This window comes from Augochlora pura, chromosome 7 (assembly GCF_028453695.1).
Source record: "Augochlora pura isolate Apur16 chromosome 7, APUR_v2.2.1, whole genome shotgun sequence".
Lineage (NCBI taxonomy): Eukaryota > Metazoa > Arthropoda > Insecta > Hymenoptera > Halictidae > Augochlora > Augochlora pura.
In genome coordinates, this window is record NC_135778.1 from 29983655 (window position 1) to 30127833 (window position 144179).

A 144179-nucleotide genomic window follows, 5' to 3' on the forward strand; every position below is an offset into this window, starting at 1 on the left:
ATTTTTAATTGAAAAATTGCTCGACTCCACGCATAAGAGACAATCACCAAACGAAACAAGGAAAAAGCGTTTCTTCGAGCGCCGAAAACGGCACTTTCGCCCCACTCTCAGAGCAACTGGGCCCAGGAAGGGGGCCCGGCGCGCTCAGAGTAGATCACTATGGAAATGGGTCTGCGTAGTAGAGGGTGGGGGGGGGGGGGCAGTCGTCGACCGTTATGGGGCGTGCTCGGCTTCGAAAGGTTCGTAACCCGCTCCCATCCCGATGGATCCAGCGTGCTGACACTCGGCCGGGAGCAAGGTCATGGTCAGTCCCACACCGACCTCCACGCGGCTGTCACTGGTCACCGTCACATGGTGGAAAAGGCGACCTCGATCGCGGCTTCCTGTTTCTGGGACATCGCCTAGAGGATCCTATCGAGCCCGGCTCTTTGCTCCGCCGATTCGTAATCGGCCACTTTCGTTGACAATTCAAACCGTTTCTGGGACAACGTACCCCTTCACCTGACACATTCGACCGTCTTGCGTTGCTGACAACAGTTTTCCACGGTGTTTTGTCGGAAAGTTTTAGCGAACGGATGTGTCGCCGATCAGTCGTTTAAAGCCGGCGAACTTGAAGTCCTTGGAAGTTTCAAGTGCTCGAAGCGGATAAACTGCGGAAACTCCGAGGGAATTTCGGGTTCCATGTGTCCCGGTGTCAGGAATTCGAGGAGTCTGTGCACTGTGACCTGTGAAAGGATGATCGGTAATCATGGTTCACGGTTTCTTGTGGGAAGATGGAGGACATTGATGTGAAGATTGGCCTGTCGAGATTATTGTCGATAGATATGGACGTGCAACAGTATAGTTGAGTGTACCGGTCGATCGAGAATGTTCTAGACATCTGCATACGTCTCCCAGGAAGTAGGTGAGCGAGTACTGCTTTCCTTTTCAAATACTGTTACTGCATACCATCCCGTTTAAACACTTTTTGATTGTTTGTGTACAAGTGCTTTCCTGACTCTGTGAATAGCAGCAGGGAATTTGCCATCGTGTCCATGAATTGGAAAGTATTGAAAAATAGAAGGCTAGTTGCGTGGAACACATGATTTAGAAAGCTTGTCAAAATTAAGAGAGTTTAGACTTTTCAATATCACCTGGGGAGAGGTGTACTCGCAATTACATTTTATAAAAAATGAAAAATTTCAATTCTGTCGAGCTTTTGAATAATAATTCAACCGTTTATTTTGTAAGTAGCCTGACATCAGTTTCCACAAATATCGTGCTAGTTATTTGAATACTTACGTTTCCACGTTACACATAATTTGTTTACGTTATATATTATACTATCATGTCGTCAGTTATAAATATTTTTACATTTATTGAGACGGAAAGTTATTAAATATCTAAATTATTGAATAAATAGACTTGGACCACTTTCACAATAAACGGCTTAATTAGCGAAGAGTAAAAAGCCGGTTTGAAACTTTATATTTAATGCAACTACAAAATCTTTACTTATGTACTTAATGATTTTACTTAATTACCTTACTTAACTATATAACGATTTACTTAAATTATTCTAGACATATCATTCATGGAATTGTTGTAAATTTATTTTGTCGATTGGAAATTACGACGCGCCATTATGGTGATGTTTGCGGATGTTTCATGCTTTGCCCAATTGTATTATTAGATGTTAAAGTGAACGATTAAAATGACAGTGTATACATATATACAATACACTAAGAAAAAGAGATATGTATACATATATGGCTACACTAAGAAAAGTACATATCAAGAAAAATGGTAATTTAGTTATGAACAAATTCGTTCGCGCAAAATTCAGCCGTGCCTAAGATATAATAAGATGTATATTCATTGTAATATCAAATATTACTCAAACGTTAATGGTACATGAAGTTTCTTAACTTTTCTCTTTTCTCTTCTCAACTCTCCTTCCTTTTAGCACGTTGATCCCCTCGTCTGCTATTCCATTCATTCATCTCTCTATTTTGCAACGCCTTACTTTGCTTTTCTACAATCTCTCTACTAGGTGTCCCAGTGTCTCAAAACAATCTTCACACAAATGACATTTTCTTTCTTCCTCTATCTTTCAATATTTATTTCATCACCCTACGAGATTTTCACACCTTGCTTGAGCTACTTCATTCTTACTTTCTCCCCATCCTTCTGTACGTAAATATCTTGATCGCCCCGTTACTTTTATAAATCTGTATCTCCTGTTGAAAATGGACAATAGCATCGAACGAAAAATTCATTACAGTGAAGAACATCGTTATGAGTCAGTACATTATGAGTCGAAAGTTTAATTAACTACTACTAAACGATTCCTAAATTATTGAAGCACTCTGTAAAAAGAACGTCTTACCAATTTTATTAATTGAGTTTTAACAACTGTATTTTTATTAATATGCTACATTACGTGGAATAGTCATTTTCTTCTGAATAGTCATTCGGGTAATATGCAAAAAATGGAAGAAAGTAAACACTGTAATAACGTGTTTAGTGCATCATGAATTATAGTATTGATGGAGTAATAGTGAATGTGAAAAATCGAAGTGAATAAATAAAATTGAGTACTTGTAATTGAGAAAATTCGATAGATGAGTTAGAATGTGATAAGAAAATTTGTACGCGGCTAGTACAAGTTCGCACTTCATTTCCAATAACTGGGATCTATAATGTGACTGTAACCCCGATGACGAATAGAACGGAAACTACATCAGCCTAAATTGATCGTGGTGCTCATTTTTTAACATCAACCATTCCGCTTCTAACGGTGCCAGTCTAACCACATAATCGTAGAGAGAGAAATTCAGTGATTCAAACGAAACGTATTTTGCTATAGATTTAAACTCTGAGAAGGTTAGATTATTTAAAAGAAAACAGAAGAACAGTCGTTGTAGGTTTGATTCACTTAAATAAATTCTATTTCAGCGAGACATGTCATTTCGACAACAATACAATTTGTTCAATTTAATTTGATTCTGTACGATTGAATTTTATAGAATGCGTTTATGTAAAAACTGTTCCATCTTAATTTTGAATTTTTGTAACTGAAATAGGAAACATTACAATGACTAAGTTAAATTGAATAATTCAAATGAAACAATCAATTTTGGATAAACTAACCTGATTCAACAGGATCGGATAAATCAGATATTATTATTGATATTGAACTTTTAGATATTATTATTGAAACCCAACTGAAATAGTTTCAGAAGAAAATTCTTTTTATTGTATAGTTCTTTCTTTGGATCATTGTGGGGTAGAGAGCATTTAAAAGGGGTAAGAAATAGTGTTTTTTTTTTAAACTAAAATCATATACTTATGTTTAACAATTTATATTTACACCTAATCTTTTTTTATTCTATATGTGGTCTCAAAAATAGATTAAATAATAATACTTATTAGTCAATAAGATTTATAAAAACAAAATATATTTATAAAATTCAAATATTAAATTTAGAGGTTCGAAAATCGGTTAACAATTAAAAACGAATGAATTTTGAATGTTAGTTATTCGAAAAAAACTCAATTCTAATACTGCTTAATTCGTGTATTTAACGTGTAGTATCATACATACAGGGTGTACCAGATCGGTGTAACTCCCGATCCAGACCAATTAGAGAACGAGTACGACTACCGCGTTGCGACGTAATGGCGAGCACGGTGCGTCATTGACAGTGATGTTCGACCATCGGCTGTACATGTTCCGTGATTGGTTCAGGTTTTCTTCATAAAACTAGTTAATGAAACCGCGTAGAACATTTTGACAAAGAACAAAATTACTTAAAATCAGCAACAGAATCATCCCTTTGAAGAACTTACGTAGTTAAAAATCGAATAAGTAAAAGTTCTCGCAAAAAATTTACCAACCCACTGAAATGAATTTTTTCTCTTATTTACTTCATTATCATACAAAGCTACAAATGACTATAAACAGCTAAGAAAGCTATAAATAAAATTGATGAGCCCAAAATGCAAGAGCGTATATAATACGTCGTAACTACATACTACACGAAAGTGGCCCGTACGCCATAATTACTACGGAAAAAGATTTGCATCTGATATACAAGGAATTTCATAATACTGTATAATCATTATTTCTGTGAATGGACTTTGACCATCTCGTATATATACATATACAACACAAATGCTGAAAGGGTTAAGAATGGAAATTGTACAATTGAATCACGGATTTCTACGCGCGCGGTTTCACCGAATACATGATTTATCGCGTTTCCCCGATTCCTGCGGAATTCCGCGCACGATTGTCTCTATCCTCGGGATGATTCCAGGGGATCGACGAGTGCGTACGTGAGAATCGTCGTGGGCAGGTTGCCCGCGTTCATCGAAAATTACTTAACAGCTGAAAGTTTCATGGGTCATTGATATTCGTCGCGTATAGACGGCCGACACCGCGTATAACCCTCTTTAACGTTTCTTCGGCCGATTTCTATCCGAGCATGAAGACGTTCCCATTCGACAGTGTGCAAGGACACTTCGACCTGGACAGTCCTCCTCCAGGATGTCCGCTAATCGAACATCAATTAATTGAAACGAGAATTTAAGACGAAGTAACGTTCCGACGCCTCTGCGAATTGCAGAGAAATTTCGGTGGTGCTGTTTCTCCAGTGAATGGAAATAATTTATAATAATTTATCGATCTACACAGGTTTGTAACCAAAACACTGTATATTTCTGCAGAGTGAGAATTGAATACTAGAGTAGATTAGAATAGATTCATTAAATTCGAGAATTCCAATACTTTATTGTCAGACAATTAAAATGATTCGTTATTTTCATCTATTGGTGAACAAAATATCACAATTTATTTTGAATACATAAGAAATATTTATATAGTTTCCGACGTTGCATCGTAAAAGATTCTTAAAATCGACGATTCGATTTTTTGATCTTTTGTATAGTGCTCGTCTTCAACATTCAATACGCACGTTAAAGTATTAATAACACCTAAACGAAAATATTCACTATGTCTGGGAGAGTACATAGAACTTTTTTAGCTAACAAATATCTAGCTAGCCTTTATAGTCACGTCACAGAAAATTCTCAAATTTGAAGTAGTTGATTAAATTCGATTTCTTAATGCTTCAAATATTGTTCAGATGTATGTAGCTATTCGCATTGTTTATAAAAATAATTATTCAGATAAGAATAATACTATTCAAATAAGAAATATTTAAAGAAACGTTCGTGATGATCATCAGACGGCGAATTAATAAGTTTAAATCGATCAGTAGAAATAATGCCACTTTAGGTGTGCACGTTCGAAAATAAAAGTTCGGATCGCTGTTGCATGGTTTAATGAATGGGTTTATTTATAATTCTGTCGATGTATTATTACAGACGACCGATAGAGGAAAGTGTAGGAATACAAAATGGGAATCGAGAGCGTGTTGGTGGGCGGTTTGACCTCGGCTACCACCGGTCTCTCGTGGTTCTTTCCGGTGCTGGCAGCAGTCCTCGTGTACTTCCAATACGAAGTCTTAGACAATGAAGCGCCACCAATTAATATACCTTCCGAAGTGCTCCTACCATCTTATGATTTTATTGTTGTAGGATCTGGTTCTTCAGGTATTCATTATTATTAGTATTTTATTTGTATTACTACTTCGTCACATTTATATTAGTATTTTATTTTCCATTACAGTATTTATACGTTTTTATTGATATCTATATTAATATCTTACTTTAATTCACTTCTTGTAACATTTCTACTAGTATCTGATTTTTATTGCCACTCTTATACACTGTCGTTAATATTTTATTTTCGTTACAATTTTTATAAATATTTCTTAATACCTTAATTAGTATTTTATTTTTATTACAACTTTTATACAGTATCTTTACGATTCTATTTCTTTATTTTTTAAATAACGCTTTATTCGATTATTACTTTTATCGAATAATCAGCATGTTCATTGGAAGAAATTCGTTTACACAAATCACTATGTTGAGTGCCAACAACATTCTTCTTCACAAACATCGTTTAATTTATTCGCGAATATAATATAATTGATTCATCACAGCGTTACAGTACGATACTATTAAAGAATTAATTTATTACCATGTTAACACGTTAATCTCAGTTCCAGGGAAGGTTAATTTGAATTGTTAATTGTTGAACAGCATAATATCAATTTTTTTGAAAACTTGTTTGTAACATCACATTAATAGTTGATTTCTCTAGCGTTACATTGTAATAAGTTTTTCTGAAAAAAATCGATCATTATCGAGGAGTATGCAATTTTATTTAAAACTAATCTTCATTATGTTAATTGATGCAAGACCATTAATTCTTACGTCTTTTTTTGATCGTTTTTCAAAAGGCATAGTTGGTAAAGGCAAGAAGTCAGTTGCATTATTAATATTGTATACATTACCGGTATTATAAGTATAATTTTATATACATTATTAATATTATATAATATTATATACATTATTGATAAGAGTTGTACTATTACCATTACTGTATTCTCGTTTTATGACTTTTATAAATTTTCGCTGCAGGAGCTGTCGTAGCAAGTCGACTCTCCGAGATAGAAAATTGGAATGTCCTTCTCCTGGAAGCTGGAGGCGACGAAACCGAAATCTCAGATGTTCCTCTTCTCGCTGGGTATTTGCAGCTTAGTAAACTCGACTATCAATACAAGACGGAGCCTGATAAGGGTTACTGCCTAGGTCAGTAATTTATTTTGAATTCTGCAACCTAATTTCGCCATGCCAATTTAATTCTGAATTAGTGCAATTGAATCTCTGATGTTCCATAAATTGCCACAAACTCAGTAGCTATGAAGGATTAACGATATTTAAAAAAGAAAACTACTAATAGAATAAGAAATGCTCATACTTTTTTTACTAAAAATAAAATAACGCACTACCTGTCATTATTTTAAAAATATAACTAAATTGGTGACGATGGCACTAGAATATGCTAACTATATTTCCTAATATTTGCTATGAATGCTAAAATAAACAAATACATTCGTGTTGACTTTGTCCTGATACATAGTTAGTTTTTTCACTTGTCTTCGTTGTTAGAGATTAACATTTACAGATGAAATACAAAGGATATTTCAGAACTGATTTTACATACGGAATTCTGAGGTGATTTGAAGAAATTTTTTCCTTAGCAAAAATGTTCTCCGCAGCTTTGTTGACGAGTTATTAACGAAAACCACAGACCAATTAGAACAAGTCTGTCACTAGTTTATTATAAACAGACTTAATAAGATAGCTACTGACTAATATCCACGGTGAACAGAATCTGGATCCGGATATGTGAGCTTGTACATGTTACTTGTTTCGTTTCTCACTCAAGATTAACTTATCCAGCTAGGGCTCGCAAACTTTTCGACTCAGGGTCGTTTACCGCGTGCTTGGGTTATACCTCTTTGTGTGGGGGGGGGGGGGGGGGATTTCCCCTGTGAATTACGTGGCGATCCTACCGAAAGATCACCAGGAGTGAAAGTCTTTAGAGAACGCTGTTTACAGCACCCTTCGGTTTATTAACCGTTTAAGCGACCTATCATCTAACACAAATTAAATCTGTTCCGCAGCAATGGAAGGCGGTCGGTGCAATTGGCCCCGCGGCAAAGTAATCGGAGGTAGCAGCGTGCTGAACTACATGCTCTACCTCCGCGGCAACAAAAAGGATTACGACATCTGGGAGCAACAAGGAAACCCAGGCTGGGGATCCAGGGACGTGCTTTACTACTTCAAGAAGTCCGAGGACAACCAGAACCCGTACCTGACGCAAACCGTGTACCATTCGACCGGAGGGTATCTGACGGTGCAGGAATCGCCTTGGCACACTCCGCTAGCAGCAGCCTTCGTGCAGGCTGGCCAGGAAATGGGATACGAGAACAGGGACATAAATGGCGAGCATCAGACCGGGTTCATGATCGCCCAGGGGACCATCAGAAGAGGAAGTCGATGCTCGACTGCGAAGGCGTTCCTTAGGCCAGCCAGACTCCGCAAGAACCTGCACATTGCCATGCACTCCCACGTGACCAAGATCTTGATCGACCCTAAATCCAAGAGGACCTACGGCGTGGAGTTTGTCAGAAACGACAAGGTGTTTCGGATAAGGGCCAAGAAGGAAGTCATCGTGTCTGCGGGATCGGTGAACTCTCCCCAGCTGCTGATGCTTTCAGGTAAAGATGAGACTGTCTTCCATCGTACTGTGGGTTTCTTGTCACTTTGCTAACATTTTTAGTGCACCCAGATTTCGATGATGTGGTGCAAGATTATTTCTATTGAGAACTATACTGTTCTTAAAGGCTCTTATAACACCCTTTCGTATAGCCTCAGTAGTTCTGGACCTGTTAAGTAACTTCAATTGTCCTGCTAGATAATCTTTACTAATTTTAGATCTGTTAAATAGTCCTAGAGATCTTGGACTAAATATACAACCTAACTGATGTTAGGTCTGCTAGATAGATTAATTTAGGTCTGCTAGACAGATTTAATGGGTTAGAACGTACTAGGTACCTAACTGATCTTGAATCGATTAGATAGCTTACTTCTAAACAATCTTATGGTGTAGCACCCTGTAGGTAGTCGTAGTGATCCAGGATCTACTAGATCACCTAACTGGTCTTGGACTACCTACAATAGATAATATTATTGGCTAGATGGTCTCAATGATTTTGGACCTACTGATAGCCTTACTGATTTACTGGATAACCCAACTGATTTGGAATCCGCTAGGAACATTTTTGGCTTTAGGTCTATTAGATAATCATTTGAATCTATTAGATAGCTTTATTGATAATCAGTATACGAAATAGTTTCACTAATCTTAAATTTATTATCGAGCTTCACTAGTTTTAGTTATGTTAGATAACATTAATGGTTCCAGACCTACTAGATAACTTCACTAATTTTAGCCTTCTAGGCTCTTCAAAAAGTTCCCTCTCGCATCTTGCGAACTTTCCGATTCAGCGTCGTTTACTGCTTACCTGGGTTATTTCCTATTTTGGGGGGTGATTTTGCTCTGTACATCGATCATAAAAATCACCGAGAGTGAAAGTTTTTAGAAAACACTGATTACAGCACCACTCGGTTTATCGCTGAACTATTTAAGAGACCTAACATCGAACATCCTATTGACTATATTCCTCGTTTGTCTTGAAATTAATCACTTCACAAGAAACTAAAATCCTGTTTCCTTTTGCAGGTATAGGCCCCAGAGAAGAGCTCAAGCAACACGGCATCCCAGTGATCCAGAACCTCATGGTCGGCCACAACCTCCAAGACCACGTAGGCCTAGGTGGCCTAACGTTCATGGTGAACCAGCCAATCTCCATGGTGGAGAAGCGACTGCACAGCGTTCAAGCAGTGATGCAATACGCAGTCTTCGGCGACGGCCCCCTCACGGTGTTAGGCGGGGTAGAGGGTCTGGCTTTCGTCAACACGAAATACGTGAACGCCTCCGACGACTTCCCTGACATCGAACTGCACTTCGTATCCGGATCGACTAATTCAGATGGAGGAAGACACATCAGAAAGGTGCACGGACTAACGAAGCGGTTCTACGACGCCGTCTTCGGTCCCATAAGCGACATGGACGTCTGGAGCGTGCTGCCCATGCTCCTACGACCCAAGAGCAAGGGTTACATTAAGCTCCGCAGCAAGAACCCTTTCGATCATCCCCTGATTTATCCAAACTACTTCAAGGAGCCCGAAGACATAGCTACCTTGGTCGAAGGTGTGAAAATAGGCGTTGCTCTTAGCAGGACCGCTGCCTTCAGAAGGTTCGGCAGCGAGCTCAACTCGAAAAGCTTCCCTGGCTGCAGACACCTGCCCATGTACAGTGACCCCTACTGGGAATGCATGATCAGACAGTACTCAGCGACTGTATACCACCCTGTCGGCACCTGCAAGATGGGACCATATTGGGACCCTGAAGCTGTCGTCGACCCTCAATTGAGGGTCTACGGGGTCAGCGGACTGCGGGTCATCGACGCATCAATTATGCCTAACCTGGTCAGTGGAAACACTAATGCGCCAGCTATAATGATCGCTGAGAAGGGGTCTGACATGATCAAGGAGTACTGGTTGAAACGAAGAGGGGAGAGGGTAAACCTCTAGGGTTGTCCCAGACTATTCAGACCGTTCAGGTCGTAGCGATCATTTCATGAACACTCAAAGATGACGTTCGGGGACCTTTCGAGTCCCCGGGTAAATCTGACGTGTCTTGGAAGACAATGAATGAACATTGCAGAAGAGGATTGAGTGCACGTTCTGTTTCTGTTTACACGTGTACCAGTTTGTGCACAGTTATGTAGTTCATGTACTTTAACTGCTCCGCGCCGTGTTTTAATCAATTTTAAATTAATTGACTGTTTAAGTAAGTGGAGAACTGACACGATCTTCAAAAGATTGCTCCGGACATTGGCGAAGATGTTTTTGTATATGCGTTGCGAGTTTAGAGGTTAGGGCTGAAACGTGTTGAGCCTCCTGACGGACGTTTTGCGCCTGGGAGATTTTGGTGAATGATAATGGGTGTCTTACCAAGTGGAATAGCTCTCTGTCGTCGATCTTTGTACGGCGGGACTGGTCTCTTTGGAATTTGATTATTGCCTGCTGCCATCGGCGAATGAGACAGATTTCTGAATGATAATAAAGAGTTTTATCATTTTGTGCAACATTGTTTTCCTTGTCTTATTTTTGGTTTTCCGGAGCTCTATTTTGCCGTGCCAATTCGAAATGATGACGGAATTTTATTCCGCCAGAGTGCTCGAAAGCGTCCACGGGGGAATTGTTAATCATACCACTTATAGCATATATAATCATGGTAAAATTTAGCTGTTGCACTTTATAAAGAAGTGAGAAATTAATTAACTAATGACGCAAACTACCCCTAATTCTGTATTATATCACAGAATATTTAACTCGCAACATTTCTGCCATTGGCTGTAAAACGTTCAATTTAAATAATTGATAAGCAAAAATACGTATTTAGGAATTTATATTGTTTTCTCAAGATTATGTCAAGATTGTTCCATACATTTAAATATAATTCCTTACTTCCACGTAAAAATGAAAATTCTCCATAAAATAATAGCCTGTGACAAGATAAAACGTAACACAGATAAATCTACGCATTCTGCATGCATTAAATGCGTTCGAAACATTAAATAAATTGCATTCCTTGCAACGAAGATTGCAGACCGTGCATTCGTACAATGCCTACGATGCAAACAAGCTTATACGTAATCGAAACAGCTGACGCAGAAAATAACACATGGAACACCGATGCATTTTTGTATCGATCAGTTTGACACAATACGTTGCGCGAAAATCAGTGCGTAAGGCGAAGAAGTAACATCTGTGTTGTGTATTATTGACGCATTTTGAATTTTTATGAAAATTCAGATTTTCATTGCGAACCTTTTATCGCAGTTATGAAGATCTTATTTTCTACATAAAAAATCAGACTAATCGAACAATCATCTGTTGATTATTATAAATCACAACGAAAATAAGTTACGCTTCTAATATTCGCCACGAGATCTATTCATCGGATCAGAGTGATCATTTTTTTATCTGAGTTAGCAAGGTACGGACTGTTCCACCAATATTTTCTTCGATTTAAATTGTGAATGCAATAATATTGAACAATCAAATACAAATTCTTATTTTGTAACTACAACATCAAAAAACGGATTTCTTCGCATCAACCGTACAACTTAGATTGCTAGTAGGGATATCATAGTGTATCGATGGAGTCGCCAGCAGTTGGTAGGGTCACTGCATTTAGGATAGCGTCTACCTATGGTCCTGAATTGGGTTTCCTAATTTTATTGCAACTGTTGATCGGAATACACAGGCCAGACATCGTGGATCGTAAATCCAGAGTGAAACCCGTGACACTGTTCAATGTAAGACGCGAGTACGACTTTATAGTGATCGGAGCTGGATCAGCTGGATCAGTGATAGCGAATCGACTGTCAGAGGAGGAAAATTGGTCGGTGCTATTGCTAGAAGCTGGCCCGGATGAACCGGAAATCTCTGATGTACCTATAACGTTTCCGCTTCTGCAATTGTCTCCCCTGGACTGGCAATACAAAACTGAACCGTCGAAGGCATATTGCCAGGCGATGAATGGGCAGCGGTGCAACTGGCCACGTGGCAAGGTGAAATTATTGATATATTAATGGCTACGTTTCAGGCTTATCAAAATTGGTTTCTTTAAAAAATATAATACTGCGAATATGGCTCAATTTGCTGAATTACATTGTTCTTAGAAAAATGAGTGTAAATTTAATTTAATTTTTATAGTGTAAGTTAGTTGTATAGAATATGTAATTATACATAACAATTATAACAATAGTTATATATTCTATATAACTAACAGTTATAACAATAGTTGGTTATTTTAATAGTTAGTGTAACCATTTTTCAGTGACATATAAATGACTTTCAAATTAATCCTAACTTCTAATTAACTTCTACTTAATTTTCGAACCTTATGTAGGCTATAAAAAATTAAACAACATCCATCCAAACTATCGTAATAATACCGTCAATTCCAAATACATTTTTAAAATGTATATAAGCCTTCGGAAGTTAGACTCACATCTACTCAAACTCTGAAAATCAAGGCTCTCTGTTGAAGATTTCAATTACTATCTCACGTAATATCCGTTGAATTTAGTTGTTTCTGTCGTATTTTAATCGTAATGATTTGGTCAATTACAGAGATTTCATTTCCAATTAGAAAATCTATTTCATAATACTGATAACCATAGATACTTCTCCAGACATGCCATTCTAAAATGTCTTATTCGTTCATCTAGAAAATATACCTCAATAATGTTATTGTAAATACACAAAACACATAAATCTTCTAATTGAGCTCTTCAAATAGATTGCTTTCCCGATTAACTTTGGAAGTTTTGATCAAAATAAATTGGCACGTCGCGTTGTGAACATAATATTAGGGGTAGATTTAAGTCATCGCTTGGCTAATTCATTTAAAAAATATCAAGCATCGTAACTTAAAAATTGAAAAAGTAATAAGTACTTCTGCTGGAATCTTAATATTAATTAGCGCATGCGATTATTAACAAATGATCTCAAATCAAACCTAGCTATATAATGCACTAACTTAAATTTCTAATAATTCCATTAGTTTTAAATAAATTTTGCGAACCTTACACATACAAGTCTCCAGGAGTTATACTAACATATACTCAAACTCTGAAAATCAAGGCTCTCGGTGGTAGCAGTGTACTGAATGCAATGCTCTACGTCCGTGGCAACAAGAGAGACTACGACAACTGGGAAAAGCTGGGAAACCCAGGCTGGGACTACGACAGCGTGCTGCCTTACTTCAAGAAGTCCGAAGACATGAGGATCGAAGAATACAAACATTCTCCTTATCACCAGACAGGTGGTCACTTGACGGTCGAGTACTTCAAGTACCGGACACCCATGATCGATTATCTGATAAAGGCTGGTACAGAAGTGGGATACGACGTGGTGGATGTCAATGGACCCACCCAAACCGGGTTCACCTATTCCCACGGTACCTTGAGAGACGGATTACGATGCAGCACCGCGAAAGCTTTCCTTCGGTCTGCTTCTAAAAGGAGGAACTTGGATGTGATTACGCACTCTATCGTCGAGAAGATTCTGATAAGCGAAGGCGAGTCACTTCGAATTTTAAACTTAAAGCTTAATTTAACCATTTCAGTGTCGCGCCAAAAAGGGGTGCCTGCGCGAAGAAAACCGGAGAAATTTCACGAATTTATTAGGGCTTGGAAAAATATTTATAAAAACCGAACTAAAAATGATATTTGAGAGATTCGAAATGCACTGTATTCTGGGAGAAAGGGAGAATAATTTCATACCAATTATACTTCAATGCTTATTAAAAATCATAGAAGTAACAACAATGTAAGCTACGATAGAAAACACAAAGACCAGTTGCTCTTGTACAAACAATATTTACAACTATTATCGGTTGATCAATTTTGCGTATGTCACACAGAGGGAAATATAAATATTTCATTTTCCATCATTTTCAATAAAATAATCAATGTTATTGCTGATATCAAAATGATAACTCCATCATACACGAAAAGCATCAAACAGATCTACTACAAAACAAGTGGATCGTGTAGCCGCTACAACGCGACTGAAAACAAAAGGTATTGTTATAAACATCTGTATTTGCGCGCGCGATTTATTTAGCATTTATGCTCACGGCTGTATTACACAGTCGACGGTTATGAAACACTGATTGCTGAGAAAGACTAACTGCTCTTTGAGAAGAGTCAAGAAAGACTGAAAGAAAGATCTTAATCTCGCCGCGCCGATGCATAATGTGACACGTGAATTAATTGATAAGTGTCATGAACAGATTGCGATTACGGTCCCAGGCAACTATCACGTGTCGAGCTTCTACCTTATCGCTCTAGCGTATACAGTACTTCGGCACCAACCAGCAGAAAACATAACAAAACGTTCTAATAAATAATTTTTTTAATTGCAATGCAATGCATTTGAATCGTTTATAATGTTTTGTAAAGTTATTTTGAAATTCAGAACTCTTGTGATGCGTATAATAGGTGACAACGCTTGCGCAACGATACATCGTTGTTGGCACTTTTTGCAATTTTAGCGATATATCGTCGTTCGGCATTGAAAGGGTTAAACAATAGCTAAATTTATACACTCTATCGAACATGTTACGTGTATTCAAACGTTGTCAAATGCCTCCAAACATGTTTAAACAACGTATGGCTTTGTTTTAAGCAATACTTACTGAGAATTATATGTGAAAGTACATATTGCCCACCTTCGTCAACTGAGATATTTTTTACTATTTTTCACAGATTTTTAACACTAAATATACCGAACAATGAAATTAATTGGTAGGCATTGACAAGAGCGACAAGATCCAATTTATTTAGATCTTGTACAGTTTTTGTTACAATAGTTGTTCAAATGTAATTTATGAAATAATTTTCTATGAAATTGTCTTAATTATTATTATAATTTTAAAATGGGAAATCAATCATTTGACAGTTCTAAGTTTAGTGTTAAACGTATATAAACATATTAAAACGCTTCCTACCGGTAGTTTTTTCAACTGAACATCGAGCATGAATACGTCGCCTGTTTTCAAATAGTTTATGCACTATTTCACAGATTTTCAAATAATAACATCTAAGAACTTTCAGCATCTTCAAACATATTTGAACTTTTCCAAATATAATATGGTTTCGTTTCCAACATTGACACTTTAATGGCCGCTTGCGAGACATGTGTGCGATGCTACCGTCGAAAATTATTAGCCAGTATCACATTGTCTATGTGATAATTTATGAATGAATGAAACAGACATCAATTAGTCTAAATATTAGTAATAAAAAAGGATGTACGAAGGGATCGTGGCGTTTGCTATGCGAATATAATTAGAAGACCTATTATATTTTATGTACAAGACCTGTCAAGTATCGTTTCATATAGGTGATTGCTTTAATAATTATAATACGAAGGAAAAATATTAAATTCGTTATTAAATTGTTGCTCTTTTTGAAATTAATTCTTCAAAAATAATGCCGGCTGCGTAGACGTTTGACCATCAAAGTAAAATATTAATTTGAATTTAAGATCCAGAGGCGGTGTGTCGTGTGTCTGTGAACAAATATTTGATTTGAAGTGTGAATGTTTTCCATTGCTGCAGACGGCGACTCGAAGACAGCATATGGCGTCCAATTTCGTGTAGGTCTGATCAGTCATAAGATCAGAGCAAAACGCGAGGTGATTTTATCCGCTGGAGCTATACAGTCGCCGCAATTGCTCATGCTGTCCGGAGTCGGTCCGGCAGATCATCTGAGCGCTATGGGGTTAGATACTGTGCACGATGCGCCGGGCGTGGGCGAAAATCTACAGGACCACGTGGCGATCGGTGGTATGCCTTACTTAGTCGACCCGCCGGCAAATTACACGAAGAAGGACCCTTTCGTTTTCGATTTACCAAATTCCATCACGGCGGACGTCATCAAAGAATTCGCCGAGAATCGCACGGGAATTATGTATGCGTTGCCCATCTGCGAGGGTATGGCATTCATCAATACTAAGTAAGTAGCATATTATGGTGACAAATAGCTCTCTGGAGTATCTTTATGTTCAATAAGGTGAGAAAGTATTAATGAAATTAACATTGATTGTAGTTGTCTTTATCAAAATAAACTTGTTTCTGGGTTCCTTAATTAATAATGAATAATTTTTCCATTGAGCGATTAAGACTTTTGTAGAAGAATGCGAGACTGCTTAGATTATTTATTTACTGTAAACGAAAACCGTCTATTGAGATTATAACGCATACTTCTAAATTTATGAAGCTTTGCTTATCTCTATAAAAGTAGACATGGTTCTCATGAATATTTATTATGGAAACAAGTTATTTAATCTACTTGATTCTTTCTGCTCACATTTATAATAATCCACACTGCTGTATAAATATTTATTAGAAACGAAAGAGATATTAATACTGAGACATCATACAAGACATTGTACGGGATCTCTATATGGCCCGGATATTTCGTTAATATCTCGTTAATAAACACTTTTAAGAAGAAAAAAGTTACTTAAAATCACCTTAGAAATACCGTTTTTCGGTTGTAACTTGTTTTGGAATAGATTATATAATACCTAAAAATTTTCGTACCACTACTGTACAACAAGTTTCCATAAATACCTTAAATCTTTAAATCCACTTCCTGCGTAACGTTAATAACACATTCGTGACAGTACTTGTTACTGATACTGCATTTACAGATTTATGCAAATCCTGCTTCAGGTACGCGAATGAAACGGAGGATCATCCTGATATACAGATCTTTCTATCAAGCATAACGGATACTTCCGACGGTGGTCTTTTCATAAAGAGAGGCAGCAACGTGAAAGACGACTTTTACGCGCGCATGTACGAGAATATCCTCTACAAAACTGCGTACGCTGGCCTTCCGCTTTTGCTGAGACCTCGCAGCAGAGGCTACGTGAAATTACGGTCGAGTAACGTGGACCACCATCCGATCATCGTTCCCAATTACTTTCAGGATCCACATGATATCGATGTTTTAGTGAGTAGGCATAGTTTTAACACTTTAAAAGAGTACTTTGATCTAGAATTTTCGAACAGTCAATTTTCCTTCTTCTGTATTTTTCTGTATTTTTGTAGTATATAACTGTAGAAACGTGTCTGCAAAAGAATTCGTTTGCATTTGTGATTATAGCGGGGTTATGTACGTTTGCAGATATTTATCAGCTGCTATCATGCCTGAAATAGATCATTTATTCTATCGTTTTATATGCCGAAAGCAAGAAAAGAGCTACAAAAACAAAGCATGACTTTCAAATTCCCGCGATTTTATTAAATAATCAGATATTTAGTTCAACTTGGCACGATCACCTTGTTTTGCACAGTCATTAAAATCACAAAAAATGTAGCATTGATAGGAACTGTTCATTTAACGGAACACTTGAACCTCAAAATAAAAAAAATGTTTGACATTAGCAATTTTTCATACTATCCGAAACCAATATAGAATATCAAACGTGGTCCAGTTACTTTTGTTGAAACTTTATAATCATCTGAACTCAAAGTAAAGGAAAAATTGATCAATCAATGACATTTGATATAATAACTTTTCGATTATTCTAATTCAACGAGTGGAATCTATTTACAAAATAACCAAAATGATTCTTTTATTCTTCTGAAGATCATGGTTTCTTACAATTTCAATTTTATCAATGGCTATTTACATGAAGTTACACTGTTATTATTACGACGTAATAACTAGTATCAAGATCACAGGGTTTTCCTTAAAAATCTTTCACTATATCAATCACGAGTAGAATGTGATCCAGTTATATTATGACTCTTTCATGTTAACAGATAGAAGGTGCAAACTTCATGTACAATCTCAGCCAAACACCAAGTTTGAAAAGCCTGAACGCTAGAGCGAACCCAAATCGAATCCCAGAATGCTCTTCATACGAGTTTCCATCGGACGATTATTGGAAATGCTTCGCAAGATTTTACACAATGACGATCTATCATCCTGTCGGCACTTGCAAGATGGGTCCGGCGACCGACAAGATGGCCGTCGTGGATCCCAGACTTAAAGTATACGGAATTAAGGGACTGCGAGTGATCGACGCGTCGATCATGCCGCATATTGTTTCTGGAAACACGAATGCGCCGGTCATTATGATCGCTGAGAAGGCTGCAGACATGATCAAGGAGGACTGGGGACTACGGATATAGATCATCGTTTAAGTGTGATCTCGTAGAACTGTCGAAATAGTACATTTTTATGCTATGGAAGCTAGAGAAACTATGCTTTGTTGACGTAATTATTTATATTGTTTTTAATTCTGATCATAACTCTAGTGATAAAATGATATCGTATCTTAATGTTAAACAAAACAGTTTCTGTTTTTCAGTTTAATACATTTTATGATAATAAATATACTGATAATATGGATGAAGGTAATAAATTATTATAATATTTCAAAATAATAATTTAAGTAACGGAGAAATCAATGTATTATTCTCTGATATTGGGAAAATAATTTGACTATAGATGAACTTCTTGTTTACATACGATTCCACATTTTGAAAGTATTTAAAACGTAACAATTTGTCTTCATTAATAAAATTTGTATTTGATATAATAAAAAATTCTAATCATAGTAATTGTAAAAGGGCTGGTGCGACAAATGGTTAAAAGATTTCGATATTCTTGGAAGTTGTCTAAAGATGTTTGAAGATCTTCGACGTGTCGCATATATTATTTGAAAACAGTAGACGTATTTAATCTTTATGTGCAATCGACAATATTACTAAAAACATATATCGTATTCGAAAGTGTTTGTAATATATTTATTGATGTTTCAACATTTGCAACAGTTTGTACAAAAATATATTAGATGACAAAGTTAACTGCCTGCATATTTAATTCTAAGTATCATTTAATATATGTAGAATCATGTGGTGCTCAAATATGTCTATAGGCATTTGACAAGGTTTGAGGATATCTAACCGGTTGCCTAAGACGTACGAAATAACTATATACGTTTAAATAAATTGTAAGATAAAACAGGATATAAAGAAGAAACATGATGATCTTAATTTTCTATTGAAAATGTAAATGGAAATATTTGAGGTCACTTGAAAGAGTTTGAAAATGTTTACAGTTACTTCCAGATCTTCACAGATCTCTCAAATATTATAGAACATCTTCGTTTGTAAACAAATTTCAGTCAACGATTTCAAGCTTATGGACAGGAAGTCGATCTTGTAGCTTGTGAATAATACATGTATGTATAATATATGCCTGTAGTACATTTTAGTCCTTCTTTAGCTATAACTATCAAAAAAGCCTTTTAGCACTTGGAACGATATATGTACTGCTAAGTGTCAGCAGATACATGTACACGTATAACGTTAACAAATGGTAAGACAGTCGAGTTAGTCCTTCAGAATCTCACATTAACGATATATGAAACAATATAGCATTTGTTTCCGAAATCTCGCATCGTTAGTTAATTTATATCGCGAGAAATATTATTAACATAATATTAGTGAATAGGGAGATCAGGTGTTAAATATCCAAGATTAATGTTAAATACCTGACTAATCTGAAGGTTAGATATGGAATAATTGAAAATGATTGATACACGCATAAGATTTCACAGTTTAATTCTATCGAATTTCCCATGATTTGTTATTCAGAGAGAAAACACAATTGGTGGTAATGATTTCACAATGAGATATACACAGACTTCTCAAACATTCTACGTGTATTATTACTTAATAGGAAAAATCTTATCTTACTAAGAAAGATGGTGGATAACCAATAAGATACATATTATTAACATAATACTTGAAGTGTATTGAAGCATAAATAACATTTTATTGATGCCAAGCCACCTTCAAAGTACGGCATGGGGTTAAATATAACATGGTTTCCTTGCCAAAATTAATTTCAATTTAAGATCTAGAGTCAGTATGCCATTTAGCGATAAACAAGTATCTTCTTTCATGTTTGAATGTTTTTCATTGTTGCAGACGCTGGTTCAATGACAACATATGGTGTTCAGTTTGCTGTAGGTCCGATCACCTATAAGATCATAGCAGTGCAATATAGAGAAAACTTGGTTTAGGTTACATTCTTTTGATATTTCTCACGTTGAACCGTTTTGATTAAATTCTATGTATTATTATATTCTATGTATGCTAAGACGTCTATTACGTTATCTTGTTGCTTACTGCATGTTTTATATCTCTTTCAGTTTTATTTTTGTTACAATCCACACACATGTGCCATATATATTGACTCTTTCATTATTAGTAAAATGTGACATTTTACGTAATTGTAGACTTAACGCTCACGTTAACATAAATTATCGTTGACTGAGACATATTTCCTTGTACTATATAAAAAACGAATATTTACATAGTGTTAGAATGAAGTGTTCGAGTATTAGCTCCGACGAAAACGTTTCTTCAAAAAATCTTTCGAACTGTATCATTCTCCGATAGTATTAACCTATCACCTTTTTTATGTAGAATAAAGGAAGGATTCGATACAGAGGGAAAACATGTAAATATCCATTTATAAAAACATCAGTGACCTTTAGGCGGTCTGGAAAACTGTATTTCGCATTATGATCCATTTAAGGCATTGTTGGGACGACACGGCGTCGTCAGTTATCGCGACGTATTGTGACGCTATAAGTGTGGACTGTATAAAATGTAGGAGCGGAATTTAGCTCCTTAACTTCTGCCTCTCTCACGCATTTCTAATACTCGCTGATTGGTTTTCCTTGATTTTAACAAGAACGAATCAGCGAGTCTGTTTCAAAGAAGGCGCTCTTCCTTTGCGCCTTAGCGCGTCTTTTTGGGAGGTTGCTGGTGTATGGAAAGTAGGAGCGACAGCAATGTTTTAGCGAAGACGGGAGAATTCCTCCAGGTGTGATTTCGGCGTGATCGCCGTTGTAAACTGATGTCGGACCTTACCCTTCGGAATTTTCCCTTTCTTATGACACGTCTTGGCTATTGAGATCGAGAAAAGCGAAATTCTAAAATTAAGCAATAAAGTGTGCGTTCTCTCAGCAGGAAATTAATTCAAGTCTAAATTGAATAGCAGCCGTTAGACAAAATTCATAAGCTCAAAAATAGCCGGCTAGAAACTATTCCATGCTGTGAAACAGTAGAGCATTTCTTCCGAAAAAGTGGAAAGAGACATTTAATCCTTTGCATTCGAGCATTGACTCAGCGGTGTCATTAAAATTATTGTAACACGTTCCAATATTATTTTTAGAGATATCGCCAAAGGTTACATTTAAAAAATTGTTGAAAGTGTAACTGTTATATGAGTCTTAAGACTCAATTCCATATGGATAAAATAAATTTTGTTATATAAAATAAAGATACTAGAAGCCAGAAAAATTATTTTAGATTTGCAGTTGAAACGACTTCGAGCGCAAAGGGTTAATGTCTGAAATTAAGTATTTGTATTGAATGTTTTCATCGAATACTGTCAGTTTATTCTATACAGCCTTGTGACTCGTTTTTACAATTACCGATTATCAAGAACTATATAAACGAGCTGCAAGGCTCTAATAATCGCATCGTCACTTTCCAAGTTGTCTATTTTCGTCTCTATTACTATGGAGCAATGCAAGAAATATTACTGTATTTCGGTTTCTTTAAACTAATTTCGATTAGTTACATGACGCTTAATCGATTTACATTATTATATCGTAATGATTGGATAAGAATCAAGTATCGTGTCTGGCCATGGCATACCAATTCTATTTCTTGTCATTATTAGACATCTTCGAACTTTGTTTTCACAAAGATGAAACCGTAACCCTTTTCGTGCCAACAAAAAAATTCGTACCCAAGCGAAATGTACAAAACTGGTTTGACGTAGTCTCGTGATGTTTCGGAAAGAAATTGCAAGTATTTTGTAAAATGTGATAACTGCCACATTCAAAAAGAGAGAAGAAATAAAAAATTAAATTGTTATTTAGTAAAAATATTAAGAAAACGATATTTTTTCAAGAATAGCCAACAACGATACATCGTCCGACAATATTCTGCGGGTTAAATAAAAACTGATCGACGAAGAGTCAACTTACCAGAATCGACAGATTTTAAAAACCACAAATTTCTGTTAGTTGGTCGAAAGTGTCAAAAATCGAGACAAAACTACGATCTCACTGCTTCTTCCAAGATCAACCGAATTCGATGAACTTTTCAGTACGCGCCAGTCACATATCCAAATAATGCCAAAATTAAAAGGAAGCATTATAGTTATTGGCTAAGTAGACTATTCCTGCTGTAATGTAAGAATAATTCTAATCGTTCAGTCTAAGTTTTACAAACGAAACGAAAACAAAATATTTCTACAGAATATTTCAATGTCTAAGATTGCGTTAACATTATTCAAAAGTAACTTGTTTAAAGCTGGACTAAATTATTGTAATTTTCTTTAACATGTTAGAAGGCTAGTTTACTGTACACTGGTTGTTATTTCGCTAATACTTGGAATAACAAGGTTATGTTAAAAGATTATTTAAAAATAACAGCAAATAAGAAAAAAAAATGAGAACAAAGTAAAATAAGAAAAAGGTTAACAATTTGATCGAAGTATCGAAGAGTTACAAGTTACAATAAATTAAAGACGACTTTTACAAAAAATTAAAGTACCTGCAATTCGTGTACGACTGTGAAATATCTACGAAAAGCATTTTTCAAATATTCATTATAGGCTCGAGTAAAAAAGTAAAAGAGAGTTTTTTACCTTTTCTTTGTTATTCCAAGTAACAGAAAAATTTAAGAGAAAGCATTTTAGTAATTGTCTGATAGACCAGTCCCAATATCATCTAAGAAGCATTCGAGTTGTTCAGTTCGCTTTTAAAAAAGTTATTGCGTTTCAGAAAGTGTTTCTTAGCTTTGTTCGTAAGTGTGTATCCAAAATGTGAACAGCTGACATGCTGCACTCCTCCGTTTAAATTGGCACAACACATTGTTCATCGGGTACTCAAGTGCTTGATATTTTAGTGTGGGACCAGAGTGCATTGTAATTGTGAAGTATGCCAATCGCGTCATTTATTGTCAATAGAGGACACCTGTATAATGGATCGGTTATAGTTGTTTTTTTAGGTTTATGACTCTACACATGCCGGGTTAAGGTTCCTTGCCGACGCGCACTTGCCTGTAACGCTTATAAACGACAACTCTCGCTTGCAACTGTGAAGTAAATCTCGTAGGACTATCGTCTTCAATTTCTGCGCTACGACAGTAATTATATATATATCATCGCTGTGAATTGTTGTATCGACAAGTAAACCGCGGAGAAATGCGGTTCGTTCGGTGATGGGATCATCCCTTATCATTCTCGCAATCTAACGGAGCGGAACGGAAAGTTTTCTAATCGGCAAAGTTTTTTGGCGTCGAAGCACTAGCTAGAAATTAGGCCAGCTGAATTTGCTGGCGTCAAGGTGAATGCTCGAATTTATTCTCGAGTTTTTTTTAAAACTTTTGGAAGGTTCCACAGGTAAGAAAATTGTGACATTATGCCATTGCAATTCCTCCACAGTTTTTCGCGAACAATTTTTTAACTTAAATTAATATTTATATATTTATTAATTTAGTTCTGTTAATTTTACATATTTATTAATATTTACACACACACATATATATGTATATATATATTTTTTTTTGCTTTAAAGTATATGGTTAAAGGAAGACTAATTGGACTTGCTGTTCTCGTAGAGTACATCTAAATATATCTTACCACGTTTATACAAAATTTCTGACGTGTTATAAATATCGGAAGACTATATTATCATTCTAGTTCATTCACGGACCGAAATTGCTTATCCTGCAGCAATATTTTATTCAATTTAATTTTAGGCAATTTTTATAAAGCTTCTATCATAACTCGGAATTGATAATCTTCACGATCGTCAAGTCTTTGAGAAATAATTTGTATAACTTGAGATCTGATGATAATAAGTAAACAATTGTGGCAATGCAATGTTCGTGCGTACACTTAGCCGTAACATGGTAACTTTTTTAAATTTTTGGCATAGGAGCAAAATACAAAAATTGCTCCGACATGTTATTCTATCTACTTCACGATTTCCGAGCTTCTCATAAATAATTTGATTAATATTGTTTAATAACATAACCACGTGGTGAAAAGTAGACGATTCTATTATGATAGCTCCAATCTGCAAATCAGAATGTATATCAACTTTGCACAGAATTTTTGACACGTTTAAATGACAAATTGACAAATTTAATCCTTTCGGCACGAGCACTCTGTCCGCCATGACACTCTCGCAATACGAGACGCCGCGCAGAAAATTCGCACATGGTTAATCCTCCTTTGTATGAAGATTTTTCTAAGCCTTAAGTAAAACCAGTTCTTAAAATAAAACAATGTTTTTTAACAAAAGTGTTGCTTGTAGCTTTAATATTAAGCGATATTTATATAAAATTCTGTTATTTACACCGGCTATCACATGGACGCCGGAATATCCGACGCTCGTCCATACCGGTCACTGCATGGATGTCGGATATATCCGGCGCTCGTACTAAAAGGGTTAAACATCAACATACGAAAACAGATTTCTTCACATAAACTATGCAACTTGAACTATTAATAGGGATACTATAGTACCTCGAACGAAATGATAGCTGGTTGGTTCACGACCATAAGGATAGGGGCCACCTACCTCCTTACAGCGCCCCTCATCGTTTTATTGCAACTACTGATGATACTATTCAGACCAGACATCGCCGATCTTCCATCCAGAGTGACACCGCTGATGCTGTCAAATTTGCAAGACGAGTATGATTTCGTGATAATAGGAGCTGGATCGGCTGGATCGGTGTTAGCCAATCGGCTGTCAGAGAATGGAAACTGGACGGTGCTTCTGCTGGAAGCTGGTCCTGATGAACCGGAAATTGCTGACCTGCCTGGGGCGTTTCCGCTCTTGCAAATATCTGACCTGGACTGGCAATTCAAACCTGAACCGTCGCCGAGGTGTTGCCAGGCGATGAATGGTCATCAGTGCAGATGGCCACGTGGCAAGGTGAAATTGTTGATACAGTAATGCTTACGGGCAAGTCTTATCGAATCTCGTTAAAATGTAAAACTGCGAGGATAACTAAATTTTGTTAAAACTCGCTTTTCCTAGAAAAATGGGTTCAGGATAGATGTTTAGAGGTGTTTGTGAAACCATTTTTTATTAATATCTGAATGACTTTCGAATTCATCTAAATGATAAGATTATAGGGAGATTTTAAATTATTTCCGAATGCACCGTGATTTTTCATAGTAATGTTACTTAAGACAAATTGCTCAATTTTGACGTTTATAGCAAGGTTTTCGATGAAAATTATAAATTGTTCGTTGTAATATACAACAAATGAGGTACGGTTATATTAATATCAATTTGCGAGTCTTTTGCTCGTTTGAAAAATACAGCTATTTAATTTATAGAATGAGAAATTGTGTCTTGAAAAATTGAATCTCAGATGATATTTACCAGATCTAAATTGTTCTGTCATATTTTAATCGCAATTGTTTGGTTAACTACAAAATTTTTATTTCCAATTGAAAAATTTATTTTATATTACGAATAACTATGATCTAATATATTCAATTGCAACATAATACACTCATTGAATAAATGTTTCCATTTCAAACGAAGCATTGCATGATATAGTTCGCCATAAATTAAGGAGGTTTAAGTCATAACTTTACCTACATCAAACTGTTATACACGATACAGTCCAATGACTATTTAAATATCTCAAACTCTTTAAAAACAAGAAATTAAATTCCTAACAACACCCTCAATTTGAAATCAATTTTCAAAATTTATGTAAGCCTCCAAATGTTATACTAATTAATTTATTATACCAAATCATGTTCTCCCGGATTGCGTCAAATGTCCGGGGGTATTTACAAAATCATCGCAAATAACAAACGCTAATAAATAAATAAATAATATAGGTACGTAAAAATTAAAATAAAACATTAAAGTGAACACATTGACAATGAAACCTAATAATATCTACTCAAATTCTGATAATCAAGGTTCTCGGAGGCAGCAGCGTGCTGAACGCAATGCTGTATATCCGCGGTAACAAGAAAGACTACGACAGCTGGGAAAAGCTGGGAAATCCCGGCTGGAGCTTCGACAAGGTGCTGCCTTACTTCAAGAAGCCTGAAGACATGAGGATCCAAGAATACAAAGATTCACCTTATCACCAAACCGGTGGTGACTTGACGGTCGAGTATTTCAGGTATAGGAGTCCCGTGACCAATTATCTGGTGAAGGCTTGCACAGAATCGGGATATAACGTGGTGGATGCCAATGGAGCTATTCAAACTGGCGTCACCTTTTCCCATGGCACTTTGAGAGACGGATTACGATGCAGCACTGCGAAAGGTTTCCTCCGGCCTGCTTCCAAAAGAAAAAATCTTCATGTGAAGACATTCGCAACTGTGGAGAAGATCTTGATACGCGAAGGCATGTTACTTCAAATATTTTAGTCATGTCTTTAGGGGTTCATATTGTGATATAGGCCTGTTAGGTATCGATTTTGTTTAGGAAGTTCCGACTGTAGAATTTTTGGATGTTTTCGTTTGTAGTTCCTTTGTATTATTCGGTGCATTATGTACTTTTAGTTTACTTGCTTTGCTTTCAGTTTATTATTATGTTACATATATTATAATATACAGGGTGGAGCAAATAAAGTGCTACAAAGCAATATCTCCATTATCGTTAATGATACACGAATATGCTTGAGGAACAAATTGTTTGGTTCGTCTGGATTCGTTTTAAAATCGGTAATAATGTCATCGAAAAAAAATACATAGTTCCATTTAAAAAAAACATCGATGACCTTGAAATCTCAAAAAATATGACCTTTAAAAAAAACCATTTCCACCGCAACATGTGCCGCTTCGAACCAAACAATTTGTTCCTCAAGCATTTTCGCGTATCATTAACGATAATGGAGATATTGCTTTGTAACACTTTATTTCCCCACCCTGTATATAATATAATATATAAATAATTATATTATATATCATATATATATATAATAACATATATTTGTTATACATTATTATACATTATATCATGTCTATTACAATACGGAAGGCTAATAGGTGAACATTGTAATTCTTCTACAGCCTCTGTCTAATCATAGTTAAGACCTGTAGTATTCATCCTTTAGACACTACATACATGCTGCTCTGCGTATATGTCATCTTTCGTAGTACTTTTCTACTCGTACTTTTAAGAGTATCTTATTGTATTGCTAAAACTATGCATCGCGTCGCGTCACAACCAAATACTATTTTAATTTCTATGACCAATGATTCTCTGAATAACAATACAAATTTTAAAGAAGCACTTGTAGAATTTAACATCCTTAATTAACGGAATAATGAATATTACGCACAGCGTCTTATCATTTTTTGGCATCACTTGTATTTTCTGGTACTTAGTTATATATCATCTCAAAGTCTACAAAGTTCATTTCACAATTTTATCAAAACAAAGCACTAAACATGTAATACAGACATACATTATACTTATATGTATTATACAGAAAGTATTATAGGTTCGCCAGAAGAAAGCACACCATATTTATATTCCTAGTTCTGCTTCAGTCCGATGTCTCTTCTGTGATTGCAGGTAGTAACTTTAGCTATAGGCTGAAGATGGTGCCGAATATCACTGGCGGATCGTAGTGTTGATATTCGATATTGTTCTCAGCTAATAGTCCATTACTCCCTGCGATCATAGAAGTGACAGCAGACTGCAGCAAAAGTAGCAATGTAACAATGTAAACACGCCGTGCCTTCTGGCGAACGCAAGGTATAAGTTTGACCTATTTCTCTAAACATCTTTAATACATTCGTCGCCGCGTCATTTATATCTGGGTGACAGAGGTATGTTTCTGTGGTGGCCCCGCTACTCAAATATGGGTGACGCTCTTCCAATTCAAGTTAAATAGGATTTTATTTATTAGTTTTACGTAATTTACGAAGATCCCATTTGTCGTACGGTAAAAAACGTAATTGTTTTTTCTACAAAATTTTGAATTTCTATAAAACTATTATATTCTTTATACATTATTTTGTATTTAATATATAAAATACAACGTTATCCTACGCGTTCTGACTATCAGATTTGAAAACAATAGATGCTCGACCGATTCAGACCGGGCGACGAACATGTTAAACATCCAAACAACTTTTAACAACTTTCGGCATCCTCAAACACCTTCGAACTTTTTCAAAGTAAACATGGTTGACTTTTTTAACATGATTTCTTCTTTAACATTAATTTCAACTTAAGCTCTTCAGAAATGAATTTTTATAGTAGGGAACAATCTATTTAATCGTTTAGTTTTAATTTATCATCCATTTCATTCCGTTCGATGAGATTTTTTCGGTATTGCTAGGGGATTATGTGGCGAATAGTTTTTTTTAACTGATTCTCATTTTCTTTATACTTAGAATAAACAGAATTTTACGAAAACTAAGCGTACACATACGGTGGCAATATCCCTGAAGAGGTTAAGGTTAATCTCGTAGAACTGTCGAAATGGTAAATTTTGATGCTATAAACAATAGAGAAGCTTTGCTTCGTTCAAATAATTATTTATATTAGGTTTACCGGAAAGCACTGTCGGATAATGTAATATCAAGTTTTAATAAGTATGGATATGCTCATTTGAAACATATATTTTTCAGAAATGTTATTTACAAATTTCCATCGCGCTGGTTAGAGGTAATAGGTAACGAAATTAAATTGTATAATAAATATTAATAAATGTACGAAAAATTGATTACATTCTTTCACTTCGCAGACAGAACTTATTTTCAATTCTGCGCATAACTCAAGTGATAAAATGATATCATGTCTTAATATTAAAGTAGTGCAGTTTAATTTTAGTAGTACAGTTTATGTTTTTCAGTTTAATAAATATGATAACAATTATACTGTTAATATGGTTGAAGGTAATAAATTATTTTAATATTTCAAAATAATTTAAATAATGGAGAAATCGATGATGAAATTAAGAACTACAGTCAGTGTCACTTGTTCACAAATAAGTATCTTATTTTATGTTTGCGTGTTTTTTATTCTTGCAGACGCCGGTTCAAAGACAGCGTATGGCGTCCAATTTAATTATCAAGCTATTAGCTACAAGGTCAAAGCAAGACGCGAGGTCATTTTATCCGCTGGAGCTCTGCAATCGCCACAATTGCTGATGCTGTCCGGTATTGGTCCAAAAGGTCATTTGCAATCTATGGGGATACATACGGTGCTCGATGTACCGGGCGTTGGTCAAAATCTGCAGGACCACGTGGCGATGGCTGGCATGGCTTACTTGATAGACCCTCCAGCAAATTACACGGGTCAGGAACCTTTCGCATTCAATTTGTTCGAATCTGTCAACAAGAAATCCGTCGTGGACTTCGCGGTGAATCACAAGGGACCTTTCTACACGTTGCCATTATGCGAGGCTATGGTATTTATCAATACAAAGTAAGTACTATGTTATACTGACAAGCAAGTATGTTTGAGATTGGTAAATGTTCCATTACTTGGATAAATTAACAGTTCGTGGTTAATTAATGGGATTAACTTTCGCAACAGTTGTTCTGAACAAGATACGTGCTTCTACGTTCATTATTTAATACGGAAAAATTTTGTACTCCGTAATAATAATTTTTCCATTAATTGATGTATTAAAATCTATGTAGAATAGTGTAAGACTGTCCAAATTCTAATATAAATTAACACTTTACCGACCGGCAGCCTATAAGTCGGCTTTATGTCATGGCAACTAATAATTTATTACCTATATGGTCCTATCTTTGTGAGCTCCTATATTGTTATATAATTTTATAAAGTTTAGATATATTTCTCGATGAGTGAAATAAAAATATAACAACTATTGTTTAACGATAATGTTATAGAAATATAAAAATATTAATTAATTTAAACTCTTCAGGGATGAATTTTTATAGTAGGGAACAATCTATTTAATTTTCTCATTTTTATTTATCATCCATTTCATTTCCTTCGATGAAGGTTTTCTGGCATTGCTGTCTATTAATTATTAATAAATAGTAACCTATTAGTTGTGTTTCTTAGTATACACCAGGTATGTGCCTCGTTCTATAAGAAGAATAAACAAAATATGTTGCTAGCAACTCTTCTGTTTATAATATGGAGATTTTCAAATTTGTCAAGATTTTTAGCTTACTTTCGCAAAGCTAGAGATTACACAAAAAAGGATCAATTGAAAAGCGGCCGCGACTGCACCCCATCATTGCGACATCGAGCTGGACACACAACTTTTCTAATTAGTCAGATGTTTCCGATGAAATTTCGTTAACACTTTATGCAATCACTAAAAAGTTTGTACCACGGACAGTTCAACAGAAGTCACTAGACTCTTTAAATTCTGAAATCTTTATCAAGCAATCAGATTCTGCTATAAATAACAAATTCATATCAGAACTTGTTACTAACACTGTATTCACAGATTTATTCAAATTCTGCTTCAGATACGCGAATAAATCGGAGGATCATCCTGATATACAGATCTTCCTGTCAAGCATATCGGATGCTAGCGACGGCGGTCTTTTCGTAAAGAGGGGCGCCAATATCGCCGACGACTTCTACTCAAAAATGTACGAGAATATCATTTATAAGACTTCGTACTCTGCCTTCCCGCTTTTGCTAAGACCTCGCAGCAGAGGCCACGTGAGATTGCGCTCGAAGAACGTAGACGATCTTCCGATCGTCGATGCCAATTACTTCCACGATCCTCATGACCTTGACGTTTTGGTAAGTATGCATACTAAAACTTCAAGAGAGTATTCTGATCTAGATGTTTCGAGAAATCGATTTTCTTGTTATTCTATTTTTTTTTTAAGTATATGATTGTGAAAGATCATTGACGAGTCAGTAAAACAATTCTTTTTTGTAACAATGTCGAGGTTAGATACAAAATTTCGCCATTTTGTTAACCCTAGAAAGATAACCTACGTCGCAGAGGCGCCTGCGAAATAAACCGATGACTGTTGATTTTTGTTAATTTTTCATAGAGGTCTAGTGATTTAAGTTTAAAATTACTTAAAATATAAAAAAATATAATATAAATTCATTTTATTTTTACAGTAATGCCAAACCTTCAAAATGACTAGATTAACTTAAATAAATATCCATTGTTAGTATAAAATTGACGCCTTAGAAAAGCATGCGCCTCCGAAGCGTATGGTTATCTTTTACGTACGTTGTCATATGGTTATCTTTCTAGGGTTAAATAATGAGATGTTTTGTCTAGCTCGGCATGGTTGATTAGCAGAACAAATGGAGTTGTGTTAACTAGGTAAACACTTTTGAAACAGATCTTGTTAAAAAATATATTGCTTACTAGAGTCCTGATATTTTTGCTTTCCAAACTTCATTTGAAAGAAATCAATGCATAATAATAATTTCTTTTCTTGTAATAAAATCGCATGTGTAAGATATCAAACGCCATACTTCCTGGAATAACTAACAGAACATCTCAAAATCCAATTATCCAATTCACTTCAAATTTAAAAACAATATTCAGTATACTTTTTGCTATCCTGGAGCTCTCATAAAAGTTAATAAATACTAGTGTTTTCTAATTTTGTATATACTGAAAACAAAATAAATTGCGGTGTTTTAAGAACTGCAATATAGGCAAAAGAAGAATTTGTCAAAAACTTTGATCGCCACTTTGACAGACACAGTAATTGACACAGTTACACTATACAGAAACCATAAGAAATTTAGAGACATTAAATTTTGAATTGTCTCTCAGAATTGGCAATCAACAAAATCAAGGGAGTATTAAATACTATTTTGAATTCTGCAAACAACTTGATAATTTGAAATATTTCAATTTGATTGATAATATGAGACAGTCAAAAACGGAAGCACTGTTTGTTTTGTATATGTAAATTTTAAATAAATAGACACATTTGACGATTTCAATTTTATCAATGCTTATCTGAATATATAGAAGTTTATATCCACTATTATTATTAACGTAAGGTAATGAATCTAGAGACCAAGACCTACTATCCAAGGACCTATGCTTTACTTTAAATGCAAAAGATTTATACATCATTAGTACTAAAATTGCAAAAACTATAAACTATTCAGGGAAACTGTGCATTTATCGTAACACCTGCCTCTTAACATTAAAATGCGTTTTACTTCAACAAATTTTCACGTTATCTAAAGCAAGTACTGAACATTTAATGCAGTCCAGCTACTTTGCTCAGCATCTACAATTATCTATGCTTAAAGCGAAGGAAAAATGTATTAAATAATAACATTTGATATTCTAACTTTTCAATTATTCTGATTCGACGTGCTAAATCTATTTCCATAGTAACCAAAATGAATCTTAAATATTAATAGATAGAAGGTGCAAACTTCATATACAATCTCAGCCAAACACCAAGTATGAAAAGCCTAAACGCCAGACTGAATCCAAATCGAATCCCAGAATGCTCGGTCTTCAAGTATCCATCGGACGATTACTGGAAATGCTTCGCAAGATTCTACACAGCGACGATCTATCATCCTGTCGGCACTTGCAAGATGGGTCCAGCGACCGACAAGATGGCCGTCGTGGATCCCAGACTCAGAGTTTACGGAATTAAGGGACTGCGAGTGATCGACGCGTCGATCATGCCGCATATCGTTTCTGGAAACACGAATGCGCCGGTCATTATGATCGCTGAGAAGGCTGCAGACATGATCAAGGAGGACTGGGGACTGCGAATATAGATTATCGTTTGAGCATGATCTGGTAGAACTGTCGAAATGAAAAATTTTGGTTCCTCAAGGAAATTTTCTATTCTGTTTTCAATTCTTTTTTATTTTAATAAATTTTATTGTAATAAATATTTTGATAATATTGGTGAGGGTAATAAATATTTCAAGAAAACAATTTGTTTATAGTGGCTTGTTAATTACGAATTACACCATTGTTCGAATGTGATGGAAAAGTCGATATGCTATGCTACTAGGTAAAAAAAAATAACGTGACTGTACGAGAACTTGTTGCTCACAAGCTATCCCACGTGTTGTAAGTAATAAATTTGCTTTAGGCATGATGAAAGATTGGAAATAAAATAATCTGTTACGTGAAAATGACAATTTTCGTTTGCAGCGATCTGATGCGTGAATTTACGATTAATTAATTAATGCATGTTGACAGAGAATAATATATATGACATTTCCGCGAAGTTAGTCCGAAGTTGAGGCCGAAAACAAGAGATTGTAAACCGATCAAACATGCGTCGCGCGAAATATTAAAATTACTTGATGGTTCGGTTCCTCAAAAATAGCCTTTTACCATTACTAACATCATAAACTGTAAATTGGCCCTCCTTGTTTAACCCTTAGCTGACGGCTGGCGGATATAGCCGCCCAAAATACTGCGCGCGCCAATACCCGTCGTTCACAGCGACGCTCGCCCGTCGAGCGCCGCCGTCCGCAAAGGGTTGAAGATCGTCCTTGGGGCCCTATGCTCAGGACGGAACATATTCTAAGAGTTAGGAAAAGTGTATTCACCATTCTTGTTTTAAAGTTAAGTTTCAGCAACATTCATATTTTATAATTTAAGGTTCCAATCGTCTGAGATCGAAGGTCAATCAATCTTTAAACATCATTAGAGAACTACAAATTCTTTTAAATCTACCATTATTCCCTTTCCATCATAAAGTTCAATTTAAGATCAAGAGTCAGTATGTCACTTCTTTGTAAACAAATGTTTCATTTCAAAGACTATCTTTCATTGTTGCAGATACCGGTACCACTTTCTTTTTCTAGTTACTGCACAAATTGATTAACTCCATGGAACAAGAAATTGAGATATGCAATGAAATAAGCACTGTTTTTTAAAATTCCCTTTATAATTTAAATTGAAATAATTATTGTAAAATGCATTTATACGAATGTAACGTCACTCTAATGATATATAAAAAATAGCCCAAAGGTAATTGTTAGTAATGTTATCATTTTTATGTTACTGAAAGAGTTAATCGATTCGTGCAGTGAACGATTTCAATTTCGTTTTAGTATGATCAACCATAAAGTCACAGCAGAACACAGTCATTTGTTCTGTATTTATGTACTGTACGACGCACTTTGTCAAACAGCAACAAATCGTTGTAAAATAAGAGAAAATAAAAAAACGCTACGAACTTATTCCCCAACCCAATATTTCTTTATAATCTATTCCATATTAAAGTCTAGTCTAATCATCTTTTTCTGCATCAACTTCTGTCGCTATTTTGAATTCGAGATCGTAGTTTTCTATACATGCGCTAAGAAAAACGTGTCGCGTCGAATCGCATATACATAAATTAAATTTGAGCGATTCTATAAATGACCATCTTTCACTTTTAGCAAGAAGGTCTTCTGCAAATTGAAATTCCAGTTAGTAATAAGTGTTAAGGTACGTACAGGTGCGCAGGTAATATTTGCGACTCCAATGTACGTCTTTGACTGAACCTAATATTCAGCGAAGGTATTTAAATTTATAGATAGGATGTGAGACATTTGACCCCCAAATATAATACTTATATTTTAATAAAAAGCAACTATGTACAAACAACGTGGTACATGATCGACGGTTGACGGAATTCTGATCTGAGCTTCGTTGCTCCGCTAAAACGTGGAGGTGAAAGACCCCTCCACAAAGATTTTTCAAAATAGAGGGGCACTGGACCGACCAATTAGACAAACTTATCAAATGGTCCGATGGGCATTGATTCGGTAGCCTAACGCCAAAAAGTCGTGACGTCGTTGACAATGATGTCCGCCGTATACCTTAAAAATTGTGAGAAATCAAGCTGCCCAGTCCTCTCTGTGCCCTATACGGGTTTAGGTCACGTCAATTGCCAGGAGGACGATACGACCACACTGGCCTTCCCAGGTATATCATCTGGTACTATTCAGCCGTACCAGTGTCGTAAAGTAATTAAGTCATTAAATAAACATTAAAAATCGATTCTAAAACATGGCAATAACCAAAGTAACCGTAGCCTAAACCCAAAGGCAAAGACGGGACGGTACAATCGTATGTAGCGTCTTAACAATAAGCCCTTTAAAACAGTCAGAAAGATGAAAGATGTTTTGTGGCGACTACCTCCGCCATTCGCCAGCAGATGGATTCCTTTCCCACTAGTACCTAAAAACGTCCCGATTTGTATACACATATTACACCGAAACCGTCCTTACACTTATCCCTGGCTAAGGCAGGGCCCGCTAGAACGCCTTACTGACGAGTCCTCTAGCGGGCCCGGGACGAAACAGCTTTCCTCTCTGTTTCCCGCTACTCGCTCCCACCAAAAATTCCAATTTTCACAGCGCGCCACAGTTTAAATAACATATCGTTATATTACTCTAAAGAATTACATTTTTAAATAAGATTACTTTTTATAATTATAAATAAATAATTAAATGGCAACTTTCCCCTACAAGATTATAAAAGCGAATCTGTAAAAGAATTGTTTTCTGGTTGTAAAAATAACAAGGTTATTAAATTTGATTTACTCTAGTCATTTTACACGTTATCTAAAACAACTATAGAATATTCAATGTGGACCAGTTATTTTGTTCAGCCACTATAATTATCTGAACTCAAAACAAAGGAAGAATGTATCAAGTAATAATAATTGATATTCTAACTTTCAATTAACCTGATTCAAAGTGTTGTATCTATTTCCAAAGTATCCAAAACGACTTTTGAATGTTAACAGATAGAAGGTGCAAACTTCATGTATAATCTCAGCCAAACAACAACTATGAAGAACCTCAACGCCAGAGCAAATCCAAATCGAATCCCAGAATGCTCTTCATACGAGTTTCCATCGGACGATTATTGGAAATGCTTCGCAAGATTTTACACAATGACGATCTATCATCCTGTCGGCACTTGCAAGATGGGTCCAGCGACCGACAAGATGGCCGTCGTGGATCCCAGACTTAAAGTATACGGAATTAAGGGACTGCGAGTGATCGACGCATCGATCATGCCGCATATCGTTTCTGGAAACACGAATGCGCCGGTCATTATGATCGCTGAGAAGGCTGCAGACATGATCAAGGAGGACTGGGGACTGCAAATATAGATTATCGTTCGAGCTTGATCTTGTAGAACTGTCGAAATGGGAAATTTTTATTTTACGTAGAAATTTGGGCGAAACAGGTGATAAAGTAATAATTAGTAATACGGGCAAAAGTTTTGTTTTAATATTTTAAGGACATCATTTATTTATAGTGACATGTTATTTGTAAATTTCTCAGTTTTCTTTTTAAATAATCGAGAACTCGATGTATTTATCTATTATGAAAATATGTAATCTGTTTGTTTTTGACAAGCGATCTCCCATTTTGAAAGTATTTAAGACGCAACGTTTTTTCTGTATTAATAAATATGATTTTGGCATAATAGAAGGTTGAAAATGATATGAACTATTATTTAAAAGTGGCAACTTTTACGTGATACGCAACTTTGATATGATGTCATTTGAAAATGATATTCATGTTATAGAATTGATTTTTATAATTGGTGACAAATTCTGCTTTAAATTTAAAAATTTAAAAATTCTTTATATTCAGTTCGTGGCGATTGAGTTTCAAACAAAATTGATTTAGTTTAGACCACAATGGATTTTAAAAAGGAATAAACATCAAGAAAGTATTCTAACTTACGATTAATTTACGATTGGTTAATGCAAGTTGACAATAAATAGTGTGCATGACGTTCCGGTGAAGATAACTACTATTATTCCTATTAACCAAACATTTCTTTTCTTTAAAAGGTTTCTTTTACGAATCTCGGATATTTATAAACTCCCTAAGTATTAAGTAAAATGCATTCTGTATTCAAATTTTATAATTTGAAGTTGTAATCTTTTGAGATCGATGATCAATAAATAAAAGTCTTTTTAAAAGTGTCTTGAAATCGACATAAGTATTATCTATATTTCAATAAATGAATTGAATTAATATTATAGAACAAGCTGTTTTGAAATTATTATTTAAAAGAAAATTATTGAACTTCTTTTATACAGCACTATGTATCTAAAAGCGTATTAATAAGCTGTCTGTAAGATACATGTTAATCAATTAGAATTACTCGAATTAATTTCAATGAATTCCAAGCTATTCTGTAAGAATTTATGAACATGTTAGTTGTCCTGTTTTGTATGGTTCTTTGGTATTTCTGTATTTTTTTAAACGTATCTCGCCTTCATCTCATTGGTCTTGAGATGTTCCAGCTGCGCGGTTGCATTGCCTCTGTCAGAATTTCCACAGGCTACCGGGTTGCTCAAAATTGCAACCGTATCATCGATATCCTCGTTCCGATTTTGTATTTGTGTATCCATTCGCAACATGAAAATTCCTATGAATATTTTTACAATTCATAATCGAAGGTGGAAATATTGTTTTTATATAGAATTTTGTTTAGATTTATCTTGGTTGCACTGGTCGATTGTAATTCTCAATGCATCTGCTGAAATTTCGCAATTATTCTTACAACAATCCTATAGTATTAATACGACAGTAATAATGAAATAACAATAATATAATAATACAGTAAATTCCCTATAATAATGTTGTATCTATAATGATAATATAATTACCCCCGGGCATTCTATGTAAGCCCGGGGGAACATTTATTGATAAAATAAATTTTAGCATAATATAATATAAATAATGTGACGTAACAGAATGGAATAGAATATAGTATTTACTATAAATGTAAAGGTATTATGAATATAATAATCATTCGAAAGCGCAAATCTATCTGTAATGTTCACAAATTAATGCTGCACTCTTTTAAAATTAATTCTAATTAAATTAACCTAAGCAGTTGGTCAATCATCGGAAGAACGATGCAATTTTTCCAAGGTCCATGTACGTGGGAAAGTTTTTATTGTAATAATATTTATCTTATTCATTATCCACCAACTTTTTAACAAAACATCCTATTAAGTAACAACATCCGCAGAACGTTCGAGAAGTCCGAGTATATCTCATTGTGAAATCATTAACATCAATTGAATTTTCCTTTTTAATAATAAATCATGGGAAATCCTATAGAAAAAAATCTGTGGAATCTCGTGCGCATATCAATAGTTTTAGATTTTTATTTTTTCTCAGTATTACTTGATTGCCGTGTTTCCTGTATAATAAGTAAACAGTAATTATCATAATTCGAGATAATCTTTTCAATTTACTTATAACCTGGTCGTGAGCACAATATTGTCTTAATTAACACATTATTCACTTCAATTAAAAAATCAGTAAAATTGTAGAACAGTCTATATAGAGCTTTTATTTTAAACTTATTTAAATTGAATTTAGCATTATTTTGAAATTCTGAAAATATTGACCGTCCCATTTTTGGGACATTGACCGGATAAATTGTTGCAGATATAAAAAAAACGTAATATTATAATATATAAATATATATTTATGTCCTAACAAATTGACAGTGTCATTGTATTTGATTAAGAGTATTGATATTATTATATTAGTAATATGTAAGTATATTATATCATACACTATATGCAGTGTGTACAACTACAAATATGCATAGTATATTCTATCAACGGTTTATATGCATACAATGGTACATTTATACTGTAACTACGCTAACTCATATAAAGTAACATATACATGTATGTATAGTGTAGTACATATTATACACCTATATTATATCTATACTATTATATCATTTATATAAATTATATAGTATAATATATAATTAATATAATAATACAGTAATATCATATAATTACATAAATTGTATTATTTTTATATAATGTATATTTTTAAACATTAGTTTCTAATTCTCTTGGAAATGTTATATCCTATTAATAAGCTATGTTGCAATAAAGGCAGTTAGATTACAATAATTTTATAAAAACAATAGCACTAAATTTATTCAAATTCTACGTTATTTTGATCAATTTTTATAATTCCACTTCACAATCGTTTACGACTCTTATGATAATAAACTGAAATAATTTTGTCCAATCTCATAGTTTTTGTGTTACAATCTTATTTTGCCATCTTTTAATCGCAGAGCTTTCGTGGCATCTGTCGTAATTTCTCACATTTTGTTAGCATTATCTAACAAAGTTTTATTAATATATAACATATATTAATGCATTGTGCAAGAATTATATAACTTATACAAAGTGTAGATTAAATTACTACACATACAGTTCACGTGTAATTAATGTAGAGGTCAGAGTACAACTGAGATGCGTTTGAAAATGTCTTTTATTGTTACGTAACTGTTATAAATATTAAGAGATTAAGAGATTACTATAAAGAAACGGTTGTTTTATGGGAACAACAGACCGTAGATGCTGTATATTACTAGATTGTGCATATAATAAATCAGCAGTTCACTCATGTAGCATGATTAAGGTAACCAGTAGACACTTGACAACTTTCTCTTCAGATTGTTTAATTATGTTTATTGTCATTTATGACGTAAAATGATATTAATTCCAGACTGTTAATGCTTGCGGTTGATTTCAACATTGCACATTAAAATTGTTATCTAATCGCTCAGTTTATGACGATTAAATGTTAAAGGAAATTCAATTAGTTTTTTAGAGAAACGTAGATTCTTAACATCAATATTAATGATTAGTGGAATCTGAGAGAAAATGAAACTTTATTTTTATATAAAATTCACTTTCCTCTAAATTAACGTAGTTTAATGTTGCGTTATGAAAAATATTTAAAAATCTAATTTAAATATACAAAATCCGAATTTTGATCTCAGGATAATTAGATGCAATGGAGGTGTCGTAAGCCCAGCTGGAAGTTATTAATATTCTGCAGAGTCAAGTGACATTTGAAATCAATTTTATAACCGGACACGCATTATTAGAAAACTTACATTTTTCGAGAAAATTTAATAGAATAATACATCTTAATTACCAAACGACCTCAGTTCAGGTTTATTTGTTTATAAGAATTTAACTTGTCTCTTAAAAGTATGCTATAAAAAATCTATATACATGTATATACATGTACAATTTTCGGATAAACTTTCTACTTTAGCGAAATTCAAATAACAAGTTCCGAACGGCGCAAAACTTACAAGATTTTCACGAATGTAACAAACATAATCGAATTCAACATAAATATCAGTATTAGACGGTAATGGGAAATTTCAAGTGCTAGTAATAATTTTATGCTAAATAAAAAAGAATTATGTTAATATTTTTTAACGTAATTGTCGAGATTATATAAATATCGCTGTGCTTGAACTAGAAAATTAGCAATGCGTAGGAACCAATTACAGTTCTCACGTCTGCAGGGTTACGTCGGTTGTTGTGTTTAAATATAGATGAGTTATTTAAGAGATACCAACGCATTGTAACACTGTAGTATATCAGCAATTCCTTGCGCAACCTTAAAGCTCTTGTTCAGGGTGGTTCTATGTGAAACATTTTCCTCGACTTGCAGGAATCCCCTTATCTACCGTGTTTCAAGGAATAGAAAGACATTTTCCGGAATCGGAAACAATGTCGTACTTAAAATTTAAGGTCTATTCTTAGATAGGTTTCCGTAGAATTGTGATAACGGCGTGCAACCAGTTTTTGTTCCTCCATAACATCGCGTCAGAATCATTATAAAGATCATTATAAAGATGGGACATGATCTATTAATCCTTTGCACTTGAAGCCATTTTAACTGTAAATGTGAAATAATTTTCCTGGCGCATGGTATTTTTATTCTGTGCAATAAAGTGCATTTTTATGCTTACGAAATTGATTCTTGCAACTCGTAGCAACAGTTTCACTATTCAACAATTTTTATTAAATCTAAACTTTATTGTTATAAAAATTGTTTTATAACGTAATAGAAAAATTTTAATGACGCCACAGAGTCACCATTCGAGTGCAAAGGGTTGAATATGTATGTTATTCGCGTCTATTAAATTAAAGTTAACTTCTTCAGGGATTCTGAATCGAATGTGTACGTTCAGTTTTGTTAAAATTATGATAATTCTAAGTGTACAGAAAATGAGAATCAGTTGAAAAATTATTCGCTACGGAATCCCTCAGCAATACCGAAAGAAAAGATAAAAAAATTAAATAGATTGTTCCCTATTATAAAAATTCAAATAAGAGGTTAAATATTACTCATTTGCCATTAATATTTAAACATTGAAGTAAGGGTTGCCATATAATAAATATGAAGTTTCCGTTCGACATTGGAATTTATTAGTAATAAACAAAGGTTAATCAACGTAGCTGTGAAATGAATTGCAGTGCAAGAAGTTAAAGAAAGAATTTTCATGCTAATAGATAAGGATAATAGAATAAAGAAATCCAATTTGATAATAGTATTCCACAGACTGAATTAAATAAAATGATATCGTTTATTATTATATTAATTACATGGAAATATTTTGAACAATTGTTACTATAGCTAGGTATTGCAATGGCGTTATGTATCAGTTTAAATATTATTTAAATATGCTTCTATAATCATAATATAACATTGAACTAGATTATTTTATTGAAAACAGACCTTGTGATATTACCATGCATGAATCCTCTAACCTTTGTTGTTAAACGATAGAATATAATCGAAGTCGAACATTTGCATTTTTCATTACCTTCCGGATTTTAATATATACATTTAATACATTTATATATTGTACATTTAATAATTTAGTGATTTAACAATATATTTGTTGAAATCGTATTTAAATAGAACATTTAATAACTTGATCTTTTAAATAACAGATTTATTAATTTGTATTTCAGTAATATATTTCACTATTTATTTTGTAATAATCAATGGACTAAGTTGTATTTTAATTGGCACATTTAATAATTGGTTCTTTAATAACATTTTTAACAGTTTATATTTTAACAACACTTTTAACAATTTGCTTCATAGTATTAGATTAATTATTTTTTATTTTAATAAACATTTCAAACTTGCAGTTCTAAGAACGTATTTAATAAATCGAATTTTTAACAATAGAATTAATATTTCGTTTTGTAATAATACATCAAGTAATTTTTATTTTAGTAGCGCATTTAATAATTCGCATTTTGAGAATATATTTATCAGTTTAAATTGTAATAACATACTGAATAATTATTCATAGTAAAAATACATCTAACAATTTTCTTTTAACAACACATTCCGCAATTTCTTTTATAATAATAGGTTAATTATATTTTTGTATTTTAATAATCCATTTCATGAATCGTATTACTGTAACAGTTTAATTAATTTGCTTTTTAATAGTACATTTAAGAATTTCTATTTTAATGACATGTTTCACAATTTTTGTCGTAATAATACGTTGAATAAACTGTTTCATGGTAACCGTACTTTAACGATATACAAAAATTAATGAACAGCGGCTCGTGTTTTAACAAATTCGTGTTCCACGGGGATTCACAACGAACGGAAAAGTGTATTCCACCATGAATCATAATTCCTTGAAAAGCAATGTATCGAGGACTATCTTAGCCGACCGGTTGCCTACAACTGTCTGACATTGTTGAATATATGCATAACAGAATGGTATCACGATCCCCTAATGCCACGGGACTTTCTTCCACCACGCAATCACCTCAGTGCTCAGCCACATACATATATCTGAAATGTGAACTGCCGATATGCTTCACTTCCCCGGTTAAACTAGCGTACGTTGTTCCTCGGGTACCCAAGTGGTTGGTGTTTTAAAGTGGGACCAGACAGTGTTGTAATTATATAACAGCGGTGGATTGTTGCATTGCCAGGTAAACTCACGGGGAAACGGATTTCGTTCGGTGATGGGATCATCCTCTTTCTTTCTCGCAATCTAACAGAGCGATCGGCAATGTTTTGCTCGCAGCCGTGGCACTCTGCTAGAAATTAGACCAGTTGAACTTGGCGGCCTTGAGGTGCTCGTTCGAAAGTGTTTTACAGAATTTTCGCAAATTTTTTGAAAGGTTTTACCATCCAGAAAAATTGTGGCAACGCACCGTTCTACTAATTACGGCCGAGTGTTTAATACCCTCGACAATACTTGATAGTATATCCTGCCACGTGGTTCCGATTAGATTAGTTAATCTCGACAGATTTGACGTCGGTGCACAAGTATTTTAGAGAATCTTTGCAAAAAGAAAATTGCAGCGATGCGACACTGTAACTATGTCTCAGTTGTCAGCCTTGTGTACAACACTTGATTTAATGTTATGTCACGTGGTCGGTATTAGTTCATTTGAACGCAATGGTCTTCATGTGTACATTCAAAAGTGTTTCAGAGAATTTTTGCAAAATTTTGAAAGGTTCCAAAAGCGGGAATGCATCATTGTAATTGTTGCACAGTTTTATGTTTGGATTTATTTTATAGTGTATGTTAGAGTGTATTTTAGAATGTATTGTTGTAAAATTGTTGTAATTTTTTAAAAGTTCCAAAAGTGAAGGAATCGTATCGAAGACCATCCTTCCTTCTTTGACGTTTTACGTTCGCGAACAATATTTTCTGTTAAACTCTATGGATAAAAATAGAATTATTGAACTTACTAACTTTGTAAAGCATGAGTAAACGTATTTTACCGAATTTTTTCTGAATTTTTCATGTGATCTAAACGTGCGAAAAGTATAGTGTGATGTATCAATCCTTTTCCTCCCATAACATCTGATTAAAACATTCGTAAACAATTTTACATTTAATGTGAAACCATATAGTTTAACTGGAAATGGGTCTGACAGTTTCGGACTATGTATTTAAAAGTATTAGCAAGTATTTTTACAAAATTTTTGACGTATCATAGATATGAGAAAATTAGGTTACCGTCCTGCTTCATTCATGATTTCCGTCCAAAACATTGCTCGTTCTGCGGCAATATTACAGTTGATACTAGTCCTCGTGTTAATAACTAAGCAATTGTAATTATATAGTCTCAAACTGTACATTTGACAATATTTTAGAAAATTTTTATAAAATTTTTAACATAGGAGAAACATAGAAAATTTGCATTGACACATGGTGAAAAACCGACAATTTTATTATGACAGCACCAAGGTGCAAATCCAAATACATTTCAACTTTGTGCAAAATATCTGACATATTTAAAAGTTAATCCGAATTCATCAGAAACCTGAATAAAGATTTATCTAGACTATTAAATTGGAATTTATGAAACATTATGTATATCTAAGTTTGGAAATCCCTAATCGCATAGTATTATCCTTGCGAACTATTGAAAGTTGTTTAATAACTAAAAAATACCTATAGAATGTTAAGCTTGTAGGATGTTGTTTAATAACTTGACAAAACCTATTAAGATCTAGAATCGATCAACAGAAACTGTCTCGTAAAAATTACGAGAAAGAATTTTTCGTACCCTTTGAAAACGGTTTTGTCGATCCAATTAATTCTAGTATTTCAGAAATTCTTCAACGTTTCTATCCGCCATAATTACATAAGACTTCGCAGCCCGGTTATGAACTATCTCAACGGATATCGCGAAACGAATTCGATTGCAGATTCATTTTGCAATCGGGAGCCTATCTTTTACCTTGCGCGATGCATTATATTGCACCGCGAGATGCCATTGATTCGTGCAACTGTAAGAGCTAGAACTGGAAAATTATTTGCTGGTGTGAATTGATTATGTATTTTGTAATCGACGTTTAACAGAATGCAATAAATCAGTAAACTTGGAGAAACCGCGCTCGTTTCTTCTGTCACACTTCGTACGTCAGACCAACCACCCACACAAACACACACGCGTTCGCATTCAGACACTACGCAACGTTCATCAAGGAGTTGGAATTTTATTACCGAATTTATGGCTTTTATGCATTTATGTGGTTTACAACATTTATCAATTTTATCATTACTTTAAAACCGTGAAATTAATCTTGTTTTAATCTTGCTTATACCACTTAATTGTCGAAGCATTTTATACCATAATGATTTCAAATTTTTGCTTTGTTATATATATAACTGTTTTTTATTAAACATTAATAATCTTAAATAGAACCACGCGGTTACTAATAAAATGTCATTACTATTTCTGTTTCATCTCTGTTGCAGAAGTCTTTTTTATTTCTTGTACTGATTTCTTATAAAGTTATTGACCTGAGTAATTATTTGTATTTTTATATCTTGTTTAATTATTACTTTCAGTTCTCAATTTCATATTGCCAATTTCCTCTCTAATTTTAATCGTCAGCGAAACATTGATTCGCGTTCTGATTTTTTAAATATTGTTTACACGACTCGTTGTTGATATCCGTATTTTATATTTTATATTTGTAATATATTATTCGATTTTTACTATTATTTCTCAAACATCTGTCTCTAGCTTAGATTTCCCTGAAATTATTCATAGAAATCGAAATTAGCATAAACAATCGCAGTTTATCTAATACAAGCATCGGCTCGAATCAAGTACTATTTTTCATGGTAATTTATAATAGCATGCCGGAAGGACTTTCGATAATTATTTAATAAAATACAAAGAATAGGCAATACCGCAGAGCTTATATAAGTAAACCGTGAAGTAAAAGTAGAAGAAGTAATATAGAGATTGCACGAGCAGCTCTCTGAACAATGTAATCGGCATGAAACAATGACGAAATGCTTAATCGCGTTTTTGCGCGTCTTTTTTAAATTAATCTTGTTATTCGGTAATTATTTTCTTCGGTCGAATGTAATCTGGTTCGTATTTATTTATTTATTTCATTTTGCTATCATTATAGCGACTCAGTGCATAAGCATATCCATATTACGAGTTTATAATAAACAAATTGGATTTAAATAGAAAGAAAATTTTGTTTGGATTATAATCTGCTTATTATTATTGTTATTTTATCTTAGTTGATGCTATATCAGTTCATACGAGAGTTCATTAATTTAATTATATCATCCATAAGATGTTGAAAAGATTTATAAACACTTCATTTAAAATTAAATTAACTTAAATTAATTTGTAGGTAATTTATCTGACTTTTACAAATACACTTGAAAAATGTTAATATACAACAATTCAAAGTAAAATTGTTTTCGACGTATTGAATATGTTAAAAATATTTCTCCATGCCATTTAATGCAAATGCAATATTTGAAAAACAATTTTTCATATAACGTATCAAAATATTTTGAACATGTTGACACTGTTTGATATAAGTAAAATGTTTTAGATTCATTGATACTATTCAATGCAAATAAAATATTTCGGAGACATTGTCACTATTCAATAAAAATAAAATATTTTCTATTGGCCCTGCTGAATATAAATAGAATAGTTTAAACACAACAACATTGTTCAATGTAAATAAAATATATTAGACGACGGTTTAAACACCGTGAACGATGCAGCTAATTTAAAAAATAATAGAAACTAAATTCGGTAAATGATAAATTCACTTTCGAAAAAATGACATCATGCTACGTTTGAATATTTTATAAATGTATACAAGATCTTTCGATAAAACAGTATACCGGCTGATCCTAAAAACCTAACTTTCACTCAGCGAATGCTCATCACAAAATAGCAGGAATTTTTGCAGCTTTGACTTCTACTAGCTTGTAAAACTATCTCGTTCAACTTGTAGATAATTATAAAGGAATAATACAGATATGTATATGTAGATTATTATTTATAAAAGATATATTTTAATACATGCATAAACTATACTATCAGAATGTTGTATGATGGTGTTATAGATGTAATATATTACATAGATAATAAAAACATCGACGTAACAATGAGCGCAATTTCATGCTATTTGCAGTAAAAGCATTATTTCTATCATTTCATGATAATATAATTATAATCAATCTAAGCAGGCGCTAATAACTGATGATAACTTTATGCGTTGCTTAATGTCTGAGGTACACTAATTTAAAGATCGTTCGCTTGTCGACTATTATTAACTATAATAATTATGGTCACCTCTGTGTTAGTGACTTTTTTGAATTTTCTCTAATATCTCTATATAAGCATCTGCAGAATAACATGGTATTGGAGAGTTATAATATAAGATAATTATTTAAGACAATAGAATAGTGCGTTAAAATTTAATTTAAATTTAAATTATTAGTACGATATTCATTTTATTAATTACAAAATTCAAATTCTCTCCCATTCCCAATAATTTTGTAGACACAAAAGAACTTCAATTTTAATTTTATTTTTAATTATTAATTCCAAATTACATTTATTAACTTTGAATTTGTTACTTTCTGCGTCAGATGCATGAAACAAGAACTGTATAAACAGTAAATTTCGCCTTGAATAATTTTAAATAAGTTATGAATAATATAATCAAATTGTTAAATTTTTCTAATAGCGTTACTGTTTGCACGTTTCTGTCATAAATGCATGATTTTGTCATTATTGAGTAATAAACGTTCTAAAAGTCACTCGCAATCGAGAACTGAAAGATTCCTGAGGTAATTTGGAGCAACTGTTTCCTTAGCAAAAACGCAATTTGCGCCCTTATTTATGAATTATTAACAAAAATCATTGACCAATGAGAGTTTAGCTCTTCTGGAGTGAGACAGCCGAGCCAACAATATGACATAGTCCAGTTCCGCTCATTGGCTCAATCGCCTTACACCAAAAACAGCTCTGCCTCTCATTGGTTACTATTTTTCGTTAATAACTTGTTAACAATACCCCGGAGAATATTTTTGTGAAAGAAAAAGTTGTTTAAAATGACCTCAAGAATTCCACATTCCCGGATTGTTAAACATTTTTTAGACACTCTGTACAATGCGCCACCACAGAGGGACCATAAGGTCTCGTTAACTAGTACGTATGTTGAAACTTTTATTGAAATCGATTGACGCAAACGCAAGCTACACCCATAGAAAGACTTCTTCGAATTACGTTAGTGGACGATCGTGAAAGCTAGTAATTTTTGTTATTCTTAATTAGTCCGCAGCTGATAACGACGTCACCCGATACCAATAAATTCTTCAACGCGCCTGTAAATCACTGAGACCTACGAACGCAGTTTTTAAAATATTTTAATAACATATAATAATATTTGTATATATATATCATAATATAAAATTAAGATACAAATATCCTGCGTGAATGTGTTTGTAGACTGGTGATAGTCATAAATTAAATTATTTCTTTGTTTTCATTAACTGGATGAAAATAATACATCGATACTTTTGAAATATTTTCTATTTACTTTTTTATAAATACATAAAATCAACATTCTAGTTATTGCAATACACGTGTTGTTTTAAAATTATTGCTACAATACAGAGAAGCGTGTATAATTATTAGACTGCGAATCTTCGTAAAAAAGAAAAGTGTTGTGCATCGATTGCAATAAACAGAAAATGCATGGGCGTTCGATAATATAATCAAATTGTTCAATTCTTCCAATAGTGTCACCATCAACTATTAATTTTTCTTATAAATGCATCAAATCCACAAGTTATTAATTGTAGACTTCCAGTAATTTTTACATTATTACTGACATCTAAATGAAAAGCAAAAAGAAAACACCGTATTTTTGTATTTTATTTTATATGGTGTCTCGTTAACTTTTCATTTAAATATCACCAAAAATGTAAATATTACTGAAATGAAACAGAAAACTACTGGGGTGAAACAGAAAAGTGCGATATTGGCTATTATACATGATATATAATATCAATTTCAGCAAAGCCTCATGTCATTAATAGACTATAGATCTTCACGCGAAGTAAACATCCTCTCTGTCAGAATTGCAACAGATAGGAATTAAATAAGAATTATTTTTCATTCTTAATAGTTTCAACCAATTTGAAAATAATTATATAGCATTGTTAGACTGTCGTCTTACATTGAATATATGCTATTCGATCTGCCCAATGCATAAATTCCGCAATCCCGTCAACAGTTGCCAATATTTGTCAATTCAATAAAGCGCAGAATCTTTAAATATCTTGCTTTCAAAATAAACGTCCACTTTGGAAATAAACGACTCAATTAAATAAACAAATAATTAATTAGAGTACTCGTATTCGGGAGAATCCGTAGAACTGCGCAGCGGGCAATCCTTTCGTCGCGGAATGCATGCGGGCTCGATGGAGCCGAGCTAACGCGTGTTTTCTATCGCAGGAGCCGTAGCCCGGTCAATTAAGGACCCACTTTCGAGGCTGCCGCGAGTGAAACCGTGAACACCTCGCTGCAATTCACTGATTCGCGTTCCCCGAGGAGCGTTGCTTCTTTTCGGCTCTCCGCTCCGCGTCCTCGTCACTTTTCGCTGGTCGGCCCGGCCGAGGAGTCGATCGCGCGCGGCCGCGTGTCGAGTTGCTCTCGCCTGGAACTCGCTTTATCGCCGCACTAAATTATTACTGTTTTAATGACAATTATTGCTATTATCATCATTGTCGGTGCTCCGTGAATCTTTCCGAGATTAACAATCCCCGCAGATCGATCTCGAAAGCCAATGTTCCGTCGCGAGGCGATCTCGCGCGCGAAATTCGAAGAACGCTTCGGAAGAGAGATTCAGTGATCTGTGACAAAGGGGCGAGCTATCGAAGAAATGATCGAGGAAGAGACATGGTGAATTTCTTCGGACGAACTTCTGATCGGTGAGTGAAGCCGACGATTATTCTTGCGCCGGCGATTATGCCCGTCATCGAGCAGTGCGACGAGCTATTTTCATCCGTACGAAGCTGCAATCTTTTTCAGTGACACCGTGAATAGTGATTTTTTTCAGAATCATTTTTGGCATAGTGCTGAGGCTGCGATAGTGTTTATATTTCCGGGCGGTACAGTGATCTTAGAGTCGCGTGATACAGCGATTTCAAGCGAAAAAACAAATGTTCCGGATATGTTCTGGCTGTCGACGTTTATCGCTGCTTCGAAGGAACTGTTGTTTTTATAACGGTATGCCAATCTTTCACGTCCCTTTATCGAAGAAATTGAGTGCAATTGACAGACCGCGGACCTCTGCGTAAAATGAAAATTTTCAGCGTTGTTTACGAGAGACGTGGTTGGATTGTATTAGTTTCGACGCATTAACAAAAATGTGACGATACTTTCCAAATCTTTTGTCGTGTCTCAATTCGTCTTTCGCGATTCTATTACTTTTGTCATAAGTGCATCAAATCTGCAGTCTATTGAATAAACGAAAAGTAGATTAATTTGTTCAAGACAAGTCTTTGTTGATCGTGTCTTGAACGAAGACTTCACGTGTAAACTCGCGTCAAATGAAATTTTAACGCTGTGCAGTGTTACGTCAATCATTTGTAAGTGCTTTCACATTTATCAAGATGGCACGCAGTTGTGTAAACAATTGATTAACATTTTTGAGAAAAAGTACGGCAACAAAATATTTTTGAATCGAATCACTTTTCAAATATTAGTCGAACTAATAGAAAAAGGTTTCGGAGTAGTTAAATATCAAGATTAATAAATATTATAAACGTTAATTTAATATTAATAAATATTAATTTGCGTACAGTTAAGAACAACGTTGCACAGATGCATATTCTTGTGTGTAGTATATCTTCTTAACACAAGATAAAGATTAACATATTGTGTCAACGAAAGTATTAATTTTATTTTCGCATTACGTTTTTAATTTTTATTTTATTCCTGTATTTAAAAAGTTTCTTTTAATTTACTTAATATTTTCCTTTCTGTTTTCCGTTTTTACCCGTTTTTTATATTAGTCGTACGCACTAAATAACACAATATTGCAGTACAAATGTCATATGTATAGTTCTACGTGTGCTTTCAATTTAATAAGACAAAATATCAAATTGTACTCGAATGTTAACGTTATGTAAAGTTCCTTAATTTCTGTTGATAGAGAAAGTTAGTTTACAGTCGACGTTCACGAATTTAAAAAAAAATTTAGTTCAACCGTGGGATGACTAAAGGTTTACGGCTAAGTAAGATACAGTTCGTCGAGCGACGTACACCTCCCTCCAAAAGTATTACAGCACCTACTCGTATATTATATATTGTAACTTTATTCACTTTGGATATTGTTCAGTTTTATGGCAAGGTTATATCTAAATTACATTATTGTAAAAATTATTGCAATTGATTTGCATACGTATTGTTCATTGAAAACGTATGTTGAGTTTATTTCGCACGATATCTGTCGTAAAAATTTATTATTTTTATTATATATGTAATTTTACATGTAAACGTACTTGCTACAGTTTAATAACAGATTGAAGAAATTATAACAATTTCCTATCGGTTGCTAAAATTTATTTTATTTTCTGTAAATGTCCTAATGCTTTTGGAAGGGTGTGTATATTATTTGTTGCCGCAGAATTATACATACGAAGCAAATGTTCAAATTCGATCTTCTCGAAATTTAAGTACTAAACCAAAAATGTTTTTGCATATTTTTTCTGCTTTTTTGTGCGGCAACTTTTTGATCATATAAAATTATATTAGCATAATGTGTTTAAGCATATAATAATTTTAATCGTATGATGAATTTAATCATATTAATTTTTTCCAAATAACTTTTCACCTCGTTAATTTAGTAAATACTAAACTTGAAACAATTCGGGTTGAAATGAACTCAGCTTAGTCGTCCTCGGTTGAAAACTCGAGTGTTCGCTATTGTTTCGCGAATTCTTAAACTAATTTACCTTTTAAAATGTGGGAAAAATGTCATATTGCTACGGCATATCTACGGCATACCTCGTTGCTTTTATCTTACCTGTAACAAACAATATATATACATATATATATATATTTACATAAAATGTACGTGTGCGTAAAATATGTACGTAAAATAACTAGCCATTGCGAAAACAAAAATTCGAGAAATACTCTCAAATTGATACATTTAAAATGAACTGTTTTATTTACAATCGTTCCAGTCGACTTAAAATAACATGTACTATTTCCTGTCAAGGTTTTCAAAAAAGATATCTTAAAAAAAGATACGATACAACATAAATTTCGGGAACAAATAGCACAAGTTGCTGTTATTGTTAGGCTACTGGAACGACTCTGTGAGAGAGAAATAGATTTCTATTTCCAGGATACGAGTCCACAAGAAATCTTTTAAAAGTGAGTAGAACACGTTTTCGAGCTTCTACCGCGCCTATAAAAGCCGAGTTTTACATGCATCTACCACCCACGATCTTTGGACAGTCACGTGCGCGGTATATGTGGCGAAGTGACCAGAAAACAATTGACTTGTTGCGCTCGCAATAATCTCAGCAACAAATTTCAACAAACACTACTACCGAATTTTCTTGCAGTGTTTTGTCGAGTCATGTTCCATAATTGAGGTGATGTTAAAGTCATTCTCCTTAATTAAATCATAAAGGTCACAGGCAATTCACGGATTATATTATACATTATAATCTTAATTTTCTCAGTATTTATATTAGAATTCTAATTTAAGATTTTAGAATTCTAGTTTTAATAAATTAGACATTTTTAACATTCATATAGCAAATAATTCGTAATTATCTTATGATTCTTGAACGTTTAAGAATTAGAAATGTTCACAGTTGTTGCAAATATTTCTTGGTTTATTTACTAAATTAAGTATGCAGAAAAGATATAATTACGTAGCTGTGACAGAAGTCGCGAATTGCGTTTTATTTGAAAATTACCAACGACGTAATTCCATATTGACGCTTAATAATGTATTATTATAATTTTAAATAAATCGTAGGTTATTATTTTATATACAGAGACAAGACAGACTAATTATCATCTTATTATCAAACAATTTACAAGTAAAGAATACACTTGCCGACAAAAGTTAAAAAACTTCACATGCCGTTAATATTTGAGTAGAATTTAATACTTTAATAAATATATGTCTTATTAAGTTGATAGCACACAGTGAAGCACAAACACATTGTTTATACTGAAAAATATTCTGAAAAATATACTGAAAAACAATAGTTTTATTTCATGTATACAATGCACAAAGGGGTATTAAAAATAAAGAAAATGAAATAAAAAATAAAAAATACAATAAAAATTAAAACAATTACACAAAAATAAGATTGACATTATTATTGACACAATACCAATTTTCATCCTATATTGAAAAGATTTACTACACCCGAAAATGCGCGTATATCTAAATAATGTGTGTAAGTATTGTCAAAATACACGGCTTATTTCGATTGTTTTTTTTCAAATCAAAATACGATTTGATTTTCCTCTATATTTTCGAAATAAAAATGATCGAACGAACATTTTCAAAAATATCCGTAGAATAATCTGACGGCAACTGCCGTTATCAGAATACAAAATGTCATCAAATTTGAAAATTCGCAAATTCCCGTTTCTATTTTTCTTTTTTTTTTAATTTAGTAGTTAAAATTTCTCCATTTTGCAAAGTAACAAACGATTCTCGTTAATCAATCAGCACATCCGTTTATCATCGCGGTTGATTTGCATGACGCATAGTCTGCCCGAGTGGTTCAGTGACTGGGATGACGTCACGTCGCGGGCTCTTTCTCCGGAAGAGAGTGACCGGTCTCTCCGCCGCGTGCTACGAGCTCCTTAATTAGCGCGTCTAGTGTGGCGCGGCTCCAAGCGCCGCCGATTCGCAGCGAAAGAATTGGATGAATCGCAATTATGCGCTGTCGGCGTGTTTTCGCGGGATCAGGCTCGACCAACTGTTTCGGATGAGTCGACACGGGCTGCCTTGGTTATTGACAACTGAGCCACAATCAGGAATACAGCAATTAATCGTTTTTGCGTACAAAAGACCCGCTAATTAATTCGAGAAAGCAGCAAAACGAAACAAAGCAGCAAGAAATTATGAATGTAGCATTTAATCAAAATAACGAATGATTACGTTTATCAGATGCAACGCAGCAGAAGATCAAGTAGCAAAAAGCAAAGTGGCAATGAAATAATATATCGCAGGGAATCAGATGCAAATCGGCAAGGTATCAAATAGCAGAAACAAAGCAGAAAATAAGTAAGATAACGTTGAATAAAGTAGCAAGAAACAATTATTACACAACAAAGTTGCAACAAGAGTAAAGTAGCGCAAAGAATAAAATAACAATTGGGCAAAGTAATTGGATGCAGACTAATAAAGAATTAAATATTATATTAAGTAATATAATATTAATTATATAATTATTAGTAATATAAGGCAATGTGCTAAATTAAGTAATATAAGGCAATGTAGCAACTAAGCAACAATTGAAAAAAAAGTAACATAATGATCGAAACAACTAAGCGAACAAAGTAGTAAGGCGTAGTAGAGAACAAAGTTGCTACAAGAAAAAAATAGTAGTATAAATCAACATAACAGCAAATGAGTGAAGTCGGGTAAATAAAGACAGTAAAAAGAATAGAAAATAAGCAATGTGTCATTATGCAAGGAGATGAGAAACAAGTATTAATGGACAAAGTTGCAATCGAAGAAAAATTGCTAGAGAATAAAGTAGCGAAGAAGCAAAGAGAACAAAGTAGTAAGAATCGAGAAGCAAAAAAACAGATCAACAAGCAATACAGAAAACAGAAATTGAGTGTAGGAATACTTTCTGGAGCGACTGTATATCTTTAGAAATGCTTTGTCTAGACTTGTTGATCTTCTAATTAAGTATAATTAACCTCGAATGTACGAGAATTATTCGTATCAGTGAAAATATTTTCTTCGGAGAACTGGACCATATGTCAATGTCTTAAATACTGGAAGAAATTATGTACAATTAAGGCAAAAGCTATAATCTTCTCGCAATTCCTTTTTGTTTACACATGATATACGAATTAAAAATTAACTTAACACTTCAAATATTTCTTGATTTTCTCAAAATAGTTTACTTGACTGCGAGAATTGAAACTTTGAGAATTAAAAATTTCTATTCTGTGTTCAGCCTCCCTTTTACAATATCAATTTTCTTGATTTCTTTGCAGCAATTGTTTCGTTGCTTGTTTCTTCAAAATTTTCCATTGTTTAAAATTGTATTAGACAAATTTGAGCAAACGGAAAACAATCGTATCATTAAATCGTACATAGTCATATAAAGTGAACTTTTATTATTGTATTCTTTTGTTGTATTACTTCATTGTACATACAAATATTGTCATTAATATCCTTGTGAGTTTTTTAGTATAATGCTTCATGAGTATACGTTCAAGAGTTTTTTAAATTTGGTAAGAGAGACCAAAGGATTACAAAAAATCACTTCAATCCTTTAATATCCTATGCTATATGTTATATATTTTATTGTATATAAATCTGATGTTTGAATCTGTATAATTGACAATTACATTTCGAGCGAATCGAATGAAACAGCAACAGGTATTAGAACGAGGAGTTTAAACACCTTTCTCTCAGAGTTACTTTCCTTTTCACAGTGACCCTGAAAACTCGCGAAATGCACGATTAATTAACTTCATATTTTACACACAGGTTCTTAATAACCACCTGCATTCGTGCCTATTCAATTCTAATTACTTATTGTTCAAGTACAAGAGATAAAAGAGAAATTCCCTTCAAAGAAAACTTTATATGCCGTGATAGAGAGCTCTTGCTTTACTATTATAATTTATTTACTCCACATATCAATTATATTGATATACTTTGTTTATTTTACACAGCAATATCAAACTCTCTATAATAGTTTGTCAATGATATTATTAAGAGTTTCATTTAGTTTGTAATTGTCACAGTTACAGAACCTCAATGTCACCATATAGTTACAATGAACCATAAAGATTACATTTTTGTCAAATACGTTAAATATTGTAAACAATATACTCTGTACTTTTTACATTAATCTACTATAAATTCTAATAATCCCATGTTACTATAAATAATACTATAAATTTTATATAATTCACACAACGCAATTATGTAGTATTACATAATACAATATATTTAATGTATTCATACAATGTGTATTTTATTTGAATTACAGTTTCATGGAAATAATATTTTCTTTTCACATTTGAATGTAAATATTGCACCTAATATATTACAAGTTTAAAACACATTTTGATAAGATACAAAACTACAACTCTATATGTTGTGTAGAGTTGTCCAATACTACTTGCTATTTAATAATTCATTGCACGACTATTAGATAAAATAAATAAAAAATCATATTATTATTATTATTATTATTATTATTACCATGAATAAATCTTTCCTTGTGTTTCATAAAAGTAAACTTGTCAAAGGTTTCAATTCAACTTCTGACGTCTACTCAAAAATATTCAGGGTCATCTTTACATCTACTCAGATCTTGTAAATACTTGAAAAACATTGTTACATTACGTAGCAGCTAGAAATTACACAATGATGCTACGATATACATGGCAGTAAAAAAATAACACCTTACAAAAATACCGCTTTTCAACATATATATGAATTGCAAGCATGTAATAACACTGCAAAATCTGATGCAACAATCTTGCGACATATGGAAACGGTTACCGCTCATGCAAGGCAGAAATAAAAAACACTGTCACTTTTAATACGAGCGAACTGATACGTCTAATTCAGTATTAGACTTAATTTGACTTTAAAAGTAAATATTACATTATTGTTCACTTTATCACCGTTACAGCTTGTTTCATTATGTTGTCCTAAATTGTTTATTTTATATAACAACGGTATTAAACTTATTATATTTTTATATAATACATTTATTATTATAACTACATTACATTGTTACTATCGTAATTTGTTTACTTCACACATGAATTACTTTACCATACTTTGTTTATTTTACGCAGCAATATCAAACTGACAATATCTTTTTATAAATTAATCTTTAATAAATTAATCGAAGCCTATCTAATTCAATTTCAAATTCTGCATACCGGATTGAAAGTGTCAATAACAATTCGCCGATTCAACGATAATAATAAAATGAACGTTCAAACACTTGTTTTAACAACTTTACTGTTGGACCGTCTAAACACGCCTTTAACTTGTTCGCTGATAAAAAGTTAAATTTATGTCGCCAAGGAAATCCTCTTATCAATGCGGAAGAAACGTGCGATCGCTCATTTTACTTAATTACACGTCATCGACTGATTAGTTTATCTACCCGCCGATACTTTCACGTCGTGCAGGGGCTGCTTCTTTCGTTCTTTCCAAACATAACGGCGTGTCACGGCGATCGAAACGCCCAAACAACCGAGTCCAAGTTGCTCTCTCACTTTCGAAATTCCTGTTCCGGTTGGAGCATTTTCTATATCTGCCACGAAACGACTACGATTCAGTTTTCATTTCAGCCCACAGAGAAACTGCAGCTCCGGCCGTTTGGTTCCGTATGCACTTTCACGTCGAAGCGATCTCGCGTTGCTCCAAGTGCATTGTACTGTTACCATTATCTCCTGTTCGACTATGACATAAGTCGATTGCCGCGCCGACTAATAAGCGGCCTCTCGCTATCCTTCAATCACACTATAATCGTTAATAGAGGTGCACCTATCGATACTGGTTTCGATAAACACCAACCACCTCGACATGTTACCGACAATTTCTATTTTACCTTCTGTAACGCAAATAATTTGTAACAAAAGTCAAAAGTGAACTGAAGAATAAGAGAGGCGATTCCTCCGGTGATTTGCAGTAACTTTTTGAAGAGTTATTAAAGAGAAACACCGTCTAATTACCATGCAAGTACTGCTGGCGATCCTTTTCCACGACCAATGACACGTTGAACTTGCTATCAGCTGAACTTTCTCTCTGATTGGCTTATGTTTATTATTAATAGCTCGTTGACGAAGTCACGGAAAATATTCTCGCCGAGGTAAAGATATTTCAAATTACCTCAGGAAACTCTTTTCAGAGACTTGTATAAAAAGAAATCAGTGAAATATCGCTGACGAGTAGATTGAGGACTTTTATGCAAAATAAAAATTATTTGCATTAATTGTACTATGATAAAGCTACGTAGACACTTTTCTTCTTTCTCTACTTATGTTTATCAAGTTCAAAATAATAAAACAGTATTTCCAAATTCTTTAAATGTTTTTACTGTTTTGTATTTGAATGCATTCACTTTTGTGATAATCGCATAAAATCTGTAGTTTGCAACTTACAACAGTTTGAATATTGGTAATATTTCGAAAATCGGAGGTGTACGAATATCTTTTTACGCCATTACAGCATTCCCAATAAAGGTCACTTCCTTTATGACTTAATTAATCAACTGTTCCAAAAAAAAAAAAAAAAAACGATTCGAGTACATTAAACTGATGAAATTGAAGTTTCCAATGACATTAAGAAAGTGATAAAAAAGTCATCAGCTGTGGATGTTATTTATTAAGTAATCACTGACAGATATGTCGTAGAGGTTATTATAGTTTACGTCGGCTTAATGAGCGGTCTACAGACACGAGGACCATTCAATTAAGCGCTCCAGTTTTTCCTGTTGCTCTAACTGAAATTACTGTTCTCTGTTTGCAGGTGACACTGGCCCCTAATTGGATAAAATGCGAGTGTGTATCTTGTTCTTCAGCTTGGTGCAATTGGTGTTTGCGTTCCAGCACCCGTTCACGGTAAATACTGCTGCTTTGTTTCTTCTGTTGACGATCTTTCATTTTTGGTGAACTGTTTTGGACTATTTAAATAGAGGGCGTTCAATAGCAGATTTAGATTTTGAGCAATTATAACAAAAATGTGTAGACCAAGTGTCAAATAATATTGGATTGTTTTCAACTAATGGCTGTAGCTCGATATTTTCATATTTTCATATTTTCATTTTCTCATATTTTTATTTTTTCATATTTTTATATTTTCATATTTTCATGTCATCATATTCTTATATTCTCGTATTCTCGTATTCTGAAATTATCATATTCTAATATTCTCATACCCTCGTATTTTCATACTCGGAATTACTAGCCTGCGACATTTCACAAGCAAATAATTAACAATGTTTAGTAGCATGTCTACTTTATTTTCATAATTTTAATTTTATAATTCAATGTTTATCTTATTTTAATAGCTCAACTATGCATATTGTTAATGAAAACAGTCCCTGTTAAATTTTCAGCTTATCGTAAAATTGCATATGTCTTGGAAAAAGTAATTTGCGTTAACACGAAGGTCTTGGTTACATGACGATAATCATATGTTTCACAGCATATGTATATCTCATAAACACAGTAATTTACATAGAATTAATAACATAAAGAGTGTACATTGTCGACTCAAATTAATTAATTCTTCTATCTCTGAATCATATTTTTATGAATTGTCATCATCTTTTTTTATCATTTCTATTATTCGTTATCACTTACATTTTTCGAAGTTTTGCCATAGACAATAATTCCTATTCTAACAACCAATTTTCCCTATTATCGTATTTTTTAATATAAAAACTTATGTCAGATCTTAACACCAATGTAACCATAAATCATTATTAACATTATTTTCAACTGCAAAAATTATTAAATTCAAAATTCATTTGACAAATGCAAATGTTTCGTTTCATAAAATCATACATAATTTATATTTTCAGTGAGAGGATCGCTATAATTAAGCTATTTGTTAATTAGTTCCCACCTGGCCAGTTGGACACCAATAACGAAACAGCAGGATGTTGTTCCTGTACCTTCAAAGATTCGTTCTACATGGACGCGAAATGTGGCGCGACGACTCCATTTATGAATCTCATACAAAAAGTGATGGCGTCTAGATGCGACATTTCAAGTCCTTGTTCCAGGCTTGGGAAGGAATCGGTGCCTCAAGAATGGTACGCTCTTCAATTTTGCAAGAAAAATCTAGTGTCCATCGAGAACTAAATGTACGAGGAATATCTTCTGACTTCATGGTCGACATAATCCTTATGAAGAATTGTTCTCGTCCCTCCCCAAAAATTGAGTGCAACGAGAACATGCTCACACAGGGCATTCTATAGAGAGGAAGAGATAGATGAATTTCTAAAGTTGGAAATATTCAAGTATGCAAAATAGATTAATTCTGTTTCGCTTTCTCTGTATAGAATGACCTATGTGGGCGTGTCCTTGTTGCTCTTAATTTTTGGGGAGGAGCTTAGAACAATTCTCTATAAGGATTATGTCAACTACAGAGTCAGAACATATTCCATAAGAATTTCGTTTTTAAAAATAGAAAATTTATGTCCACTGTACAATTTATTTCCAAGTTATATGCAAGTGGACGTGGTTTCGGTGCTTTCGAACTTGAAATTACCAGGAACAGTGTTTTATAGTCCAATATATGCTTATGTGAGTCCAAAGTTTAATGTAATCTAAATACATTTTCCGATAGGCCAAAAGCATTTTCTTATATTGACAGAATTTAAAGTGGACATAGCTATGATGCAAGATAATGTTGCAAGATAGTGTTGCAAGACAATGCTGCTCAGACCAATCCTTGCTTAATTCAAAATCAATTAATTCAATTATTCTAAATCATAGTTGCAGGCTCTAATGGCGCCTATAAATGTAATTTAGGAGACTGCAATAGTTTTGCTTAGTACATTATGTTACCAGTAGGCGTGGCTTCGTCGCCCTTGCTTTTTAATCTAGAACAGTGCTTTATAAAAGATTCCAAGTCCACGATTCAATATTATAATCCTAAATCCAAATCCACTAAAAATTAACTTCTGAAGGTCACAATAACCTCTTTCTTCCTGTACCATGCTAAGTAGACATGGTTTCAATGTTATAGATTTGCAAAAGAAACTGGCAAAGTTTTTCATAGGGCAATTTGAGCTCAAGATTCAATATCAGAATACTGATTTCATAAAAGCTTATATCAAATGTTCTCCGTCCATGGATAACGTTCTCTGAATGAACGTGGCTAAATCCAATATTTTATAAAAATCCACCTGAGAAACCCACAGTTACATCGTGCTTTGTATGATATTCTTAGTAGGCGTGGCTTCAACGCTCACGATTTGAAGAGACCTAGAACAATGTTTCGTAGAACAACCTGCTGAAACCATGATTCCATATTATAACCTTTAAACGCGTGTCCTAAAAATCAGAAGTAAAAATACTTTTGTGTGGCGAATAATATTGAAAGTAGGCGTGGCTACTAGACCACTATAACTGATCCCCAAAGGATAGAAACATACTTCTCAGTTAATTTTGAATATTTTTAATGACATTGGAAACATGCCCGGGAATCCTAAGTCTGATGACATTATGAAATTACAGGTTCGACTTTATTATAGTCGGTGCCGGTATAGCCGGCCCAATAATCGCCAGGAGATTGAGCGACAATCCTTGGTGGAAAGTATTGCTGATCGAAGCAGGACCAGAGGAACCGACAATGACTGCCATACCAGGCCTGGCATTCCATGGAGTAAATTCAACTCTCGACTGGAAATTGAAAACCGAGCCTACGGAGCCCCATCCAACCGCTTGTTTAGGTACACTCCTGACATTTCACGTTTGCTTCCAATCCAAATCCAACAAAAGCATATAAAATTGAAACCTGAGAAGCATCTCGTTTCTTCGAAATATCGTTTAAACGTATTCGCAATAAAACATGTTTACAATTTTAAAAAGTGTATTTTTATATCTAAACAAATTTAGAGAAATATAAAAGTAGAAATTATTCGTACAGCTCCTACAGGCGAACATACATAATAAATTTGCAAATTTCGAAATTCATCGAAAGTTAAAAATTCGACGCTTTGAATTAATTTTCTCAAGAGTCCATAAAATTTTACAGAAACGAAAGGTTAAACAATTCTCGTTGCAGCATGATTAAAACTCAAATTGTAGGGCATATTTCAATCGTTTACTGAGCTATAGCATAATTTCTCTTATCAGAAACATTCGGCGTGTGCTCTTGGCCGCGAGGGAAGATGGTGTCCGGCACCGGGGGTCTTCACGGGATGATGTACGTTCGTGGACACCCGGAAGTCTACAACAGCTGGGCGAGAAACGGCGCCTTGGGCTGGTCCTACGACGAGATCACTCACTACTTCGAACGCGCCGAGAACCCCACCGAAGAATCGATGCTCTCTAGTAAACGTAGAACAGTTCGAGTGCCTGGTCCGATGAAGATTGAGTACTTCAGAGAGAAGCCCGCGTTCGCCGACGAGCTCCTGAAGGCCGCTGATGAGTTAGGCTACAGAACTTCCAAGTTGAAAGAGTATACGCAAACAGGGTTCATGGTGGCCCCCATGACGACGCAGAACGGAATGCGAGGGACTACTTCTAGAAACTACCTGAGGCCAGTTCACGGCAGGAGGAACTTGAAAGTGCTGATTAACGCGCACGTGACAAGAGTTCTGCTGAATCAATGGCAGAGCAAGGCTTACGGCGTCGAGCTAGTGGACAAAGATGGCTACCGGAGGATCGTCAAAGCCAACAAAGAAGTAATACTGACTGCTGGAGCTATAGGATCCCCCCATATACTTCTGAACTCGGGAATTGGGCCAAAAGAGGACCTTACAAAATTGGGTTTGTTGATGTTGGATTACTTTTCGACAATTTTAATGATGTCGACTGGGTCTATTTAGGTTGTTATGATATTGTGATCATTGATTTTGCAAAATTGAAGATATTTTGTTGCGCTGGGGCGGAGTGATTCCTGAGGCGATTTGAAGCAACTCTTTTCTTTGCGAAAATGTTCCACGTGTCTTCGTTGACGAGTTATTAACAAAAGACGCGGACCAATTATAGATCGAATGCGGATAGTGCCCCGCCCTCAAAGCAGTACGTCACGGGGATGGTTGCAAAAGCGGGGTGCCATTCATTGGTTCACGTTTCTCGTTAATAACTCCCTTACGAAGATACAGAGAACATTTTCGCAAAGGAGAAACTTGCTTCAATTCATCTCGGGACATATTTCTTCTTCAATTTTTGGTGATAATAACCCACTGTGCCTCAACAGTTTTTCTCAAACAATAGCAAAACATTAAATATTAACATTCTTAGATTATTAAGTCGACTACAAAAATTGTTGACAGGTCTGAACGTAATCAAGGACCTTCCTGTGGGCAGGAACCTGCACAACCACGTCTCTGTCGGCATCCATTACAGCATCAAGGACACTGCCTACGAAACCATGACCATGGACAGTGTCAACGAATACTTGGAGTCTCGTAGTGGTTCCCTAACTAGCACCGGACTGACACAAGTGACAGCGTTCCTCGAAAGCAGCTATGCTGTTAATGGTGTTCCTGATGTGCAGGTGTTCTTCGATGGGTTCTCACCTAAGTGCCCGAGGACTGGGCTACCGTTTGAGTGCTTGAATGGAGCGCTGGCTTTGTGTTCGGATAGGAGAGAGATTGTGATGAGACCCACCGCAGTGACTGTCGCTAGTAAAGGATATTTAAAGCTGAGGTCTGGAGATCCTATGGTGCCGCCGCTTATTTATCCGAATTATTTTACCGACCCGAAAGACTTGAAGGTCTTGATCGAGGGCATTAAGAAGTCGAACGAGCTCGTCAACACCCAAGCCATGAAGAACTGGGATTTGAGGATGGAGCCTGTGATCCATTCGCTTTGTACCGAGTAAGAGTCATTTTACTTTAAATTGGTTAATTCGAATTATTAGTCTGTGTTTGGGGTGAGTGCTGGCTGGGGAAGATTAGGTTCCTTCAATGATTTTTTACGCTTTAATTGTACATGCTGTGCGAATGTTTCTTACGTGTGCCCATTTCATAGATTTCTCCCCAATATAATAGTATGTTTTTTTATGAGATTGTAAATATTTAACCTTTTGCACTTGAAGCCATTTTAACAGTAATTCTAAAATAACTTCTCTGACATATAGCATTTCCATTTCATATGACAAAATGTGTTTTAATCATATGAAATTGAATCTTGTAACTCGTGCAACAACAATTATACTTTTAATAATTTTTCAAATCTAATTTTACGTAATGTAAACATTATTTTGGAACTATAACTTTGTGCTATAACATTTTTAGTGATGCCTTAGTGAATGAGACATCGTCAAACATTAAATTTATTTGTGCTTGAGGCGCGCAATTTATGTAAAAGTTTCTCACATTAAACGATGTTGTATACTTTCATGAATGCAATAATATATCTGTTGACAAGTTTTCAAGCGTTTGAGTATGTTTGTACAGCGTTTGAAGCGGCTCGAGCTGTATTATCGCATCGAATTAAACACTTCACCGTCGAATAATGCAAATAACTTGAAAATCCTTTGCTATTGTTTCAGCTACCATTTCGCCAGTGACGCATACTGGGAATGCTACATAAGAGCTGCCACGGGTCCCGAGAACCACCAAGCAGGCTCTTGTAAGATGGGCGGCTACAACGATCCTTCAGCAGTGGTGGACCCAGAACTTCGTGTCCGTGGGGTGACGAACATTAGGGTCGCCGATGCATCAGTGTTCCCAATTGTGCCAAACAGTAACCCGATAGCTGCCATCATGATGACAGCCGAGAAAGCTGCTGACATGATAAGGCACACGTGGGTGAAATCGTGAACGTTTACCGTCCAATTTTTAGGACAACGTAGAATGAAAACTATTATTTTGAAATGTGAAAACAACTTTATTTAAGAGTAATTAATTATTACGAGATAGGCTCGCCTGAAAATATTAGTCTACGGATTTTCATGCGCCCCTCGCTCACGAACATCGTCGAACACAGTCAAACATAATTAAACGTTCAATAAAATTTTGTACATTTCCATGCCGATACGGTGAAGCTGCATAAACGTTCGTAGTCTAATTATTATTGCTATTAAGAGCCTTCTCGACAGTATGTGTGTTATATCGTGGTGTTCTCCGTCGTCCAGGAGTGTGTCGACAACGTGTGATAGTTCCAGTTTTATTCGTCCATTTATACTTAACTGTTTAGCTATTCGATATAGCTAATCAAGGTTACTTTAAGGTCATTTCAGATTACTAATTCAGTAAATGATTTTATAAATTTTGTAAAGTGCAAGGGAAAAACGAAGATTGAAAAGTGACTTTTGAACACAGCTTTCGGACAATTTTTTAATCGGATCTCATAATCGTTTTTACAATATCTTCAATTCTAACATAAATTTAATTTTGTTTAATGTTAAGTTGTTATTATACGGTGGAATTGAATCAGAATGAAAAATAAATTCGCTTAAAGATAAAAAAAAACGATCAGGTTGCTTAAAATATTTTGATTACCATCAACGTCCTAGAAAAACCTGCCATAGCATGTTCGACAGGTCATGATCTTCATGGACCTCGGGCAACAAAAATTAATGAAACGGTTATCAAAGTCACGTTATTTGTTTGTATCTTAGTCAACGCGTGATGATGATAAAAAGTACGTTGATTATTTAAAACGGTATCGCTGACCTTGAACATTTCAAAATATACGATTTTGAGAACAATTTTCTATTTATTATGATAACGTTTACTTTTCCTAAACTGATAAATTTTTTTTCCTTCGGTAACGCGTCTATCGTTAATATTAAATGAGATGTTGAAGAGGATCTAGTTTGGATGGGCACCTAGTATATTGCATGCTGCGTTAAACTGCATCGCATTTGTTGAAATACATTCTACATGTATTCTATATATTAATAAATATTTAATTATTAAATAGGCAATTATTAAAAACTAATTAACAAATGTTTATTAATATATAAATAGTTATGATTTCGCATTATCAATGACATACACTATACTTTCCTACTTCATATTTAAGAGATTACAACAGTATTGAATAACTATAGGCAAATTTTATTTTTTGACAATTAGTTGGCTTACTACGCCATGTTTTGATGAACATGCTTACCGTTTTTACAGTCAATTGGGGCAAACTAGCAATTATAATATTTATTAGTAATTGGAGAAAACAAAATTGTCAAGTTTAAGGTGAATCAAAATTAAACATGAATTCTATGTTGTTGGTTCGGTGGAGCAAAATAGCCACAAAACTGTCCTTGATTTTTACTTCCACCTTGACCTTGATCTTGTTCTTGAGAAATCAGCGTCAATTGTTTCGCTTGTATTGTGGTCGACACAAAAATCTAAACAACATTTAATGGCATTTTATTATGGGCCCATTATTTATTCTAATCTATTATAACCTGTATTTTTTGTTTATTTTTTGTTATGTTTTGAGTGTCTACTCCATTGTAGTTCAGAATTACAATGTTCATCCGATAGACGTCGTTCTTTACAATTGTTTTCCTTGACTGTATTGGTCAAGTGTACGATATAATAACATAACTTTTTTAATTTCAACACTTTAATTTTTTTAAACATACACCCCCCCCCTCTCTCTCTCTCTCTCTCACTCTCTCTCTCTCTCTCTCTCTGGACACTGTGGAAGAATTTGGTATCCTCAAACAAGCTTTATAACAAAAAAATTCAAGTTCTACTTAATTTTTCGAAATTTCTGTACTCGAACTCTTCGAAGTTCACTTCACTGTTCAAGAATTTATGATTTTGTTCGTTATCTATGTATCTGTTTTATGAATAAATACGTTCTAGACCTTCAGCTAACGTTTTAAACAAAAATATGAATTTCTTCAAAGATTACAAAGTTGTTAAACAAAGTTTTTAAAATGTAATTCCAAAACGAATGGTTCCAAAGCTGAAAACGTTGTAGTTATATAAGTATTTAACGATCTGTAATTATGCGAAAAATTGCAGGGAACACGACTTGAAATGTTTAAATCATGTATCAAGAACAAAGAATTCGATCTTTTTCAGTTTCAATACTGTGTCTCTTAAATACACGAAGTACGTAATTTTGTTATTTAAAAGTTACGCGATTAACTATTATATCAATTTCCTCAATGCAGTAATTATGCAGTTCGACTACTATCGTTATAGCAACTGCATTATTCTGCATAGTTAATGATAAGGGCGTATATTCCAATTTTCTGACAATTTCTACTATTTTATTATATGACTAGGCAATGAATAAAAATTTGTTTTCAAAATTTCGTTTTAAATTTTCTAATAGAGACTCGGATGAAAAAGTAATCCTAAACTATGTTTAATCGTAGTTTAGAATTATAATGTTGGCCTGGTAGACGTCTCGCGCCGCTGTGCGAAATTCTTCGCGCATGCGTCGCCTTGCGTAGTTGATTTTTATGTCTGCAATGATTGCGACCGATCTGCCCTTTTTAACAAGAGGTATTAATTTATATAAATATTATAAATTTAAATAAATATTGTAAATTGACATTTTACAATTTAATTGTAATTTGATTACCGTATTAGAAATAACCTTGAGTATCAGTTGCAATGATATCGTTTTAGCTTAATGTATGCGTCACTATGAATTATTAGGCCGAATACAGTAGATTCTAGATATTCATTGATAATAATGTATTTCAACCTCAAATGACTCACTCTGTACATAAATGGATATAATAATAAGATTGTGTAAATCATGTCACAGTAATGTAAGAAACGACACAAGTTCCTTACCCCTCCGTTCGGTTTTTTGGCGGGGGCGAACGATATCGCTCGCGTCAACCTGGTACCGAGCTGACCGTTCGGCCAGGCAGCGGTACGCGGCCGGCGGCATTTCCTCAGCTAGGTCTGCTGTGCACGTGCAAGTAATAAAGAAATAAAGTAATTTCCGTACTTGCAAACGTCAAGGAAGGTTTTTTCGCCAAATCCTTGGCATCTGCAAGCGGACAGCTCGAATAGTTATCACGGTCGCCGGCCGTGTGCCGCTACAAAGAGTATAATTTTCAAATTGTTTGAAATGCGCAAGTTACGTCACTCACTTTTCTAGTTGTTCAATAATTTTTGTAGGTCGAAGGTAATATATTAGCACTAATATTATTTTTCAGTCTCTCCATTATTTCAAATTGCAGACACTCATTTTTGTCATATACAAATGAAATATGACATTATTATCAATGCCGTTGAATAATGATACATAATTGAGTAATCAAATAATGTTCGATAATGACAAATTCTTATCTGCAAAAGGTTACGAAGAAATTATTTCTTGTTATGTGCACGTTGAAAATTTTAAAATTCCGTTCGTTCCACGCGAGAAACTCTGAACACAAGAAATATAAAACTTACTGCCATCATGGTATCAGATTTCAGCGTCTTCTCTCCCTAAGATAACTAACACCCACATAACGAATAATCAAATTAGGTAATTGAAAGAGAACGAATGCATCATTGTCAGTAAGAATCCAGCATTCGAAGTGTACAGTTTGAATTCAGATCGAACCAGTGGAAATATTGTGTGTCCCATAAGTTCTTTCCGCACCACATTATGTATAACCTCAAGAGTATGCTTGATAAAAAACCACGGTATAGTGTACGCGAAATAGTGGATGCCACTAACATTCACAGGGCGGCAGTAAATATTCATTTAATCAAGATGGAATATATGAATCAGTACGAAGTTCGGGTTCCAAATTAACACGTGTATTTTACGAATGCACCACGTTGAATCTTCAAGAAGTTTTCCATATTTACGGTTGTTACGAGTGAACGAATAACTCGTAATAAATATAGTTATTATTATTATAATTGTAGGATATTTCAACAACGTGTCGTCAACGTGTTAAACAATGGCCTTCGACACTAGTGTTTTTCCATCTTTCCTAACAAAATTTAACGACACGTGATTCAAGATCATCTAAATAAACCTCATTAATCCCAGAACGCAAGGTCTATAAAAAAAATCGGACGAGATAGTAGAAGACCTCCTGAAAAGGAAACATTGTTTGGTAAATGTGTAAATATCTTACGGCAAACAGAACATTTTTCTCGTTGTAATACTTTTCACTAGCTTTTCAATGTTCACAGTAGGAGATTCATTTAAATTCGAAATATGAATCGAAATTTATTCAAGAATCGTATCTGTTTGTATAGAATAGAATAGATACTTTATGTAAAACGCGTTTCCAGAACTGGAACTCTATTGTACTGGTGCAGTAGTTCTGTCGCTCCTGTTCTGAACGAAATTTCATATTACCATATCGAATTTATAATATGTATTCTCCTTCCACAAGGTCAACGTGTGCCGCGAGAGCCTAAATGAAAAATTTGTTTGCCGCAGCGATATCGGATTACTGTTTTCCATTTCACGTATCGCTTACATATGCGAACAGAGTAAACAGGAAAATACAGCAGTGATCGTTAGATACAAAACGAGATAAAGAGCATGAACGTTTACTTATTTTAAGTAACATAAAAAAGCCACGATTTCTTCTTCACTAATCGTTTCATTATACGTTCCTAATTTTCATGATTTTGTGTTATGCAACAACAATAATTGTACGAATATGTATATTTTTTGTTCGAGACAATTTTATAGACACTTCCCAATTCGATGAAATAATTTTTCATAACTTTGTATATACGTCAACGTGTCTCAGCAATATTTATACAGTTCAACGCATTTATGCAACTTTTCCGAGCATTTTAAAATTGATTCCGATAATAAGATGTCAGAGCTGGGAAAATAAAATGGTAATTATTGGGCAGCGGATTTTATGCATTTATGATTGAATTATCTAAATAAAATTTCAATCAACGATTACAATAGAAGAATTTAATAATATTATTAATGATATTAAATCATTAAAAGAATAAATATATTATTATTTAATTTCTGTTTCTCATGATAGATTCAAAAAATACATATTTTACACAAAGATTATTTCAGTAATTATTCACAAAATTATTTTATTTGTATTTAGTTATATTATTTTATATTTAATTTAGTAATTTTTCCAATCGATGTGAATACGTTATACAGCTCGATATTTTAAACAATTTTCTTCTTTATACAAAATTTTCTGCACTATTTATCGAGATATTTACGAAAAATATAACCTTGATATAATCTAGTTCTAAACTCCAGCCTTAGCCCATGTCACCAACGTTCACAAATTTACAATTTAACGACTGCATTTTCCGTGAAATTACTTCAAGGTTAGGTTTTCGCTTAAAAGATTCTCTTTTTATACACAGTTCGTTCGGCCGATCCTTATGACGCGTTCCTCATGTTACGCAAGATTCAACGTGGGCGTGGCCACATTTTTCGCGAATATCTCGGAAACTAACGCCGAAACGGAAAATATTGACTTACACAATACTCATATATGTCAAAGTCAATATAGGGGAGAGGTCCTGCGTGAACATCTCCGGGTACTAATACTCCGCGATATAAACTATCTATCGGGTTGTAAAGCCGATTACGCTGAGCGACGGAGTAGATTAGTCCCGCTGTCCGTCTAATTAAAGAAAAACAGCTGTTTTCCTTTTTGCGTATAAAATGTGTTGCTACAGCGACCACGAAGTCGAACTGCAAGAATGTAATAGTTGATCGTTGTGTTGCGTGTCCGGACCTTGAAGACTGAACTTGAAGTGCTATATAAATATAGACTAAGTTCGATGGTCTAAGGTGGCAGCTGGATGTATCTAAGGATAGATATGATGCGATTTGTATACGATACGATTTGTCGTATGGTAATGTACTCACTTAGTCACTTTTAATACTCGCTAGGTTTAGAAGTGAAAAATTAATACAAACATGCAATGGAATCGGAGAGGCTCAACTTATTTAGGCTTTGATCGCCATTATGGTCAATTATGAGACGTGTTAGAAAACTTTTAAAATATTTATGACTATGTTGTTCTGCTAAATTGTAATAAATTAGAACAACGTGTAAATAATTGGGTAAATCACGATATTACATGAAATCATGAGTAGACTACAGAATGTATACATTGATAATAAAATCGCTATCTGTAACACGCAACAGTAGAAAGATTAAATACATTTAATAACGTCAACATAGTTTTAGGTCAAGTCATAAGTGGCTTGATAGAAGCTACTAGATAGAATCCATTGTCCGGATCTGTCTGTATTCGTTTAGGACAGATGATGTTAAGACGCGATATGCGATTGTACCGTTCTGTCTTTGGGTTTGGGTTTAGGCTACGGTCACTCTGGTTATTGCCATGTTTGAGTATCGATTTTTAATTCTTGTTTAATGACTTAATTACTTTATGACATTGATACGGCCGAATAGTACCAGATAACGTACCTGGGAATGTGCACAAAGGGGGCTCGACAGTTTTATTTCTTACAATTTTTAAAAGATACAGCGGACGTCATTGTCAACGACGTCACGCCTTTTTGGCGTTAGGCTGCCGAACCAATGCCCATCGGACCATTTGATAAGTTTGTGTAATTGGTCGGTCCAGTGTCCCTCTATTTTTGTAAAATCCTTGTGGAGGGGTTTTTCACCTCCACGTTTTAACGGAGATACAAAACTAAAATTAGAATTCCGTCAATCGTCGATCATTCAACAAGTTGTTTGTACATAGTTTCTGTCTTATTAAAATATAAGTATTATTTTTGGTGATCAACTGTCTCACATCCTATCTACTTTAAAGACCCTCGCTGAATATTGGGTTCAGTCGAAGACGTACATTGGAGTCGCAAATATTACCTGCGAACCTGTACGCACCTTAACAGATGAGTTTTTGTTTTCACTAAATAGATAAGGGTTCGAAATAAATAAAGTAAAAAAGAACAAAATAAATGTCTGATGAAAGAATAGAAGTTTCACGGAACTCGGCCTATTATTTTTAACTAAAATTATTTAACTCATTGCACTATAACAATGTGTTAGGCTCTTTATGAAGATTTTGTACATGATCCTGTCCTCCTGTTATCAATATTTCGTCTATATATAAAGTGGCACATTTAAGCTGAGATTTCAAAAAATATAGTAGACATGATTTAAAATGGAGGCAAAGAAACACGTGTCCCTTAGTTTTTACAATGGAGAGTTATAAGTGGCTACACTAGCTTTTTAATTCGTGGGCGGTCTCCAGTTCATCTTGATTCTATTCTTCTAAACCTACATTTTTATATCAAAATCATATTCTACGTAAGCAAACTGTACAGCTTTTGTTTGCAACATGTTTTGTACGGTCCCGAAAGGATACATGCCGCCGTCCCCATAAACGTCCAGCGACCAAGGGTCCGCATCGCTTGCACCGCACGTGTAAAACACGCGAGGTATTTTCGGACTCGGGCTCCGAAAAATCGGTCGCTTCTTTGGGCCATCGGGACCGTCGCCAGGCCAAGGGCCATAAATCCGCGGCGGGCCATTCGGGCCCACATCGTCACGCTGCTTCGGGGTGACGTCACTCTGGGAATTCCAACCGTCTTCGGCAGTTTTCAGGAATTTTCCAGCATTGACTTGAGGGTGGACTTTCGTCCTCCACCGAGGAGGGGATGCTTGAGAAGATCCTCCTCCCTCAAGTCAATCAACGAATAGGGATGACGTTTCCCCCAAACTGGGCCTTATCGAGGCATTTCGCGAGGCGGTAAAAGACCGTACTCCGAAGCAGCGATAGCCTTTCCATTACATACAGTACGATATTACGTTTAGCTTTTACTATCACGAAACATACAGTACGACATTGCGATATTATACATCATCCAACCGACCACAAGATTGCTACAACCACTGCGATTCCTTTGAAATAGTCACCCAATGTTAAATCGGCCGATGACAAGTGCGGGATAGAAAAGTGCAATAAATTAAGTTATTTATACTGAACGAAGTTTCATTATCCTCGGCACGACACACAACATGGTCCTTCGAGCCGGATCCAGTGGCGTAATTGGAGTGCAATTTTAGTGTCGGTTCGGGAACATACTCCTCACACATTCGTTGTCATTGTGAGAAGCGACCAGACGATACGATTCCTTGGAAATTCAACGAAGGCGAACAGCAGTCAACCTCCGAAGCTCCAGAGACGTTCCTGCAATTATCGTGACCAGGGACAACTCCGTGGACCACGGCATCGGCGAAGGTAGACTAGTCAGAATTTTCACGCCAATTAAATTTCCCATTAATCCTTTCGTTTCCCTGTCTCGAATTTCGTGATAAAAATGGGACACATCGAGAAAGCCGACAAGAACGTTGAAAGACAAATTCGTTCAATCAAACAAAATCGAAGATACTTTAAGGCTCAAATCACTTCATTAAGTAAATTTGTTGATTCATTTACAGAATCGAATAAAGAACGTATTAAATTACAAGAACGCATTACTCGAATCCGATCTCTCTTCCAAAAATTCAACGATAACCAAGACGAACTAGGTATATTAACGGAAGACTACGACGTCATAGAATCAGAGCGCGAAGAGTTAAACAATGTGTACGACGACGTCCTTGCGGCAGCTCTCGAGCTCCAAGATTCGCTGTCAATCCAACCAAATAACAATGATAAAAATGTTAATTTCTCCGAACCCAAAATAACCGCGAATAAAATTTCGGTGAATCTTCCAAACATTAACTTACCAAAATTCGACGGAAGAATCGAGAAATGGGTAACATTCCGCGATACATTTTTAGCGATGATCGATTCAGACAAAGGTCTGAGTAATATTCAAAAACTAACATACCTCACTTTGTCGTTAACCGGGGAGGCCAAAGAATCGATAGAAGCCTTTACAATAAGCGAAGATAATTACGACATTGTATGGAAGCATTTAACAGAAATATACAACAACCAACGCGTATTAGTTCTGCGGCATGCGACGTTATTACGGGAAACCCCGTTTATGAAAAATGACTCCTCTGACGCGATTCGAGAATTAGTTCGGCACATGCAACTTCATATTCGATCGTTAGAAGCCTTAGGCAGAACATGGGAAGATATAGCAAATGATATCTTAACGAGTATCGTTATTTTTCGTATGGCAGACGAAACGCGAAAGGCTTGGGAGCGCACGTTAAACAATATAGAAGTTCCAAAATTAAGCGATATATTTAAACATTTACACAATGCTTCCCACCAATCGCAGGATTATACATCGATTGCGTGTATGAACAAATCGTCTGCGAATGTGTCGTCTCGCCCTCCAAACAATCGTGACAACCAATATGTTAGACAAACGCGATCGCGAAATTCACCTCCTTCGTCACCGAAATTTCAACGCCGGTTCGCTCTTGCGACTCAGGCGCGAGTATGGCCCTGCTCTTTTTGCAAAAATGAAGGGCATCGTACGTATCAGTGTCCTTATTTTCTAGACATGCATGTAGAAAAACGTATCGAAGCCGTGAAAAATGCGAAACTATGTATGAATTGCCTGTTACCCAACCATTCAGCGGACAAGTGCGAGTTCGGGAAGTGCCAATTTTGTAACTTAAAACACAACTCACGATTACATAAACATGCGCACGCATCTTTGGAAAGGACCAACCTTCGATTGGATCCGCAATCGAGACAACAAGAATGACGTCAAACCCACCACATCGATATTCCTACCAAATTCGAAAGGCATCGAACACTAATAACAGACGGGGCCACTCACGGGTTGTTAACAACTGCAATAGTACGCGCATTAGACCATCAACAACGACCTATCGAATGTCGCGCGTTGTTAGATACATGTTCAAACGCGAATTTAATAGCTGAAGAATTTGCAACAAAATTAAACTTGCCCACCCAAACGCAAATGGTGAATATCGATGTGTTGAATGAACTTCAAACGGTCGCGAATTAGATTGTAAGGATCAAGATTATGTCTCGGTTAAATCAATTTTCCCGTATTTTTTTTTATCATACCGCGTATCGCAGGACATACACCAGACCATCAAATAAATCGCAATAAACTACGAATTCCTTCGAATCTCGTTCTCGCGGATCCACATTTTCATAAGCCCTCCCCTGTAGATATGTTGATTGGAACAGGACCAACATTATCTAGCTTCAGTATCGGTCAATTTCAAATTCAATCGAAGGGAAAACCAGATTTAATTTTACAGAAAACCCAGTTCGGATGGGTCATCGGGGGGTAGCGCTCCCACTGTTCCCATGGAAAACCCGCGAACCTTCTTGAATACGATTAATTTCGATCTTAGCAAATTTTGGGAAATTGAAGTGGGACCACAACGACATCACTTATCGGCAATCGAAAATGAAGTGGAATCCCATTTCATCCGTACCGTTGCACGCGAACAATCCGGGAGATACGTTGTCGCGCTTCCGTTCAATCAGAAGAAGCGAGACATCGGCGAATATATCGATCGTAAACGAATATATCGCGTTAGGTCACATGACACAGGTAGAATCACCCGACAATTCTTTCGGTTTCTATCTGCCACACCACGCCGTCATCAAACCCACCAGCTCGACGACGAAATGTCGAGTTGTGTTCGATGCGTCGGCTAAATCGGACACCGGTATCTCGTTAAACGATACGCTCGAAATCGGCCCGACGATTCAGGACGACCTCTTCCCTTTACTATTAAGATTTCGAACACACGCATACGTCCTAACCGGAGATATTGAGAAAATGTATCGCCAGTTTCTCATTCGTCCCGAAGATCGTCCGTATCAATGGATTCTTTGGCGGAACGAGCAAAATGAAATTGCGACGTACGAGCTCAATACAGTCACCTTCGGTATAGTTTCAGCCCCATATTTGACAATCCGGTGTTTGCACCAATTAGCAAACGACGAATCGGACGAGTATCCCGCGGCATTCGAGGTCATTAAAAGGGACATTTACGTTGATGATCTTTTGACCGGTGCTGGAACATTCCGCGAAGCCCTTAAATTACGCAATGGTGTTATTAATTTGTTAAAAAAGGGGGGACTCAATATTCGACAGTGGGTATCAAACGATCCAAATTTGTTATCAGGATTATCGGAAGACCAAATTCATCCGAAATATTTCGGCGATGAATCCGTTAAGACCCTCGGCGTAATCTGGAGTCCGCGTGACGATTCAATTAGATACACCGTATCAATTGACAACAGGCAAACACATACCAAACGCACGATCCTTTCGACTATTGCCAAAATATTTGTTCCGTTAGGTCTCCTTGGACCCGTAACGGTAAGCGCAAAGATACTTATGCAACGTTTGTGGCAACTGCGGCTAGATTGGGACGAATCCTTACCTGCAGACATCCAAACCGAGTGGTTGAATTACCAAGCGCAATTAAAGTTCTTAAAAGATTTCACCGTTCCACGGCACATTTCGCAACACGAAGTTAAACAAATCGAAATGCATGGTTTTTGCGACGCTAGTGAGCGCGCATACGGAGCCAACATTTATTTACGCACTATATCCATGTCTGGAGATATCGCAGTTCATCTAATTTATGCCAAATCCCGCGTAGTTCCGCTAAAAACCGTTAGTTTAGCGCGACTAGAGTTATGTGGAGCTAAATTACTTGCCGAACTGTTTACCAATGTTAAACAAATAATTCGAACGGAGATCCACTCTACGGTATTGTGGACGGATTCTACAATTGTTCTGCATTGGTTGCAACGGTCTCCGAATACATTGAAGACTTTCGTCGCGAACCGAGTTGCAGACATTCAGGAAAGAACAGACATTAAGACATGGCGACATATTCGATCGATCGATAATCCTGCCGATTTACTTTCACGTGGTCCGAATGTTAAAAATTTCATGACAAACAGTCTCTGGCGTTATGGACCATCGTGGCTGAAATTAGATGAAGCATTTTGGCCAAATTCGCATTTCGAAATGCCAGAAGTTTTACCGGAGGTACGAAAACTTACATGTTTAGTCTCCACAGTCATAGAACCGTTGGAATTTATAAATAAATATTCGTGCATCCGTCGTTTAACTAGAATCATCGCTTATTGTCTACGTTTCGTATCGAGACCTCGAGTTACTCGACGTCTTTCTGTCGAGGAATTACAACGCGCAAAAGAGAAAATCATCTCACTTACTCAGCAGCAATCGTTTGCTCAAGAATTGCACGATTTAAAAACAGGATCGCAATTAAATTCAAAGAGCAAGTTGCTGCCATTATCACCGTTTATCGACGAAAGAGGCATTTTACGTGTTGGAGGTCGTCTGCAAAATTCAAATTTACCGTTTAAACAAATGCATCCCATTCTCCTTCCAAAAAGTAATCACATTACCGAGTTCATTATTCGCGAATCTCACGTGCAAAATTATCATTCTGGTTTGACAGCGACTCTGTACCACGTTCGTCAATTGTATTGGCCCATCGATGGGAAAAACATAACACGATGACTAATTATGTCATGGGGAATCTACCTGCCACTAGAGTATCAGAATCCCGACCTTTCACGAACGTCGGAGTTGATTGTCGTGGTCCTTTTTATATAAAGGAGCGACGATACCGCAACCGTAATCGTATAAAGATTTATGTTACCGTCTTTGTTTGCTTTGCGACGAAGGCCGTACATTTGGAAGTCGTTAGCGACATGAGCTCGGAAGCCTTTTTAGCCGCATTAAAACGTTTTATTGCACGAAGCGGCCTTTGTCGGAACATTTATTCAGATAACGGTACCAATTTTGTCGGCGCCAAAAATGAAATGACGGATTTGCTTCGGATTTTGAGCGAAAGGGAAGAAATCCGTCAGTATATCATAGAAAAAGAGATCACGTGGCATTTCATGCCTCCGTTGTCTCCTCATTTCGGGGGTTGTGGGAGGCAGTAGTAAGATCGTTTAAGCACCACCTACGTCGCGTTGTCGGAGACGAATTGTTTACTTTTGAACAATTTGCGACCTTCACTACAGAAATCGAGGCAATCCTGAATTCACGTCCCTTGACACCCCTTTCTTCCGACCCTAACGACCTATCCGCCTTGACTCCCGGTCATTTCTTAATTGGTGGCGTAATGACGAGCATGCCAGAAGCCGATATTACCAAAACAGCTACCAATCGACTTTCCACCTGGCAACGCATCCAAAAGATGAAACAGGACTTTTGGAACCGGTGGCACAAGGAATACATCAACCACCTTAACGTACGAGCAAAATGGACAAAGGGTTCGCATCAGATCAAGGAAGGGACGATTGTCGTGTTACGGGACGACAACTTACCACCACAGCAATGGACTATTGGAAAGGTCGTCGAGGTTCATCCAGGCAAGGATGACATAATACGCGCGGTAACTGTACGCACAGCTAACGGCACGTACAAGCGTAACATTCGACACCTCGCACTTTTGCCGATCGAGCCCGAAAAAACTTAATTTTCGATCTATAATATCTTGTTTGTACAGCGTCTCCTTTGTTAACATTTACGCGCATTTATATTCGTTAGTTTTACGCGTTTTGAGAATATCTCGTATTTTTTCTCCCTCGTTTTTTTTTTGCGTTATTTTGTATATCGATTTTTTATATTTTAGTTTGATAAGCGTTTACGTTCACGTCATCTGACGTTCCATTCGATGTATCGTGATTAATTATAGTTGCGGATTCGTTTTGAACTACCTGTATAGTTCAACGGGGGGAGCATGTACGGTCCCGAAAGGATACATGCCGCCGTCCCCATAAACGACGGGTGTGAACGACCCGTTTAAGCTCTCAACGTTTCGAGGCTAGCTTTGTTTTTTATTAGAGTAACAACATTATTTTCTTGTGGAGGGTTTTCTATTTCATTCACGAACATCAAATTACAAAAACTGTTTCGAACAAAAGTTGTGCACTGTTTTACGTAAACTATGATTCAGAAATAAAAAATACAGGTTTATGTTTAAAAAAGAAAAACAAAATGACATTGAACTAACCACACAAATCATCACGCATTAAAAAGCTATTAATATCATTTGAATTCCCACTCAAAATACTAAAGAACATGTGTTAGTTTGTTTTTTTTAGAAAATCATGTGCCTGGGAGATTTGTTATAATCTCAACTTAAATGGGGTAACCTGTATATTCATATACATACTTCGAATCGTAAGAATGACGTTCGAAATGTATTATACTGTATAGTATACTGTACATAAGTAGGACCATGGTAACCATGGCGATTTAGATCTACGGGGACTGCAGACTTCTATGCACTACTATGTGCACTACTTCTGAAAAATATCGTTAAATAGTTGATTAAGGTGGCGTTGCTGCAACGTAATCAGTACTTGTACGTCACTAACAACGTGAAACTTATTGAGATAAGAAATGCTCTGAGAGCTGTGGCGATGTCTGTGGTTCTGTTTTATGAGCTACAATTCAGTTTCGATAGAGTTTATATTTAATAAAGTCGCTGGAAGGATGTAAAGCTACGATACGGCCGCTCATGAAGCCACATCTCACGGACAAATCTTAAGACTGGTGTGGCCTAACACATTCGAACACAGTGTTTGAAATAAGATTCCGATTTTTTGCATTCTGTGTTCACGCAGAACTCTGAAATCTTAATGCTAGTTAGCGATATTAATAAGGCCTTAGATGCTGGACATCTTTGATCTCTTTTAGTTAACGTAACCGTGTTTTCATGTTCACGTTAAAAAAAGAACAGGATGAAAACTCCCAGTGCTGCCGATGTTTTGGTATTATTGAGTTGTGTGGAAAGTTATTTCGTCTTCTTACCAATTAACTTCGATCATTTTTTTAAGCAACCAACTTCATTCGAAACAGTATTTTGTCATTGTAGATCTCGACAACTGATATTTCATAATTTATTTGTAAAAAATCTTGTTTAATTCTCGGCAATTACTATTTTATACTATCCAAACATAATTGCATTTTTATAGTATACAAACATATTTAATATGCAAACCAAATTGCATTTTTATAATATCTCGGCATATTTTGATATTTTTTATGCTGCTCAATTAAAAAATAATTGTCTGAAAAAAGAAAGAAATTTCTTTTATTCAACGAAGAATAAGAGGCGATTATTTAATATTTATTTTACTCGTCTATGAATTATATTCAATATGAATTAACGTATTGATTTAACTATTTTATCATCGTTCTGATAACTGTAATATCTCATGCTCTTAGGGGTCTGTCTCTTTATTAACAAGATCAATTGTTTTTTGCAAAACGAAATCAATTTCCGAAAGACCCAATATTAGCATTGCGAAAACTGTTAATTGTATTCTTTTTTCGAATAGGATAAGGAATGAAATGGTGGAACAGTTACTTATGATTGTCTGTAAAAGAAAACCAAAGATTAAATAACAGAGATTAAATAACATATGTTGTCGGTAGGGGGATACATTTCAGTGCTCGCGCGAACAGATCGACCGTAGTGCACACTGATTTATGCAGTAATTATGAAATACTCTAATTTATTTTCAGAATGTATATTACAAGATTAATGTATACTTATTTACGGTAACTTACATGTTAGGATGCGGACTGTCAATCTATACCAAAAAAAAAACAATGAGCTTATTAATGTTCGACAATGGGCTCATAGTGACGACGGCAGAGACGCCTCATTAATAATCCCTACAGAATAAGATAATAATATATAAAATCAACAATAGTATATATTAAAGGCATTAATCTTCTACTTGTCAAGCGCTATACTTTAACATATCGACAGTGCATTATAGAGCAAGATAGCTGCCGCATTTTTATCTACATTACACCTTGCTAAGTTTCCAACACTTGACATATCTAATATAATCATGGCTAATCATCAATATTCAAATTGAAAACTATTTGCATTACATTTACTACATGTATATCGCGGTTTACGCGCGTTTTGTACACACTATACATATTAATTGTGATGTTTCTCAATGAAATAAAAAAACCGTTGTACGAATACACTATATTATAATTGTAATGCTGAATTAAAATATATCAATAATTATAATTGGACTAAACGACTTCAATTTCTTAGATAAAGGGACCAGTCTACTGAGCCGTAACTAGAGCCATAACTCGCTTTTTTTTTAATTTTTCCGTTATTTAGAGTGACGAAAAAAACTAAAAAATTCTCATTTTTAAATCTTTTTATCGGAGGCTATAACGAAAATTGAAGAAATGCGTTCGTAGATTTCGACAGCTTATATGCATGTTGAAAACTTCATCGAAATCGATTGACTTTGCTTAACAATTAAAGATCGCTGAAATCGCACTTTTGTCCGGATTTTTTACCCTTCCGACCAATAAATGTGAGAAAAAGAAAATTTTAGAAATCTTTTAGCGCTTGCAACTTGATTTTGCGTTAATACACGCGTAAGTTACGCATATAAGTTACCGAGATCAACAAAATGCATTTTCTAAATTTTCAATACAGACTCAGACTTTTTTCACAAAGTTAAAAAACGAGAATTTTTATTTCGCGTTGACGCTCTAAGCAATAGCAAAATGGTAACAAAGTAGTTTTAGTCATTATTTAGTATACTAGTCCCTCTATCATCTAAAAAAAAACTCAAATCATTTACTCCAGTTTTAAGAAAGCTATCGCGTTTTACAAAACGTCTGAATATTAATAGGAGATCTCTATAGAAAACGGTATAGAATGCGTGTTACAACAAGGGATCGAAGAAACTTGAAAGTGACACGAATTCGTTTTAAAAGAACAATATTTTGTTTCTCATAGGTCGCGGATATACTCAATCAAAATAAGTTCTCAACTGTAATGCAAAGTATCGAGACGGATGCTAATACAAATATTTAATATCGTCAGTATCTGCATCGGCAAATTTAACGCGGAGGAAACTGACAAGGAGTGGAAAGAGATTAGATAAATACAGTCCGGACAAGTTATAATACCAAAGTGGACGCCGTTTTACTTTCAGATGGTGCGCTCACCTTCGACACGACGGATATACTGCGTTCAGTATCGGGAAGTGACTCCTTGAATTTTTTTTTTTCTTTTTTTTATTATTATTAACGCAAATTTAACTTCCAAGAGGAAGTTATTGTGCGACGTGTGTACAAAGGTTTTCTTATAACAATAGGTTACATTACTCCTTGAATTTGACAGCCAACCTTGGTATCGTAACTCGTCATTTTGGATCGGTTCTATGAATTAGGTTGGTGCCAGCAAATTGAATTCAGCGCAAGAATAATATTTTGTGAATTAATCTAAACAACTAGGTGCTACAAAGACACTTCAAAATGTTTTTAGGATCCTTACCAAACTAACTAGAGTGCCATAATATGTTTTGTGGAAATCGGTTTTGTGAATTAGTTATGTATCGAGCGAAATGGTGTTTGCAAGATAATGTAACCAGCTGCTTGCTACAAAAATTTTCTAAAGTATTAGGTGCACCGGAAAATTCTGTCTGCGAAGTGAAAGAATATAATCAATTTTTCGTACATTTCATAATATTTATTATACAATTTAATTTCGTTGCCTACGACCTCTAGCCAGCGTGATGGCAATCTGTAAGTAACATTTCTGAAAAATATATGTATCAAATGAGCATATGCATACTTATTAAAAGTCGATATGACATCATCCGACAGAACTTTCCGATGGATCTAATATTTATAACATTGACAATCAACGCAAGTACCAGGATTTGTCATTTTCGATTAATTTTGTGAATTCGTTTGGTCTTGGTGATGTAGAATTGCGCAAAGAAGAGCATCGTGCTTTAGCAATGTGCTTTAAGAGCAAAGAAATACAGTTATTAAAAGTCGAACTTTGAATATAATAAAAGCGTTACGTATGTTCCGTCCTGAGCATAGAGCCCCAAGGACGACATCAGAATAGTTTTTGCAACAAGTGCAGTCAGTTAGAATCGTTTTTGCAACAAGTGCAGCCAGTTTAGAATCGTTTTTACATCGAAGACAGCCAGTTTAGAATCGTTCTTGCACCGAGATAGCAAGATCAAAGAATCATTTCACTATTGTGAATCGCGACGTCAATTATATCGAGATTAGCTACAACTGCAGCTAAGTCCTCATTGCGCTCTTTAGCAGAAAGAGCTGAAGTGCAGATAAATTCATTAAACCCGCTAGGTATCTATGGGCACCCCCGCTAAGGTACATTCGGGTACAAGATTATCGCGAACAATTCAACCAAAAACACCAAAGAATTAAGTCTTGCGAAAATCATTCAATTGTTTGACCCGTTGAGTTTACTCAGGCCGGTTATTATCAGGGCAAAGACAATAACGCAAATGCTTTGGAAATCCAATTTAGGATGGGAGGTTGTGTTACCATCAGACATACAAAAACTTTGGGAAACTTATAGGCAACAAGTAACAACGTTAAATGAGTTTTCAATGTCGCGAGAAATATCAATATACAATTACAATGACGTGCGGTTACGTGAATCTTGCGATGGAAATGAGACAGCGTACGGGGCTTGCATTAACATAAGGTCAAGCGACGCTGAAAACCGCGTCAAATTAGTGTTCATTAACGCGAAATCAAGAATTGCTCCGTTAGAAGGTATATCAATACCTAGATTAGAATCATGCGCGGCATTACTGCTAGCTAAGAACCATCAAACAGTTTCAAAGGCTTTAAACATTCGAGTGAACAAGGTACACTTCTGCTCAAATTCAACAAGTACCTCGCTTTGGATTAGAATAGGACCGCACACATTAAAAACATTCGTAACAAATAGGGTCGCGAAAATTCAAAAAATCGCGAAGGATTACGACTGTACACATATCTACATATGTGATATCCACAGATAATCTCGCTGATAGTCTCTCGCGTGGCCAACTACCTGGCGATTTCTTAATGAACCGTTTATGGTTGACCGGGCCTACCTGGCTTTCCGAATTACCGGCGGATTGGACTTCGATACCAATCCCTAAGATTGATATACCGGAGCAAGGTCTTATTGTTGACTTAACTGCAGAAATAATTAGCTCAGCCGCTCTCGGGTATAATCAGAAATATCCAATACTCCTCGCGCGGTCAGGTCGTAGACCTTCTTTAATATTCGAATGCGGGCACAAAGGACAATCGCATACCTGCATATTACGCACATTACACGCGGTTAGACAAGAGGCTAATTGGCCTATTGACGGCAAAAATTCAGCACGGTATATCATCCGCAAACAGATACGTGATTTTAAAGTTAATCAATCGAACACAGTAGAATATTTTAGGGAAAATCTACCTAGAGATAGGACTGTGGCAACGAGACCGTTTTAAGTAACGGGAGTAGATCGCTGTTGGTCACTTTGTATTAAAGAAAAAGGGCACCGAAATACAAACGGGGTCAAGGTTTATCTAGTAGGGTTCGTTTGGGTTAGAACTAAGGCGGTTCACCGGGAGATAGTAAGTGAACTGTCGATCGAAGCCTTTACTACCACTTTGAAGGGATTATTTTCGAGGCATGATTATGCTAGCCCAATGTATTCGAACAATGCAACGTATTTGTATCAGTACGTAAATAATGAAAATATGTCGTGGCATTTCTCAACGCCGAGATCTCCTCATTTTGGAGGACTGTGGAAGACTCGCGTCAAAGCGTTCAAACATCATCTGCACCGTACAGATGGAGATGCGCGGTTTTCATGTGAGCCATTTTACACGTGCGTGGTTGAGATTGAAGCAGTTTTAAATTCTCAACCGCTAACACCATTATCCTTGGATCCCTATATCCTTACAGCCCTCACTCCAGCTCACTTCCTGATAGGTGAGTCATTAACGACTTCTCCGGAACCAGATAAAAACAGGTATCGCTTCCAATCGATGAACGGTATGGGAGCAAATCCAAAAATACAAACATTTTTGGACTCATTGGTGCAACGAGTACCTAAACGTGCTAATCAACCGGAACAAATGGCGCATCATCCGAACCAGGCATCTACACAGTGGATCCTTGGTTTTACCGAACGAAGACAAACTACCACCTATGGAGTGGAGATCAGAACGCATAGTGGAAAACCACCCTGGCAAGAACAATATCATTCGCGTAGTCACTGTAAAGATCGCGAATGGCGTGTACAAGCGAAGCGTGCGATCTCTCCTTTCAGTAACGATAGAATAATCGAACTATTTGTATATTAAAAGAAACTATAGTAGAACTATATTAATATAGGCACATTGGTATAGTCAGTTCGCATTAGTTTGGATTAGTTTGTCAAGTATTATCAGTAAGCATACAGAATAATCTTTACAGCTCTAACATTCTAGTTTAGACAAGCGGTATCAATCAAGCGGTAATAATCAGTAATATTATTTTTCCAAAATATTGTAAACATTTAAATAATTTCCGGGACAAACAATATACTCCTGAAGCGACAAATAAAATTTTCAACTACTACTTTTCTACGCTTTAAGAGGCTAAACTAAAAAGACAAGTTTATCGTAAAAAAACGATTATACAGGGTGCTCAGCTAAAGTAACCTATCTAAATGTACAAGAAATATTCGTGGCATAATTTCAATGGTATCGAAGTTGAGATATCATGGTCAAATTTTTTTCTTGTCCTAATAAATATACAATTTTCCTTTCAAAATTTGTTTATGTCTCTTTACAGATTTGCTTCTGACTGTTCAACCACAAAAACATGGAAAGCTGTATGTCGGCAAGCTGCAGCGCAGCATTGTCACCGCTGCCACCTAATCTTTTCTCGCAGCTGGTCAACGTGCTCTTGCTCTCGCAATGTGCTTTGGATCGAAGCGCGGATTATCCAGCGGATCGTACGGCAGAAGTTCTAACGAAAAATGATTTCGATTTTGTGATTGTTGGAGGCGGGACTGCGGGCTCCGTGCTAGCCCGACGACTAGCGGAGGTGGACGACTGGGATGTTTTGTTGATCGAAGCTGGGGAGGATCCTAGTCCCACCAGTGAAGTTCCTGGATTTCTGACGATTCTACCCGACACTGCTGAAGACTATTCTTATAAGGTATGGACAGCATTGTTTAACAAAAAGATCAATCTGTGCTTCTGATGAATTGTTAAGGATTCTACGTCTTGCTGTGTCTGTCGTGTCACTGACCATCGTTTGTCACTGCAACTACCGGTTGCCTAACAGTAGCTTTTAACTATTAGAGTGACCCATAAGTTTCCTCTTTTTTTCTAGCCATAGTTTCTTATTTTTTCTTTTGATAGAGTTTCACTCTTTGACCTAATATCCCGCGACAACTGACCGGAGTATCTAAATTTCGGAGGATCTATTGTATCTCATATACATACAGAATGATTCATAAATTAATAATGCCTCATAATTAATAAAATTATGCCGGATAATATTTTGCTAATCGATCAATATGCATTACTTTGTACTTACTCTTGCAATTCCTTCAAATTCTGTATGTATACCAACTCAGTTAACACCATAATAATAATAATGTATGGAACTTCCCAATTCGCTTGCATTTTAGACATTTTCGTCATGCTAGTAGGTTGGTGCATATGAAATGTCGGATGTTTAAGTAAATACGTATACATAAAACTGTATATCTTTTTTCAAAACCTGTTGATTTAATCAAAATATGCCCCGTTTGCTTTCCTACACCCTTTTCAACAAGATATCAATACAGAAATGCCTGTATTAAACAAATTCTGATCTTTAGAATTAATGAACTCTGATATGGAATATTTCAGACTGTCTTCATTTATATCCCTTTGCGGACGGCGGCGCTCGACGGGCGAGCTTCGCTGTGGACGAAGGGTATTGGAGCGCGCAGTATTTTGGGCGGATATATCCGCCAGCCGTCCGCTAAGGGATATACTATTTAGTCCGTAAAGGCTCGGGCAGATTTTGAGCAGTTTTAGGACGGTGTTGCCATTACACGTTGTTCGGCTGAAGAAAGTGACAGCGACCTGTCATAAATAATGCCGGGATTAAGAGAAATAGAACGAACCCTAGCATGAAAAACGTAAACACTTGAGTTTTTCTTCTCTGACGTCAGCGATAAGACGTTGCCAGTAGGTTCGCCCTCGGCGCGTGGCTGTTCCATTACAAACCACGCGAAGCATGTTGACCAGCTCTGCGCTTGCATTTTACCGTATTTTCGTAACTTCCCCTCTACCTCTCGGACATTAGAGACCCTTAGCGGACGGCTGGCGGATATATCCGCCCAAAATACTGCGGGCTCCAATACCCGTCGTCCACAGCGGCGCTCGCCCGTCGAGCGCTATAAATCGAAATAAATCTTCTGGCTTATAGTATTTCTATCTTATGCGATAAAGTGCATTTTATTAGGTTGATGCATATGAATACTATATACTATTTATCCTGCATGAACACTATATACTATTTATCCCGTAAAACTGTCCTGAATGTTTAAAATAGCGAAAGTCGCTTGGCGAAAGATCTATATTTTATAAAATTTTATATTTTACTGCATTTAATTTCACAATTGTTTTGTACGACGCATGCGTAGTTTTTATGGGCTAAACAGTATGTAAATGGAGACAGTCTGATAAATTCCATACTATAGTTCATTGATCCGAAAAATCAGAATTTCTTGAAGACAGACATCTATGAATTAAACTCGCGTTGGGAAAAGTGTATTGAAATAAAGCGGGTGCATTTTAATTAAATCAATAGCTTTTGAAAAAAGATATGCAGTTTTATATACTCGCTTAAAAATCCGATATTTCATACGCACTAACCTAATATAAACGTTCACTTCTCTCCTATATTGCAAATATGACATACTTGCAGTGGAATGGGCAGTTATTGTGATTACGAATGCATATCATGCGACGTCTTCCAAGAAGGAAACTAAGGCATAATGAACTTTCTTTCCAGGCGGAACCACAGCCTGGATTTTGCCAGGGCAACATAAACAAACGATGCAGTTGGCGCAAGGGTAAGGCCCTTGGCGGCAGTTCGGTCATAAACGCCATGTTACACGTGTTCGGCAATGACAGAGACTATAACCAGTGGGAGGAGCAAGGCAACGAGGGATGGGGCTACGAGAATATGCTGCGATACCTTCGGAAGGCAACCAACTGTCCGCCAGAGTATGTAGCAGAGTTCGGTGACAGGCATTGCGGAACGAACGGTCCAATGAGCATTAGGAATTACAATTACTCTGACACAATCCAACAAGAACTTTTCCTAGAGGCAGCCCGGGAGATGGGTATAGGTGTGCTGGAGCCTATAGTTAGCGACCGCTACATTGGCATCGGGAGGGCCTTCGGTACCATGGACAATGGGCAGCGGATGAACATTGCCAAGGCGTTTCTGTCTCCCATCAAGGACAAAAAGAATTTGTACGTAATAAAGTCAAGCAGAGCTGACAAAGTCCTGTTGAAAGGCGACAAAGCAGTGGGCGTTCGTGTGACGTCAGATGGCCGGACCATAGACTTAACCGCCTCCAAGGAAGTCATCCTATCAGCGGGCAGCATCGGCAGTCCACAATTGTTGATGCTTTCTGGAATTGGGCCTAAAGAGCATCTACGTGACATGGGAATCAAGGTGGTGGCTGATTTACCGGTAGGCAAGAACCTCCAGGATCACGTGATCTGGTTGGGCATGATGATTGGCTACACGAATGAGACAATGGCCCCACCCAAGTCCTCGTTTGCCTTGGATCTAGCCTATAACTACTTGGTCCACAAGACGGGAGAGCTCGCTGCGGTATGCGTCAACCTAATGGGATTTGCTAATTTGCAGGACCTTGCACGAGATTCGGAGAGTAAGTATAGCAATTAAACATACTTTATGTAGGGTGTTCGCTACGTATTGTACTAATGGTTGTTCGGAAATGCTAAGTATTAGGTAGCAGTTTGAACGTTTCTTGACAAGAAGTATTCTTATCTTTTATTCCAAACTAAAGCACTGATGATAGCATTTACTGACAAGGAGAGTTCACGACATCGAGGACACCAAGTTTCTGGAATAATTAAATTTTAATTGTAAACATCTGAAAAAACTATTGTTTGAAGCTTTAGTAGTATATATTCGTAAACACAGAAGCTCGATGTATAGCGATGCTAAAAAATGTCTATGAATCCGAAAATAGGGATATCTGAGATCATGCGAAGTAACATTTCTTTAGCGCAAATGCAATCTGCGCCTTTATTTACGAGTTATTATCGAAAAATAGTGACAAATGAGAAGCACGCTCGGCTGATGAAAGGCGTCAAGTCAATGAACAGAACAAGACTTCGTCCGTTCGTTGGCTCAACCGTCTCGCGCCAGCCCTACACGCCTCTCGTTGGTCATTGTTTATCGTGAATAACTCGTAAACAAAACCGCGGATTGTATTTGCACTAAGAAAAAAGTTATTTCAAATGATTGCGAGTGACTTTTGTGGTGATTATTTTTTAGCACTTTCATGTCAATTACTTCTTTTACATCGGTATTGCAAGGATAGAACGGAATTGGTAATAGCAACAATAATTAATAAATCATGGGCGGGATATAACAGTAGATGCTAAAATAGTGACCTTCAAAATTTTGTCTACCAAATCACCAATTTTTCATTATAATACTCTACGGTCATCTTTTTCAGAGTTTTCAAGACTATTCTCTTCACAAATTGCAATTTCTTCGATATTCTAGCTTGTTTGTTCTCAATCGTGTCAAATTCTCAATCGAACAAATACATTCAGACGCGCGCAATAACATGGCCTTGATATAACCTTGATCTTGTATTCGCAGAAACATACACCGGATCTTCGAAGTATCCGGACATCCAGTTTCACTTCGGCCACTTCCCAAGATGGCTGGCGCTGAAAATAGCCAGCGTGTACGGCTTGGTCAACGCGAATGAGGGGATAGTGCAGGAGGCGACGAAAATGATCATGGATAGCGATATTGTACTGGTAGGCAGCACGCTACTGCAACCTAAGAGCAGAGGAGTCCTCGAGCTGCGCAGCACCGACCCAGCGGACTCTATGAAAATTTACGCGAACTACTTCGCGGAGAGAGAGGACCTCGAAACTTTGTTGAAGTCGGTAGACTTTATCAAGGCTCTGACGCAGACTCCCACGTTGAAGAAGTATAAAATGACGTTGAGACACATGGACCTGCCCGGGTGCAGGGACAAGCTGCCTGATTCTCAAGAATACTGGGAGTGCAGCATCCGGCAAATAGCTACCAGCGTCTACCATGCTGCCGGTACTGCCAAGATGGGAAGGAAAGACGACCCTACTGCTGTGGTAGATTCTAGGTTAAGGGTGCATGGCGTGCAAAGTCTGAGAGTGATCGACGCGTCAATCATGCCGACCATCGTCAGTGGGAACATCAACTCGCCAACTATGACGATCGCTGAGAAGGGTGCCGATATGGTGAAAGAAGATTGGATGAAGGATGGGCACACTGAGCTGTGATATGATAGTTATACTATTACACGATTAAATTTACATGGACAGAATTAATTTTACATAAATTGACTTGTACGAGCATTGGCCCGACAAAGTAAGGGAATGGATAACACGCTATTCCAAAATTGTTTCAATCAAAGAAAGTAAGAAATTCCTGAGGTCATTTTAAGAGATCTTTTTCTTAGCAGATAATATTCTCCGTGATTTGTCTAACGAGTTGTCAACGATGAACACCAACCAGTGATAGAGCATGTACGGCTGTTTCACCGGCTTCACTTTATCGAGCGCGATGTCAAATTACGTACAACGGAACACACCAGCTGTACTCGCATTTCGAGTGGCCAATGTTTTTCGTTAATAACTCGTTAACAAAGCAACGTTGGAGATTGCGTTTATGATTGCGCTTGTTATATTTCCTTCTACAGTCTGTTGTTATTATTATAATGATTGTTATTATTATTATTATTATTATTATTATTATTATTATTATTATTAGATCTTACTTTAAATTGGTGTGCATCACTCAACTCCGATGATCCCTGATAATATGTACATCATACATATGTATATCATATAATCAAAATCGCTAAAAAGATCTAAATAAATATATGCTTATTATTTTTACGAAGCTGTATAATATAGTTGCGTGTGATACTCCGTAAACATATTGTTGACAGAACACGGCGACCAGTAATAAATAAACGCGCATTAAAGATCGATAATATTATCAACCGTGTTACGTACGGAGATTTTCTCCTGACGTTTTTCCTTTCTTCTCGAAGGCATACGCTAAATAACGTCGGCGGGGAACAACGGTCCTTTCATTCTAAAAATAGAACACCCAATCTACCACACATCCCCGATTCTTAGACCCATCCGCGGCGTGATTTCGGTCACGTAGGCCCAGCCCCCACTACCGAATTTTCCAGTTTCCACCGCGTATAAAAGGGCTGAGATTTCTCTTCTCAGCGGGCAGTTTCAAATCAAATCGTGACGCGAGACGTAGCAAGATCGAGCCCTGTTCTCCTTCGAGCAATAGTTAACCCCCGCCGACTTGGTGCGAAAACCAGGAAGCGTGTCTTAGGATCATCGCGAATCACATACTACACTTACGCACTTGTAACAGACTGAAGTTGTTAGATTATATTAGTTACTTTCAATTCAGCGTACAAGTTATTTCATTCCATCTCCCAGTTCGAGTCAGTTGTTGGTAACGATCTCACATAGATACACCTTTACCGCTCGAGGTGTATCAAGTAATATTTCTTTGAAGTTACGAGCCAAAATTAGAGTCAAACCAAAACCCCATTACCCTTACTGAGGTGGCGACCCGGTGGTGAAAGAGACATCGGCCAGTCCACGAACCCAACTTCCTATCTAATGTGGCGACCCGGTGGTGAAAGAGACATCGGCCAGTCCACGCAATCTCCAACCTTTTACACCTAATGCGGCGACCCGTTGATGAAAGAAGCAACGGCCAGTCCGTGAAACATCCCTACTCCTAAGGTGGCGACCCGGTGGTGAAAGAGACACCGGCCAGTCCACGAACCTCCTATTGAGGCGGCGACCCGTTGATGAAAGAAGCAACGGCCAGTCCGCGAACCCTTTCCTATTAATGTGGCGACCCGGTGGTGAAAGAGACATCGGCCAGTCCACGAAATCCTCCCAAATTTCCGCACAAAATCATTTACCTCCGGCCACGTGTGCAGTGGCCCTCGGCTCGTAACAACCGATAGCTGGGATTTTTATGATTAAATTGAGTCCAAACACAACGTAAATCAGATTAATTTTAGCATGTCTGCGATTAATTAGTACACAATCTACAGGGTCAGTCCGGTAACTTGAACACCTTAAATAAATTTCAAGTTGTATATTTTTTTTTAAGAATTGTTAAATACATGATTTTAAACATGAACGGAGATTCTTGTATTGGTGGCGATTTTCAAGTTTTTACGATCAACTAGCTTAAAGTTATATAAAGTGTGCAAGTTACAAGACTCGCCTATAATAATATGTAACTTACGGAGCTTGTCAACCGTGAAATTATTTGAACTTTCAATGGTCATTGTGGACAACCACTACACAAGACTCTTGCCAGTCATTGTTAACGAACACTCCATTGATGTTAATGATCAATAAATTCTCAATGATATCTTTAAATAAAGTTAAATATTTTTTAATATTCGAGCGTGTTATTTGAAACAACTATCAGGGTATTCTATAAGTTTTTTCCTTTTTCCTGATGCGAAATCGATAAACGATATTTGTTGCTTATTGTTGATTTCTTGTGTGATGTATGAACCGCTCTAATTCATTACCTTCTTCCATCTCTCAGAAAGCCTCGTTATGCCCTCTTTCCAAAACAGTTCAGAACTACATACTTTCAAAATATTTATCAAACTTCGTTTTTATTTCGCTTTCGTAAATACGTAATCATTCTCATCAACAATAATACAGGGTCCCAAATATCCCATTAATAGTATCTACAAATCCTCCTCCTATTTGCTACCTCGTCACGTGATCCGGACACTGGTGTCGTCACAGTTTATTAGACAAGTCAGCGGAGACACCCTTCCCTTACGTCAAGAGGTAGTACGTTAGTATAAAAGCCAATCACCAATCCAAGCAGGCTGCGATGTTAGGGAGTTCATTGTTATCGCGCACCCTTGTATTCAGTTCGCTACTCCTGGCTTAAGTTGTTGTATATATACATATATTGAGTGTTTGTTCGTGTGTGGTCCGCACATAAAGTATACGTTTTGTTATACGAAAAGGTCTGTCATCGAGTTGCATCGTCGTTTTTACCATTACCGGTAAGTTAATAAGTTCGTGCCGCACGAAACAGGACTTCTAATTTTGCTCGTTCTGATATGTTTATCGTATAATTATTTATGCCATTCCATTATTATAATTTCGTTATACAATAGAAGAGAACCGATAAATTTTTTAGACGTCGTATATCTCTAACGAAAGTCCAAGTGGTTAACGGAGAAAGCAAAACAAAACACGTAAATAAATTCACGAAATCAAGATAGTCAAAATAATTGCAGTAATTCCTTATGAATATCTTTCAAATGACAACCAATCGTCCAAAATCGTTATGCTAATACATATATGTGGGATTCCTCTATCGCGAGTCTTCCGAACGGATATCTCGCAATGGCAGAGACTACAAACAGTAGGAGCAAGGTAACAACGGGTGGAGCTACGAGAATATGTTCCGATACTTTCGAAAGGCAACCAATCGTCTGCCAGAATACGTAGCAATGTTCGGAGAGAGACTCTGTGGGACCAACGGTTCCATGAGTATTAGAACTTACAACTCCACTAACATGACCCTGCATGAGATTTTCCTAGACGCAGCCCGATAGGAGTGGGTGTGCTGGAGCGTGTAGTCAGCGACCAGTACATTGGTTGCGAAAGTCCCTTCAGAACTGTGGATAACTCAGACCGGATAAACGCTGCCAGAGCTTTTCTCTCTCCAATCAAAGCCAAGTAAATGTAATCGCCTCCAAGGAAGTCATTCTTTTAGCAGATAGCATTGCCAGTCCTCAATTGCTCAGGCTTTCGGGAATTGGGCCCAAGAATCATCTTCGAGACATGGAAATCCAGGTGATAGTTGATCTTCCGATAGGTAAAAATTACCATGACGATGTGGTTTGAATAATCCTGATGGTTGAATACGTGAGCAAGGTGGCCCGTAGACGCTCTTGGATTTAGATTTTTGACATAATAGCTAATTCTAAAATAGTGCCTTCTTTTTGTTTGAGGGTGGGTACTCAACTAAAGAATGTTCGTTATATCGGACGTCTCAGCCAAATCAGATCACCTAGATATCTCTTCAGATTATGCAATGAATTACATTTTTCTTATTATTTGAAAGTATAGGTACTCAATTTAGTTCCTTTTATAGTTCCTCAATATAATAGTAATAATAACAAGCGTAGCAGTACAAGTATTCAACTAAACAATGTTGTCACCATATCGGTTGTCTCAGCCAAATGACATCACCTAAATATCCTTTCAGATTACCCAAGGAATGACATTTTCTGATTAGAATATTTGTTTTCCAATGTCATCTTCATAGTTCTCAAACTTCCACATGCAAGCCGCTTTTGCAAAATGAATTCAGACGCGCACACTAACATGATCTTGAAAGAATCTTGATCTTCTAACCGCAGAGCCATACACCAAATCTTCGAAGTATCCAGATCGCCACGGAGAACGTAGAGAACAAGCAGCACAATGTTGCAACCCAAAAGCAAAGGAGTCTTGATGCTCTTATCGCGCTGCTCATCATAAACGAATTTGTGTTTATGAAGGGGTTTCAGCAAATGTTTTCAGATGTGGCCTTTAAACCTTAATTTCATGTCCGAACACTGACCATTTGGGAGCGAACCAATGGAAAAGCGGCTGCATCCACTGCTTCAATTAGGAAGGCATCCCTAAGAAATGGGGGTTGCTTACTTCTTCATATTGAACATTCGCACTGAAATCGTCTGTTCAGCAGTCAAGTTGCAAGAGCTCTTCTCCTATGGCAGAGGCGCAACTTACATACAATATCCGAAAAAAGTATTCATACACCACCAAATGCTCTACTTCGAACGGCGATAACATTATTTGTAGAACATTAATATAACAATGAAATACCCTAAAATGTAGGAGATTAACACACCTTTCAAATGATATATTATTTCATTAAGGTTTAAACATTTTATTACAAGGTATAAAGTGAAATTCTTAGTGAGTATAGAAAGTATACATATATTGTAGCTGCCAACTATCGATAATTCATATTTAAAACAATAGAATAAGAGGAGTCCCGATATGCACATGTTTTTTGTTTCATTTCGTTTAGTATTATTCTGTCCATAGTAGCCGAGTGTCGTTTACTGTCAAAATGTCTACTAAAAGAAGAGAAATGACGTTATTATGGTAATAGTTAGAAGTAAAGATGTAACTATAATGTTATATTATAATAACATAATAATATTATATATAATATTATAGTAAAAATATTGACTAGTATATTAGAACACAAATTGTACATATAGAGTAGATCACGAAAAAATAGGAAATATATCATTTTTGTATTGCAATTATTAAAATTATTAAGTGATATTATTAAAACAGTTATCAAAATGATCACAATCGAGTGAGACAATTTCCATTTCGCACAAAAATCTGCAGCCTATTAATTTCAAAATAAGTCTTCCAAAAAATCAACAATTATCGACATTAAAATATTAGTTTCAACAAAGTGTCACTTTAATGAAAGTGTCATTCGTGTGAAAATTTAACTTTCTAAAACGCGAACTGTTGTATAAGCGGATCTAATGATTCTCTACAATGTCTCTAGTTAAAAGTAAAGTAACGATGACATAAACATTGCATCACCGACGTTGCATACACGTTCACCGGCAACAAAAAGCAGAGAGACAGATTCTGCGCAGAGGAACAATGGGACCAACTACATTTTGCCCGAGTTTCAACTATCTCGAGACTGGCAATCCTTCTCGGCCACGTCGGTTGTCAATTGTCGACGAGATCTAGGACTTTTTCCGTGCGCAACGAGTTTCGGTATCGATGCATTTCTGCATCGACAGGTACCGACGTTGCTGCCTGGAACAACGTTTCGCTGCAGCGAAGCGGGAAGTTGAGTGGTTTGAATAATATAGTATAGTGGTTTGAATAATAATTGTTCGCGAGGTTCCACACTCGATTATGTTAATTACCGTGGCTGTGTACGATAAGGAATCCTGTGAACTCATAAATGATAAGTGAAATTATCTTAAGCTGACTGAGGTATAAGCTGATTGCGATAAACTGCGATTATGGTAAGACTGTTCTAATTTATGCATTGAGCCAGCTGTTTCATATTTTCGTGGAATATATAGTTAATACTCTTTCGTTTTTTAAATTATTAATACTTTTTTCATAATAATGATTTCTATTAATATTTCTTCAAAATGTCGAATGTTTCTACTACTTCTCTTTATTTATTCATGTTTTCAGATAATGCAGGTTTGACATATTTTTTTGGTTTGTTTGTTATGATGATATATTTTAAAAACACTAATATGTATTAATTAAATAGATCATGAAATTAGATGAATAAATAAATAAAAAAAAGAGATAAATTGGGTTGAATGATGAGAAATTGTTCATGAAATAGAGTTATTTTATAGATTAATTATATACTAATAAGTTATGTGATAAAAATTAAATATTAAATAATGAAAAGCAATTGAGGATTGTTGGAAAATAATAAATGAGAGTTGATATTTAGTGAATTAAATTTAATTTTATATATGGTTATTATTATATTGTTAGCATATTTATTATTAATATATTATTAAATTATTAAATTTAATATAAATTTATTTTTATAACATAAAAATTAGGGATAGACATAAACAATATTTTTCTCTGAAATGTACTAGTAATAAATAGAAATTTAAAGTTAATACATTCACTAAAATTACAATTAATATTCTCTCTGAAATATGGAATTAAGATATCCACAAAATTTACAATAAAATTTCACAGCGAATTTTATAATTGTTATATTGACTAATAATTAATATTTAACATCTTTCTTGAAAATTGATGTTTGTTTTCATTTAGTCGTGCAATTCAATTCTAATACAAATATTAATCTACTTTTTAATAGATAAAATTATAAGTGTTTTAAAATTAATTTTTAACGTATTGAAAATTTATTGTCGTACATTTATTGTTGTACATTGATTCAAATATAGACGCTTGCAATATTCATAACAAATGACTCGCATTTAATCATTCTCTATGTATGCGCATCGCTTCTTACTATTTCAATTAAAAACAAACTTGAAATTTCGAGGTCAAAGTATTTTTTTGTATAATTGACTACTGAATACAGTTTATGCACTCAAAAATTTCGATGGCGGAATTGAAAATATTAAACAGTTAATTTTTACACAAATTCACATTTTTGTAAATTATTTGACGAAAATCTGACAAAGGAAGAAATTCACTGTGTCAAGAAGAAAAGTAGTAATTAATGAATGGAAAAGAAAAACACTGAGAGAAACCAATGAAATCTCGTATTGTCGTAATCGTACTATTACAATGGTCATCATCAGAGGCTTCGTTTACTGTTACGAAATTCTCGAATTTATTGAGAACACTAGATAGTTATAAATAAAAACTAAGTAATGTAGGCGGAAGTGAAAGTCAAGTAATCTCACTAACTTGCAGCTCAATAACGCAATCATGCTTTGTCCATTCAGACTTGAAACAAATTATCTTTTTTAATTTTCAAAAATTAAGTAAATATGTTCATATTATAGAATCATTTATTTCATCCTCAAATAACTTTAAAAAACACTTCTGATTGTAGCTGCAACTTTTTACGTCAAATCTCAAACTTCAAAAATTATTTTTTACAAGACAAAAAAAACTTGCTTTACTTCATTTTAGTTCAATTCTAATCCAAAGTCAAACCGATTTTAAAATTGTCGTGATTAAATTGTAATAACAAATTGAATATATTTCGCTATCTATTTTAAAACTATAATCTAATTGAAGTCCAATGTAATTATTACGCGAATTAAAAGCTATTTAAACATTTACTTCACAATTGATCCAATTAAACATTTATATCACTTAATATCTATCGCGACATCCATTTCAAAATTCATCCAATTATATTTTTATGCATCCATTTGGAACACCTATTTTACGATTAATACAATTAAAATGTTATCTGAATTAAAGGCAAGTTCAAAATATATCTTACATGTAATCCAACTAATTTCCAATTCAATACAACCTTATATTAAAATTAATGCAATTAATTTTTAACAGGATCGAAGGTCTACTAACAATTTCCTTTAAGTACAATTAAAGTCTAATCCCAAAGGAACATTATATCGATTTAACTAAAGTTTAATTCGAGTCTAAATTAGAATCTATTTCAAAAACCATTTCAAGATGGAATAAATCTACATTAATTAAATTTAATTGGAAACATCTACCATCGAACTGTTTTCAGAAGGTAGATTTTGAATAATCGCTCCACCTAATCAGTGACAACACCGCACCCAAATCACCTCATCCGTAATGTCGTGGGTGCCTCCGGACCTAGCAAACCTCTGCACACCGCATTCCACAGTTTCAACGTGTCAGCCGTCCAGCTACATATTCCTAGCCCTAATCGCTCGCCTATTCGGTCAGTCGAAAGATCGATATCCAACTTACAGCGTTGACGCGTCGATCTCCCCATGGGGGGCCGCAAAACAATCGGGCACAATTATCAGATCTCTCAGAAATCGTCCCAGGGACAGGGTCGGTCGTTACGAACCGAAAAACTTTCCGCTGCCAGATGATCCACTGCAGCGGCAATTATCGCCGACCGTCGTTTATGGTTCACGGTCCGAATACGAGCAGTTCTTCTCGACGGGCGTCAAGGATGAAAGCGAGGAAAGTGCTGATTTTGCCCGGGTTTACAGCCCGCGGGGTACCGCTGCAGGAATTACCGGTCCGTCGAAAGTTTACGACTTTCTTATCCCGGAAGGTGAGCTGCAATTTTTGCATACATCGCGGGCTGCTTTCTGTTCTCTGAATGAATTGGGGAAACGTTTACGAGACTGCTGGCACGGCCAACCCTTTTACGACACGGTATCTTGATTGTCAGACTGCCGCGCTAAATGTAACATTGCTATTTCTACATGACGAATACATTCGTTATTAAGTAACAAGAAACGTTTCTCTGTGACCAGTATTCTCGCCGTTAAATAAAAATGAACAATTCGTCGTGACGGGTGTACTCGTTATTGAATAGAAGTAAACATTTTTTCATGACGAGTATACTTGTCTTTAAATGAAAGGTTTCTTCGTGGCGAGTACATTCGTCAGTGACCAAGATATTGTCAATTCTTTCTGACGAATACATTCGCCTTTACGTGAAAAACTGTCATTTCTTCGTGACGAGTGTACCCGTTGTTATACAAAAATTGACCACTTCTTCGTGAGGCGTAGATTCGTTATTACACAAAGAATTACCATTCCTTCCTGACGAGTATACTATAAGTCGCCACACAAGATATTGTTAATCCTTCATGACGAATATATGTACACGCCTTTATATTAAGACTTCTCAATTCTTCAACAAGTTAATTCTTTCACAAAAAATTGTCATTTCTTTACGACATGAATACTCATTAAATAAACAATCGTTCAGAATAGTGAACTCATTATTACACTAAAACCATATTAATGATGGTAATCACTTCATGACGAGTAAACTCGTCATTAAATAAGAGAACGTCAAAAAAATTGTATTTGTCGATACGTCATTGGTTTCTTCAAAATGGAACTATATATTTGTTTTTATATCAAATTAAAATACAGGGAAACATATAAATAAACAAAGTCTAATAGCATCCTCGTCTTCTTTTTACAATAAGTAAACTGTTGGACGACGAACGGAATATGTACTTCTAATAATTCTAATTCTGACAGAATTAGAATTTGTTTACTTATCATTGCTGCTGCATTTGTTCCCCCGGCGTTACGAAAATGTTGTATTTCAGTCGTTTGCTTTTCACGTAATTTATGGTCACTTCAAACGGATAACTATGCATATAAATTGTTCGGCTTCGTTTTATTTCGAAGTTTCACTGAACGAATGATTTCGTCAGAGCAACGCATTCTGAGAACACGTTTACGATGTAACGCGGAACGTATTTTCCACATCCGTATCGCTTCTCGATTTCGTTGAGCACGGTTTCGGTACATCGCAAATCTAATTAAAAGTGTTGTGGCAGGTTCAATACATTATGCTTTCGCTTATGATTACACAGATGCAGGTTTCGATTCTCTCAGTTCAATTCAATATTTTCAACGAAGGAGAAAGCAGGGCAGAGTATTTCCCATTATCACCGTATTCGGGTGTTCAGTGATCCTACGAAAATACGCGATGATTGTTTCCGAGTCCGCAAAACTATTCTACAGCGTGAATTTTTCATTCCTATGAATTCTCAATTAGATTTTTCTCACTCAGAACTATTTGACGTATCTAGAATTGCATCTAATTAATTTCTGTTATATTTATGTAACATATAAATATTTTTCACGTAATGTTATATTATAATATTATTGTATTTTTCTTATTATAATATTTAATTTTGCTTTCCTTTATATTACCTTCTTATTATAATCTTATATTATGTTATAAAATATTATACGATAGCGTCGAATAAAATTATACGTCGTAAATAATAAAATCAAATATCGTCTAACTCATGTAGAATGACAGTGAAATAATTCAAATAATTTGTTTAAAAATCATCGTCATTTGTTTCGCAGTGGAAATGCACAGGATGACACAGAAAAATATGGACTACAGTGATCCACCTTCCGCTCTACAATCAAATTTTGGCGATATGTTTGGAGGTCAACGGTACAGTCCGCGGCAACAGTCGAGGGTAATCGATCGTCCACCTGGTCCACAACAGTTTCATCTTCCCGACAATTTATTCAGACAACAAAGGAAACGTATCAGAGATCGGACAAACGCACACGTCCTCGACAATTTCAAATTACCGAGACAGAATGAAGCAAATTTTTTTGGCAGAAATGATTATCCACCAAGCACTGATGCTTTCACGATAGAGTATGATTTTATCATAGTGGGAGCTGGATCAGCCGGCTGTGTTTTGGCCAATAGACTCAGCGAAATTGCAAACTGGAAGGTATTTATTTAGTGTATTTTTTCTTTTCTGATCATTAGTTTTGTGTCGTTCTTTTTTGGAAACAGATTCTATAAACATTTGGAAGACAATAAGATGACCATAGAATATATAAATATCAATTATAATACAATGTATAATAGTATATATTATTCAGTATTTAAATGGTTTTTACACAATATAATATATAATATATATACATAATAGTATAATATAATATATATTACATAATAATATAGTATGTTATACTTAATATAAAATAATACTTCAAATTTTTCACATATAATAATTAAATAACTTATACTTATCTTGCCAAAATAACCAAAAGATTACCAAAAAAGGAACGGAATTTATATTATTGCTATTTTATTATGCATTATATAATGCATAATATTATACTAATCTTATCATACATAATATTATTAGTTACAAATTGGTTATTATTTATGAATTATAATTAAAAGTAGGGGAGGTTGTATGCAGAAATTTTCAAAATAACATTTCGTACACAATTATTAAAAATTTTCGTCGTAACAAATGATAATTATTCAAAGATCTATGAGAACAACAAAATAATTCTCACTCAAATAATTATTATTGCAGAAAAATAATTTGTAAAAACTTTCCTTATAACAAATAAAAGATTATGCAAGTGTTATGATAAGAAAAGAATAGTTTGTGTAACTTGTATGATGAAAAATACGATATTGTTGTATAATAGTTTCCAAACTTATTGTAAAGAAAAAAAAATGTATACATACGTGGAAACATTATAATTTATTTCTCGTACCCTTCTGGACAATGGTGTATAGTTTAGTGCTAAGTCAGCAGAAACCCCTTATCCCGATTTTATTGTCATGAACGATGTGTAATCCAATAAGTGGGCTTACAATTCGTGGCATGTTTAGTGGCCATGAAGCCTCAAAATTGTCATAACATCGTCACGGACGATCTTGTGTTCTGTGACCCGTTTCAACGAAGAAGCCCTAACAGCTGCTCGACTTTTCAGCGAAAGGATTATCGATCCTCTTATCTCCACTATCTAATAAAATCAGTCCGCATTATTGCCACTTAAAAACCTAAATCATTTTATCTATTAAAATATTCAAAGATTCGAAATAATTACAAAGATTATTAGTTACGAACAATCACGAAATGTACTTCAAGTATGTAAATAGCGAAAGTAACAGTTTGAAGCATTACTTTCAATTCTCGTTTTTGTTTACCGTTTTACTCATTCATTTATTTATTATTTCTCGAAGTTTTAGGAATATATGATAGTCGTTGAAAGTTCTTTATTTTCCGAATAACGATTAGTTGTTAAGTTAATATACAAAATGTGCTTACTATAATTTTTTATGAATTGAAATTTGTAAATTCTATATAACACATTATTATACACAATTAAATGATCTAATTTATAATTCATTAGTTTTCATTTTGTTCATTTTATAATTTCATTTATTTAGAATACTATTGGACTTGCAATTCTAGCTGTATAAAATTATTAATTTTATATAAATTTATGAAGAATAAACAGTACGTAACTCCCTGATTTTGTTCCATTGTTTCTCAAACTTCAGTAGCTGATAAAATAAAGATTTTTAAAAATATCATCATTCATAAAAGTTTAAATAGCAGAGATAGCAAACTTTCCATGTATACTGAAACAATGAATCTTCTTACAAAGAGCTACTTACATAATTCAATTTTCAACAAAAACTTCACAGTGTGTCCTCATATTTAAAGAAAATAATACTATAGTATCTGTTAAAATAAACGAATAATATATTATATAGTATGTTATATATTATATTATCGTATATTATAGTATATTATATTATAGTAATTTATACTATAGTATTTTATATTATAATATATCATATTATAGTATACTGTGTTTATTATATTACATAATACCATATTATATTAGTCTATATTTTACTTTATTTGATGAATAGCATTTCTTCCTGGCATTAGTGGAACACGACATTGACCCAATTTTTTCCCCATTAATGTTCATTATTAATATCCGATTACTAATCAGTTTCTTCTAACAATTTTTTTCGCACTCTGTCAAAACGAAACAGTTATTTAAGATCTCACGACGTAAAGTACGTTAGTCATCTCTTCACAATTCACTGTTACGCTAATAAAAGTGAGACTAATTCTGCTTACACGTGCTGCAAAAACGCATTCCTACAGCACGGTAACTCACTTTCCAAGTTCCATTGCAACTAGACGTTCACTTTTAACTTACGCGAAATCCGGCATAGTGGCGAATTCTATTCCACGCCCAAAACTTGATTACAAAACTACATCGGTGAGAACTCGTGGGCAAATTTGCATTTTGTTGAATTTCTTATAATAATTATAATTCTAGTATACAAAGATACAACAAATAGGTACGAAACTGCCTTTAATATTATGATTTAATTCACTGATTTCAATTTATAGTTAAACTAATTTAATTTTACTTGTTGCATTCAGTGCATTCTTCATAGTAGAATTTAGTTGACTACCTTTGCCCTAAATTATTTAATAAACATAAAATGTGTACTTAAATTAAATACTAAATATTTGCAATATGTCATAAACAATTAAGTATAGCATTAAAATGATGTGTAAAAACTATGAAATATAGTTTAGAGGCGTTGCAGTAGATTCCTTTAAGTTAAGTGGTATAGTAAAATCATTTTGTAAACGTGATGATAAAACCTTAATTTAAAATGTTGATACTACACTGAATAAAGAACTACAGTGCAAAATAATTACAATGGAGACTGTCAGCGCTTGTTTAGAAAGAAATAAAGAAAAACTATTACGAATTTCATATTGTACATTAGCATCATATCTCAGTCCTTATCTTGAGTATAATTACTAAATTGTCAGTAACAGTGTAGCAACTTTCAATAATAGAAATGTACGTAAATTTTTATATACTTCTGTGCATCATACTTAATACACATATTCAAGTATATACTCGTCAAGTAGACATATTCGGTATACTCAATATACATTTAATAACATTAACATATTGATATAATAGATATAAACACAAAATAATAATAAGAATAATACAACACGGCATATTTGGATAGACGAGGCGTTAGCCGTACTCATTTTCTCATTGGTCCGCATTTTTCCTTAATATCTTGTTCACGAAGCCGTTTGCAACATTTTCACAAAGGAACAAGTTACTTCAAATTGCGTCAAGAATTATGCTATATAATTATACAAGGCGTCTGAAACGAGAAAGGCCACTGTTTTGCCTTTCCTGAATTTAATCATTTAAACAATGTTCATAGCACAGTTTGAACGATGTTGAATTTGTTCGAAAGACGAGAATTGGTTCATTTTCTTTTTTAAGAGACTTTTCTGCAGACGAGATTTGTAATATGTCACATATAAATTTTCAGATATTGTTATTGGAAGCTGGCATCGAAGAACCGGAAGTGGCGGATGTCCCAGCGTTTGCCTCGATGTTGCAGGCTAGCAACATCGATTGGATGTACCGCACGCAACCGGAAGCACACTCTTGTCGATCCAGAAGAGGGGGTGGTTGTCCATGGGCGAGGGGTAAGGTAGGTTGATGACAATTGTCTTATAGATTTTATATAGAAAAAATTGATACCAATTGTATTATAGATTTTATATAGAGAAAAATTGATAACAAGGTTGAAGACGCGATTGATTGAGACGCGGTATGATCGAAGCGCGGCATGTTTGATGACACCTGGGCGAATGGAGTGTGTTTGTTTCTAACCACGTATAAGTGGAGGCCCTACGGAGGTCTCGGGATCAGTCCGTTTTCGACATTCTCAAGCCATTCTAGTAAAAGTTTTACTTTCTTTCAATAATTCTAACAGGATGTACTATAGTGAATATGATAATAATAATAATAATGGTCAACTAAAGAAGAAATCACTTAAAAAGTATAAAGTAATTTAAATATACAATAAGAAAAACTATGCTACAATTGAAAACACGAATAGAGGTTAACTAGAAAAGTAATTACATAATTAATATTTTAAAGTATAATACTACAGATCAACGTGAACTATAAGTTAATCACAAAAATTGAGGTATATTAGAAAAGTGATCACCTAAAAATTGTAAAATAATTTCAATGTATTCAAGTTAAGGGAAGAATAGAAGAATAAAAAGAATACAACCTAAAGAATACAAAATAATTTGAAAGTACTCTAAATAGAAATATTGTAGGACTAATAAAACAACAACCGTGATTAGAAAAGTAGTCACTTGAAAAATGTAAAATAATAATTGGAAAACATATAAATATATATTTAACAAATATAAACGGCTTATTTAACACAGATGGTTAAAGTATCTAAATATAATATTGATGCTTGTAAAATATGGAACGTGAAAGTCGAAATGACAAGTATGCAAGAAAATTGAAAATCGCTTCACTCTTTCACCGTTTACTAATTGACAATCAATAAAATTTTTTCTCGAATCCAGAAAATGCAAATTCTATCGTTCTTCGTGAAAAAACTAAGTTCAAAACACCGTCTCCTGCACGTGTCAAGCGAAACAAGTACAACACAGCAAGAACATAGTTCGTTTTTGCGAGGTAATGAAGTCGACGACTCATTTTCCAAGCTCCTATCGAAGAGGTCGTCCTGCTCATTGATCAAAGATGGAAATTAAATGACAAAAATGGCAATCACAAACGTCACGATGCTTTTTTTACACGTACAGTCGTATGCGGTTTTCGTTGACAGTCGTTAAAATCAAACGATGGTGATTTATGCTACTTTGTGAGATAAGTTGAATTTTTACAGGTATTACATAGTGACGATTCATATGTTGACTGGTAACATTTGACCCGGCAGAGGAGGCGCGTTACATTGTACTCTATTTTCTTGTCCTCAATGCTAGAGACTTGTCCTCGAAATCACTTTTTTATAATTACATTTTAATTACGTCTGTGCACATATTCTCACTTTTGAAACATTATCACTTAATGTACTGATATCACATCATTCTTCGTATTAGTAGTGTGGTAGATGTCCCAATTTCCGAGTCTCGAATTAAAAAATTTAAGACTATTATAAATTAAACTATAAATAAATAAAATACTATAAATTATAAAATATAAATTGATACTTCCCCTTAATTTTATATAAAATTCATATATAATAATATAGATATATTATAATACATAGTAAATAAATATAAATTGTGAGTGTGATTGTTATAACTGTAAACGAGTCTTAAGGAATGAAAGAGAGTGAGAGAAAGAGAGGAAAAGAGAGAGAGAGAGATGTGAGAGTGCGAGGCATTTACACGCCTACGAATGTATGAGGAGAGGAAGCCGGTGAAGAAGAAAAGAGAGGAGTGGGGATACCACCGGTTGAAAGAGTCTAGTGTGTAAACCACGTGCGCGGAATAAAAGGACAGATTTTCTACTTTTATTGATATTTGTTTATCGAATAAATAATTAAGTTGAACAAAAGCAAGTGTCGCTATTTCTATCTCCCACATAAATAATATAAAATAAAATATATAATAAAATATAAACTATATATTAACTATATATAATAAAATATAAAATATAGTTTAAAATATAAAATTATAGTTTTTTATATAATGTCATATTTCTCTTTATCACAATTTAACTTTCAGAAAAATACAGAAATGCATAAAAAAGTAGGACTCCGATTTAATTTAGTTGTTAAACATCAACGTATTCACTGCCACAATACAAAGTATTCTATGTTAAAAAGTTTTACTACACTTAAATGTTGCGTCCGTGTAATATGTTTCTTAACATTTGTCGGTAAGCAGAAATGTTTTTCTTTCTCTAATATTTTTGATGACTTGAAAACGATACAAAGACATTTTTTTCCGAAATTTTTCCATGATTTTTGTTGTTTTAAATTTCATCTGCCCATTTTTATTATAAATCTTACATATCCACAAAATTCGCAGTCTATTAATCACATTAAAAAATCATAAACGTTACGAAGACACGTACCACTTTTTCAATCAATAGGGAAAACACATTTTAAAGTTGAAAATTTCAGTTTCATGAAAAATTTTCTGGAAACTGAACATGATAAAAGAAAAGAGATTTCTGTATTTCAAGAAGCGATATGAAAATATGCAAACTGGAAATATTTGTTATTGAAACACGCGATCTGTGTTTGACAATACAATTGTAAACTGCTATTGTTTTGTGTTGTAGGTAATGGGTGGCTCGAGTACAATTAATTACATGATCTACATCCGCGGAAATCCAAAGGATTATGACGAATGGGCCGAGAAAGGAAATTATGGTTGGAGTTACGGAGAAGTTTTGCCATACTTCCTGAAATCCGAGAACAATGAAGACCCAGAGGTTCGGATTTGAAACTGTAATATTCAATTACTGGTTCTCGGATCGTTTTGATTTTTCTATATTTTGTTTGGCTATATAGGATGAACCATATGAAACAGAACAGCCAATATCTGAATAAGTATGGTAGAGAAAAGAAAATGTTACGGAGAAAAGTGAAGCGTGCAAATGCGATGATGTCAACAAATATGATCAATAATTTTTAAATAAGACAGTTTTAAATATACAGTGTCTTTATATCTGCTAACAATTTTTCGACAAGGATAGGTCAACACTTTTTTATAGAAAATATCGATCTGCGTCAATCATTGTATAAAAAATCTATGATTATGTAGCTTATAAGTATAATTAAAACAGTGAAAATGACCACGAAATCTCCGAAAATTCTTCGATTGCAAAAAAATTACTACTCCTATATTATAAACCATCCTGAATTGAATAAATATGTTAATAAAGTTCTTTAATATTTCGAGAAACAACAGAGACATTAAGGTGGTTTCCTTCAGCTGAAACACCCTGTACAACTTTAAACTTAATAACCTAGCAATTGATTTTAAGATGGATTTAACATGCATGGTACTATTATAACCTTGAAATGAGTTTAGTCTGGAAATCTAATTTAGATCCAAGAATGCATTTAGAAAGTTGCATTTATGTGCAATAATTGTATATAATTACATTTATATACACTAATTTAAATTTGTTACTGTCAAATTATTAACATGTACAAACATGATGGTTAATGCGGATTTATACTTTCTCCTTTCAGTGCAGCATTGTGCAGAATTATGTTTATCATATAAAAATACCAAACTAATAAAAATATAGTCGAAAATAATTGTATCTTGTTATGAAATTTGATTAAAAACGATTGAAAAGTCATTTGGAAATTTAGCACACCGTCAATTATTCATGTCTGAATTAATACTGGATTTAATGTTCATAGTTCATCTTCAATCACGCTATCCTCAAATCATTAATCAATTGCCAATAGCCTCTGAAGTTATCAATAACATTATCAATGTCTCATTGATTATAGTTTCCAATCATTGATCGGTTCTATCCTCAGTTAGAATAATCGAAGACTGCTGTTTCAGATAGTCGAGAAGAACCCTCGCTACCACAGCAAAGGCGGCTACCAAACTGTGGAGCGGTTTCCCTACACGGACTCAACCACCAAAATCCTGCTGGAAGCCTGGCAAGAACTGGGCCAGGCCTACGTAGACGCGAACACCATTCATCAACTAGGCATCATGCATCTCCAAACCACTTCCATCCACGGAATGCGACAGAGCACGAACGACGCCTTTATCAGGCCGATCCGGCGTAAGCGGAGAAACCTAACCATAGAGACCCAAGCTCACGTGACAAGGGTCCTGATCGACCCAATAACAAAACACGCGATGGGCGTAGAATACGTCTCAACCGTAACTGGCATCGCCAAAGTCGCTTTAAGCAAAAAGGAAGTGATCCTCTCGGCTGGAGCCATCAACTCCCCCAAGATCCTCATGCTATCTGGCGTAGGACCTGCGCAGGAGCTGAGGAAACATAACTTGAAAGTCGTTAGCGATCTTCCTGTCGGGAGGAACCTGCAGGACCACGTGACCATGGATGGTTTCGTGGTGTCGGTGAATACTGTGTCGACCAGCAAGAACAACAGTGAGAAGATCGACGACATCTTCCACTACCAACACACTCGCATGGGGCCATTATCAGCGACAGGGCCATTGTCGTGCGGGGTTTTCCTGCAGACTATCTTCGAGCACAAACATCACCTGCCAGACATCCAGATCCACTTCGACGCTAGCAGCAAGATGGACTTCGTCAACGACCCTGCCGATTTCGGAGAAACCGCTGTCGAGCCCCTGTCTTATTACGACGCTTTCAATATCAGGCCGACCTTGTTGAAGCCCAGGAGCCGAGGATTTGTCGCGTTGAATGACACCGATCCTCTTTGGGGTTCTCCTTTGATATTCCCAGGGTACTTCACTGCTTATCCCGATGCTGAAGTCATGGTCGAGGGGATCGAAGCTGCTCTGAACTTGTTCAGGACGAAGGCTTTTCAGGATCATGGCTGGCAGTTGGTGGATGTCCCGGTGTCAGCTTGTAGACACCTGATCTTTGGTAGTAGGGATTACTGGAAGTGCGTCATGATGGAATACACCGCGACCATTTTTCACCCGGTTGGCACCTGCAAGATGGGGCCCAAGTGGGATCCAGAAGCTGTCGTGGACCCGAGATTGAGGGTGTACGGGGTGGTGGGGTTGAGGGTAGTGGATGCCTCCGTGATGCCGGAGATCGTCAGAGGGAACACCAATGCGCCGACGATCATGATCGCGGAGAAGGCTAGCGATATCATCAAAGAGGATTGGCTCTTTGGCTGAGCAAGATCATGGGGTTCCAGAGAAACTGCAGGTTTCAGTTATAAAACCGTCGGCAGACCTCGTCGACTCTCTCTCTCTTTTAATTGACGTAGTATGATGAGACTAGTAAACTGAAAGTAACTATTACTTTTTTACTGCTACTTAAACAAGCAGTTCAAAAAACACCATAATTGTATATTTTAACATCAGCAATAATAGAAAATAAAAATATACAAATTTTGGCTTTCTAAGATTTTAACGTAAACGTTACTTGTACTTCGTAACTCATCACAGCACTGTATGTGTTTCCTTTAGCTGAGCCATCATGTATGTTTAAAAAGAATCTTTTAAAAATATTCTATTTATGGATTACTATTATCTATTATTTCTGATAGTATGTTAAGCTTTTGGATATATACGAGAGTAAATGTAAACATTACTTTGAGTTTATAATCGATATTGTTTATATTCCTATTAAGTAAGAGAAAATTTATTTAACAACTTGTCCGCTTTCAGAGTACATATTATCTTATAATTGACTATTAACCGATAAAAGAACAAAAATAAGGAAATACATTCAATGAAATTGAATAAGTTTTAGGCTTAGAAAGTTTACGTTGTAACAATATGAATATTGAAAAAGTTAATAATACAAATATACATATCAATATTTTTTAATAACGTTAATACAGAGAGGACATAAGAAAGTGTAAAATGCATATACAATATGAACAAGTCCGTAAATGTATATTAAATCTAACTTGAGTTACTAATATCTGTAATTACCTTCACTATAAAAGAATAAATAATTTAAATTGGCTGAAGCTAAATCCTCTAATATAAATTCTACCTTTATTTAACTTTAGATAATGTTTAAATTAACGCATATAAGTACATCTTTTTAATTGTTCTTATAGAGATACAATTATTTATAATCATGTTTAATTATCCTTCATTACTATTGATAGTTATTTTGTTAATGTAATTGTTTTATTAATTATTTTATTAATATTGTTGCGTGAGCGCAATCTAGGCATATTAAATAATAACGTCACGACTTTAATAACAACAAAACTCTTCATTCGGGAAAAGGGGGAAACTTGATATTCGACCGTTTACCACGACGTCTCTCCCAACTCTGAGTTGTTCTTGTTACATCGTTGCTCAGGAGATGTTTACCAGGGAATGATGCCATAAGGAACTCTCGATATCTCGATATCAGAAGATATCGATCCATATTTGTAACAATATATTCAAATATTTACTTGAATATTTATTTACCAGGACATTTAAATATATTTTGTTTCTAATCATTCCTCCTTTTAACCATTATTCGTTTTGTTTACCGTCAATTATAGCTTATGGTAGAAGGAGAGAGTATGGTAGACTACCTTTCACGCTGACTTTGAAGTGCAGCATGTTGCCTATCACGAGGCTCCGATATTAGTTTTAGACATAATATAATCACTACATTATTATCATTAACTATTCCTCTTGTAATTATTAAAATTCAAACCTTTCTCTTAAGCCATGCATGACGAAGGCTGACAATTTTCGAGGATTTGATCTTACCTGTAACAAACAACAAAATATTAAATTAGAATTTTACAATTCAAGACTTCACATAGTAAATAGAATGCAACGTTATCTTTTGTAACAGTTTATTTTAGCTAATGTCTATGGAATGTTTATATTTTAGCAGATTACAGAAATTTTAAAGCGATTTTCTGTATTTTATACGATTTAACATTTGTTTTGAAAAAAACTTTCAACATTTCAAAACATTTGGAAAACATGTCGAAGATGTTTTTTGATTTTCATACCGTCTAATAAATCGGGAATTATTTGAGTTTTATATCGTCTGAGAAGTATTTCCAAAACATTCTTTGAGCTTCATGTCGTCTAAAAAATATTCTGCAAAAATTTTAGATTTGTTCATGTCACTTAAAAAATGTTTCTATAACTTTTTCATGTGATCAATAAAATGTAAAAATTAAAAGATTGTTTTAGAGTATTTCGGAATTTTCAGAGTTCTTCTATGAAAAATATATTTTTCATCGTAACGTTGACCTAAATGGATTTAATCAGCGTTATTCGGTTAATCGAGAATTGGATTAAACGATGTTCGGATGAACGACGTTGAGATAATCGATACTACCCTCTAAATTGAATTACGAACCCTCGAGGCTGGCAATCATTACTCCAATAACCTACTAATTAGAGTGTGCGAGATTAAACAGGCTGACATTTTCGTTTGGAAAATTGAAGACACGAATTTACCGAAATTAATATTTTTCATAATTTAATACATCACGGAAAATAACGTTTTATATAGTATAATACAAATTTACAAAAATTCGCTTTTCGTATTATTTATTGTTATTCGTATAATACTAGAAATTCCAAAGTCTTAATACGGTACATAATTTAATGCGTAGAAGGTGTTGACTATTTTGTATAACTTGATAAGAAAAAAACATAAACATTTTATATAACTAGATAAGAAACAAAAATGAACATTTTATATAACTTGATAAGAAACACAAATGAACATTTTATGCAAATTGATAGAAATTTAAGAATATTAACATTTTATATAATTTAATGGAAACGAGAAATCGACATTGTATATAATTTGGCAGGTTGCATAATATAATACGAAATAGACGTCGATATTTTCCATAATTTAATTCTCTAGGAATATTGACATATTTTATGTATCATTTAGTATACATTTTAATATTTCTCGTTTTATATAATTTAATAGAAATTTGCATGATTTTGACAGTTACTGTTTGAAAAAAAATGAAAGTCTTCGCACGTGACTGTTAGGAATCCTTGAAATATTGGAAAATTTTTTCCAAAATCATAAAAAATACAAATGCGTTGCAGAAACCTATTTTATTAGTCCATTATAAACCTATTTTGAAATATTACAGAGATTAAAAGAATTGTAGTGTATCGATATACTACTTTCGACCTACGGAAATTATAAAAACAAAAATAAAATAACTTTTATTCTGTATAATGATCGACAATCCTCTTAGAATCCCGTACAGTTTCTATTAACAAGAAAACAATTATCATTAAATTCGTTAACTAAAGAAGCAATAATCGTATAATTTTTTGTACACAAATATTTGTTCACGTAAATGATATAATTATAAATATTACTATAATTACTATATAATAATATACAGTACTACACTATTAGTGTAAATGACTATGTGTAGCTATATATTAGTAAATGTATATTAAAATTAAGTATATTAAAAAACATGCAAATTATAATTAAATACATTTCTAATCAGAAACGAATCGAAGCAAAGAAAGAAAATCTAACCGTAAATCAGCAATTCAGTAATAGCACGGATGTTCTTAATAATTATTGCATGTGATCGTATCAAAGTGCTAAATGACCGCGCAACCAATGTCACTGAAAGTAGGTAAATGTCCCAACATGTAGCAACGTAGTATCAACAATCAAACACTTTTTTACACGGTCTATTAGTTATACTTGCCCTGCTCTGCTTTTATTTTTCTTGTAAGCCACGCGTATGGAACAAGCATAAGAACTAATCTTAACCTTGAAACAATCAAGTCAATACCTTATGCATCGCTATAGAACGACACGTACAACGTGTAACTGAAATTGTTACCTGAGAAAATGATTTTACGGGATATCAAACAATTTCGATTATTACTTTTATTAACTGGGATTAAAAACTAGAATTTCCAACGGGAATTTTGGTAACGAATTAACTCTGACAATTTGTATATAGTAATAATTTTGTTGGCAATTTTCAAGAACAGCGTAGAGTTTAATCCGTGACAATCAAAAATATTGAAGACGAGCTTCACTCATTTTTAACGAGGGAACAGTATAACAAGAAACTAGTTGTTGTAGCGTGTAATATTATACAATTTTTTATGTTGGTCAATATTGTGCGATATTATAGTTATTCGAATAGTCCACAAAGTTATTATACATTATTAACAAAAATTACTATAATTAAATTTAGACAGACGGAAAATTAATTATACTAAATCTTTTCATGTGGAATTTAAATTACAATAAATTTTTCGTGATGGAAATTCAAGTTGCAATAGACTTTAAATAGAATTATTAATAGAATTATAATATATTTTAAATTCTACCTTTATTCTTAATATATTTCTAAACTTTAAATTGCAATATGTATTTATTTTTCTACAAATTACACTATAAAGACATTCTAACTAATTTCGACATGCTATACTATAACCTTAATCCTTGAAATGGAATTAATATATGATCCTGATCGCAGAAAGCGAATTCTCAGACCGCCATGTGTCGGATTCGAGGAACGTCTGCCGTCGTAGCCAATTAAGAATCCGGCAACTTTCACTGTAAGGGTCTTTCCCAATTTTTGAATAAGGCCGGGATACGGTGTGCCTCCGTGGACGCGATATTATGGAATTGGAGTGAAAAGGTAGGCACGCGTACCGAACCGGTCGATTTCAAAATCGACCGGGCGAAAGTGAAACTTTTTTTTCTATCGGATGTGTAATACTAGTGGAGACGAGTCGAAGACGGAACTAGGGGATATTCAAATAGAAGTAACCGGAGAAAGCAGACAACATTTTGCAAGGCTGTCGCGTCGACCGAAACCGCGATTGTCTCGAAAATATGAAATCGATAGCACGTGGACAAAAAGAGAGAACTCGTCTCGTAATCGTTTGCTAGTTCTGATTTCCGATTCCCATACGTGCTCGTTAAACGTTAACTCTTTTACGAACCCGACGAGGGCACAATTTAAGTTTTCATTGCATCACATTCATTTTTCTCTTCATCTATTCTTATGTTTTTTTATCAATTTTTTGGAGAAGTCGATGTCAGTAGTATTATAGTTCGTAGATCGTTTATACATTGGAAAAGGATAAACATTGTTATACAATGTATATCTATCTAGTATACATTATAATGTGATGTGTAATCTAGCAAAAATTGCTACCTAATATATGTATAATAATCAAATATGAATTATTATCATATCTAATGTGCAAATCTAGTATACATTATAATCTAATGCACATAAGTAAATTCAAATCCAGTATAGAATACAATATGATTTATATGTATACATATACATATCTAATGATCTTATATATATCAAAATATATTTAATAATCTAGTAAATATCATAATCGAATATATATCGTATAAACTATAATCTATTGTATAAATAATAATCTAAGCTACATTAGAGTACAGTTAAAGTGTATTTAATAATGTACAATAATACAAACATTAATCTAATACACACATAATAACTTTGGATATATTATAACATAAGATATTTAATAAAGTAACAAGTATTATAGTTGATGCAAATCTAATATACATTACAATATGAAGTACAGTAATGAAATATAAATTATAATCAAATATACATTAAAATCTAGTATAGCCTATAATCTAATTTACATACATACAGTAATGTAGTATAGATCATATCAATTTATATACGTATAATAATTCAGTATAAATTCTAATCTAATGAATATTTTAATATTCTAATTTTCATTGCAAATGATTGTATATGTAATAATCTATAATATTAGGTCTTGTATAAACATAATAATTTACTGTACATTATAATCGAATGTATGTTTAATAATGTAGTATATATTATGGTCTAATATACATCACGATCCAATCTGCATGTATATGTATATTTATATGAAACAGTATAGTTAATATAAAATAGTAAAATATAACATAAAATAGCTGATATAATTTATACTGTACATTCTAAAATCAATAACAAACATGAAATAATTTATTAATTAATTAATGAACTACAAATTTGACATGGAATGGAATCAGTTAAGCTCACATAAAAGGAAATCGATATAATATAACGCAACACAAATTATTATAATTTCAGATCACTATCAACGGTTTCTACAATTTATACCAACTAATTTTTACCAACAGAAAAGCGCTGCTATGTAATGAGAACAAAATCTAGATCACAGATAATTTGATCAATATCTAATACCTACAAAAAGTACCATAATTACCGATAGATATTTAAAAGAAGAACCTCCACCATAACGCAACGTACGTATACATAAATAATTACAATGTAAAATCAGCAGTTCTACGATCTACAGTTCATGACACCTGGACATCGATGCCTATCTCTGATCGAAGTCCAGGACATGGATGAATCGATCAATTTAAAAATTAAGAACAAAGTATAATGATCGTGGACAAATGTTTAAAGAAAAACTTTCAGTTATGCAAGAGCGACGCTCTCAGGACGATTCGAACTAATTTCGCTTGCGTAACAAACCGCGACCAAGTTTCGCCATAATAGGCAAGGGCGCTTATAAATAACATAGCGAACAGAGAAAAAGAAACATGGAAAGAGGCTATCGTTTCCCTGTTTCACGACCTTCGGGCGCTTCTGGTTCGTCACTCTCGTCCCACTTTTTCAATCCCGCTCGTCATTTGTCATTTCCACGTAATGAAGGATAAAGGATTTCGTGGGCAAGACCACGTACACCGCAAAACTTGAATCCGCCTGCGAAACCGAAAATTAAAGTGACCTAGATTCTGCGTCCCCTGGAACGTAACGGATACATCCTCCGATCAATTAATTACGTCACCGAGCCGACCGACCAAGAGACAACCATCGGCTCACGACGAAGTTTTGACCGGTCGTGTGTGAAGGTGATCGATCGATGTCCCATGAACTTGGCGCTCGACGGTCGGCTAAAATCGTTTGAACGAAGACGAATACCACACTCTAATGATGAAATCATTTTATCTGGGGTAGACTCCCACGACTTTCGCACATTCTACTTCCGTACAATTCCCAATTTCGCACATTAAGATAAATTCAACTTTGCAAGCCTTTGCAGTCGAATGTTCCTTCCGAGCGGACACCGTGAGTCGAGCAGGCTACATTGTAATTGGATGTCCCGTCTCTAATTGGCCCGTTTGACAATTAAAAATATGAATGAAGCCTTTATGCATCTAGAGAAATTTTTAACTATTATGGAAGAATGCGATCCCAATGGAGAAAGTACATATCAAGTAAATAGGGCAATATAAAAGGACACTGCGTGTTATAGAAGTCTTTATCACGAAAAGAGAAAAAGAAGGTGCTCAATTAACACTCAACAAGTTTGTAAAGAAAATACCCAAAAGTGAAATAAATAAATACTTTAAAACACAGTTTTCGGTGCATATTTTTTACATCCCTCTACTTTCGAACATTCAACATTCGCACATATTTTCAGGAACTTCTTAATTTCGTGTTTTGAAAAACTCATATAACTCAATAAGAATATCTTCTCAATGTTTATATATATAGATATTTTTTTTTCATACATTAATATTTGAAACCCAGCAACCCTTATAAAACATGTAAACTGGACCATTTTTCTCCTATATTGGCTAGCAAAAGACTATTGCGTCAATAATTTTAACGTCGCATCTATTATTTAAATACTTGATATAAAATTATGAAAAGAAATAAGACGCGAAACTTCCCCTGCATTTCTCGGAAAAAAGAAAATTAAGCCCTTGGCATTATGTACACTCGATTGATGGATGAGTTTGTTACCGCATGGCTCGAAACTCAGTGACAGCGTCGGTAACGCTGTAATACCGCCATCTATTGAACGTAACGTATAAGGTAGATCTAATCCATCCTGATCAAATAACTAATTCAGCTTAAAAAGGGAAAGGAGAATAGGACAAGTAGGGAATGAATTAGAAGAACTTGAAGCGAAGGATCTTTGATTGAATAAAGCATTGGTAAATTGAAATTACATAGTAAATAATAAATTAATAATAATAATAATTGAACATAATAAGTAACAATAATAATTAGTAATTATAAATAATAGTAAATTTTGTGTTGACTGTAGAAATGATAAGTTTTCTATGATAAATGATCGATGCGACTATAAAAACTTCGATGAATAATCTCTATCGATTATAAAGTTTGTGCAATAAATAATATACGTTTATCATACAGTTTCGTTTCTTCTTTTTTATCGTACGTTTTTAATTCTATTATCTCGATGAGTTCTTTACATTTTTATCCTCCGCAATAGAGTTTCGTATATAAAAACGAAATCCGCAGTAACATGTACAATAACTGGCACTATAGTGCAATAATTCGTGAAAAATGTATATAGAACGTATATAAAATCGAAATTCGCAGTAAAATATACAATAATTAGTAGTATAAGGCAGTAATTCGTGGAAAATGTCATTTATTCAATTTTCGATATTTTTTTTTTATCTCAGATTATGTTTGTAGAAAAGTAAAATATGGAAAAACAATCTACTTCACCCTGTAATTAATATTCTTAGTGGAAATTTTAATTAACGCTCAACGCGCTATGTCTGCATAGAACTGTGCTACACTAACTAAAGAAAAAGTCCGCAGTGCATGGATATGTCTTTCAGTTGTGGTGCACGCGTATCTCCTTTCTCGTTTTGTAATCGTTTCCGCTCAATAATATTCCAGGATACTGCGTTGACCCATCAACTATCGCGCGAATTTCACGATTTTACGCGTACAGTCGCATACAAAAATATAGGAAATTTTGAATAACATTCAATCGATCCTATGTCGAATAATTAAAGCAAAATAATCGAAACGTTTTAAGCTTTTTATCTTACCATAGAATTAGCCTAATTTCGCAAAAGTGACGATGTTTTTATGGTTATTTATAGAAACAACAATTGTAAATTTTTTACTAAAGATTTATTCGAAATTTGTATCAACTTTTGTAGTATATTTACAAATGAATCAACTAAATGGATACTTTAATGTACACTGTATTGAACACTTGTTATATTACATATGGTTTTCCTGTTTACTATAATACTAAAAGCTTTAGTAATAGAAACTAATCTATTTTATATTTAGATATTACAACATTCATATATAATGAATCTCAAAGTCTTGGACATAAGGATTTATTTAAAGAAGGTAGCATCAACTCCAGCATAACAAATAAAATGAAAAATAACGGATGATATATGCATTATGCATCATATATATGTTGTAATTAAATAAGTTTTCTTATTAAATAGATTAATAAAAGAAGATAAGTCAGATTATGTCAGTTTTATATGTACAACATTAATATACAATAGATCTCAAATTTATTGCCACTCCGATTTGTTTACCTACGAGTGATCATCACGCTGTCACCTGGACTTTGATCCTATTTCAAACTACAATCCCTAATAAACGTTACTGTTGAAATTTCCAACATGTAAATTATTTTCAATATATATTATGTTAATTATTTTCAATAATTTTCAGCAATTATTTTCAACAAATTTTCAACATATAAATGACCAGATCTAGAAAACATTTTCTTTTTAATTTTTGTTACAGGTTAAGATGAAATAGTTTATAAAAAGAGAGCTTCTTTTTGAAGTTTAAACGAAATCTATTTGCTAGTTAGTGATAACAAAGTTGAAAGTAGTATTTTAGTCATTGTATAGTAAACTAGTGCAATCGTAAATTGTGAAAAAAGTTATTGTGTTTTAGGTGTTTGGGTACATTTAGCCAGAGGCTGTATAAGTTAACACATATTCGTCTGCATGACGATTTGGCATCAATAGCCAAATAATGAAAATTTATATATAAAGGCAAATTTGTTTTAGTATTTGTTTTATACATTTTCCAAAATTTTGCTGAAAAGTATATAATTCTTAACAAGTTACGTTGTTTCTATATAGACTATATCATTTCTACGGATAGTGTCAATAGTTGCCGACATTCTGTGAATGACAGTGCAAAAAATTACGGGACGAATATGTGTTAATAATGCTGCGCCTCAAAACGTTGTTCTTGGAAATTCGATGTAAAATTCAAGGTATCGACGAGGTTGTAACTCATTTTTCAGCGGCGCAACGGAGAAGTATGCGAGGTGCGTGACCGATTGTTCTGTCAAATATGAGGCTAATTTTATTTCGAATTTTGCAATAGTTAGAAGTCGAATCGATGATCAAATCGTTAGCCTAATTTGCATAAATAGGCAAACTTATATCAAAACGAACAATTCTCGAATAAACGCTTAACTACATTGTCTTTCTATGATATTAACAATTATAGCATTATTATATATTTTTTAAATACACTATATACTTATACACTATCATAGTATATACTTTATATTTTTTATATTTATATACTATATATTTATTTTTTTATATACTATTTATAAGGTTACTCCGAATTATGTACATTAACTCCATGTAACTCAAAAGGGCCTTAATAGCCCATTAATAAAGAATAATAATAATATTATTAAAATATTAACAATTTAATCATCCATTGGATAAAAAGCAAAAGGTTATTTAAAACTACAATGTTATTGGAAAATTTAAATTTAGAATAGTTGACATTGTCGTTTCAAAATAATTCCTCTAAAATGCAAGAGTCACTCTATTTAAACAAAGTATAAACTTTAGTATGAACATTTTTTAATGGGATTGTATCTGGCGAGGATTTTTAATAAAATCAATAATTTGTTTGAAACTTGTTCATTTCATCCTTTTATGACTGAATGCTGAAAAATCAAGAATTCGCTGTGATTTTTCATTTCCAAAATTTTCCACTTTTTTAAGTATGACAAATGAACATTCAGTATGCGTTATCCATTTTGAAAAATCTTATTGAAATTTTTTTAAATATTCAGCATGAGGTGTAACTTTAAACCACTCTCGTTTCGAAAACATTTTTCACGACCTTGAAACAGTTAATTAATGAAATTCTCCTAAAAGAAATTTATTATTATTTTTAAATTAGTAGAATCATTGCCAGCGTTGACATAATTAATTAATATTTTTCAATGAACTAATATGTTAACCTTTAATTTTTTTTAAACAACAGAAAATGGACCTGCACCACTTTCGAAATAAACGGTCCGCATCTTTATCGTCTTCTACAATCTTATGGCTTGTTTCTACTGTATCGGATTCCGTCGATCGGCACCATCCTTGCCGCGCGTTCCCTTAAATATCACGTGACACATCGGTAACGTCGTGGATGAGTAGAGTAGAGTTAGTGTGGGTAGCAGGGTTGTCAAGAAAAGCTCGCACGTTTATGATTGGTTACGTCGCGTCGGTCGATTAAGCTGCCCTCTACACCTACTCTACTCAACTGTTCATCTGTGACGTCACGGCCAGAGTCACGTGACATTTGAGGGAATTTACGGCAACAGTGATCAGAATTACCGCGTGTCGACCGACTGAACCAGTCCGGTAAAATCAGCGTTCCCATTGCGTTGGCACACGCCGAACGGAAAGGGGAGGAGGCAAAGACAAACAAGTTTGAAGTGTTCAATGTCTCTTCAATAACACTTGAGAAGAATACAGTTCCACTTGAGAAGCCGAACGCTATGCCGCTATGCCATTTGATGTCGGCAAATATCAAAAGAAGTCGTGCGCGATAGTTTTGGCCCTATAACAGAATTTTCGGACAAAATTAAGTCCTTAAGTTCTTTTTGAAAATACTGCTAGCTCATACCATGATTTATCAATTCATGAAAAATGTACAGTTTTGTATAAATATGATTTTAAACATTTTATGAAGTAAAAAGCATGTGGAAGTGACGGACTCGACGAAAACTCGAACAAATGTCGGCAATAATAATTTTAATAATTAAAAAAAATTAATAATTATTATAATATATTTAATAATTAAATAATATTATTACACTATTTTCAACTTATTCGTATTATTAGAACAAATAATTTATTTCTATTTCATTTCCGTTTCTTAGGATTGTTTTGGAAATTGTTATTTTGCTGAGAAAGCAACGAACTGAATTGTTATTTAATTATTATTTAAGTTCCGCAGTTTGGTAATAAAACTGTGAAGCACTCAAAATTAAAAGGGGAAGCATTTGCCTCTCGAAAATACTGCTTGCTACGGGTAGATCGATGTCTGCAAACCCTCGTCAAGAAAAGGCAAGTTTTTAAAAGTAGAAGTTACTAAACCAAGTTACAAAAAAGAAGAAATAATAAAGAAAAATTAATAGAACAAAAAGGAAAGGCTATTAATAATGATAACAAATTATTTCAACGTCCAAATATTTTTGATGTCATCAGCTGAAATTAAAGAGCTAAGTTGTATAAATTTGTTTTATAATAATATCTTTAGTTACAATAAACGTTTATTCAATAAAATAAAATCCTAGAAAGTTTTTCCTAAAACTACATCTAGTATTCTAAATAACTGTTCCATTATTAGAACCTTCGTGTCACTCTACTTAACCAGGTAGTCGAGATTTGATTTTATTGCGAATGTCATCTAAACCAATGATTTTTCGCAATAAGTGCCTTAGTAGTTTTATGAAGAGAATGATGAGCTGAATTGACTAGTATAATAAAAAATATATGAGCATAATAAAGTATAATAAATAGCATATAATATTTTATTATAACACTAAAGTATAATAGTATAATACTATTTAGTATAATACTTTAATATAATGCTAAATATTAGTATAATAAAAAATATATTCTATTTAAAAAAATAAAGTTGGTCTTCACATGTCCTCGACGCGTGCACCAGAAAAATCTTATTAATATCAGATTGATTACCTATCCCCTAAATCATTCAAATTGCGTTGGAAGTATCCTTTAATATCATTGACAGTTTCGATGGTATTTGACTGGATCGATGTATATTAACACAATTACTTAATAAAGGTGTTAAATTATATCTTCACCGTCGTCTACGTTAAATCGTGTTACATTTTTGAACAGATCTAATTACAGCTAATTAAACAGTTGAGAATTCCGACATTGCAGAACCGGATAATCAAGATTCTACCGCGAAACAGTTGCCCTAATTGCCTCTACAGTAAATCGTTTTTCATAGGAACTACCTTTGATTTGTCAACTGACAACAAAAAACGCGTATTCAGAAAATTCTGTTATCGGACACCGGATAATCAGGATCCACCGCACCGCAAACACGTCGCGTGGTCGCGATCTAAAAGAACGCACCTGACGAGCGAAAGCGATGATGACGATAACGAGAGAACAACCAGCGCGAAAAAGGAGACTGAAGCGATGCCAAGGGCATCAGATAATGGAATGGGGTAGAAAAGAATGTCCATAGCACCCCGATGGTCAAAGGTGCAAGTACACGTGACAGGTAGCCCGACCGTTTCTGGCTGCCAAAGTGGTGGTAGTAGCCGGCGCACTGTTTATACGTAGAACGCAATGTTCGAACAACTCAGTTCGTCGCTTTCTCTGCGTCCGCGAGGCTGCTCGATCGTCTTGATATTCACGTGGTTTTCGGGATCGAGGTGCGTGGTCCACGAGATCGGTGGGTTTTCGTAAGCCATGTAGACGAGAGTACCGTCGTCACCGCCAACCAATTGTTCGACTGGCTCCGACAGGTTTACTCCCGGCCATCGGATTACTGCATACACACACGGGCATCGTGGCTTCGATAGGATCGTCGATGACACATCGGTATTCGCTGGTAAAAGTTCTTCGATTTAAAGATACATACTTGCGCGCGAGGAGAAGGAACGTTTTGGTATCCGGGGCACAGCGATTCCGCATTAGGTGTTGTCGCATCCTTTCGTGAGTTGCGCTCTGTGGACTTTATGCAGAATGTGCTCTAGTTCCTTGAAATCCGTTTCGCTTAGAATTCTCTCTCTTCCCCCTAATAATTTGGACAAGTCTAAAGAGTTGTAATTCTTTTAACTTCGTCTCTCGTTTTAAATGACAATTACCCGATCTTGACGCACGCGCATAAAATACGATGTCTTGCGATAACGGTGGAGTAAATGCTGTGGCTTCACTGGACAATGCTGCGAATGTTATCGATGACACTTTTGTGGTTGGAAAGAGAAACGTTTCATGTCACATATTTTCACTTTCATATCGTCTGAAATCATCCTTACATGTCTATAATTATCGTCGTATATTAACCAGTTATCTGTTGCAATCTCTTTGAAAGCTGTACGAGTTACTGTAATTGTACTATACATGTTTGATCTTCATCATATATTGTTTAAATGTAAAATTTTATAAAATTTATGATCAAGTAAAGGATGTAAAAGTGTATATCCTTCTTAATCAGTTAGCTGTTTTTAGATCAGTATACTCGTCATGATTTTAAATCACATCGACTCGTCCTTGCCATAAATGCATAAATGCACAGTTTACATATTAACCTATGTATTCATTAAATTTATTTATATTTAATAAATCGTTCAAAGCCTAAATGTTGAAAACGATTATCGAGGGCAGAAATATTGTGGGCTGAAAGAATTGTGTTAGTTTTGGAGTTAAAATAACTTAGAGTGCAAAGGGTTGATCGTTGAGTAGAAATATCAAAACTAATACAGTATGTTAGTACAAAGGTTCAATAAAGTAATGAAGTCAATAAAATAATTCTTTAACACAGAAATACATCCTATATGAAAATAGAGCAGTGTAAAAGAATCTACATCGAAATTATTTGTTGCATTAGTCAGTGAACATTTTATTTAGAAGTTTAATTAAGTTATTGCATTATTATGCGAACATTAATAGCAATTTATTTGAAAAATTTAATAAAGACATAATCTGGCTTTTTAATTATCTGTTCCATTATTAAATAAATTGAACACGCTTAAATGAAATAAATTAAATAAATTGAATTATTTTAAATTTTTAGAAATAATACCATGCAGATATTTTCTTTATACATACGGTATATCTCATTTACTTTTAATATTTAGTACGAGGAGTCTTCGTTGTAATAAGGTTGTACATCAGACAGTAGAATAAATATTGCACATGCATATATTAGCTGGGAAATTGCATATTACATTAAATGGTCTATGTTTTATATCTTGGCATTGTTCCATATACATATGTATGAAGATTGGATACGTTCACGTGGTCATAGCAGAATTGGGATTCGGTATAAAGTATTGTTTCTTTTCTGTGACATTAAATAGGAGTATCATAGATCAATTCTACTAGATTAACACTAAATCCACCGATCGGTAATAGTAATTGATATGCATTGGATTATAAGAGCGAAAAGATAGAATTCATTTAGATTTTATCAAGTTTTAATTGCAAAATTTGCTCCAATAAAATAATTTGGGAGGATTAGTATTAATGGACGGTGAAAGTCTGTGCACCGAATGTTATAAACTATAACGTCTTAATATCCGGCATAAGTGGCACAAACGAATTGACACACTAATTGCAAGAGACAGTGTATTTAATGTTAAACTTGGCAATGTTCCATATATGCAATTAGAACGAAACAGTTCCTCAATTATTTTCTGGGGAAATGTATTTGTCTGTGTAAATGAAGATTGACTAATACATTTATATTTTCTTTTGTAAAGATTTTCTCGTAAGATACCTTCATAAAAATTCTTGAAGTTGTTTATAACTAGATTGTGGATTTTATGCATTTTTGAGAGTAGCTAATGAGTCAAGTACAAAACTGTAAAGAGATTAGTAAGATGGATGGATATTGTCACATTGTTTATGTTTGTTGGCATTAACATAGTCAATTGTTTTAATATATAAGGATTCACAGTCTTCTCGTAACGTTTTTCAGATGCACATATAAATCACTACAATGTTAGCTAAGTTAAACAATTTTGACTACCATACACCTTTCAAATTCTTGACAAATAAATATCTTCATATATTATGCTTAAACCACGGAAGACGAATGCAGGGTCACTTCGACCAATAATAAAGTTTGAGTTGGAAATTGGTGTCCCATCGATCGCTGGTCAAAATGATCCAGCTTTCAAGGGTTAAATTAAATCGTCGAAATATTCTTATATTAACAATCTCCTTTTAAAAATGCTGTTCACGAGCTGGTTCTTCAATGTTCATTAAAAAGATACTTTTCCTGTTTAAATTAAAATCGAAAAACATTATGTTGTATTAATTCTATCGACTCTTCCAAAATATCTGCAATTAAATAAGAATTCTTAATGTCGCTATCTAATTATTTGAAGCTCTCTGGTATATTTGAACATTTTTTTGGTGATTATTTCTTTCATTTTTGTGAACAAGATATTTTGTTTCTATTAAAATGACTGTCGAAGAATATTATCTCCTTTGTGATAATCTTATTTTGTTTATGACAATAATCTAGACACGAAGTCTGTCTGTTAAGAAAAGAATTCTTCATTTAAGCTGTGACATTTCTGCTGTAAGATCTCTTGCGTAGAGACAGTTGTCAGTCTTTGAATGAAATAGTATCATGAGGACGTCACGAGGTAGTGGATTTAGCCGGCAACACGTGTCGAATAAGTTTCTACGAACGCACTCTGTCATCATGTTTAACTTTCACGTTTTGATGAATATCTTGCCTGGTAAATGGACAAAAACTGTTTAGTATGTTGTTGACATCTTCCTTAAGCATGGTCAAGACAACTTCCAATTTATTACCAGTTTTCTATTTTCTGTTTAATTTATCCTATCGTTATCTTCGCGACAGTATTTTCTCATGTAACCACAATCCCCGGCAATTAATACAATTATACAACCCTACCGGGATATTTGGAATTAAGCTGCAATGAAAAAGAATTAAATGAACTTTCATCTTCCCTTGTGACAGAAATACTAAGTGATCAAAGAGTATTTTCTCAATTCCAATTTAAACATTGATTAAACGCCAAATTTGTGTACTGGATAAAAATGTAAAGTCTGTATACTTGAAAAACGTAATGTTACATTGTAAATTTAAAATCTGTATATTTAAGGAAATTAATATTATAAATACAAAACTGTTTATCGGAGGAAGTTAATATTATATTCTAAATGTAACATCTGTACATTCAAAGAATGTTAATATTATATCGTAACTAATATAAAATCGGCATACTTGACAAAATTAGAATTACGTCATGAGCAAATTTAAATATAAAATCTAAATATATTAAAAATTCGATATTGCATTGTAAATGTAACATCAGTATGTTCTAACAAATTAACATTACATTATAAACATAAAATCTGTATATTTGAGAAAATAAATTATTGCTTCCGTTAAATTTTTACAGAAAGCATTACAAAATTTGAAAGTGGCGTAGAATTAAAATAGTTTACAAGATTGCCGGATGATTGCAAATTTCGATTGATCACAGTTTAACTTTCGTGTCGTTTCAGATGAATCATCGTTGCATAAGAATCGATTTGATAAAGATTCGGTCGTCCGATACAGTATTACAAATGGTGTCCATCTAGGCCAGGCACTCGTCTAAGACGTAGAGTCTAATTTATGTCAAAAAATGACCATCCTTGACACAAGAAAACCATTTCGAGTATTTGTTACATTAGTCACGTTCTCCCCTAGCAAAGCACAAATGATTTTAGTGGCCTCTACTGTTTTATTTCTACGATTAAGCTTGAAGATTGCGTTTATTTGTTTCTTTCGTGTCGACATTCTATCGTTTATTATTTGTTACAACCGGATAGTGGATTTTTATGCAAAACAAAAATTGTTTTCATTAATTGCAAGATTCAGGAACTTGTACATAGACATTCGTGTCATTTCAATTTTAATCGGTTGACAGTAATCTAATAACATTTTCATATTGTTTATGTTTTTGCTATTTTGCCACTTGATCTATTCATATTTCTTGTGTAAATAAAACCTGCAGTCTAATATTTCTGCATAAATAATGGGTCTGAAACCCGAATAATGTACAGTTTTTTTCATAACAATGACAAGATTTATTTAAACTTCGTAAGTTTTTTTTTATTATAGTAAAAGCTTGAATAAAGATGTTTATTGAACATTTTTTTCTGGAAACATTTTCATGGTATTAGGAACTGTGAATAAAGTGCTAGAAAAAAACAATTTCCTTTTTGTTTCATTTCTTATAAAATTGAGCAAGTGGATTTTAAACAAATTTTTCTATCTCATTTAGTAAAGGAGTATGATTATAAATTACATGAAGTAATAGTTGATAATCAAAATTCACGATTATATTTAGATTGCAAATTTTTATGTAATATAAAAATTTCCTGAAATAATAGAAGTCAAATATAAATGTTTCGTCTCTTGATAACTTGAAAGAAATGTAACAGCTGTTTGAAAAATTGTTTAACGTTTCGCATTTGACCTATCCGTTTTTGCCATAAACGCATAAAATCCAAAGGCTATTAATCACTGAATAAATATATTACTGACTATATTTTAACTAAATAAATATAATATATATAAATAAACTGAGTGACTTAATAAAGGAATGTTAAATTTACAAGGAGAGTTGCATATAACATTTCAAGTAAAACAGAACAATTATAATAATAATACTAATAATTTTTTGTCGAATGGTAATTTTTAACCATTTTAATATAAAACAAACGTGATCGTTGCCCGAATAAAATAGTTTAATCATGTGAGAACAATTGTATCAGAGCGCGCTCAAGATAGAATTTGTAAAATTATAAAGAACACGAGGGAGTAACTTGATCAAACAATTGCAGTTCCAAACCATCACTTGCAAGACAGATACATAGTAGGTAATAGATTGCATTCCTTTGATTCCCAATCTCTTGCAAGAGATACGAGAGTATTTCTTGGACAAACAATTGCAATTGACAGTTTCTACTGTGAAAGATACAATAAAATTTGTTGGTCAAATAATTACAGTTTCTCACTAGTATCGCGAAGGAGATAATAGTGTTTCTTGATCAAACAATTACAGTTCGTAGCTTCTGCTGTGAAAGAAGTGACGATGTTTGTAGATCAAACAATCACAGCTTAGAATGTGTGCTGTGTATGGAATAATAGTATTTCTAGATTAAAATGTTTCGTAATTATGCCACGGACTGTTATGCGAGCCTCGCTTGCTTCGCGATTTGTGTGAACGCCAACAAAGTCGGAAACATAACGCACAGAGTGGAACGAGTTATGCATCTATGCGAAAATGGATAAAGTGAAATAGCAAACAATGAATAATATCAGAAAAAACTAAGAATATTTATGCAGTCTCCTTAATTGATTGAAATCATTGACAGGAGAACTGCATTTTTGTTTATCTTCTGAATATTTACTTTTATAACTAAATATTGTATGTTACTAAATATTATACTTCCGAATATTTATTTTGCATAAAGGCGAACAGTCTATTTATAATCTACAAATTTCTAATCGTTAGACCAGAAATTGTATACATTCACAACAAAAATTATTTAGTGTAATTCAAAACAGTAGTATAATTTAAGGAATTTAGGAATATCGACATTATTTATTAAAACAAAACAATACAGTTTTATTAAATTTCTGTTCGTTACAATTAATTGAGAAAAATGTTTATTTTCCGCAAGAACTAACTATCCGATGACAGTCTAAAATTATCTATTAATAAATTATCGATTTTGTCGATCAATGTTAAATAGTGTTTGTCGAATAGTGATCAAAGGTTACGACTTATTATTCCCAGCAAATTAAAACTATTAAAAATTTAGTTCGTATGTCCAAATGATTGTTCTCTCACGCAGGCAATTCTTAACCTCCTTGTCATACAGATTCATGAGATTTCTTTGTTTCGTAAATGATGTTACCTCAGAGACTGCATTTTTTGTGAAGTGCAGCCGAGCGGGGCATTAAAGGGACGCAAAATGTGTCGCAAAGTCTCAGAAAGAAAAGATTAATTGGTGCAGGCTTAAGAGAAGGTTGAAACACTTATCTGCACTCTTCTGCGGTGGTGCTTTCACTTGCCACGTATATAAATTATGTTCTTCATTTGTTTCATTTGGGAATAAATACGTTAACAAAGAATTACTTGAGATACGTTGATAAAGATTTGATAAGCTGTACAGTGCCCAACATTCGAATAATAATATTGTATTTACTGAACAAACCGCCTCATTAGATTGATTAATATATTATATTACATTAATGCTAGAGTTTGTGTTAATAGTGAAATACTTGATCACATTACGGAACCACATGTCTGACCGATATTAATAATTTCGCAATCGCAAAACAGAAGACGCGCGATGTAAATCGTATCAATCAGTATTCGCATATTAATACGCACATATTAATTCGATTAGTTTGAATATCCAACGAGAATCAATCTTAAATCTGTCAATATTATACTTTCTCGAATCATATGAATATCAGCATAAATAACATCTATCTTTACTTTCCTTTAAACAAGAAGTGTTTTTTCGACAAAATTTTTAAATGAAGGATAAATTGTTGAGTTGTATTATCAAGATGAGATTCTTTTATGCCTCGTGACACAAATTTTTAAATAAATAAGATTATTGATATTGAATTTAAATTTTGACAATATTTAACAAATCCAAACTTCTTGCACTCGAAAATAAATAATAGAAATTTCTGCTATTATTCAAGATTTTTTCATTCCTACAATATTTCAGGTATGGCCTTTTTATTTTCGAAGGTCAAATATTGTAAATATTACATAATATTACGATAAAAATTTACGATGTTAAAAACATGAAACAAATATATCAATAATAATAACAATGATAGCGTATTAAATTTTCACCGATGCCTGCGGCGCAGTAAGAATCATAAAAGGGCAGAAAGTGTGCCGCCCGAAAAAGTCTGATCGGCACCAAGAACGGCATGAACGATAAGAATAACGATGTCACCGGTGTTCGCATTGTTGAAAGAAGAAAGCTGCTAGCGGACGACGCGAGATTACTTGAAATTGTTCCGCGTGTGCTCTCTGCTCCTCGTTGTAAATGCAAAGAGGCCGTACCCCGCCGGTGTGTTCGTGAATGAAGCTGGTTAACATGCAAGTGAGAATCGCCGTTTCGGAGTTTCTCGTTTATTGTCTTCAAATTCACGTGGTGGCCGGCAGTGTGTAAAGCAATCTCGAATTAGATGATGTTCCCGTTAAGGAAGCACACTTTGGCACACGTGCTAAGTGGCCCAATCACGATCATCTTAATCGGTACCTTCATTGGACCACCATCAATAAGGTGTTCGGTGCTCAATTAGGGCTTTCAGCAGCCCTAAGTGCTCGAGGTGAATGTCGTCTTATCCAATCGCGGAATATAAAGCCGCAAATTTTGGTAATTACCACCGGTTCACTTTTTTTTTTAAACTTCCTTTACGTTATTCATTAAAGATAAAATGAACGATGCTTCATACTTCATTAGGGTTTCTAGATCTGTTTATTTAATTATAGAAAATGTATTCGCAAGTTTCTCATTTATTACCACTTTTGTTTGAACATTTCTTTATATTATTCTTTATGTTAAATTAATTATGAAATTATTGTTTATCAGTATCAGGACTCGTTGCAAACGTTTTCAAAAACGCTATGTGTTTACTTCGTCGCACTTGAATAAAACGAATATTAAGAAAATTGATGTTATCAATATTACTGCTATCTAATATTATCGACATTGTAGATATTAATATTATTAATATTACTGATATTAAGATAATAATCAATAATATTATTGATACATGCTAATATTTGCAATATTATTGTTATTAATATCAACAATATTGTTGATACTAATATTAAAAATATTGTTGACATTAATAATAACAATATTACTGATATTGTTATTGAAAGACGAATTCGATGTTCTTGTGGCGAGTTTCAAAGGTAGCGTGCGGTAACATATTAAGAATAGTATATTAACTGTTACTTAATTCATTGTTGCGTAATTAGTGGAATAGGAAACTTCAATAAAAAGACCGAACTTGTAATCTTGCGTCACAGTTCTGGAACGTGACGTTTGCCAAATATTTTTTCGGGTCCCCGAGTTACAGCTTCGCAACCACATCTAACGTGGACGAGGATAAACACCTGTTAGTGTTACTATTCCGATGCTAATCTGGTGATTCGGGTAAAATGGTTACGTAACTTTCCAAATTTCTCCTCGAGTGCGAACACACGTAAGCGTCTGGCTGTTCGAGTAATAGGATCCTCGTTTACGCTCGCATAAATATGCATTAATATGCAGTATGCATACGTGTATGCAAATAATGCGAACTTAATATATGGGTATTATGAAAGAAGCAGAACAATAGAAGAGAAGATGCTAACAAGACTCGCTCCGGTTATGAAATGATTTGACACAGTACCTGAAGGAAGAATTGAAAACATGATTCAGAAAGAACTGTTACGATAATTATACTTGTTGACATCAGTTAATATGATTAATTTGTTGAAATCATAAATATATAGTATAGTATCCAACGCTAGCCAGAGTGACTCGATTTTCATTCCTGGTAAAAGTTATAAATCCGTGTACAATATTTTATATTATCCACCATGACTTTTACTACAACATTTGTAGAAATAATCTGTTTAATTACGCTTCGCAAAAGCATCTTTATAATCTCTATAAATGACAAAATGAAATATACAGAATAGATCTTCTTCGAGTCACTTAAATCACTGACAAAATCCAAGTGCAATCATTTATTGAATCCGTTCTATAACTTTAAAAAAATTATTTCAAAATACATTAATTGTTATACAATATTATTTTAAAAAATCATTATGGATTGAAAACCTTTGCAATGTTTAATTATTTGGGAGCATAAGAAGGGTACAAATATAATGATAAATTAACTAAAAACACCTTCCATTATTATTATTATTATTAATTTATATTTATTATATCCTGTCAGAAAATGTTTTTAATTCAGAATATAATGTATCTGTCTCATGCTAGTTGTGATTCTTAAAAATGAATCAATCGATTAATCATTCTCCAAGCAGTTTAGTAATGATAATGGACACACGTAATTCATAATTTCAAGCAAGAAACAGAAAGGATATTTTTGCCGTCGCATTTGCTTTTTTTGTCGCAATTAAAACGCACGATTCGGTAATGTATCTATCATTCTTCGAGTAAACTATGCGAATCCACGTGCGTGTACAGTAGAAGAATGATCGGGAGAAAGTTCGGAGAAAAGAAATTAAAGAAACGGATAAAGGATCTTACGAAGGTCTAATACTTACTTCATAATAGCAGACGTGCATTACAGCGCCATTAAATGCTTTCTTTCCGGTTTTCATGGGACTATATACTTGATCATAAGTCATTGGATAACGATGCATAAATCGTTCTGTAATAAAGTTCATATATACTGAACTAAGAAATATTTACGAAGTCTTTACTTATTATTAAACTCGCAGGTGTTGATACTGTCATTACTAAAGGGGTCAGACGACAGCTTTACAGATTTTAATTCAACATTTTTTTTCATCAACAGGGATGAACGATACTTTTTATAATTTATTCTTAATAACATTTTTACGAAAGTGGTGTGAAAACAGTTTTTTCAATTTTAATTCAAGAAAATCTGTACGAGGAGTTTCGTAAAGATACCTTTTATTATTTTCACTTAATTCCGGATTTTTCTAAACGGATCCGAAGGCACGTTTTACAATGTTCATTTAACGCAATTTTGATTGTAGACTGAAAGGACAGGTTTTACAATTTTAATTCAACGCTATTCCTATTAAAGGAGTTAAAAGACAATGTTAAATTTCTATTTGACGATGTTTTTAAGAAACGGATCAAAAAACACTTTAAAAGTCTCTTATTAAATTTATTATCTAAGTTCAATTACATTTCTCCAGTTAACTTTAAATATTTTTCTATATATCTTTTACTTAAAAAGTAAATCGTATATTAATCGTAACTCGTATATTGCAGTCAGCAAATATTTCTCTTCTTTGATGTATATTTACTTATTTATTTATTTATTCATTTCAATACTTTAACGGGGCGATCCCTTTGTTTGAAACTGTTCAAAAACTCCGTCGCCAAAAGCGTTTAAAGTCACTATGTTATCAGTCAATATTATCCGTCATGCTTGTTTGAAAACGTAATGCCTGCCTGTGTACACCTGCTCTCGAATATGCAAGACCTGCTCACTACTCAAGCATCCGATACACCTGCCACCCCCGCTATATAAGTTTCAAGGAGACTATAAACGTCGAACCTCGTTCGACAGGTTCGTTTATCTCTTAATATTTCGTGGAGACGAACAAAAATTGTTCAAATAAGATTTACATGATGTTAAGGCGTAAACATGCAGACGAAGTTATTGTAATAGTAATATTTAAGTTATGGATTTTTATGCAAAGTACGAGTTTTTGCACACAGTATGAAACGTTTCCTTTGCTTTCGATACAAGAAACATTTTCAGGTAGTGAACATAATTATGTTTTCCCTTCATTTTTACAAAATAGTTACTGTAGAATAATCGTAGAATAATTTTTATAATAATTTAAAGTCTATTAGTTCTCTGTAATTTTTATTTGTTTCTAATGTTGTGGAAAAAGCTTTGAGAATTAGGGGTTGAAAAGTCCTTAAGTAGATATGTCAAAAACCGAAGTACCTAATTAAAAAGAATAATATAGATAAACAAGAGTATGTAAGAAAAGGTTAGTCTTTAAATTATGAAAATGTAGATAGACGATAGAAAAATTTAATGCGAAGAACAGTTTGTTTTATAAAATAATAAACTTCAATAATAGTCATTTCTGAGCACAAACGAAAATAGAAGTGTCGTTGAAAAATTCTAAATTTCACTGTTCAATACTAATTATGCTAACCAAGAAATCAAACAAAAATGAAGTAACAGAGAGTCACGTAATCAAGGAGGTTTCAACTTCTAAAAGACTATAAAACGTTTTAGTGTATCGTAATCATTGAATGTTAGCTATCCCTTCATCAACTAGAAAGTATAGTTTGTATCAGTTAATCCGATCTAAGGTACTACGTATCTTGATGCAAACCTGACTCCATATAATATGCAAAAGTGTTAGGACAGCCTTCCACATTCCTCGGTTATCTCGAAACGTCTCAAATAATCTTGCATATTCATTAAAGTGGGTGTGATAGTAGACTTTCGCTTATTAGTCCCTTCCAAGTACCATAAATCGCCCTAACTTTCCCTCGTCGAAGGACTAGCGTTAGAAAAATTGTGCAATCGTTGCCGTGAACTTAAAGTTTCAGGAAACAAACTTGAAATTTGTATAGCCTTCCACGATTTATGACAAGAAGCTTGTTATACAAATACAAAGGAATTTCAATTATGAGACCAAAACTAATTATCGCTGTTATTGTAAGCATCAGAACATCAGCCATTAACGTTCGCATAGAAAATATTTATAATGAATAAATGAACAACGTTGCAAATAGATCGGTATAGGCTCGAATATTTTCACGTGGAACGAGTTTAAACTAAAGAGAATTCAAATTACAGAGATTTTATTTTAATTTTGAAACCATATACTACGTTGCTTCTGATTTTTGTATACTTTAACATATTTATTAACCCTTCAACACGATTGGATTCTTCAATATCATAGTATACACATTGCATATATTTATATTCCATAAATATATCAATTCTACCGACAATTTTGGTATTAAACTGTCTCATCAATATTTTGTATTTAGGTGTATTTTATCTTGAATGTAACAGAAAGAAGAAAATATTTGCACATTTTTCACTTCCATTTCGTGGAATATTACAATAATTAGACTGTAATCTTCATTACCTTCAGCCTCTTTAAACAACACAAAGCCTAACACGTAAAAGTTAAAATAAATTTTTTTTGTCCTAATAATTTTAACGTATCAATATTTTGAAATTCCTCTATCTTGCTTAAATTGTATCTACTTATTTATGTCATCAATGTATAAACTGTACAGTCTAATAAAAAAGTAAGTTTAGGTTGCTATTAAACTGCTGCTTTCCATGGAAAATAAAAACTGTTTTAATAAATTATAAAAAACGAAAATTAAACAAAACATTTTCATTTTATTCTTTTTATAATTTTGTTTATGATTCTTTTCATAGTTTGTTATAATTTTAATAAATTAAGAAGAATGTATGTTCGTTCTTAAATTCTTCTAATGACTTCGCTGTAGCCAATTTTAATATAAATGCATAAAATCCACAATTTAATTATTATATATGAAATATTCTATTTTATCGTGTTCCTTTTCTACCCGTCTTTAAGATTACCGAAGCCTTTAAGCGAAATTTGTGCAACTGTGCATCGTTTAATTGTGAAACATTTTGATCAAGAAACTCGATTACCTCCTTCGCGGCAGATATTGTAATAACCTCGTTGATTTATGCTAAAGTATCCAATGTTTCAATTGATCACATCTGCGTTCGACAGAAATATATTTCTCTTGGACTTGTCTTTCTTGCAATTGCTCTAGAAAATTTCATTACTGCATACACATTTGCAATCCAGTAACTCTTGTATCAATTGGCAACTGATTTGCATAGCCTTCGGTCGTTCTCAATACCAATAAATGGAGTGGGAGTCAGCGGTGGAATCGATACTAAATTTATCGATGATATTCAATCGATTCATTGTCAAAGTACGTAATAGAGTAGATGTCCCAGTTTCTCTGCTCCCGGATTAAAAACGCGTGGGAAAAGGAAAGTTTGATACATAAATTGATGATCTACATTGTTTTATTACGTTTACATATCAACATGTAAGATTCAGGAAGAGGTATCAATTTATACAGGGTGACCCAAAAAGTATATTGTTCGCGAGAAATAAGAAGTTATCGAAGTCATTTGAAGCAACTTTTTCTGTTAATTAATATCTATGTAATTAAACGAAAATGAGAAGGGAAGAAAATGTTGCAACCGTCCTTAATCCTGAGCAATTGTTGCACTGCATGGGGCCAATAATGGCACAAATTTCAATTTGCAAATGGTGGTGGCAATAAAGACTGGGATAAGAGAAGAAAATGCGATGCAAATGTAATTAGCGAGAAATACGGAAAATGCAATCTGCGGCTTTGTTCACGAGTTATTAAAGAAAAGCACTTATCAATGAGAGGCGAGCTCGTCTGGCGAAGCCGATGAGCGGACGAAGCTCAGTTTCGCTCGGCCAGACGAGTCCGCTTCTCATTGGTCAGTGTTTTTCGTTAATGACTCGTAAACGATGTTACGAATTGTATTTCTGCTAACGAAAAAGTTACCTCAAACTACCTCAGGAACTCCTTTTCTCTCGGTTTTTACTAATTTTTAGGATTTGTACTTTGGTAATAACAACAACAACGATAACTAATTTGCGAAATAAAGATTGCCTGTATTGTCACATTCCGTGCCACGTGCGCAATTGATTGTGCAAATTAGACTTTTCATTTAGGCCGTGTGCACCACTTATGGTATTATACTGACATTAATACGTGTTGAAAGCGTTAAAAAGAATATTTTATAACAATTATAAGACTGAAGATCTTATTTCCACCCAAAAATAATGGAACATTACGACAAACGCAGCATAGAACGAAATCTTTCAGTTTGCTTAATAGTTATGTATACAATAATTAATTATTACATAGATTTTTCAATTTCTAGTCAAAACAGCAAATCGCCTGAATGAAAAGTCGAGCAGAAATGACTTTGCGCGGACTTCATCCTAATTTCACTGTTTTATATATATGTATATCGCTTATCCATATCTCCGTTAAACTACATTTACGGCGAAACTGAACTGAAATATAAAATTAACAGAAATTATTTATTTTTATTCAACATCTGTTTTTTAAAATTGTTTTTGAACATTTTTATTCCGTGTAAATGTATTCGCGGTATACTCACGACAATTTATCAATTACAGCAATGCGTGATATCTAAAAAAAACGAAACATATTTCCACGTGACTCTAATGCAAGGTTACGTATGACTGGCACGCCATTGACTTTTTATTAATTTCTCGAAACATTCGCAGTAAATTTTTTCCTCTGTCATTCACGATGCACTCTTTCTCACTTCAGATGCTCTTCGGAAGCCATAGAAGTAATCAACCGATGACTTAAGCTGGCATTTCCAGTTCGTTGCTATCGCTAAACCGCACCAAAGACTTTCACGCAGATGCAACTCGATCACTTTTTATGGCTCGGAGAAATTCGATTGGGAGCAACGAAAATCGTCCAATTGCACATCCGAAGACAAACAGCTATAATGACTTGACCCGGTGCCGGCTTCGCTCTTGCTCAGCATGAGATCACTGCCAAGTCTTCAGTTTCTCTCATGGAAAAATTAATGATTGACCGGTATCGCATCGAGGGAGAAAAACCTTTGAGAAAGTAAAAATATTTTGGAGACTGAGCAACGGAATACAAAATAGAGTATCGCGTGCAATAAACATTTTAATAATTTACGATTAAGATATAAAAAACTAGTCTTCGACATTAGTTTGATCTTTTTAATGACAAGAGGGGGGTATAAGAACGTTGCAGAAGAAGAATAAAAGGAAATAAGAAAATTGCAGAAGAAGGATATAGAAAAATAAGAAAATTACAATAGAAGGATATAAGAAAATAGGAAAATTGTAAAAGAAGAACATAAAAATATAAAACATTCACAATAGAAGACTATAAGAAAGAAAGAAAGAAAGAAAGAAAATTACAACAGAAAAACACAAGAAAATCACAGAATTATTTTATTTTAAGTTTGTCCTAATTGCTGGAAGAGAAAAAGAGAACCATGTCGCTCGTGTCGACTACCACGCTGGCCATAAAGGCTGCCACACTACTCCTCGGCAAGGTAGCCATAGTTCCTATATTGATCGCAACGATGGCTTACTTTAATTACGACTTAATGGACCCGGAGAACCAACCGAAAGTGACGAACAACTTGATGAAAGAATACGATTTCATAGTGATCGGAGGTGGCTCGGCCGGCAGCGTGGTCGCTAATCGGCTCACGGAGAACCCCGAGTGGAAAGTATTGTTATTGGAGGCTGGCGGACACGAGACCGAGATTACCGATGTGCCGATTCTTTCGCTATACTTGCACAAAAGTAAAGTGGACTGGAAGTATAGGACCCAGCCGCAGGATTCGGCGTGCCAGGCTATGGTTGACCGTCGATGCTGTTGGACCAGGGGAAAGGTAAAAAGGATTTTCACGTTCGAAAGACGCGTTTTCCAACTTTTTCAGAGACCCTAACTGTAGCAACAACGATTTATTCGACCATAGTATTTTTATTATAAATGATAATTATGAACGACAGAAAAATCATTTTCATTCTCCATAACGATTATGTAGATACACAAAAATATTAAGAACTTTCTTCGGAGACCATTCCTATGTATTTTGAGGCACTGAATCCGAATTTCAGGTCAAAATAGCACCTCAATCGATAAATTTTGTACTTAACTTAAAAATCGGTTTTTAATATACGACGGATTTTAAGTCGCTGAATTCAATAATGAAGACAGGACAGTCGTATTACTAAAAACTTTCGTAACATAACCTCGAAACAGAATTGTGATTTATGTAAGCTTTTGTTTGCTAGGGACGTAGCGATGGAATCCGCAGTTATGTGAATTTTATAGTCGATTTCAGGAACTTTCACTGAAATTATATGTTGCATGGTGTAGAATACGGAGAATTAGGAAGAGTTTATGTCATCAGATTGCTTAATTTGTTGTTGTCTCCAAGGTACAGGTGTTTTTAATGCAAATTTACTTTGACAAAGATTAAAACTGTAATTTTGATAATGGATTATTTAATATTCGTGTTTCCAATTATTCTAATAAATTTGGATAAAAATTAAATATCGTATGGTGCAGTAACGAGAATATTAAAAGGGGTTTATGTCATCAGATTGTTTAATTTGATTTTGTTTTTAAAATCCATGCTCTTTTTAATGTCTATTTGCTTTTAGAAAAATTCAGATTGTAAAATTGATAATGATGTACTTAAAAGTTATATTAAAATTAAAAAACAAATTGCATTTATGTCGCAGCAAGAAAATTAGAAAGGAAAATTAATTAATCAATTTTCATGTTAAAAGTTTTATAATATTTTCCAAATTTTTTAATAGTTTTCTGATTTATTCAAGATACAGATCGTAATTTTGTTAATAGTTACTTTGAGATTGATATTTCCAGTTGATAAAAGTAACTGTAATAAAAATTAAGTATTGCATAATAAAGTGCAAAGAAGATTAAGTGGAGTTTAAGTCATCAGTTTGGTATTAATGAATTTGTTTATAAAATACAGATAATTAAAGTTATACAAATTTCCGAGTATACAATGCCAGGAATTTTATTCAAAAATGATTATTATACATTAGAATATTTGTTGAATTAAAATTTGAGGAAAGAATTATGTCATTTTGTTGATTTTGACATGATTTATCATATTATAAACCAATAGGTTCTTTTCTAGAATATAAAGAAAGTGATCATCTTACTGCTTTCAAGTTTAGTTGAAAAATATAGATCTTCGTGCAACAGGAGTCCGTATTAAGGTTCAATATTTTACTATCGATCTGAACGATTTTGTCCAAAATTAAATATGATATAGTTTCGAATTTGTTAAAAAATGCAGAGATTCTAGCTTAGAAATTTGTATACAATTTCAAGACAATCGACTGAGCTTATAAACAAAACTGCCCTTACAATTTTTTATTTCTGAAATAAGTAATCAGATTTAAATGATTTGTTTCATAACATAAATATTTGTTCTACTTAAAAAGTAACTCATGCAATATTAAATGTCATGTGAATATTAAGAGTCATGTGAAACGTAGAATACAGAATTTTGTTATTGTTCAAAATTATTGTTTAAATATGAGACTCTATTTGACACTCAAAATGGCGGTTAAGTGCCCTAATATCATCGCCACACTGTGGATCTTTGTACAAACTAAAAATTATATTCACTACTTGCAAAATGTATGCATTAAATAGGTGATTATTTATTCTGTTTAATAATTTCGATAAGTTGTCACTAATACTTGATCCACACTTTTTTGTTATAGGTGCATAAAATCCGTTGTCATAACTTCCTAATTGACTTGTTGAAATTTCCAGTACAAAAGTCTATTTGTTGTTAATTCGTTCCAAATTTTGGTATAACATTAAATTTTCTGTATAATTTACAGCTTAAAATTAATAATTATACAGTTACCGGGAGTCAAAATTCTTATCACATTAAACATTTCATTAAGGAATCATCATTATCTATAGTATGATGAACCTAAATTCCATAAAAAAATTATTTAAACAGATTAAAACACAACATTTCCACTAAAATGTAACAAGAAATCTATTTAGACTTACCGAAACACGAAATTTAAGTAGTAGATAATTTAGTAATCAACCAATAAACGAAATTATTATACTATAGAACAACCAAATAAGATAGCATACTGTCAAAGTTACTCTTATGTAGATTTCCCAAGCAATAGCTATTGTTTAAAATATGGAATTTAACATGATGTACAATCCCAGGTTCTTGGTGGATCGAGTGTGCTGAACACAATGCTCTATATTCGAGGAAATCGACGCGATTTCGACCAATGGGAGAGTTTTGGAAATTATGGCTGGGGTTACAAAGACGTTCTGCCCTACTTCAAGAAGTCTGAGGACCAAAGGAATCCCTATTTAGCTCGAAATACTAAATATCATAGCACTGGTAAGAGAAGACCTTCAAAACACACATCCTCTTATAATTCGTATTAACCCTTTGCAGTCAAGACCATTTTAACTGTAAATCCAAAATATTTGTTCAGACTTACAGTGTTTCCATTTTATATAATCTGAAGCATTTTTTTTATACATTATGGAAACGAATTTTACGACTCGTGCAACAGGAAACAGCTTTTAACAATTCTATAAATATAAGTAAACTACATAAAAATTATTTCAAAACATGGCATGATCATTTTTAGAGGCACCTTAGAGTCGCCACACGACCGTAAAAGATTAATCTTACATTCAGTTTTTCAATATTAATTATTTAACACATTATATATATGTGATTAAATATTAAATTTACATCGAATTGTGAATAATAATACTTTACAAAACGGGTCAATTTTAGAAAACTCTTAATTATTCTATAACATTTTCATCGGGTGACATTTACAATTATGTGTTACCTCTTATCTAAGAACTAAAGGAATAATACGAATAAGCTACAAGAATCGCGGCAAGGATTGCGTCGCGCCCATTTTTAAAATAGGTCAAGAGCTGCAACTCTTGAACCCGAATCAAACATTGGTAAACCGGTCCGGGATAATCTTAACACCGATAGAAGAAATAGATTACATGAAATGTAGTTCACAAGTATCACGTAACATAAATAACGTGTATAATTTGACTCTGAGATAAAACTACATTGCATGTCTAAGTAGTTAATTAAGTCCAATAATGTCGTGAACTAAATTATAACAGTTATAACGAGAAACGAGAAGCAATTATTTTCAGTGAAGCCATTACTATTCAGTTGAAGCTCTAAATACAGAGTAATAGTGGACTTATTAATAACTATTTATTTATTATTATAACTATTATTATTATATTTTTATTATTATTATTATATATTTATTATTATAACTATTATTATTAATTAATAACTATTATTTTTTTAATGCTATATTTTGTTGATTTTTATGTGACAGCCATTTTTGAAATAGATTCAGTGGCTATGGAACAGTTAGTGCTATGGAGTAAAATATCTCTAACAAAACGCACCATTTTTGTATTATTTTATTTATAATTAGTACGTATGATTATATTTAAACTAAGAAAATTTTAATTTAATAATATGAGACTTAATAATTAAATGAAGATTTTACTTAGATATTTGAATTAGCGATTAAACTATTGCTATAAATTAATTGGTATAATTTAACAAAATGTTGATATATGTTTTATTGAAAATAATTATATTATTATTCATATAATATACCAATTCTTATTATTTAATATTAATTTATTTGTTTATTTATATGTCTTATTTTACAAAAGAAATTAGTTAGAATTAAATAATTTAAAAAAAAATAGAACGTTATTGCGTTGCTCTTAGGATCTCTACAGATATCTTCACTGACGAATCCTTTAGTTCCTTGGACAAAAGCTCTCCTCTTCTTTACCTTCAATTCTTCATAATTGACAGAATCGTCAAATCAGTAATGAAACAGAGTGCTAAATATTCGGAATCTATATTATAGTATCTATATTAGTACCTATAATAGTACTTAAAATGGTACCTATAATGAACACTTTAGGTATATACAAGTGCAAACAGTTTCCACAAAATCAGTGACACCCAAAAACCTTTGCAATCTTCCGGTCAGACAACCTCTAGAAGTTAGCACTTTAGCACCGAGGGTTAACATTGATTTACCTATAATTTAGACTACGCCAATTGACCACCTCTTCGACTCTCTTCCAGGTGGCTACCTAACGGTACAGGACTCCCCTTTTAACACCCCATTGGGCGTAGCATTCGTCCAAGCTGGCGAAGAGATGGGTTACGAAATATTGGACGTGAACGGTGAGAAACAAACAGGGTTCGGCTTCTACCAGTTCACGATGCGAAGAGCCGCCAGGTGCAGTACGGGGAAGGCTTTCATCCGGCCGATCCAGTACCGCAGGAACTTCCACTTGTCCCTATTTAGCCATGTGACCAAGATCCTCATAGACCCGCGCACCAAGCGAGCCTACGGCGTGGAGTTCATCCGGGAGGGTCGCAAAGAGGTGGTCTATGCCAGGAAAGAAGTAATCCTCTCCAGCGGCGCTGTGAACACTCCCCAGCTGTTGATGCTGTCCGGAGTGGGGCCCAGGGCTCATCTGGAGGAGATGGGGATCCCGGTGATCCAAGACTCGCCAGGAGTTGGTGAGAATCTTCAGGACCACATCGCCATGGGCGGTCTTGCCTTCCTGATCGATTACAAAATCAGCATCGTCATGAGCCGATTGGTGAACGTGAATTCCGTGGTTCGGTACGTCATCCAACAGGATGGGCCTCTGACCTCCAACGTGGGTCTGGAGGCTGTCGGGTTCATTTCCACCAAGTACGCTAACCAGAGCGACGACTGGCCGGACATATCACTTATGCTGACGTCGTCATCGACGAACTCCGATGGCGGGACTCACATCAAGAACGCTCACGGCTTAACCGACGAGTTTTATAACGAGGTATTTGGGAACATCAACGAACGAGACGTGTTCGGGGTATTCCCTATGATCCTAAGACCCAAGTCCCGAGGATACATCAAGCTGAAATCGAAGAACCCGCTGGACCATCCGCTTATATATCCTAACTACTTGACGCATCCACATGATGTCGGGGTTCTCAGGGAGGGCGTCAAGGCTTCCATAGCTTTTGGGGAGACGAGCAGCATGAAGAGGTTCGGTGCCAGGTTCCACAGCAAGCCTGTACCCAACTGCAAGCACTTGCCTTTGTTCACCGACGAGTACTGGGAGTGCGCTATCAGACAGTATACCATGACGATATACCACATGAGCTGCACCGCGAAGATGGGCCCGGCTTCCGACCCTATGGCGGTCGTGGATCCTGAGCTGAGGGTCTACGGGGTGTCTGGGTTGAGGGTGATAGATGCGTCCATCATGCCCACGATCACCAATGGGAATATCAATGCCCCGGTGATCATGATTGGAGAGAAGGGCGCGGATATGGTTAAGAGACAGTGGATGTCGAGAAGAAAGAGAGACAATGTGACTGACAGTGCGTTTTGATATGATCTTCGTTAGGGGAATGGAGTGTTTTAGGTGCTTTAGGAGATAAGGTTTGTATAGGGTGAGCTTTGGAGTAGCATGATGACTTCCAATTTTTTTATTAATTTTCTAATGAATGTTTCGAAATAAGATTTGAGATTAGCAGAACATTTGAATATTACTTAAACAAGTTTAACAAATTTGATCCATAACGTGCTATCTTGTTTG

The 144179-nt window shown here is 34.4% G+C and overlaps 8 protein-coding genes across 9 annotated transcripts; all 8 read left to right on the forward strand.

The window, feature by feature from the left end:
• Positions 1-5402: 5402 nt before the first annotated feature.
• LOC144471980 (uncharacterized) lies at positions 5403-18316 on the forward strand. The gene is made up of 9 exons (XM_078184608.1): positions 5403-5598; positions 6535-6705; positions 7584-8180; positions 9206-10107; positions 11736-12167; positions 13246-13675; positions 15728-16124; positions 16847-17129; positions 17945-18316. Exons 1-9 carry the CDS (start codon positions 5403-5405, stop codon positions 18314-18316), a joined length of 3780 nt encoding a protein of 1259 aa, XP_078040734.1.
• A 4958-nt stretch (positions 18317-23274) lies between these two features.
• LOC144473881 (glucose dehydrogenase [FAD, quinone]-like) lies at positions 23275-33265 on the forward strand. Its single transcript, XM_078188224.1, has 6 exons — positions 23275-23621; positions 24739-25167; positions 26178-26613; positions 29256-29652; positions 30681-30963; positions 32575-33265. The coding sequence occupies exons 2-6, from the start codon at positions 24763-24765 to the stop codon at positions 32944-32946; spliced, it is 1893 nt and encodes a 630-aa protein (XP_078044350.1). The 5' UTR covers positions 23275-23621; positions 24739-24762; the 3' UTR covers positions 32947-33265.
• Positions 33266-34977: 1712 nt separating this feature from the next.
• Positions 34978-36618, forward strand: LOC144471981 (glucose dehydrogenase [FAD, quinone]-like). Its single transcript, XM_078184609.1, has 2 exons — positions 34978-35142; positions 35928-36618. Exons 1-2 carry the CDS (start codon positions 34978-34980, stop codon positions 36297-36299), a joined length of 537 nt encoding a protein of 178 aa, XP_078040735.1. The 3' UTR covers positions 36300-36618.
• Positions 36619-49459: 12841 nt separating this feature from the next.
• On the forward strand, positions 49460-65554 carry LOC144473879 (glucose dehydrogenase [FAD, quinone]). 2 transcript variants are annotated; one of them, XM_078188222.1, is made up of 7 exons: positions 49460-49771; positions 58570-58661; positions 59664-59860; positions 61290-61504; positions 61911-62546; positions 63056-63602; positions 64279-65554. In XM_078188222.1, exons 2-7 carry the CDS (start codon positions 58596-58598, stop codon positions 64547-64549), a joined length of 1932 nt encoding a protein of 643 aa, XP_078044348.1. In that variant the 5' UTR covers positions 49460-49771; positions 58570-58595; the 3' UTR covers positions 64550-65554. The 2 variants fall into 2 exon arrangements, with proteins under 2 accessions (XP_078044348.1, XP_078044349.1); XM_078188223.1 differs by lacking the exon at positions 49460-49771 and having other exon boundaries at positions 58559-58661.
• Positions 65555-75131: 9577 nt separating this feature from the next.
• LOC144471982 (uncharacterized) lies at positions 75132-77096 on the forward strand. Its single transcript, XM_078184610.1, has one exon. The coding sequence runs from the start codon at positions 75132-75134 to the stop codon at positions 77094-77096; it is 1965 nt and encodes a 654-aa protein (XP_078040736.1).
• Positions 77097-81592: 4496 nt separating this feature from the next.
• Positions 81593-90608, forward strand: LOC144473027 (glucose dehydrogenase [FAD, quinone]). The gene is made up of 4 exons (XM_078186561.1): positions 81593-81817; positions 85237-85605; positions 87460-88351; positions 89320-90608. The coding sequence occupies exons 2-4, from the start codon at positions 85267-85269 to the stop codon at positions 89988-89990; spliced, it is 1902 nt and encodes a 633-aa protein (XP_078042687.1). The 5' UTR covers positions 81593-81817; positions 85237-85266; the 3' UTR covers positions 89991-90608.
• Positions 90609-98087: 7479 nt separating this feature from the next.
• On the forward strand, positions 98088-109465 carry LOC144471984 (glucose dehydrogenase [FAD, quinone]). Its single transcript, XM_078184611.1, has 5 exons — positions 98088-98541; positions 100335-100720; positions 104137-104301; positions 106932-107084; positions 108179-109465. Exons 1-5 carry the CDS (start codon positions 98088-98090, stop codon positions 109463-109465), a joined length of 2445 nt encoding a protein of 814 aa, XP_078040737.1.
• A 28496-nt stretch (positions 109466-137961) lies between these two features.
• Positions 137962-143972, forward strand: LOC144472634 (glucose dehydrogenase [FAD, quinone]). Its single transcript, XM_078185896.1, has 3 exons — positions 137962-138366; positions 140718-140901; positions 142666-143972. The coding sequence occupies exons 1-3, from the start codon at positions 137962-137964 to the stop codon at positions 143970-143972; spliced, it is 1896 nt and encodes a 631-aa protein (XP_078042022.1).
• Positions 143973-144179: the final 207 nt, after the last annotated feature.

Excerpts from the sequence above, each read along its gene's own strand:
- LOC144471980 (XM_078184608.1), top strand. The coding sequence starts at position 5,403 with ATGGGAATCGAGAGCGTGTTGGTGGGCGGTTTGACCTCGGCTACCACC. Across the intron at positions 5,599-6,534 it reads TGTAGGATCTGGTTCTTCAG|GAGCTGTCGTAGCAAGTCGA; the intron begins GTATTCATTATT and ends TTTTCGCTGCAG. Across the intron at positions 17,130-17,944 it reads CACATGATATCGATGTTTTA|ATAGAAGGTGCAAACTTCAT; the intron begins GTGAGTAGGCAT and ends TCATGTTAACAG.
- LOC144473881 (XM_078188224.1), top strand. The coding sequence starts at position 24,763 with ATGATAGCTGGTTGGTTCACGACCATAAGGATAGGGGCCACCTACCTC. Across the intron at positions 25,168-26,177 it reads GCAGATGGCCACGTGGCAAG|GTTCTCGGAGGCAGCAGCGT; the intron begins GTGAAATTGTTG and ends CTGATAATCAAG. Across the intron at positions 29,653-30,680 it reads ATGGTATTTATCAATACAAA|ATACGCGAATAAATCGGAGG; the intron begins GTAAGTACTATG and ends ATTCTGCTTCAG.
- LOC144471981 (XM_078184609.1), top strand. The coding sequence starts at position 34,978 with ATGATGTCCGCCGTATACCTTAAAAATTGTGAGAAATCAAGCTGCCCA. Across the intron at positions 35,143-35,927 it reads AGCCGTACCAGTGTCGTAAA|ATAGAAGGTGCAAACTTCAT; the intron begins GTAATTAAGTCA and ends GAATGTTAACAG.
- LOC144473879 (XM_078188222.1), top strand. The coding sequence starts at position 58,596 with ATGCGAGTGTGTATCTTGTTCTTCAGCTTGGTGCAATTGGTGTTTGCG. Across the intron at positions 59,861-61,289 it reads GAATCGGTGCCTCAAGAATG|GTTCGACTTTATTATAGTCG; the intron begins GTACGCTCTTCA and ends ATGAAATTACAG. Across the intron at positions 62,547-63,055 it reads AGAGGACCTTACAAAATTGG|GTCTGAACGTAATCAAGGAC; the intron begins GTTTGTTGATGT and ends AATTGTTGACAG.
- LOC144471982 (XM_078184610.1), top strand. The coding sequence starts at position 75,132 with ATGACACAGGTAGAATCACCCGACAATTCTTTCGGTTTCTATCTGCCA.
- LOC144473027 (XM_078186561.1), top strand. The coding sequence starts at position 85,267 with ATGGAAAGCTGTATGTCGGCAAGCTGCAGCGCAGCATTGTCACCGCTG. Across the intron at positions 85,606-87,459 it reads CTGAAGACTATTCTTATAAG|GCGGAACCACAGCCTGGATT; the intron begins GTATGGACAGCA and ends CTTTCTTTCCAG. Across the intron at positions 88,352-89,319 it reads CCTTGCACGAGATTCGGAGA|AAACATACACCGGATCTTCG; the intron begins GTAAGTATAGCA and ends TTGTATTCGCAG.
- LOC144471984 (XM_078184611.1), top strand. The coding sequence starts at position 98,088 with ATGTCGTGGGTGCCTCCGGACCTAGCAAACCTCTGCACACCGCATTCC. Across the intron at positions 100,721-104,136 it reads GCGAAATTGCAAACTGGAAG|ATATTGTTATTGGAAGCTGG; the intron begins GTATTTATTTAG and ends ATAAATTTTCAG. Across the intron at positions 104,302-106,931 it reads GTCCATGGGCGAGGGGTAAG|GTAATGGGTGGCTCGAGTAC; the intron begins GTAGGTTGATGA and ends TTTGTGTTGTAG.
- LOC144472634 (XM_078185896.1), top strand. The coding sequence starts at position 137,962 with ATGTCGCTCGTGTCGACTACCACGCTGGCCATAAAGGCTGCCACACTA. Across the intron at positions 138,367-140,717 it reads GCTGTTGGACCAGGGGAAAG|GTTCTTGGTGGATCGAGTGT; the intron begins GTAAAAAGGATT and ends GTACAATCCCAG. Across the intron at positions 140,902-142,665 it reads TACTAAATATCATAGCACTG|GTGGCTACCTAACGGTACAG; the intron begins GTAAGAGAAGAC and ends ACTCTCTTCCAG.